The sequence below is a fragment of the Tiliqua scincoides genome, chromosome 2 (genome assembly GCF_035046505.1).
Source record: "Tiliqua scincoides isolate rTilSci1 chromosome 2, rTilSci1.hap2, whole genome shotgun sequence".
Classification (NCBI taxonomy): domain Eukaryota; kingdom Metazoa; phylum Chordata; class Lepidosauria; order Squamata; family Scincidae; genus Tiliqua; species Tiliqua scincoides.
The window spans coordinates 262,041,317-262,183,498 of NC_089822.1; the positions used below are offsets into that span (position 1 = coordinate 262,041,317).

Sequence of the window (142,182 nt, forward strand, 5' to 3'; positions counted from 1 at the left end):
CTTGGGGTTCTGTACTTTCTGGGGTGGGGGTCCCAGTTAAACCCCAAATGCCTGATCTTTTTAACCTGTGATGGTTGTGGCACACAGGAATCACCAACTTCCCTTCACATTCAGCTGCTGATGCAGGAAAAAGGGAAAGCAGAGAACAGGAAGAGGTGCCTGTGCTCTAACCACTATCTCCTACTTCCTTCAGACAGACCAACTTCTCCCTGCACCTTCTCTGACAAGCCCTATGTCAAGAGAAACCAACTACTGGATGAAGGAAGCCTGATCAAGGGAAGCTGCGCCTAGCAGTTAGTGTGCATGTGAAACATCCTGCTTTTCATTTACAGCAGTGGAATGGGAGAGATCTGCGGCTACCATAGCAGAATGCAGAGACCAGGCAGAGGTGGTCAATCTGGATTGTGCCCTAGAACACCAGAAAAAAGTGGGAGAACAAGGCATTTGTCACATGGCCAAGTTGCCCCTGCTCTTGTCTCTTACCTGGCCTGGATGTGCAGCAGCCATGGTGGCTCCTCCCCAAGGATGTGATGGGAGGTCTGGCATGGTCTTGTTTCTCTGCTTTCTGTGAGGGAGAGGAAGGAGAACAGTAAGAAGTTTTTATTTTATTTTCATTCTTCCTGCTGGACGCCTTCTCTGAATTCCTTTGTCCACATTGTGGTGATGGCTCCAAGGGAGACTGCACAGACTCATGGAGGAATCTGGCCATGGCTGGGTGAATCTGGCCATGGTCTCCAGGTGTAGAGTCCATCCTGGCTGGACAAGAGGAGGAGAGGACCTTTGCTGCTCTCCCCAACACTGGTGGGTTCCATCTATCCCCCCTGACCCCTGGTTAAGAAGGTCAGAGGGCTGAGGTAGGAAAGGGAGGGGGGCAGGCAATCACAGTGGGCGGGGGGGGATGAGAGCAGGGTTGGGGGGCTTAATAAGCCCATATGTAGGCACCTTAAGCAGGACTGGGGTTGCCAGTCCAACAGGTGCAGCTGTGGGTGCTTCCTTGCCAGACTTTCCCAGGGCAGTCTGTGCAGCCCCAGGCCAGAGCCCCTTCCCTTCCCCCTCTGCCACTGTGAACCCTCCACTCCCTGCCTTGCTGGGTCGTCAGCTGCCCTCAATCACCTCCTCCCAGGCTCTTTCTCTTTGGGTCTCAGTCCTTCCAATCCTCCCTTTGTCCAAGCTTTGTCCAGCAAGGCCTCCCTTTCCTTTCCAGGTCAGAGCACCTGGTCACAGCACAGCCTGCTGGGAAATGTAGTCCCAGGACCCTGCAGCCCCCTTGCCCATCACTCACCAACACATTCTGCCCATGACCTTCTCCTCCTCCTTGTCTCTTGTGCACAAGCTGCTCCTCTCCTCTGTTCACAGCACCAGTTTCCAAACATTGATTTAACCCTGGCAAGGGGCTCTCTGATTGCAGTGCCAGGTGCAGGATTCTTCTCTAGTTACCCTCTTGCAGGTTTTCAGGAGTAGCTGGTTTGCCACTCTTACAAAGATGCACCCGCCACCCCTCCACAATAATCCAGCCCCCCACCCTTGCAAACACTTCCTCCTCCTCCTCACCTATCTGGCTGGTCAGGAAAGTGAGAAGGGTGTGAAATTGGAAACTCTCAAGCTGTCCCCAGGGAGAACGTGGCTCCAGCTTCCTTCAGCCGTCTTCTCTCCTGCTCAGACAGCTTCACGCAGCCACCCAACTACATGGATCTCACAGCAGTTACACCATCAAAGAGGTACATTGACTTGGGACAAGGAAGTGCCGCCCTAGGACTTGGTAGCCTTGCTGGAGCAATCCAGGATTGAACTCTGGTGCTTATGGGGAGGTCATGGCCTGATTAAGCTTTTTGTACTTGCACGGATCAGGCTATTTGGGGCTCCTGGTGAGACTGCTGAGAGAGAAATCTCTGTTCTGTGCTCAGATGTGCAAGAAGTTCCTGCTCTGCACCTGGCACTCCTGGGTCTGTCAAGCAGGGTCTTCCCTGACCACTTTGTTCCCCTTCTGGATGTTTTTGGCACAGGCACTCTTAGCTGCCAGGGATCTCTAACGGAAGACAGGCAGAGCTCCAGCAGTCCCCTTCTGATCTTTTCCTCTTGGGACTGCAGAGGGAAGCTGAGGCGCTGTAGGTGTTGACCGAGTCACAAGACTAGAGGGGAAAGACACCTGAGCTGGTGGGGTATTCAAGCCCCAAAGCTTGACATGGGACATGTCATAGGACATGGGGGGTGTCAGAGAGAGGGAGAGCTCATGGGAAAAGAGGAGTGGTTCTTGCATGTGTGTGAAAAGTAATTTAATGGGCGAGAAGCAGATGAGAAAGTGGCAGAGAAAAAAAGAGTGCAGGCCTCATCTGTCCCTACATAAGAACAGCCCCACTGGATCAGGCCATAGGCCCATCTAGTCCAGCTTCCTGTATCTCACAGCGGCCCACCAGGGAGCACACCAGATAACAAGAGACCTCATCCTGGTGCCCTCCCTTGCATCTGGCATTCTGACATAACCCATTTCTAAAATCAGGAGGTTGCGCATACACATCATGGCTTGTACCCCATAATGGATTTTTCCTCCAGAAACTTGTCCAATCCCCTTTTAAAGGCGTCCAGGCTAGACACCATTACTGCATCCTCAACACGTCCCTCAACATTCCTGTTAGAAATAGCCCAGTACATATATCTTTCCATATGTCTGAAAGGAGAAACAAATGGGGAGTTGGTGGTACATGACCACCCAGGCAGGCTTTAATCCCACCATCCATTTTGGAAATGAAATAGTATATAGTCATTGCAACCTCACAGCTGACAGGCAGACTGAGATACACTGTAAGTAAGTGCGAAGTCATGCACATTGGGGCAGAAAATCCAAACTTCACATATAGGCTGATGGGTTCTGAGCTGTCTGTGACATATCAGGAGAGAGATCCTGGGGTGGTGGTGGACAGCTCAAAGACAGTATCAACCCAATGTGAGGCAGCAGTGAAGAGGGCTAATTCCATGCTTGGGATTATTAGAAGAAGAATTGAGAATAAGACAGATAATATTATGATGTTGCTGTACAAATGGATGGTAAGGCCACACCTGGAATGTTGTGTCCAGTTCTGGTTGCCACATCTCAAAAAGGATATAGTGGATATGGAAAAGGTACAGAAGAGAACAACAAAAATGATTACTGGGCTGGGGTAGCTCCCTAATGAGGAAATGCTATAGCGTTTGGGGCTCTTCAGTCTAGAAAAGAGGCGCCTGAGGGAGGGATATGACTGAGACATACAAAATTATGCAGGGGATGGATAGAATGACTAGAGAGAGACGCTCTTTCCCCTCTCACATAGCACCAGAACCAGGAGACATCCACTAAAATTGAGTGTTGGGAGAGTTAGTACAAAAGAAAATATTTATTAAAAGAAAATATGTAGTTAGTCTGTGGAACTCCTTGCCACAGGAAGTGGTGATGGCATCTGGCCTAGATGCCTTTAAGAGGGGATTGGACAAATTTCTGGAGGAAAAGTCCATCACAGGTCACAAGTCATTATAGGTATGTGCAAGCACCTGGTTTTAAAAGTAGTGCCAGATGCAGGGGAGTGGCACTAGGAAGCAGGTTGTGTCTTGTTGTCTTGTGGGCTCCGTTAAGCATTTGGTGGGCCACTGTGAAATTCAGGAACCTGGACTAGATGGGCCTTGGGCCTGATCCAGCGGGCTCTTTTGATGCTCTTATGAATCTGAGAATATATAAGAATAGGTAACCACTGATTTCCTGAACAATTTCTCTCTCTGTGGCACGCTTGGGTGGAATAAAGCCGGTAGGGCAGTTGCCTGGGCCGCGTTACCTAAAAAAATGAGGACGTGATGCTTCCAGTGCGGTTATTTTAAAAACAGCACAAAGGGGACTCCTCATTAAAATCTGTTGTACGGCAGTCACTATGTTGTAACAATACCCTGCATACACTAAGGAGGCCGCCATGTTCCCGACAGGTTCCTCCATGTGTTTCTAACAGAATAGCGGTGGAAGTGATGCCAGCATGGAGGAGGCCATCTTTTCTAGGTCCGAGCTCGCTCTGAGAACACCCACAAAAAAGGATGCATCTCCAGAGCTCTGGAAGCTAAAAAAGAAACCAGCTCTCTAGCACTTCTAATGCTAGGAGGTAAAAAAAAAGAATCAGCCCTGGAGCCTGGCACCTGAATTGTAGACCCAGGAGGGAGATTTAGGGGTCAGAGAGAGGGGAAGATGCAAAGATCCCAGGAATCTATGCAGTTCCAGAGCCGGGCGTGTAAGAGCTCTATCCGTCCTGCAACTTCTTTCTTTGCTCCCCATCAAGAATGGCTCCTTGCTTGGAGACCCTTTGATGGTGTCATAGGACTGAACGCTTTCCACATGCGCTGCCTCCGATGCATCCTCGGCATCACCTGGCAGGACAAAGTTCCAAACAACACAGTCCTGGAACGAGCTGGAATCCCTAGCATGTATGCACTGCTGAAACAGAGACGCCTGCGTTGGCTCGGTCATGTCGTGAGAATGGATGATGGCCGGATCCCAAAGGATCTCCTCTATGGAAAACTCGTCCAAGGAAAGCGCCCTACAGGTAGACCACAGCTGCGATACAAGGACACCTGCAAGAGGGATCTGAAGGCCTTAGGAGTGGACCTCAACAGGTGGGAAACCCTGGCCTCTGAGCAGTCCACTTGGAGGCAGGCTGTGCAGCATGGCCTCTTCCAGTTTGAAGAGACACTTGGCCAACAGGCTGAGGCTAAGAAGGAAGGCCCACAGCCAGGGAGACAGACCAGGGACAGTCTGCACTTGCCCCCAGTGTGGAAGGGATTGTCACTCCCGAATCGGCCTTTTCAGCCACACTAGACGCTGTTCCAGAACCACCATTCAGAGTGTGATACCATAGTCTTTCAAGACTGAAGGTTGCCAACAACACAGAACGTATGACACAACAGGTTGGCATTGTAACTTTAACCATGTGTAACTTTAACTGCTTCTGTGACCCTTTGGGATTTTCTGATGTTTTATTATTGTTTTCCTGTTGAAAGCTGCCTTGATTGCCCTCCCTGGGAGAAAGGCAAAGGTAGCCCAATCTCACTGGCTGCTAAACAGTGAGAGCCACTGTTAAATGACCACGGGCAGAGGAAAGACATAGATAATTATGTCATTTAACAGTTATATATAATACATGGTTATTTAAGAGTTATTATAACACAGACACTAGAATGTAATTGAATGAGGACAAGGCTGTTCATTTTGAAAGGCAGTAACAATAAATCTTGGTTTGTTATGTAAACGAAGATCCCCCTAAGCCAGGAGTACTCAAACTTCTCCAGAGTAAGTCTCCCAAGGTAAATCTTTGCAGGGCTGGGAAAAGGCAGGATCACACAGCTGTGGGGGCAGCTTTTTCTACCTCCTGCCAGGGTCCAGGGGTGTGGGGAGCGAAACCAGAAGTGGGTTGGGATCACTTTTTTCAAGCTGCGGGGAGCCCTGCAGAGCACCCCGCGGGGCCCTGTGCACCCCCCAGATCCCAGCAGGTGGTAAGATGTGTTAGAAAAAAAGCCCCCCTGCCCCACAGCTGTGTGATCCTGGGGGTCACATCGCTGCTTTCCCCCTTCCCCAGCCCCTACATGGGACAGAGGCCAGGGCTCTCGGGTTGGGCCATCAGGATGCCCCAGTTTGAGAACCACTACCCTAAGCTCTGCCTTTTTCCCTCCCTGAACCACAGCTGGGCAGGTTATTGGAAGAGAAGGGTAAATGGGGCATTTGCTGCTAGGAAGCTAAAGCTGGATCTCTGGGTTGGAAGTCTCTGGTGGAACCACCAATGGATGGAAGTCAGGATCTTGGCTGGAGGCCCTTTTGCTCCCAGATTAACTGAGAACCAGATTAACTGAGAAAATGAGTCTGCACCTCATTTTATACCCTGGCCCCATAGAACCTTCAGTAGAGCAGTCAATCAGATCACTTCCCTTCTGGCTCATCTGCATAATGGTCAAGCAACTGTCATTTGGGAGGGGCAGAAGAGGACAGTTTAACTCTTTATATACCCCCACCCCACACGTGCACACACAGATACAGACACACACTGGTTTTCTGCCTTCTGTTTCTCAGGACGCAATCCTAACCAACTTTCCAGCACTGACATAAGGGCAATGCAACTCTGAGGTAAGGGAATAAACATTCCCTTATCTTGAGAAGGCCTCCGTGTCTGCCCCCCAACTGCACGATGCAGCACATGCCCCATTGGCACAGCTATGCCAGTGCTGGAAAGTTGGTTAGGAATGCACCTTCAGAAGGACTAAGATACTTTTTGTAACATTGTAATTTTTAAAGAAAATGTAAAGAAATGTAACAGCAGGATATAAATTCTTTAAATCAATAAAAATGTCCCTGGTTCTCTTTCTTCCCCAACCACCAAAGGTGAAGCTTCCAGGTCATGGAGATCTCAGGGGCAAACAGCTATGACTGAAGGGCACTGCTATGGGGTCCTCTGTTCCTTAAGCTATTGAAGCCTCCAATACGTCAGATGTTTGATAAACCAATTATTAGCATTTCTGACACCTTATAAGGAGGCTCCATCAAAACACCAGATAAAGTGTATTTCTGCAGGGAACCTTACAAGGAAAATTTTGTCAAACAAGAGTGTGTTTTGGCCCCTACCCTATTTATTAATGATTTGGCTCCCTCTCTGACGGAGGTGGGTGGGCACTGTCCCAGATTAGGATCCACTCAGGTACCGATCCTCTTATAATGATGATGCCGTAATAATGCCCCAGACCCATTTGGGTTTAAAATGCCTTTTGAAAAAGTGTTTGGAAAACTTGTCAGAAAACCATTTACAGCTGACTTTTGACAAGTCTAAAATACTCATGTTCTCTAGAACTGTGGGCCACTAGGTGGGTTGCAAGCCAATGTTGGGTAGGTCCCCATTCATTTCAATATTTTATTTTTAATATATTCAACTTAATGCTACCAAGGTATGTGACTGCATCTGGAGAAATGTTATAGATCTGTACCTTTAACAGGCTACCATGAAGAGCCTTTTAACAATGATGATAAATGGGAGTTACTCCTGGGTAAGTGTGGGTAGAATTGCAGCCCAGGACTGTAAAAATTTTTCCTGCTTGATGATGTCACTTCCGGTCATGATATCACTTCTGGTGGGTCCTGACAGATTCTTATTCTAAAAAGTGGGTCCTGGTGCTAAAGGAGTGAGAACCACTGCTCCAGAATGTGGAAGCTGTGTAATTGGCAACTACATGGGCACAAATTAGAAGAAGTCAAACAGTTTAAATACCTTGGTCTAAATTTACATTATAATCTCTCCTGGGCTGTTCACTGGAAAGGGGCAATTAATACAGCTAACTTTACCTCCCAGTCCATCACTGGCTTTTTCTTTGCGAGAGGTAACCGTTACGTACCAGCAGCCTTGAAGACCTTTAATGCCAAGGTGATTCCCCAAATATTTTATGGAATTCCTCTTTGGATCTGGGCTTTAAACAATGTCCTGGATTCTGTCCAAGGTAAATTTCTGCAGAAAATCTTGGGTCTTCCGAATTGCGTAGCTTATGCAGCCTTGTGCCTAGAAACAGCCAATCATTGCTAAAAACCAGGGCCTGGTTGATGACCATCAGATATTGGTTGGGCATATATTACAATTCTGAGCCTCAAAGCTTGCTCTATATGATGTTCCTTGAATCGAATCGGCCTCTTGTTATAACCGTTTTGGAAAAGAAAATTATCCCTTTTATAATTTTATATAAAAATTATATAAAATGATCTCTTATTGGGCTGTCATTTGAATGTTTAGGCTTGCGACCATATCAAGAGGCATTTCAGTTCATCAAACACAGATTTTTTAATATCGAAAGGCAGGAACTTTACAGCATGGTAAACAGAACATGTTCCCCATTAAGTCAGGAGATTCCTATATTGCACGGTCAAGTAGCCTCATCTATACTCTCTGCACAGTTATCAACAAAGGAGTGCCTTTTGCCTTGCTAGATTAAATGTGCTCCCGTCTGCCGTTCTTTTTGGGAAATTTCATAAGATAGGTCATGCTGAAAGGCGATGCCCTTGTGGCTGAAATGCACAGAGACCTTTGTCCACTTCATTCTCTATTGTCCCTTTTACACTGAGATCCGTCAAAGATATCTGGATCCTATACTGAGCACAAGAGGAGAATTGACTGATATGGCAAGAATAAGCTACATCCGAAATGATTCTTCTGCGGAAATAACCGATACTGTGGCAACCTTCCTGTAGCAGGTCACTGAGCTATGCGATCGAGAAGTTGATCTGCTTCCTGGCTGACCAAATGTATATAGTTGCAGATTTGTTGGTTTTACATGCCAGTAAAGGATTCTATTACTAGAAGCATTTTTGTTTGAAACCTGAACTACCTCTGCTTCTGGTTGTTCACTGATAGCAGCAATCTGGCTGGGTGGAGTTTACGCTAGGATGGTGTTTCTCAAACTGTGGGTTGGGACCCAGGAGGTGAGTCATGAACCAATTTCAGGCGGGTCCACATTTATTTCAACATTTTATTTTTAACATACTAGACATGATGCTACCATGGCATAATTGGGGAAATTTTAGATATGTATTATTAACTGGAGAGACACCAAGAACTTTTCAAACATCAATTCTTGGATGTGAAGAAAGGAACTCAATTCCCCTTACTTGCTAGCACTTCGACCATTTCTCTACACTGTGTTCTCTTTTATGCACAGTACAATTCCAGTGAGCAGCAAAACTCTTTCCACAATCTTGGGACATTTAAGGTTCCTGTTCTCCATGGGTTCTCAGATGACTCTTAAGATAATTATTCCGACGGAAGCTCTTGCCACACTCTTTGCACGAATAGGGTTTTTCTCCAGTGTGTATTGTCCGATGATCAATAAGGTTGCTGTTGGATCTGAAACTCTTTCCACACGCCTGGCATGTATATGGCTTCTCCCCTGTGTGGGTTCTCCGATGGATCATAAGACTACCACTCATTCTAAAGCTCTTTCCACACTCAGGGCATGTGTAGGGTTTTTCTCCTGTGTGTATTGTCTGATGACCTATAAGGTTGCTGCTACAGCTGAAGCTCTTTCCACACTCCTGGCATGTATAAGGTTTCTCCTCTGTGTGGGTTCTCTGATGACGTCTAAGTTTGTCATTCAGATTGAAGCTCTTTCCACACTCTTGGCATATATATGGTCTCTCGCCTGTGTGAGTTCTCTGATGACATGTAAGTTTATCTTTCCGACTGAAACTCTTTCCACACTCCTGGCACGTATATGGTTTTTCTCCTGTGTGAGATCTATGATGGGTAGTAAGGTCACAGCTCCGAGTGAAGCCCTTTCCACATTCCTGGCATGTATAGGGTTTCTCCTCTTTGTGGGTTATCTGATGGACCATAAGATTGGCACTCTTCCTAAAGCTCTTACCGCACTCCCTGCATGTATAGGGTTTCTCCCCTGTGTGAGTCCTGTGATGATCTCTGAGTTTATCATTCCGATTGAAGCTCTTTCCACACTCCTGGCATTTATAGGGTTTCTCCCCTGTGTGGGTTCTCTGATGGAGCATAAGTTTACCACCTGTACTAAAGCTCTTTCCACAATAGGAGCATGTATAAGCTTTTTCCCCTGTGTGTGTTGTTTGATGAGCTTTAAGGTTGCCGCTGCAGTGGAAGCTCTTTCCACACTCCTTGCATGAATATTGTTTCTCCTCCGTATGGGTTTTGCGATGGGATCTAAGGCTCCTGCTGCATCTGTATGCCTTTCCACACTCTTGACATGTATAAGGTTTCTCTCCTGAGTGAGTTCTCTGATGGTTTCCAAGATCACCACTGTTACTGAAGCTCTCTCCACACTCCAGGCACGTATAGGGTTTTTCTCCCATGTGAATTCTCTGATGATCTCTCAGTCTATCGCTCCGAATGAAGCTTTTTCCACACTCCTGACATGTATAAGGTTTCTCCCCTGTGTGGGTTCTCTTATGCCTCCTAAGATCTCCACCCCGAAGGAAGCTCTTTCCACACTCTAGGCAACGATAAGATTTCTTACGTCTAAGGGTCCTCTGATGGATTGTACGTTCACCACTGTAACTGAAGCTCCTTCCACACTCCAGGTATGTACAGGATTTGTTCCCTGCACAAATTCTCTGATGATTTTTAAGTTTATCTTTTCGAGTGAAGCTCTTTCCACACTCCTGACATGTATAAGGTTTCTCCCCTGTGTGGGTTCTCTTATGTCTCCTAAGATCTCCACCCCGAAGGAAGCTCTTTCCGCACTCTAGGCAACGATAAGATTTCTTACGTCTAAGGGTCCTCTGATGGATTGTACGTTTACCACTGTAACTGAAGCTCCTTCCACACTTCAGGTATGTAAAGGATTTGTCCCCTCCATGAATTCTCTGATGATTTTTAAGTTTATCATTTCGAGTGAAGCTCTTTCCACACTCCTGGCAAATATAAGGTTTCTCCCCTGTGTGGATTCTCTGATGGATCACAAGTATATGTCTCCTACTGAATCTTGTTCCGCACTCCTGGCATGTATAAGGCTTCTCTCCCATGTGAGTTCTTTGATGGGCCGTAAGTCTGCTGCTGTAAAGGAAGCTCTTTCCACACACAAAGCATTTATAGGGTTTCTCTATATGGGCACTTTCCTTTGAAGAAGAAATCTGCTGCCTCTTTCTTCCAATCTGGTTCCAAATTGAAGTTTCTGAAATATGAAGAGAAATGCAATGCAAGAACACAAGAAGAAATGGCAGCTAGCTGGGGAAATCACACAGCATGTTTGTTTTCTGATAAGAGCTAGAACCCAGAAAACCCACAGCAACCGGTATCTGTAAGTGGCTTCATAAATACTGCGTTGTTTTTTTTCTTTAGAGGTCTTCAATCTCAGAGAAAGAAAATAAATGAAAAGCAAGAATCAAAAATGGGGGGGGGGAATAAAGAAATGAAGTATAATGTCCAAAGTTATGAATAGGAAATTTCAGGTTTAGGGGAGATAGGAAGCTTTGTTTTACCTGAGTCACAGGTTCTTAAGAAACCGCTGTGGCTGATCAACCAGCCAAAGCTGTATCCAGGCCACAGATGAGATCTGGACCTCCAGGTGCCAGCCAGGTTCAAAAGCAAGTGTAGACTGGTTCCTTAAGAGGGAGGGCAACCCCATCCATGAAGGGACAAAACTCTCTTCCCAAATGACCTCTTCTCCAGAACAAAAGAACCTGTGCTTTGTTTTGATTCAGTTTCAATTAGCTGCCCCAAATTTAGTCCATCACTATCTCCTCCAGGTACAAGTACAGAGTGTTACTGGGTGTGCTTTTCAGATACACATTTAGATGAGCGCATGGGGCATATCCATTTTGTGAGCTGGGGCACTATGCAGTGGCAAATGGCAAAGGTGAATGGTTCAGAAGGATGAGGATGGCGAGTGTGAAGGCGCGACACATACACTTTTATTGTGGGGATAGTGTTTCAAAGGTAGGGCAAGGGAATCAAAATCAATAAGCAATTCAGTGTTTCTTAGCCATCCTAAGGGTTTCATGCCAAACATAAGTGGTTGCTCAGTACAGAGAAGGAGAGAAAGAAAACCTCAGAAGGGAAGCACAGAGGTGCGTGGAGAAACGGTTACCCAGGAGGAACCAGGGCTAAAGAACCAGGGATTTGCTGCTGTGGGAAGGAGGAGAGGAGAAAAGATTCAAGTGAGGAAGCAAGGAAGTGTGAAGCATTTCTCTAGGCCTGCGTGAAATGAAGCTTTTTGCTAACAATACAGTTCCAAAGCCATGATTCAGAGTTCGGAACCCCATCCTTGTTCATCACACATTCGATGTGAAGGAGTAATCATCTCAGGCACAGACTTCTCAGAGCCTTCCACAAACTACAATTCCCAGGATCCTATATGGATGGCCATTGCCGTGGTTCCTAGTCTTTTGTACTTTTGTACTTCTATTCCAACCTCTTCCTCAAGGAAAGCTATATTTCATCCCTGCACCTTATATATACATGTGGAAATTCCAAATGCACCCAGAGAAAACTGTCCCCTGCTGTTCCCCCATCTGATCTCGCACTTCACAATGTATGCAGGAATTCTTATGGTGTTTCCCTATCAGGCACTTCCTGGCAAATACAAGGAGAGCCCAGATACAGCAGAAAGTGCCTTTCAAGTTATGCCCACCTCTTCCACATCTTGAAATATGGAACAGGATTTCCAAAGCCTTCCAGGCAGTTTATGGTACAATGTCCTCACTCTGAGGCTTCTTATTAAGACACCCCAGATCTGTGCTTGGGCACAAAGGTAGGATGTGGGGCCATCCACCTGGCAAAATCCAATGGAGCTTTCCCACTTGGGGCATGTATCAATTATGGGTCAAGGGATCCTCCTTACCTACAAAGGTCACATTCTCATAGTTGTCCATTAGGACTGCTTCATACAGGCGCCTTTGTTGCTGATCCAGCAGAGCCCACTCGGCACTGCTGAAATACACAGAAACGTCCGCAAACGAAATGGGGCTCTGGAAGAAAAAGGAGAGATTCCCTATTAGTGGGTCAACCCAGGTTCTGCCTGCAGTACCTAAAAGGATGTGCCCGCAAGTAAAGAAACCCAATGTTTTTCCTGATGGAGCAAAAGCTGTGTGAGAAAGGGTGGGGAATGGGCACAGCCTCTTTTTTCCTGCCATCTGGCAGTCCCTGCCTACTTTTCCGTCATATATTTCTCCGTTTTGGTAACTTCCTTTTCTGCCTCTTTCCTGCCTAGTCCATATTCACGGGTAAAGTAGAGGGTAGTCATGTCTTATGCCTCTCACATTACTGTCTTCATTTTAAATGAGAAACTTTGGGGTTCTGTACATTCTGGGGTGGGGGTCCCAGTTAAACCCCGGATGCCTGATCTTTTTAACCTGTGATGGTTGTGGCACACAGGAATCACCAACTTCCCTTCCCATTCAGCTGCTGATGCAGGAAAAAGGGAAAGCAGAAAACAGGAAGAGGTGCCTGTGCTCTAACCACTATCTCCTACTTCCTTCAGACAGACCAACTTCTCCCTGCACCTTCTCTGACAAGCCCTATGTCAAGAGAAACCAACTACTGGATGAAGGAAGCCTGATCAAGGGAAGCTGCACCTAGCAGTTAGTGTGCATGTGAAACACCCTGCTTTCCATTTACAGCAGCGGAATGGGAGAGATCTGCAGCTACCGTAGCAGAATGCAGCGAACAGGCAGAGGTGGTCAATCTGGGAAAAGTCCTCCTCAGAGAGCACTGAGTCCCAGGGGTACTTATCAAAAATCAAGCTCACAGTAGCATCTGCAGGATCAAAGATGCCACTATCCACTGTATTGTGAACGTGGACCACGCAGACCAAGGACCCAATTCACTAAAAAGTCTAAATGAAAAATATAGGAATGAAACTTGGTTAGTGCAAGTAGATGGAGGGTGACAAAAAACGCCTGAGCCTTCTGGGCTGGAAAGCACAGCAAAAGGTTTCATCAAGGGTATGCAGTAATTGGTACTGCACAGCAGATGGAGGTGGGATCTGTGCACTTGGTATGTGCAGATGAATTCCAAATTGGGGGGGAGAGTCATTCCTGCCAGATGGAAGAACCAAATCCACAAACAGCAAGTCCATGGGGGATAATGGAATTTCCACATAAAGGCCACTTGTTAAGGACTTCCCAGCAAACCTTTGGGCTGCAGAGAGGCTTCTTGACAGAAAAAGTGTCTAAAAACACAGAAATATAGCGAGAGAACAAGGCTTTCATCACACATCCAACTATCCCCTGCTCTTGTCTCTTACCTGGCCTGGATGAGCAGCAGCCATGTTGGCTCCTCCACAAGGACGTGATGGTTGGGCTGGCGTGGTCTTGTTTCTCTGCTTTCTGTAAGGGAGAGAAAGGAGGAGAACAATAAGAGGTTTTCTATTTTATATTCATTCTTCCTGCTGGACGCCCTTCTTTGAATTCCATTCTCTGTATTGTGGTGACGGCTCCAAGGGAGACTGGCCAGACTCATGGAGGAATCTGGCCATGACTATGGCTGTGTACCGCCTATCTTCAGATGCAGAGTCGGTCTTGGCTGGAGGATGGAGGGACAGGACCTTTGCCTCTCTGCTAACACTTGTGGATTCCAGCCACCCCCCTGACCCCTGGCTAGGAAGGCTATGAAGGCAAGGGAGGCTGGCAATCGCTGGGGGGACAAGAGAGCAGGATGGGGGGTCCTAAATATGGCCCTTATGCAGGCACCTCAGGCTGCCAGTCCAGCAGGTGCAGCAGTGCAGACCTGGGGGCGCTTCCCTGCCTGACATCCCCAGGACAGCCTGTGCAGCCCCAGGCCAGAGCCCCTTCCCTCCCCCCTCTGCCACTGGGAACCCCCCACTCCCTGCCTTGCTGGGTCTTCAGCTGCCCTCAAGCACCTCCTCCCTGGCTGTTCTTCTCTCTCTCTGGATCTCAGTCCTTCCAGTCCCCTCCTTTGTCCAAGCCTTGTCCAGCAACAACTCCCTTCCCTTTCCAGGTCAGAGCACCAGGTCACAGCATGGCCTGCTGGGAAATGTAGTCCCAGAACCCTGCAGCCCCCTTGCCCATCACTCACTAACACATTCTGCCCATGACCTTCTTGTCTCTTGTGCACAAACTGCTCCTTTCCTCTGCACCACTTTCCAACCATTGATTTAAGGGGCTCTCTGATTTCAGTGCCAGGTGCAGGATCCTTTTCTAGTTACCCTCTTGCAGGTTTTCAGGAGTGGCTGAAGAGGGTTTGAGACTCTTGCAGAAATGCACCCACCACCCCTCCACAATAATCCAGCCCCCCCACCCTTGCCAACTCTTCCTCCTCCTCGCCTATCTGGCTGGTCGGGAAAGCAGTCAGGGGTGTGAAACTGGAAACTCTCAAGCTCTCCCCAGGGAGAACTTGGCTCCAGTTCCCTTCAACCGTCTTCTCTCCTACTCAGGCAGCTTCATGTAGCCACCCAACTACATGGATCTCACAGCAGTTACACCATTAAAAAGGCTACATTGACTTGGGACAAGTAAGTGCCGCCCTGGGACTTGCCACCTTGCTGGAGCAATCCAGGATTGAACTCCCGGTGCTTGTGGGGAGGTCAGGGCCTGATCAAGCTCCTTATAACCGCACAGACCAGGCTCTTTGGGGCTCCGGGTGAGGCTTGAGGCCGCCTTGGGTGCTCTTGCCAACACTGTTCCTTCACATGTACACGTGTGACCTACACGTGTCATGCGCACATAACTAAAATTGGGGACATTAGCAAGCAAGAGGTCAGATCTAGCAGTGTGACATGATTTGGGATCGTTGACATGGATGAACAGTGCAACCAATCTCAAACTGCCTCCACAGTTAGGCTAACAGTGACCACAAGACAGAGCTTTTCAAAGAAGATGGAGTTTATTAAAGAATCTTTTGGGGGAAGAGAATGAGAGAAAGAGAGAGAAATCAAAAAAAGGGGGGGGGGAAATCACCTATCCTAGTCTGCTGGTTTGCTTGAGTGTGAAGTCCTTCTTGAACAGCAAGGCAGTGCTGCCAAGTTCCCAGGTTCTTCCAAAGTGAAATGCCAGGCTGTACTGGTCCACTACTTCTGGAGTTAACAAAAACTCTCTTTTCCTGTGTCTTGGGTCTTGAACATAAGAACAGCCCCACTGGATCAGGCCATAGGCCCATCTAGTCCAGCTTCCTGTATCTCACAGCGGCCCATCAAATGCCCCAGGGAGCACACCAGATAACAAGAGACCTGCAAGGCCTCCTGGGAATTGTAGTTAAGAACATAAGAACAGCCCCACTGGATCAGGCCATAGGCCCATCTAGTCCAGCTTCCTGTATCTCACAGCGGCCCATCAAATGCCCCAGGGAGCACACCAGATAACAAGAGACCTGCAAGGCCTCCTGGGAATTGTAGTTAAGAACATAAGAACAGCCCCACTGGATCAGGCCATAGGCCCATCTAGTCCAGCTTCCTGTATCTCACAGCGGCCCACCAAATACCCCAGGGAGCACACCAGATAACAAGAGACCTCATCCTGGTGCCCTCCCTTGCATTGGCATTCTGACATAGCCCATTTCTAAAATCAGGAGGTTGTGCATACACGTCATGGCTTGTACCCCGTAATGGATTTTTCCTCCAGAAACTTGTCCAATCCCCTTTTAAAGGCGTCTAGGGTAGACACCAGCACCACATCCTGTGGCAAGGAGTTCCACAGACCAACCACACGCTGAGTAAAGAAATATTTTCTTTTGTTGCTCTGCCTTGTTCTGTTGTCTTGATCTTGCTCTCTCTTCTCTTCTTGTGTCTTGTGTTGACTAGATCTGTCTGTCCTTATCCTACCTAGTTCTAATCTGCTTCCAGAGCAGGGAAGTTATATGACTTTTTACAAAGGAATATCTGCTCTTGCCAACACAATATCTGCAGGACAAAGGAGTTTGGAGAGCTTCTTGGGTGATGCATTTTGGGCTTCCTGGGCTTGATAAGAGTCAGAAAAGAGCTTGACCGCCCAACCAGGAAGTTTCTACTGAACAATGGTGTGGCAGGGTGTGTTATCTCAGGTGGAAGGACTTCCTGGCCTAGAGTCTGAAAAGGAACTACCCATTTGGGCCACTGTAATTCAATTTAACATTCAGGCAGGACTTGATCTTGCTAGCTATCCTTTGTCAGACCTCAAGCACCCAGATTTAATCAACCATAGAGGGGGCCTTTCCTCGGGAGCCAGCAAAATCTCATCCCTTTTTACTTCAGGGAGTCCTGCTTGACTCTGAAACCAAGATGGAGTCAGTTTAAACTGGACAGGTGTTTGGGGAAAGAGGGTGTTTGTGACAGTGCCCTTCAAGGAGAAAGGTGGAATATAAATCTAATAAATAAATACATTAGCAGAAGCCAAAGTCTATACAGAGCATCTCTTTCCAAGCTGTAGAATCATCCACTGTCTTACACCACAGACTTTTGCTCACCCTTACTAGACGTTTCGCTCTGCCCTATGAGCAAAGCCTACACAGCCCTCCATTGCACTAGTCCATACCGATTTCACGCTACGCCACTGGCGATCCTTCCCCTGTGCCGCTTGGGGCTAGAACGATAGGGTGCCAGCCACTTTTTGGCTGAAAACTGGAAGTGACTCTAATGCTTTTCAGAGGCCTCAGAAGACCTTTGGAAGGCCATGCACAGTCAGCCTGACCCTCCCAAGGCTCGCTCAAGCCTCTAGAGCAGGGGTGTCCAAAGTTTTTGGCAGGAGGGTCACATCATCTTTCTGACACTGTGTTGGGGGCCAGGGAAGAAAATAATTTACATTTAAAATTTGAATAAATTTACATAAATGAATATATTAGAGATGGAACTTATATGAATGAATGAAGGTCTTGCAATAACTCAAGGCCTATAAAAGGCCTTGCACAAAGCAAGGCTGGCCTTTCCTTCACTGCCACTGCTGCATCACATATGCAAAGCAGCAAGCAGTGGAGGGAGCCCTCATCCCACAGCTCACGAGAGGTCAAACAGTCGCCCTCACACTGAGAGCACTTGCGTCAGACCAGTGTGGGCCCCAGCAAGTCTCCAGAGGGCCAGAGGCTCATTGGAGACTAGAGGCTCCCTGAGGGCCGCATTGGGAATCCTCAAGGGCCACAAATGGCCCCAGGGCCGGGGTTTGGGCATCTCTGCTCTAGAGCAGTGGTTCCTAATCTAGGGTATGTGCATTCCAGGGGTACTTGCTAGCACATTCAGGGGTACTTGAAAAAGAATTGAATAATTGTGGACAAGGCAGGACTGTATCAGAAAGCCTTGCAGGACTAATAGGAGGGATATAATTTATGAAAATGGGCTGCCAAAGAGTATGCAAGTGAAAAATCTTAGGCACCACTGCTCTAGAGGGTCTTTAAACCCCACTTTTTGTTTCCTCCTTGCCTCCCCTAGGGATGCTGCTGGGCTAAACACATAGCTTTCAAGACTAACGGCCTAACCCTAACCCTCTCCAACTTTCCAGTGCTGGTGCGACTGCAATGCAGCTCTGAGGAAAGGGAACAAATGTTCCCTTACCTAGAGGAGGCCTCCAGGCCTCACTGGCACAGCTGCACCAGCGCTGGAAAATTGGATAGGATTTGGCCCTCAATCTCACTTATGCTTAGGGCTCCTTTGAGCAGTTGGTTAGGAAACATGCTACAGTTTTTTGGTTCATGGGGCAGTACAATGGGATACTTTGTTCTGTGCTTTTTGGGTGTAAGTACAGTTGAACATGGCCTGAGAACCCACAAATGAAGTTCTCTTTTAAAGTAGGAACTATCATCATGACTACTGCTGGAACCCCACTTGATAGAAATGTTCAGGGACTTTGGAGATTAACCTCAGAGGAATAAGCACAGAGCAGAGCACTTAATCTTGCTGCTGGAAACTTGGAGAAAGAGATCACAACCCATCAAAGATCTCCCTGAGAAAGCTTCACTTTGGCTTGCTGGAGATCTCCCAGGTAGGCAAACTAAGGGCAAGGCACAGTCTATGTTTCAAGGAAAACGTAACAGAACATTCTTTAACAAACCTTCTTTTAAAAGGAGAACTTACTACATATATATATTTCAACAGAAAACTGGACAAAGAGCAATAATTTTTCAGACATCAATTCCTGGATGACAAGAAAGGAACTCAACTTTGAAAACACTTCCCCCCACCTGCTAACATCTCTACCAACTCTCTACACCAGGGGTTTCCAAAGTTTTTGGCAAGAGGGCCACATCATCTCTCTGACACAGTGTCGGGGGCTGGGGGGAGAATTAATTTACATTTAAAACTTCAATAAATTTACATAAATGAATATATTAAAGATGAACTTATATGAATGAATGAAGGTCTTGCAATAGCTCGAGGCCTATTAAAGGCCTTGCACAAAGCAAGGCCAGCCGTTCCTTTGCTGCCGCTACAGACGTGAAACAACAAGCAGTGGAGGAAGCCCTCATCCCACAGCTAACGTAAGAGGTCAAACAGTCACCCTCATGCTGAGAGCAGCTGCATTGTGCCAGTGCAGGCTCCAACAAATCTCCGGAGGGCCAGAGGATCATTGGAGACTGGGGGCTCCCTGAAGGCCGCATTGAGAGCCCTCGAGGGCGGCAAATGGCCCCAGGGGTTTGGGCACCCCTGCTCTACACTGTATTCTCTTTGAAGCACAGCATGATTTCAATGAGCAGTAAAACTCTTTTCACAATTCTGGGTCATTAAGGTTCCTATGCTCCATGCGTTTTCATATGTACCCGAAGATAATTACTCCGACGGAAGCTCTTCCCACACTCCTGGCAAGTAGAGCGTTTTTCTCCTGTGTGTTTTGCCTTATGATCTAGAAGGTTGCTGCTGAATCTGAAGCTCATTCCACACTCCAGGCATGCAAAAGGTTTCTCCCCTGTGTGAATCCTCTGATGGCTTGTAAGATCACCACTCACCCTAAAGCTTTTGCCACACTCCAGGCACTTATAGGGTTTTTCTCCTGTGTGTATTGTCTGATGAACTAAAAGGCTGCTCCTACAGCGAAACCTCTTTCCACACTCCTGGCATGTATAAGGTTTCTCCCCTGTGTGGATTCTCTGATGCTTTCTAAGATCAGCACTAAGACTGAATTTCTTTCCACACTCCAGGCATGTATAGGGTTTCTCCCCTGTGTGAGTTCTCTGATGGAACATAAGACTATAACTCCTACTAAAGCTCTTTCCACACTCCAGGCATGTATAGGGTTTCTCCCCAGTGTGAGTTCTCTGATGACTTCTAAGATGATCATTGCGACTGAAGCTCTTTCCACACTCCTGGCAAGTGGAGCTTTTTTCTCCTGTGTGTTTTGTCTGATGATATTGAAGGTTGCTGCCGAATCTGAAACTCATTCCACACTCCAGGCATGTAAAAGGTTTCTCCCCTGTGTGAATTCTCTGATGGCTTGTAAGATGACCACTCATCCTAAAGCTTTTTCCACACTCCAGGCATGTAAAGGGTTTTTCTCCAGTGTGTACTGTCTGATGCGCTTTAAGTTTGCTCCTACACTTGAAGCTCTTTCCACACTCCTGGCATGTATAAGGTTTCTGCCCTGTGTGGATTCTCTGATGGATCATAAGCTTATAACTCTGAACAAAGCTCTTTCCACACTCTGGGCAAATATACAGTTTCTCCCCTGTGTGAGTTCTCTGATGATTTCTGAGTCTATCCTTCCTACTGAAGCTCCTTCCACACTCCGTGCATGTATAAGGTTTTTCCCCTGAGTGGGTTCTCTGATGCTTTCTAAGATCAGCACTTTGACTGAATTTCTTTCCACACTCCAGGCACGTAAAGGGTTTCTCCCCTGTGTGAGTTCTCTGATGGATCATAAGATTACAACTCTTACTAAAGCTCTTTCCACACTCCCGGCATGTATAAGGTTTCTCCCCTGTGTGAGTTCTCTGATGATTTCTGAGATGATCATTCCTACTGAAGCTCTTTCCACACTCCTGACATTTATATGGTTTCTCCACTGAGTGGGTTCTCTGATGCTTTTTAAGATCAGCGCTCTGACTGTATTTCTTTCCACACTCTAGGCATTTATAGGCTTTCTCCCCTGTGTGAGTTCTCTGATGCGCTGAAAGACTCCAGCTGTAAGTGAAGCCCTTTCTGCACACAGAGCATTTATAGGGTTTATCTATGTGGGTCCTTTCCTTTGAAGAAGAAATCCACTGCCTCTTTCTTCCAATCTGGTTCCAAACTGATGCTTCTGAAATACAAAGAGAAATGCAAGATCAAAGGAAGAAATTGCAGCTAGCTGGAGAAGACATAAGGCATATTTGTTTTCTGATAAGAGCTAGAACCCAGAAAACCCACACAACCTGTAACTGCAGGTAGTTTTATTCTCCAGTGTAGAAGAATCCCAGGGGAAATAAAGGCAACAACTAAAGAGCATGAATTAAAAATGGGGGGGGGGGGGCGCATTAAAATAAATAAAGTAGATATCCAATGTAAAGAAGAGGAAATTTCACATTTAGGGGGAGATAGAAAGCTTTCTTGTACTGAGTCACAGGTTCTCAAGAAACTGTTGTGGCTGATGAACCAGCCAAAGCTGTATCCAGGCCACAGATGACATCTGGGCCTCCAGGTGCCAGCCAGGTTCAAAAGCAAGTGCAGACTGGTTCCTTTAGAAGGAGGGTAGCCCTATCCATGAAGGGACAAAACTCAAATGACCTCTGGAACAAAATAACCGTTGCTCTTTCTTGATTGTTTCAGTTACTTACCAGACATCTAGTCCATTACTATCTTCTCCAGGTACCAGTACAGACTGTTACTGGGTGTGCTTTTCAGACACACATGTACGGCCCAATACCATCTAACACAAGGAGCAGCTAAACACCCACCACTTGCATCCTATGCTGCAATTGAGCAGCCTGGAGGTCTCCTTGGAGTAAGGGGGCGTTCGTGACCTTACCCCAAGTAACGCCCCAGCCTACTCAATGGGGCTTCTTGAGCCTGAGCCAGCTCTTTTGCTGGTAATAATAATAAACTTTATTTATATCCCGCCCTTCTCCCTAAAGGGACCCAGGGCCTGACCTCGAGTCAGGCTTCCAAGTCGGCCATGGGGGATATGGTTTGGTGGAAAAGGCATCTGGTGATCCCACCCCCCTCTCAAGCAGTCCCTCTCCTGTTCTGCCCTTCCCCCTTGCCCAGGTCATGCAACCAACTCCACTCAGCAATGTACAATGGAGTTTCCCATTTGGAGTATGTATCAGTTACAGCCCTAGCGACCCTCCTTACCTACAAAGGTCACATTCTCATAATTGTCCATTAGGACTGCTTCATACAGGCGCCTTTGTTGCTGATCCAGCAGAGCCCACTCGGCACTGCTGAAATACACAGAAACGTCCGCAAACGAAATGGCGCTCTGAAGGAAAAAGGAGAGATTCCCTATTAGTGGGTCAACCCAGGTTCTTCCCGCAGTACCTAAAGGGATGTGCCCGCAAGTAAAGAAACCCAATGTTCTTCCTGATGGAGCAAAAGCTGTGTGAGAAAGGGTGGGGAATGGGCACAGCCTCTTTTTTCCTGCCATCTGGCAGTCCCTGCCTACTTTTCCGTCATATATTTCTCCATTTTGGTAACTTCCTTTTCTGCCTCTTTCCTGCCTAGTCCATATTCACGGGTAAAGTAGAGGGTAGTCATGTCTTATGGCTCTCACATTACTGTCTTCATTTTAAATGAGAAACTTTGGGGTTCTGTACATTCTGGGGTGGGGGTCCCAGTTAAACCCCGGATGCCTGATCTTTTTAACCTGTGATGGTTGTGGCACACAGGAATCACCAACTTCCCTTCCCATTCAGCTGCTGATGCAGGAAAAAGGGAAAGCAGAGAACAGGAAGAGGTGCCTGTGCTCTAACCACTATCTCCTACTTCCTTCAGACAGACCGACTTCTCCCTGCACCTTCTCTGACAAGCCCTATGTCAAGAGAAACCAACTACTGGATGAAGGAAGCCTGATCAAGGGAAGCTGCGCCTAGCAGTTAGTGTGCATGTGAAACACCCTGCTTTCCATTTACAGCAGCAGAATGGGAGAGATCTGCAGCTACCATAGCAGAATGCAGCGAACAGGCAGAGGTGGTTAATGTGGGAAAAGCCCTCCTCAGAGAGCACGGAGTCCCAGGGCTTCTTATCAAAAATCAAGCTCACAGTAGCATCTGCAGGATCAGAGATGCCACTATCCACTGTATTGGCTGTGAACCTGGAGCATGCAGACCAAGGACCCAATTCACTAAAAAGTCTAAATGAAAAATACAGGAATGAAACTTGGTTAGTGCAAGTAGATGGAGGGTGACTGAGCCTTCTGTGCTGGCAAGCATAGCAAAAGGTTTCATCAAGGGTATGCAGTTACCGGTACTGCACAGCAGATGGAGGTGGGATCTGCCCACTTGCTAAGTGCAGGTGAATTCTGAGTGGGGGGGGGGGGAGAGAGCCATTCCTGTCTGATGCAGAAATCAAATCCACAAACAGCAAGTCCATGGGGGATAATGGAGTTTCCAAATAAAGGCCTGTCGGGCTTTGTGTGGGGACAGGATGGTTGTCCTCTGTGGAGCTTTGTTCGCTGCCTCCCAGGCCTTCCCAGCAAGGGAGAGGACGCCTAACAAAGGGTGGAGGAGAGTGTCGCAGCTGGGTGAGGAGAGGGAGGTGGTTACAACACCCTTCACCCCCTCCCTGTCTCTTGAGGGTGGTGTTCACCAGTGGGGCAGCAGGAACTGCTCCACACCTTGCCTTATGAAGCCCACTCTGCTCCACCCTTCCTCCCTCCCACTTCCTTTGTAAGAGCCTTAAAGGGGCCTGGAGCTGTGATCCCTGCCTCCCTTCTTTCCCTTGTGTTTGGTGGAACAGGCAGCTGAGTGGGCATGCCCAGGGTCCAGGCAGCCTCTCCTCCTCCTGCGGCTTTTGCTGCCAGTCTGGGGACCCTCCCCCAGCCTCTCCAGTTAAGTCAGGGCAGGAGGGAAGCAGCCAAACCCAACAAGGCCACTTGATAAAGATTTCACAGCAAAGATTGGGCTGCAGAGAGGCTTCTGGAGCATTGACAAAAAACAGTGGGAGAACATCACACATCAAACACCCCACTGCCCCCTGCTCTTATTTCTTACCTGGCCTGGATGTGCAGCAGCCATGGTGGCTCCTCCCCAAGGACCTGATGGCAGGTCTGGCGTGGTCTTGTTTCTCTGCTTTCTGTAAGGGAGAGGAAGGAGGAGAACAGTAAGAGGTTTTCCATTTTATATTCATTCTTCCTGCTGGACGCCCTTCTTTGAATTCCTTGCTCTGTATTGTGGCGACGGCTCCAAGGGAGACTGGCCAGACTCATGGAGGAATCTGGCCATGACTATGGCTGTGTACCGCCTATCTTCAGATGCAGAGTCGGTTTTGGCTGGAGAATGGAGGGACAGGACCTTTGCCTCTCTGCTAACACTTGTGGATTCCAGCCACCCCCCTGACCCCTGGCTAGGAAGGCTATGAAGGCAAGGGAGGCTGGCAATCGCTGGGGGGACAAGAGAGCAGGATGCGGGTTTCCAGTACAACAGGTGCAGCAGTGCAGACCTGGGGGCGCTTCCCTGCCTGACTTCCCCAGTACAGTCTGCGCAGATCCAGGCCAGAGCCCCTTCCCTCCCCCCTCTGCCACTGGGAACCCTCCACTCCCTGCCATGCTGGGTCTTCAGCTGCCCTCAATCACCTCCTCCCAGGCTGTTCTTCTCTCTGGATCTCAGTCCTTCCAGTTCCCTCCTTTGTCCAAGCCTTGTCCAGCAAGGCCTCCCTTCCCTTTCCAGGTCAGAGCACCAGGTCACAGCATGGCCTGCTGGGAAATGTAGTCCCAGGACCCTGCAGCCCCCTTGCCCATCACTCACTAACACATTCTGCCCATGACCTTCTTGTCTCTTGTGCACAAACTGCTCCTTTCCTCTGCACCACTTTCCAACCATTGATTTAACCCTGGCAAAGGGCTCTCTGATTTCAGTGCCAGGTGCAGCATTCTTTTCTAGCTACCCTCTTGCAGGTTTTCAGGAGCAGGTGAAGAGGGCTTGCCACTCTTGCAAAGATGCACCCGCCACCCCTCCACAATAATCCAGCCCCCCGAGTGTGAAGCTGGAAACTCTCAAGCTGTCCCCAGGGAGAACGCAGCTCCAGCTTCCTTCAGCCATCTTCTCTCCTGCTCAGCCTCTCACAGCCACCCAGCTATGTGGATTTCACAGCAGTCACACTATCAAATAGCTACATTGACTTAGGACAAGGAAGTGCCTCCTTGGGACTTGCCACCTTGCTGGAGCAATCCAGGACTGTACTCCCGGTGCTTGTGGGGAGGTCTGGGCCTGATCAAGCTCCCTGTGCCTGCACAGAACAGGCTCTTTGGGGCTCCTGGTGAGGCTGCTAAGAGAGAAAATTCTGTTCTGTGCTCAGAGGTGCAAGAAGGTCCTGCTCTGCACCTGGCACTCCTGTTCCCCTTCTGGATGATTTTGGTGCAGGGACTCTCACCTGCCAAGGATCTCTGGAGGGAGTAATGCAGAGGGGCTCCCTCCAGCCAGTCCTCTTCTGATCCTTTCCTCTTGGGACTGCAGAGGGAAGGTGAGGCTCTGCCTTCCTCAGTCTGCACAGGGTGGGACTTTCAGGAAGATGTTGGGCTGTTGGTCACAAGACTGGAGAGGAAAGACACCTGAGATATTGGAATATTCCAGCCTCAAAGCAGCCATAGGGAATGGGGGTGTCAGACAGAGAGAGAGAGAGAGAGAGAGAGAGAGCTCATGGAAAAAGGGGAGGAGTGGATCTTGCACTTGTGTGAAAAGTAACATAATGGGAGAGAAAAAGAATACTGGTCAGATCTGTTCCTTGACATTCCTGTTAGAAGCAGCCCAGTAAATATACCTTTCCATAGGTCAAAAAGGAGCAACAAATGGGCAGCTGGTGGCACATGACCACGCAGGCAGGCTTCAATCTCACCATCTCCCATGTTGGAAATGAAATACAGGTCCAGCCTATTTATACACAGATTTTTTATACACAGATTTGACTCAACACGAATGGCCCCTGCAAATGAGAAGGAATGTGCTGATCCCTGGAGAAGGGGAAAAATGCAGCCTTTAAAAAACTGAACAGTCGTTTAACAATAGCCTCCTTAATGAGAAACCTCCACTGCCTTGTGGCTACATCCAGTTATGGAAAAGGCTTCAGGAGTCAACCTCGAGGCAAAATCCGGAGCTGGAGTCCCTGAGGCAGTTCGTGGCTGAACACAGTCACGTTCTGGCAACTCCTGCGATGCCACTGGAACCAAACTTATTGGCTTCTGCCTTTGCATTGGACCATTTCAGCGATTGGAGAGGGCGGATTTGCTGCATGGGTAACAGCCTTTCCTCCATACCTGCTTTACCCAGGCTTCAGGCACTGGAGAGGACACTCTGTTCCAGAACCACCATTCAGAGCGTGACACCATAGTCTTCCAAGACTGAAGGATGCCTTAATGAGATAGAGAAAGGGCAGCTGGCTGAAAATCCATCAATCCTTCTCTCTCCAGGCGACCCCCTCCCTTCCCCCTGAGCATGTGAAAGAAAGGTGATCACTTTGCATTGGTGAAGGGAGGGGCTGAGTGAAGTGCTTTTCTAAGCTCTTGGAGGAGGACTAATTGATGGATTGTCTTCTTAAGGACTCTTATCTTACATCACAAAGGTCATCAAGGCTGTTTTTAAATCACCAGAGCAAAGAAACTTTGTTTTTTAAGTTGATTTGCTATAGTGCATTTTTTGCCTTCCAGGTGAGTGCTTGGACTGGAACCCAAACTGATAATGAGGCTCAACCTGTACTGTATAGTAATTTCTGTCTCAGCCAACAGGCAGACTTACTCCCTCCTGCTGGGTTTTTCACTGAGACACTCAAGTGGCCCGCAGAAGATCTTTATCTGCCCCTCAGCTCTCCCAGCACCACCATCAACAGCTCTGAGCTGCTGAGCTGTGCTAATTGGGTTTCCCATATTCTGAAAATATGATTAAGAAACAGTAGAGTGACTTAGGGCACAATCCTAACGCCTAATGTCAGTGCTTTCCAGCACTGGCATAGCGGTGCCAATGGGACATGTGCAGCATCCTGCAGTTGGGTATCACTCATGGAGGCTTCCTCAAAGTAAGGGAATGTTTGTTCCCCTACCTCAGAGCTGCCTTATGTCAGCACTGGAAAGCACTTACATAAGGGGTTAGGATTGCGCCCTTAGTGGTCAGGTCTACAGAGCTTGCGTCCTGAGTACACTTCTGTACTGCAGTGAGTCATGGACTCTTCGCTCACAACAGGAGAGGAAACTGAACGCTTTCCACATGCGCTGCCTCTGACACATTCTCGGCATCACCTGGCAGGACAAAGTTCCAAACAACACAGTCCTGGAACGTGCTGGAATCCCTAGCATGTATGCACTGCTGAAACAGAGACGCCTGCGTTGGCTCGGTCATGTCGTGAGAATGGATGATGGCCAGATCCCAAAGGATCTCCTCTATGGAGAACTCGTGCAAGGAAAGCGCCCTACAGGTAGACCATAGCTGTGATACAAGGACATCTGCAAGAGGGATCTGAAGGCCTTAGGAGTGGACCTCAACAGGTGGGAAACCCTGGCCTCTGAGCAGCCCGCTTGGAGGCAGGCTGTGCAGCATGGCCTTTCCTAGTTTGATGAGACACTTGGCCAACAGTCTGAGGCAAAGAGGCAAAGAAGGAAGGCCCATAGCCAGGGAGACAGACCAGGGACAGACTGCACTTGCTCCCGGTGTGGAAGGGATTGTCACTCCCAAATTGGCCTTTTCAGGCACACTAGACACTGTTCCAGAACCACCATTCAGAGCGCGATACCATAGTCTTTCGAGACTGAAGGTTGCCAACAACAAAACAAGGTCAGGACTGGATTTAGTTGAACCAGGCTTCTCCACTCAATTGTCACACACTACTACGAAGTTTAAAGATTTATTTAAGAATAATAGAGTAATACAAGCATGTTAAGATCTCTAGAATAGTACTGGGAATTCTAAAGAGACAGAAAGAAACAAAGGCTAAACCACTGGCGATCCTTCCCCCTGTGTCGCTCGGGGCTAGAAACACAGTGCCAGCTGTTTTTTGGCTGAAAACTGGAAGTGGGTCTTTACTGCTTTTCAGAGGCCTCAGAAGAGCTTTGGAAGGCCATGCGCAGTCATCATGGCCCACAAGCAGTGGTTCCCAGATTGGGGTACGTGCATCCCCAGAGGTACTTGTTAGCACATTTAAGGGTACTTGAAAAAGAATTGAATAATGGTGAAAAAAGGCAGGTCAGTATTAGAAAGCCTTGCGGGACTAATATGAGGGGTACAATTTATGCAAATGGGCTGCCCAGGATTATGCAAGTGAAAAATCTTGGGAACCACTGCTCCAGAGGGTCTTTAAAACCAACTTTTTATTTCCCCCCTTTGCCTCCCCTAGGAATACTACTGGGCTAAACACATAGCTTTCAAGACTAAGGGACTATCCCTAACCCTCTCCAACTTTCCAGTGCTGTGCCACCGCAACGCAGCTCTGAGGAAAGGGAACAAATGTTCCCTTACCTGGAGGAGGTCTCCAGGCCCCATTGGCGCAGCTACACCAGCGCTGGAAAATTGGATAGGATTTGGCCCTCAGTCTCACTTATGCTTAGGGCTCCTTTGAGCTGTCGGCTAGGAAACATGCTGCAGTTTTTTGGTTTATGGGGCAGTAGAATGAGATACATTGTTCTGAGATTTTTGTGTGTCAGTATAGTTTTCAATTCCCTTCAGAAACCCCCACATAGTGGGGTGAAACATCAGGAAACATTTAGACTTCTTGAACATGGCCTGAAACTCACAAATGAAGTTCTCTTTTGAAGGAACTATCATCATGACCACTGCAGGAACCCAACTTGATAGAAATGTTCAGGGGCTTTGGAGATTAACCTCAGAGGAATAAGCAGAGAACAGAGCACTTCATTGTGCTGTTGGAAACTTGGAAAAAGAGACCACAACCCATCAAAGATCTCCCTGAGCAAGCTTCACTTTGGCTTGCTGGAAATCTCCCAGGTAGGCAAACTAAGAGCAAGGCACAGTCTATGTTTCAAGGAAAACGTAACAGAATATTCTATGACAAACCTTCTTTAAAAAGGAGAACTTACGACATATATATATTTCAACAGAAAACTGGAGAAAGGGCAAGAATTTTTCAAACATCAATTCTTGGATGTCAAGAAAGGAACTCAACTTTGGAAACACTTTCCCCACCTGCTAACATCTCTACCGATTCTCTACACTGTATTCTCTTTGAAGCACAGCATGATTTCAATGAGCAGTAAAACTCTTTCCACACTTCTGGGTCATGAAGGTTCCTATGCTCCATGCGTACTCAGATGTACCCGAAGATAATTACTCCGACGGAAGCTCTTCCCACACTCCTGGCAAGTAGAGCGTTTTTCTCCTGTGTGTTTTGCCTGATGAACTTTAAGGCTGCTCCTACATCGGAAGCTCTTTCCACACTCCTGACATGTATAAGGTTTCTCCCCTGTGTGGATTCTCTGATGCTTTCTAAGATCAGCACTAAGACTGAATTTCTTTCCACACTCCAGGCACATATAGGGTTTCTCCCCTGTGTGAGTTCTGTGATGCAACATAAGACTATAACTCCTACTGAAGCTCTTTCCACACTCCAGGCATGTATAGGGTTTCTCCCCTGTGTGGATTCTCTGATGCTTTCTAAGATCAGTCCTACCACTGAATTTCTTTCCACACTCCAGGCACGTATAGGGTTTCTCCCCTGTGTGAGTTCTCTGATGGAACATAAGACTATAATTCCTACTGAAGCTCTTTCCACACTCCAGGCATGTATAGGGTTTCTCCCCAGTGTGAGTTCTCTGATGATTTCTAAGATTATCATTCTTACTGAAGCTCTTTCCACACTCCTGGCATTTATATGGTTTCTCCACTGAGTGGGTTCTCTGATGGAACATAAGATTATAATTCTTACTAAAGCTCTTTCCACACTCCTGGCAAATATACCGTTTCTCCTCTGTGTGAGTTCTCTGATGATTTCTAAGATGATCATTTCGACTGAAGCTCTTTCCACAAGCCTGGCATGTATATGGTTTCTCCACTAAGTGGGTTCCCTGATGCTTTCTAAGATCAGCGCTCTGACTGAATTTCTTTCCACACTCCAGGCACATATAGGGTTTCTCCCCTGTGTGAGTTCTCTGATGGGTCATGAGATTACAATTCTTACTAAAGCTCTTTCCACACTCCAGGCACATATAGGGCTTCTCCCCTGTGTGAGTTCTCTGATGGGTCATGAGATTACAATTCGTACTAAAGCTCTTTCCACACTCCAGGCATGTATAAGGTTTCTCCCCTGTGTGGATTCTCTGATGATTTCTAAGATGATCATTCCGACTGAAGCTCTTTCCACACTCCTGGCATTGATATGGATTCTCTACTGAGTGGGTTCTCTGATGCTTTCTAAGATCAGCACTATGACTGTATTTCTTTCCACACTCTAGGCATTTATAGGCTTTTTCCCCTGTGTGAGTTCTCTGATGCGCTGAAAGACTCCAGCTGTAAGTGAAGCCCTTTCGGCACACAGAGCATTTATAGGGTTTATCTATGTGGGTCCTTTCCTTTGAAGAAGAAATCCACTGCCTCTTTCTTCCAAACTGGTTCCAAACTGATGCTTCTGAAAAAGGAAGAGAAATGCAATGCAAGATCAAAGGATGAAATCGCAGCTTGCTGGAGAAGTCATACAGCATATTTGTTTTCTGATAAGACCTAGAACCCAGAAAACCCACACAACCTTAACTGCAGATGGTTTTTTTCTCCAGTGTAGAAGAATTCCAGGGGAAATAAAGGCAACAACTAAAGAGCATGAATTAAAAATGCGGGGGGGGGGGGCATTAAAATAAATGAAGTAGAATATCCAAAGTAAAGAAGAGGAAATTTCACATTTAGGGGGAGATAGGAAGCTTTCTTCTACTGAGTCACAGGTTCTCAAGAAACTGTTGTGGCTGATGAACCAGCCAAAGCTGCATCCAGGCCACAGATGACATCTGGGCCTCCAGGTGCCAGCCAGGTTCAAAAGCAAGTGCAGACTGGTTCCTTTAGAAGGAGGGTAGCCCTATCCATGAAGGGACAAAACCCAAATGATCTCTGGAACAAAATAACATTTGCTCTTTCTTTATTGTTTCAGTTAGTTACCCCAAATTTAGTCCATTACTATCTTCTCCAGGTACCAGTACAGACTGTTACTGGGTGTGCTTCTCAGACACACATTTACGGCACAATACCATCTAACACAAGGAACAGCTAAACACCCACCACTTGCATCCTATGCTGCAATTGAGCGGCCTGGCGGTCTCCTTGAACTAAGGGGGTATTCGTGACCTTATCCCAAGTAACGCCCCAGCCTACTCAATGGGGCTTCTTGAGCCTGAGCCAGCTCTTTTGCTGGTAATAATAATAAACTTTATTTATATCCCGCCCTTCTCCCTAAAGGGACCCAGGGCCTGACCTCGAGTCAGGCTTCCAAGTCGGCCATGGGGGATATGGTTTGTTGGAAAAGGCATCTGGTGAAACCCCCCCCCCAAGCAGTCCCTCTCCTGTTCTGCCCTTCCCCCTTGCCCAGGTCATGCAGCCAAGCCAACAACTCCACCTAGCAATGTACAATGGAGCTTCCCATTGGGAGTGTGTATCAGTTACAGCCCTAGCGACCCTCCTTACCTACAAAGGTCACATTCTCATAATTGTCCATTAGGACTGCTTCATACAGGCGCCTTTGTTGCTGATCCAGCAGAGCCCACTCGGCACTGCTGAAATACACAGAAACATCCGCAAACGAAATGGGGCTCTGAAAGAAAAAGGAGAGATTCCCTATTAGTGGGTCAACCCAGGTTCTGCCTGCAGTACCTAAAGGGATGTGCCCGCAAGTAAAGAAACCCAATGGGCTTCCTGCTGGTGCAAAAGCTGTGTGAGAAAGAGGTGGGGAATGTGGACAACCTCTTTTCTTCAACCATCTGGCAGACCTTATTTGCCATATTTGTGTATTTTATGCAGACTTGTAACCCCAAGTAGCCACACCCTGGCTTAGAAGGATAAGAAGCTGCTGGGACATGTTCCTCCAGTAGGCTTTCTCCTTACTTGGAAACACCAAGATCAGTCTCTCACATAGTCTTGTGGAATCTTTGAATACTTGCAAATTCAGTCATTCCTCATATTCCGACGTGATGATGTCTCCTAGGGAGACTGGCATGTGCCTACTGATTGGACAGACAAACTGCCCCTCCCCTTCAGAAATTTTCAACCGTTTTCATTTCAGGGAACACTGAAAGGCACTAAAATGGTCAAGGCACACCATCAGTTTGTTGCACAACTCAGAAGGCACCATGCTGCCAGTGGGGGGCTCACATCTCCCAACAGCCCTACCAATAAAAGACCCTTCCCAAAATGCCCATGGCATATGTGAGACAATTCACAGCACACCAATGTGCTGTGGATGAAAACAGCTGGTGTAGCTGAGGGGATGGAATGGAGTGGCCAGGTAGGCTCTGCTTCGCCAGTAAGGTAATTCTGTGACATCATCAAATCAACGTCAGTTAAGTTCAACCACAGGGATGCTTTAGTGTTTTTTGCAGATGTTTTGTGCTTTGTGCAGATCAAGTCAGTCTGCAAATGTCACTGCTTTGCTGTGTCAGATAAAGCAACTCCCAGATGAAGGAAGCTGCACCAAAGGAAGTAGTACCTAGTGCTTAGTATTCAATTACTGCTTTTTTGTTACTCCATTCGAGGTGGGATGGGGTAGTTGTTGTTGTTGTTGTTATTGTTGTTGTTATTGTTATTAACAACAGTATTTATATACCGCTTTTCAACTAAAAGTTTACAAAGCGGTTTACAGAGAAAAATCAAATAACTAAATGGCTCCCTGTCCCAAAAGGGCTCACAATCTAAAAAGATGCAAATGAATACCAGCAGACAGTGCTGGGGTGAGGTGGGACAGTTACTCTCCCCCTGCTAAAAAAGGAGCATCCACTTGAAAAAGTGCCTCTTACCCAATTAGCAGGGGTTAGTTCTATCTGGTACCACCATCACAAGCTGTAGAGAACAGGCAGAAGTGGTCAACCTGGGGAGAAAAAAACCAACCCCAGATGGCACTGATTCCGAGGGTTCTTTTTAAAAAAAATCAAACTAACGGGAGCTTCTTCAGAGTGAGAGATGTTACAATCAACTGTGTCCGCTGTGAACATGCACCATGCAGACCAAGGGTCTAGTTTAATAAAAACTCTAAATGAAAAAAATATGGGGAATGAAATGTGGATGGTCAAAGTAGATGGAAGATGAGAGGAAATGCCTGAGCCTTCTGGGCTGGCAAGCATAGTAAAAGGTTTCATCAAAGGTATGAAGTAGCCTGCAATGCCTAGCAGATAGAGGTGGGATCTGCCCAATTGCTAAGTGCATGCCAATTCTGGGGCGGGGGAGGGGGGCATTCCAGGCACATAGAGGACCAAATCCATAAAGAGCATGTCCAAGGGGGATAATGGAGTTTCCAAATAAAGGACAAAGGCTGCTTGCTAAGGATTTCCTAGCAAACCTTTGGACTGCAGAGAAGCTTCTGGAGAGATGTCCAAAGAAGTGTCTAAAAACACAGAAAAAAGTGGGAGAACAAGGCGTTCATCACATGCCCAGGCTGCCCCTGCTCTTGTCTCTTACCTGGCCGGCACGAGCAGCAGCCATGTTGGCTCCTCCAGAAGGTTAGACTTGCGTGATCTTGTTTCTCCACTATCTGTCAGGGAGAGAAAGGAGAACAGTAAGAGGTTTTTATTTTATATACATTCTTCCTACTGGACGCCCTTCTCTGAATTCCTTTCTCCGCATTGTGGTGATGGCTGCAAGGGAGACTGGACAGACGAGCAGAGGAATCTGGCCAGAGCCATGGCTCAGTGCTGCCCATCTTCAGAACTGCAGTCGGTCTTGGCTGGAGGATGGCAGGACAGGACTTTTGCCTCTCTGCACAGCACTGGTGGGTCCCAGCCACCCCCCTGACTAGGAAGGATAGATGAGTGAGGTAGGAAAGGATGGGGGGCTGGCAGTCACTGTGGGGGGGGCATGAGAGTAAGGTTGGGGGCTAAATATGGCCTGATGCTGGCACCTGGATTGCCAGTCCAATACATGCAGCGGTGCAGTTCTGTGGGCACGTCCCTGCCTGACTTCCCCAGTACAGCCTGTGCAGCCCCAGGCCAGAGCCCCTTCCCTCCCCCTTCTGCCACTGGGAACCCTCCACTCCCTGCCATGCTGGGTCTTCAGCTGCCCTCACACCTCCTCCCAGGCTCTTCCTCTTTGGGTCTCAGTCCTTCCAATCCTCCCTTTGTCCAGCAAGGCCTTTCCTTTCCAGGTCAGAGCACCAGGACACAGCAATGTCTGCTGGGAAATGTAGTCCCAGGACCCTGCAGCCCCCTTGCCCATCACTCACTAACACATTCTGCCCATGACCTTCTTGTCTCTTGTGCACAACCTACTCCTTTCCTCTGTTCAATGCACCACTTTCCCACCATTGATTTAAGGGGCTCTCTGATTTCAGTGCCAAGTGCAGGATTCTTTTCTAGTTACCCTCTTGCAGATTTTCCGGAGCGGCTGAAGAGGATTTGCCACTCTTGCAAGGATGCACCTGCCACCCCTGCACAATCATCTACCCCTACTCTTGCCAACACTTCCTCCTCCTCGCCTATCTGGCTGGTCAGGAAAGCAGTCGGGTGGATAAAGTGAGAAGGGTGTGAAGCTGGAAACTCTCAAGCTCTCCCCAGGGAGAACGTGGCTCCAGCTTCCTGCAGCCGTCTTCTCTCCTGCTCAGGCATCTTCATGTAGCCACCCAACTACATGGATTTCACAGCAGTTACACCATCAAATAGCTACATTGACTTGGGACAAGTAAGTGCCGCCCTGGGACTTGCCACCTTGCTGGAGCAATCCAGGATTGAACTCCTGGTGCTTGTGGGGAGGTCTGGGCCTGATCAAGCTCCCTGTACCTGCACAGAACAGGCTCTTTGGGGCTCCTGGTGAGGCTGCTAAGAGAGAAAATTCTAGTCTGTGCTCAGAGGTGCAAGAAGGTCCTGCTCTGCACCTGGCACTCCTGTTCCCCTTCTGGATGATTTTGGTGCAGGGACTCTCACCTGCCAAGGATCTCTGGAGGGAGTAATACAGAGGGGCTCCCTCTAGCCAGCCCCCTTCTGATCCTTTCCTCTTGAGACTGCAGAGGGAAGGAGAGGCTCTGCCTTCCTCAGTCTGCACAGGGTGGGACTTTCAGGAAGATGTTGGGCTGTAGGTCACCAGACCAGAGAGGAAAGACACCTGAGATATTGGAATATTCCAGCCTCAAAGCAGCCATAGGGAATGGGAATATCAGACAGAGAGAGAGAAAGAGAGCTCAGGCAGGCAGGTTTCAATCCCACCATCTCCCATGTTGGAAATGAAATACAAGTCCAGCCTATTTATACACAGATTTTATATACATGGATTTGACTCAACATGAATGGCCCCTGCAAATGAGAAGGAATGTGCTGATCCCTGGAGAAGGGGAAAAATGCAGCCCTTTAAAATCAGTTTAAAAACTGAACAGTTGTTTAACAATAGCCTCCTTAATGAGAGAGAGAGAGAGAGAGAGAGAGGGCAGCTGGCTGACAATCCATCAATCCTCCTCTCTCCAGGCGACCCCTCCCTTCCCCCTGAGCATGTGAAAGAAAGGTGATCACTTTGCATTGGTGAAGGGAGGGGTGCGTTTCTAAGCTCTTGGAGGAAGAGCCATTGATGGATTGTCTTCTTAATGACTCTTATCTCACAACACAAAGGTGAACAAGGCTGTTTTTAAATCACCAGAGCAAAGAAACTTTGTTTTTTAAGTTGATTTGCTATAGTGCGTTTTTTGCCTTCCATGTGAGTGCTTGGACCGGAACCCAAGCGAATAATGAGGCTCAACCTGTACTATATAGTAATTTCTGTCTCACAGCCAATAGGAAGCTCTGAGGAAAGGGAACAAAAATTCCCTTACTTTGAGGAGGCCTCTGTAAGTGACACCCAACTGCAGGATGCAGCACATGTCCCATTGGCACCACTATGCCAGTGCTGGAAAGTACTGACATAAGGGGTTAGGATTGCGTCCTAAGGGCCTAACCCTATCCAACTTTGCAGTGCTGGTGCCACCGTAATGCAGCCCTAAGGAAAGGGAACAAATGTTCCCTTACCTGGAGGAAGTCTCCAGGCCCCATTGGCACAGCTGCACCAGCGCTGGAAAAATGGATAGGATTTGGCCCTCAGTCTCACCTATGCTTAGGGCTCCTTTGAGCTGTTGGCTAGGAAACATGCTATAGTTTTTTGATTCATGGAGCAGTTGAATGGGATACTTTGTTCTGAATTTTTGGGTGTCAGTATAGTTCTTTCATTCCCTTCAGAAACCCCCACATAATGGGGTGAAACATCAGGAAACATTTAGACTTCCTGAACATGGCCTGAGAACCCACAGATGAAGTTCTCTTTTGAAGTAAGAACTAGCATCATGACCACTCCTGGAACCCAACTTGACAGAGATGTTCAGGGGCTTTGGAGATTAACCCCAGAGGAATAAGCAGAGAACAGAGCACTTCATCTTGATGCTGGAAACTTGGAAAAAGAGAACACAACCCATCAAAGATCTCCCTGAGCAAGCTTCACTTTGGCTTGCTGGAGATCTCCCAGGTAAGCAAACTAAGAGCAAGGCACAGTCTATGTTTCAAGGAAAACGTAACAGAACATTCTTTGACAAACCTTCTTTAAAAAGGAGAATTTACAACATATATATATTTCAACAGAAAACTGGACAAAGGGCAAGAATTTTTCAAACATCAATTTTTGGATGTCAAAGGAACTCAACTTTGGAAACACTTTCCCCACCTGCTAATATCTCTACTGATTCTCTACACTGTATTCTCTTTGATGCACAGCACGATTTCAATGAGCAGTAAAACTCTTTCCACAATTCTGGGTCATTAAGGTTCCTATGCCCCATGCATTCCTACTGAAGCTCTTTCCACACTCCAGGCATGTATAGGGTTTCTCCCCAGTGTGGGTTCTCTGATGATTTCTAAGATTATCATTCTTACATAAGCTCTTTCCACACTCCTGGCATTTATATGGTTTCTCCACAGAGTGGGTTCTCTGATGCTTTCTAAGATCAGCACTAAGACTGAATTTCTTTCCACACTCCAGGCATGTATAGGGTTTCTACCCTGTGTGAGTTCTCTGATGGATCATAAGACTACAACTCTTACTAAACCTCTTTCCACACTCCCGGCATGTATAAGGTTTCTCCCCTGTGTGAGTTCTCTGATGATTTCTAAGATGATCATTCCGAATGAAGCTCTTTCCGCACTCCTGGCATGTATATGGTCTCTCCACTATGTGGGTTCTCTGATGCTTTCTAAGATCAGCGTGTTGACTGAGTTTCTTTCCACACTCCAGGCACGTATAGGGTTTCTCCCCTGTGTGAGTTCTCTGATGGGTCATGATATTACAATTCTTATTAAAGCTCTTTCCACTCTCCAGGCATGTATAGGGTTTCTCCCCTGTGTGAGTTCTCTGGTGGATCATAAGATTACAATTCTTACTAAAGCTCTTTCCACACTCCCGGCATGTATAAGGTTTCTCCCCTGTGTGAGTTCTCTGATGGACCATAAGACTATAACTCCTTCTAAAGCTCTTTCCACACTCCTGGCATTGATATGGTTTCTCCACTGAGTGGGTTCTCTGATGCTTTCTAAGATTATCATTCCTACTGAAGCTCTTTCCACATTCTGGCATTTACCACATTTTTCGCTCCATAAGACGCACCTGACCATAAGACGCACCTATTTTTTAGAGGAGGAAAACAGGAAAAAAAATATTCTAAACCAAATAGTGTAATAAAATATTTAATAAACTATAACAGAATAACATTTGAACCATGTAAAGTGAATAGCAGTCAACAGTGGCATTAAGAACCATTATCACTGTCATTAACAAATGGAGAGACTTAAAGGTTTGAGTACTATAGTTGTCTGGAAACCCCAAGAACTCATCATCGCTAGAGTCAGAATTTATGAAGCTCATTTGCTCACAATCACTGACATCACTTTCTTCGCGGTCTTCATATAAGATACCGTCTTCACTTCCATCTAAGGCATTGCTAATGCCACATTTTTTGAATGACTGTACAACGATCTCCTCCTTTACTGAGTCCCATGATGTTTTCACCCATTCACAAACTTGAGTGATGGTGGGCCTCTTCATTTGTCCAGTAGATGTCAGATCATGATTACCAGCAGCCATCCATTTGTTCCACTCTTCTCTCATTAAGACCTTAAATGGCTTGTTGATGGAAACATCAAGAGGTTGCAACTGGCTGGTAAGACTTCCGGGAATTACAGCTAGATGAGTCTTCACTTCTTTGAAGCACTTTTTTGTTGGTTCGCTAATATGTGCTCTAAACTGGTCAAGCACTAATAAGGCAGGTTTTTTCAGAAGTCCTCCAGGACGTTTGGACCACACCTTTTCAACCCATATTCTCATTCTATTTTCATCCATCCATCCTTTCTCCTGTACATGTACAACTCCTCCTCGCGGAATCACTTCTTTTGGAAATGTTTTCCTTTTGAAAATCAACATGGGTGGCAATTTGGTGCCATCGGCACAGCAGGACAACACAGCTGTGTAATGGGTCTTCTCATGCCCTGAAGTTTTCACAGTGATGGTTTTGGCACCCTTCAGAATCTACAGTCCTATTAGATGGCGCATCAAAGGTTAGCGGGACTTCATCCATATTCCCAATCTGGCCAATTTCAAAGCCATTTTTCTTCCTAGCATCAATAACAAATTTTTGACAGGACAGAATCTTAGATTCATATTCTTTTGGCATTTTTTGCGCAATTCTAGTTTTGGTCCGCACAGCAAGACCACATCGCCTCATAAATCTGTAGCACCATGATGGTGATCCTGTAAAATCCTGAATGCCTTTCTCTATAGAAATGCGTTTCGCTTCAAATATGATCATTTTTGTCGAGACAGAGAAGCCATTATTCCGGTGATGTATGATCCATTCTTTCATGTCCACCTCCAACTGTGGCCACTTTGCAGCATGCCCACGGAAAGTGTGCTTACTTTTATCTGCTTTTTGCAGCTGACCCTCCTGTTTCCTCCACTCTCTAATCATTCTTTCAGTTGGAGGAGGCCCAAAATGTCTCTCCGCTGCTCTGTTTCCATGCTCCTTAGCATATTTTACTACCTCTAGTTTAAAAGGAATTGTATATGCTAGCCTTTTCTGCTTTATCATCCTTGCACTGGTAGAATGAGGTACTGTAGTATTTTTCTGCAAGAAATGAAGGAACTGTCAGTATCATTTCTTCATTGTTTACCACTGAGCACTAACCATTTGCCTTGTCACTAAGCACTGAACATTTGCATTACCCTTGAGCGCTGACCATTTGTGTTACCACTGAGCGCTGACCATTTGCCTTGTCACTTAACGCTGGCCTGCGCATTATCACTGACCAATAACCTGCACTAACCTGCACTGAGCATTGTCTTAAATCAATGAGAACAACAATCAGCCATATTAAAATTTATAACATATTTAAGACCTAAAAACAAACACAAAAATGGACTTTGTGCATCATGTGTACAGTATAAATTAATAATTGATTCCAGTGACCTGACTTTGTACATCATAATTACAGTAATACTGACCACTAAAGTTTAATATGGCAGGTGTTTTATCATATATTTAATGCTCAAAGTGGAACATCATATGTATGGGGTAAATCAAGATTTAATGAGTGATAAAGTTGTTGTTTTTTTTTAATGAATTGTGCCCCCTGTAGCCAGCATTCATAGTACCTCAGACAAGCCCAGCCGTTGAATGGAGAGTAATGCGCATGTGCACTGCTGTCCCCACTGCCTACTAGGAAACACCGCCTACTACAAACTCTTCTCCAATCAGCGCGGCGATAACACAGCCAGCAACAGCACTCACACCTCGCTGGCAGCCTTCCCTCCTCCTCTGTACGATCTCCTCCTTCTTGGCTGGGACCCGCTTCTCCACGCTGCCACGATGGAATTGTAAGTTTCCTGCCTCGACCCACTCTCCTTCCATGCAGTCCCTGCTTTCTGATCTGGCTGCAGGCTTCCCCACAGCATCATTAAGGTCCCCAACGTGCACTCTTTTTGGCAGTATTTGCTCCGAAAGACGCACACAATTTTCCCCCAACTTTTTTGGGGGGGAAAAGTGCGTCTTATGGAGCAAAAAATATGGTAAATGGTATCTCCACTGAGTGGGCTCTCTGATGGATCATAAGCTTATCACTCTTACTAAAGCTCTTTCCACACTCCTGGCAAATATACATTTCTCCTCTGTGTGAGTTACCTGATGATTTCTAAGATGATCATTCCGAATGAAGCTCTTTCCACACTCCTGGCATGTATATGGTTTCTCCACTAAGTGGGTTCCCTGATGCTTTCCAAGATCAGCGCGCTGACTGAATTTCTTTCCATACTCCAGGCACATATAGGGTTTCTCCCCTGTGTGAGTTCTCTGATGATTTCTAAGATGATAATTCCTACTGAAGCTCTTTCCACACTCCTGGCATTGATATGGTTTCTCCACTGAGTGGGTTCTCTGATGCTTTCTAAGACCATCACTATGACTGTATTTCTTTCCACACTCCAGACATGTATAGGCTTTCTCCCCTGTGTGAGTTCTCTGATGGGCTGAAAGGCTCCAGTTGTAAATGAAGCCCTTTCTGCACAAAGAACATTCATAGGGTTTATCTATGTGCGTTCTTTCCTTTGAAGAAGAAACCCGCTGCCTCTTTCTTCCAATTTGGTTCCAAACTGATGCTTCTGAAATACAAAGAGAAATGCAATGCAAGATCAAAAAATGAAATCGCAGCTTGCTGGAGAAGTCATACAGCATATTTGTTTTCTGATAAGAGCTAGAAGCCAGAAAACCCACACATCCTGTAACTGCAGGTGGTTTTATTCTGCAGAGTAGAAGAATTCCAGGGGAAATAAAGGCAACAACTAAAGAGCATGAATTAAAAATGGGGGACGGGGGCGTTAAAATAAATGAAATAGAATATCCAAAGTAAAGAAGAGGACATTTCACATTTAGGGGGAGATAGGAAGCTTTCTTCTACTGAGTCACAGGTTCTCAAGAAACTGTTGTGGCTGATGAACCAGCCAAAGCTGTATCCAGGCCACAGATGACATCTGGGCCTCCAGGTGCCAGCCAGGTTCAAAAGCAAGTGCAGGCTGGTTCCTTTAGAAGGAGGGTAGCCCTATCCATGAAGGGACAAAACCCAAATGATCTCTGGAACAAAATAACATTTGCTCTTTCTTTATTGTTTCAGTTAGTTACCCCAAATTTAGTCCATTACTATCTTCTCCAGGTACCAGTACAGACTGTTACTGGGTGTGCTTCTCAGACACACATTTACGGCACAATACCATCTAACACAAGGAACAGCTAAACACCCACCACTTGCATCCTATGCTGCAATTGAGCGGCCTGGCGGTCTCCTTGAACTAAGGAGGTATTCGTGACCTTATCCCAAGTAACGCCCCAGCCTACTCAATGGGGCTTCTTGAGCCTGAGCCAGCTCTTTTGCTGGTACAGACTTGAGAAGCCTCGAGTCAGGCTTCCAAGTTGGCCATGGGGGATACGGTTTGGTGGAAAAGGCATCTGGTGATCCCACCCCCCCTCAAGCAGTCCCTCTCCTGTTCTGCCCTTCCCCCTTGCCCAGGTCATGCAGCCACGCCAACAACTCCACCTAGCAATCTACAATGGAGTTTCCCATTTGGAGTATGTATCAGTTAAAGCCCTAGTGACCCTCCTTACCTACAAAGGTCACATTCTCATAATTGTCCATTAGGACTGCTTCATACAGGCGCCTTTGTTGCTGATCCAGCAGAGCCCACTCGGCACTGCTGAAATACACAGAGACGTCCGCAAACGAAATGGGGCTCTGAAAGAAAAAGGAGACATTCCCTATTAGTGGGTCAACCCAGGTTCAGCCTGCAGTACCTAAAGGGATGTGCCCATAAGAAAATAAACTCAATGGGCTTCCTGCTGGTGCAAAAGCTGTGTGAGAAAGAGGTGGGGAATGTGGACAACCTCTTTTCTTCAGCCATGTGGCAGACCATATTTGCCATATTTGTGTATTTTATGCAGACTTGTAACCCCAAGTAGCTACACACTGGCTTCGAAGGATAAGAAGCTGCTGGGACATGTTCCTCCTGTAGGGTTTCTCCTTACTTGGAAAGACCAAAGTCAATTCCCACATAGTCTTGTGGATTCTTTGAATACTTGCAAATTCAGTCATTCCTCATATTCCGACGTGATGATGTCTCCTAGGGAGACTGGCATGTGCCTACTGATTGGACAGACAAACTGCCCCTCCCCTTCAGAAATTTTCAACCGTTTTCATTTCAGGGAACACTGAAAGGCACTAAAATGGTCAAGGCACACCATCAGTTTGTTGCACAACTCAGAAGGCACCATGCTGCCAGTGGGGGGCTCACATCTCCCAACAGCCCTACCAATAAAAGACCCTTCCCAAAATGCCCATGGCATATGTGAGACAATTCACAGCACACCAATGTGCTGTGGATGAAAACAGCTGGTGTAGCTGAGGGGATGGGATGGAGTGGCCAGGTAGGCTCTGCTTCGCCAGTCAGGTAATTCTGTGACATCATCAAATCAACGTCAGTTAAGTTCAACCACAGGGATGCTTTAGTGTTTTTTCAGCTGTTTTGTGTTTTGTGCAGATCAAGTCAGTCTGCAAATGTCACTGCTTTGCTGTGTCGGATGAAGGAAGCCGGACCAAAGGAAGTAGAACCTAGTGGTTAGTATGCAATTACTGCTTTTTTGTTACTCCACACGAGGTGGAATGGGGTAGTTCTATCTGGTGCCCCCATTACAAGCTGTAGAGAACAGGCAGAAGTGGTCAACCTGGGGAGAAAAAAACCAACCCCAGATGGCACTGAATCCGAGGGTTCTTTTTAAAAAAATCAAACTAACGGGAGCTTCTTCAGAGTGAGAGATGTTACAATCAACTGTGTTCACTGTGAACATGCACCAAGCAGACCAAGGTTCTAGTTTAATAAAAACTCTAAATGAAAAAAATATGAAAAATGAAATGAATATGAAAAATGAAAAATGTGGATGGTCCAAAGTATACGGAAGATGAGAGGAGATGCTTGAGCCTTCTGGGCTGGCAAGCATAGTAAAAGGTTTCATCAAAGGTATGAAGTAGCCTGCAATGCCTAGCAGATAGAGGTGGGATCTGCCCGATTGCTAAGTGCATGCCAATTCTGGGGCGGGGGAGGGGGGCATTCCAGGCACATAGAGGGCCAAATCCATAAAGAGCATGTCCAAGGGGGATAATGGAGTTTCCAAATAAAGGACAAAGGCTGCTTGCTAAGGATTTCCTAGCAAACCTTTGGACTGCAGAGAGGCTTCTGGAGAGATGTCCAAAAAAGTGTCTAAAAACACAGATGAAGTGAGAGAACAAGGTGTTCATCACATGCCCAGGCTGCCCCTGCTCTTGTCTCTTACCTGGCCTGCAGGAGCAGCAGCCATGTTGGCTCCTCCAGAAGGTTAGACTTGCGTGATCTTGTTTCTCCACTATCTGTCAGGGAGAGAAAGGAGAATTGTAAGAGGTTTTTATTTTATATACATTCTTCCTACTGGAAGCCCTTCTCTGAATTCCTTTCTCCGCATTGTGGTGATGGCTGCAAGGGAGACTGGACAGACAAGCAGAGGAATCTGGCCAGAGCCATGGCTCAGTGCTGCCCATCTTCAGAACTGCAGTCGGTCTTGGCTGGAGGATGGCAGGACAGGACCTTTGCCTCTCTGCACAGCACTGGTGGGTCCCAGCCACTCCCCTGACTAGGAAGGATAGATGAGTGAGGTAGGAAAGGATGGGGGGCTGGCAGTCACTGTGGGGGGGGGCATGAGAGTAGGGTTGGGGGGCTATATATGGCCTGATGCAGGCACCTGGATTGCCAGTCCAATACATGCAGCGGTGCAGTTCTGTGGGCACCTCCCTGCCTGACTTCCCCAGTACAGCCTGTGCAGCCCCAGGCCAGAGCCCCTTCTCTTCCCTTCCCCTTCTGCCACTGGGAACCCTCCACTCCCTGCCTTGCTGGGTCTTCAGCTGCCCTCAATCACCTCCTCCCTGGCTCTTCCTCTTTGGATCTCAGTCCTTCCAATTCCACCTTTGTCCAAGCTTTTTCTAGCAAGTCCTCACTTCCCTTTCCAGGTCAGAGCACCTGGTCACAGCAAGGTCTGCTGGGAAATGTAGTCCCAAGACCCATCACTCACTAACACATTTCTGCCCATGACCTTCTCCTCCTCCTTGTCTCTTGTGCAAAAGCTGCTCCTCTCCCCTGTTCACTGCACCAGTTTCCAACCATTGATTTAACCCTGGCAAGGGGCTCTCTGACTTCAGTGCCAGGTGCAAGATTCTTCTCTAGTTACCCTCTTGCAGGTTTTCCAGAGAGGCTGAAGAGGGTTTGCCACTCTTGCAAGGATGCACCTGCCACCCCTCCACAATCATCTAGCCCCCCACTCTTGCCAACACTTCCTCCTCCTCCTCCTCCTTGCCTACCTGGCTGGTCAGGAAAGTCAGAAAGGTGTGAAGCTGAAAAATCTCAAGCTCTCCCCAGGCAGAACGTTGCTTCCTTCAGTCGACTTCTCTCCTGCTCAGGCATCTTCATGCAGCCACCCAACTACATGGATTTCACAGCAGTTACACCATCAAATAGCTACATTGACTTGGGACAAGTAAGTGCTGCCCTGGGACTTGCCACCTTGCTGGAGCAATCCAGGATTGAACTCCTGGTGCTTGTGGGGAGGTCTGGGCCTGATCAAGCTCCCTGTACCTGCACAGAACAGGCTCTTTGGGGGCTCCTGGTGAGGCTGCTAAGAGAGAAAATTCTGTTCTGTGCTCAGAGGTGCAAGAAGGTCCTGCTCTGCACCTGGCACTCCTGCCGCCTTGTTCCCCTTCTGGATGATTTTGGTGCAGGGACTCTCACCTGCCAAGGATCTCTGGAGGGAGTAATGCAGAGGGGCTCCCTCCAGCCAGTCCTCTTCTGATCCTTTCCTCTTGGGACTGCAGAGGGAAGGTGAGGCTCTGCCTTCCTCAGTCTGCACAGGGTGGGACTTTCAGGAAGATGTTGGGCTGTAGGTCACGAGAGTGAAGAGGAAAGACACCTGAGATATTGGAATATTCAAGCCTCAAAGCAGCCATAGGGAATGGGGATATCAGACAGAGAGAGAGAAAGGGAGCTCAGGCAGGCAGGCTTCAATCTCACCATCTCCCATTTTGAAAATATGATTTCCCATATTTTGAAAATATGATTAAACTTTGCATATTTTATCTTCTATCGTATACAGCTATTGAGCTCCTAAGTGAGAAAAAATGCTTATTTCTGATCATGACCTGCTTAACGACATCACATCCTAAATGATGAGATCACTTTTGGCCCACAGCAGGCAACATGAATGCTATTCAGGCTGCTGTATGAAATGAGTTTGACACTCCTGCTCTAATTAGGTTACACTGACTTCCTTTCGTTCTTCTCTCTACCCCATGGTTGGATGGGAAGAGGCAGTTTTGGGGGTCACCTGGAGTCTGGCACTTGAGTTGCAGACTTCTGGATGCCGCGGCCAGCAGGTGGGAGAGGCAAACAAGGAGGGGCTTCGCTGAGGATTTAGCAGTCAGCAGAGGGGAAGATAAAAAGTGCCTGTGAACTAAAACATTTGACAAGGGACATCTTAATCAGCAAGTTGGTAAAATACAGGATAAATGATTCCATCATTAGGTGGATTCACAACTGCTTGGATAACCATACAGAAAGGGTGCTTTGCATCAAAATGGAGGACAGTTTCAAGTGGAGGGCCCCAGGGCTCTGCCTTGGGCCCAGTCCTCTTTAACCCTGTATAGTGCTGTGCCTCTCTCTAGGAAGAGGGCAATTCCATTAACAGAAGCCAAAGACTGTAGAGAGCATCTCCTTCCAAGCTGTAGAATCATCCACTGTCTTACGCCACAGATTTTGGGCACCCTTAGTAGAAAAGTTTCACTCTTCCCAATGAGACAAAGCCTGCACAGCCCTCCCACTGTACTAGTCCATACTGATCACCAGACATCCCAGGTACACAGAATCTTCAGGACCAAGAATTTCCTCACCACCTGGACATTGCCAAGAGAAACAGTAGAGTGACTTAGGGTGCAATTCTAACCCCTTATGTCAGTGCTTTCCAGCACTGGCATAGCGGTGCCAATAGGACGTGTGCTGCATCCTGCAGTTGGGTATCACTCACGGAGGCCACCTCAAAGTAAGGGAATGTTTGTTCCCCTACCTCAGAGCTGCAATGACCTTATGTCAGCGCTGGAAAGCACTGACATAAGAGGTTGAACCAGGCTGCTCCACTCAATTAACACACACTGCTATGAAGTTTAAAGATTTATTTAAGAATAATAGAGTAATACAAGCATGTTAAGATCTCTAGAATAGTACTGGGAATTCTAAAGAGACAGACAGAAAGAAACAAAGGATAAGCCACTGGCGATCCTTCCCCCTGTGTCGCTCAGGGCTAGAAACCCTGGGAGAAACGTTCAGGTAGATTAACCCTCCAACATTTGGAGATTAACCCCAGAGGAATAAGCAGAGAACAGAGCACTTCATCGTGATGCTGGAAACTTGGAAAAAGAGGCCACAACCCATCAAAGTTCTCCCTGAGCAAGCTTCCCTTTGGCTTGCCGGAGATCTCCCAGGTAGGCAAACTAAGAGCAAGGCACAGTCTATGTTTCAAGGAAAACGTAACAGAACATTCTATGACAAACCTTCTTTAAAAAGGAGAATTTACAACATATTTACAACATATATATATTTCAACAGAAAACTGGACAAAGGGCAAGAATTTTTCAAACATCAGTTCTTGGATGTCAAAGGAACTCAACTTTGGAAACACTTTCCCCACCTGCTAACATCTCTACCGATTCTCTACATTGTATTCTCTTTGAAGCACAGTACGATTTCAATGAGCAGTAAAACTTCTTCCACAATTCTGGGTCATTAAGGTTCCTATGCTCCATGCGTTCTCAGATGTACCCGAAGATAATTACTCCGACGGAAGCTCTTCCCACACTCCTGGCAAGTAGAGCGTTTTTCTCCTGTGTGTTTTGCCTGATGAACTCTAAGGCGGCTCCTACATTGGAAGCTCTTTCCACACTCCAGGCATGTATAAGGTTTCTCCCCTGTGTGGATTTTCTGATGCTTTCTAAGATAAGCACTAAGACTGAATTTCTTTCCACACTCCGAGCACATATAGGGTTTCTCCCCTGTGTGAGTTCTCTGATGGAACATAAGACTATAACTCCTACTGAAGCTCTTTCCACACTCCAGGCATATATAGGGTTTCTCCCCTGTGTGGATTCTCTGATGCTTTTTAAGATCAGCACTACCACTGAATTTCTTTCCACACTCCAGACACATATAGGGTTTCTCCCCTGTGTGAGTTCTCTGATGGAACATAAGACTATAACTCCTACTGAAGCTCTTTCCACAATTCAGGCATGTATAGGGTTTCTCCCCTGTGTGAGTTCTCTGATGATTTCTAAGATTATAATTCCTACTGAAGCTCTTTCCACACTCCTGGCATTTATATGGTTTCTCCACTGAGTGGGTTCTCTGACGGATCATAAGCTTATAACTCTGAACAAAGCTCTTTCCACATTCCTGGCAAGTAGAGCGTTTTTCTCCTGTGTGTTTTGCCTGATGATCTAAAAGATTGCTGCAGAATCTGAAGCTCATTCCACACTCCAGGCATGCAAAAGGTTTCTCCCCTGTGTCAATTCTCTGATGGCTTGTAAGATCACCACTCACCCTAAAGCTTTTGCCACACTCCAGGCACTTATAGGGTTTTTCTCCTGAGTGAGTTCTCTGATGGAACATAAGACTACAATTCCTACTAAAGCTCTTTCCACACTCCAGGCATGTATAGGGTTTCTCCCCTGTGTGAGTTCTCTGATGATTTCTAAGAAGATCATTGCGACTGAAGCTCTTTCCACACTCCTGGCAAGCATAGCGTTTTTCTCCTGTGTGTTTTGTCTGATGATATTGAAGGTTGCTGCTGAATCTGAAGCTCATTCCACACTCCTGGCATGAAAAAGGTTTCTCCCCTGTGTGAATTCTCTGATGGCTTATAAGATGACCACTTATCCTAAAGCTTTTTCCACACTCCTGGCATGTATGTGGTTTCTCTACTAAGTGGATTCTCTGATGCCTTCTAAGATCAGTACTATGACTGAATTTCTTTCCACACTCCAGGCACGTATAGGGTTTCTCCCCTGTGTGAGTTCTCTGATGGGTCATGAGATTACAATTCTTACTAAAGCTCTTTCCACACTCCAGGCACGTAAAGGGTTTCTCCCCTGTGTGAGTTCTCTGATGGATCATAAGATTACAACTCTTACTAAAGCTCTTTCCACACTCCAGGCACGTAAAGGGTTTCTCCCCTGTGTGAGTTCTCTGATGATTTCTGAGTCTATCATTCCTAATGAAGCTCTTTCCACACTCCGTGCATATATAAGGTTTCTCCCCTGTGTGAGTTCTCTGATGATTTCTAAGTCTATCTTTCCGACTGAAGCTCTTTCCACACTCTGTGCATATATAAGGTTTCTCCCCCGAGTGGGTTCTCTGATGCTTTCTAAGATCAGCACTGAATTTCTTTCCACATTCCAGGCATGTATAGGGTTTCTCCCCTGTGTGAGTTCTCTGATGGATCATAAGCTTATCACTCTTACTAAAGCTCTTTCCACACTCCTGGCACGTATACGGTTTTTCCCCTGTGTGAGTTCTCTGATGGATCATAAGATTACAACTCTTACTAAAGCTCCTTCCACACTCCCAGCATGTATAAGGTTTCTCCCCTGTGTGAGTTCTCTGATGATTTCTAAGATGATCATTCCGACTGAAGCCCTTTCCGCACAAAGAACATTCATAGGGTTTATCTATGCAGATCCTTTCCTTTGAAGAAGAAACCCTCTGCCTCTTCCTTCCAATGTGGTTCCAAACTGATGCTTCTGAAATACAAAGAGAAATGCAATGCAAGAGCAAAGGATGAAATCGCAGCTTGCTGGAGAAGTCATACAGCATATTTGTTTTCTGATAGGAGCTAGAACCCAGAAAACCCACATAACCTGTAACTGCAGGTGGTTTTATTCTCCAGTGTAGAAGAATTCCAGGGGAAAAAAAGGCAACAACTAAAGAGCATGAATTAAAAATGGGGGGGGGGGGGGGTTTAAAATAAATGAAGTAGAATATCCAAAGTAAAGAAGAGGAAATTTCACATTTAGGGGGAGATAGAAAGCTTTCTTGTACTGAGTCACAGGTTCTCAAGAAACTGTTGTGGCTGATGAACCAGCCAAAGCTGTATCCAGGCCACAGATGACATCTGGGCCTCCAGGTGCCAGCCAGATTCAAAAGCAAGTGCAGACTGGTTCCTTTAGAAGGAGGGTAGCCCTATCCATGAAGGGACAAAACCCAAATGATCTCTGGAACAAAATAACATTTGCTCTTTCCTGATTGTTTCAGTTAGTTACCGGACATCTAGTCCATTACTATCTTCTCCAGGTACCAGTACAGACTGTTACTGGGTGTGCTTCTCAGACACACATTTACGGCACAATACCGTCTAACACAAGGAGCAGCTAAACATTCACCACTTACATCATATGCTGCGGCCTGAAGGTCTCCTTGAAGTAAGGGGGCATTCGTGACCTTATCCCAAGTAATGCCCCAGCCTATTCAATGGGGCTTCTTGAGTCTGAGCCAACTCTTTGGCTGGTACAAAGCCTCCGGTCAGGCTTCCAAGTCGGCCATGGGGGATATGGTTTGGTGGAAAAGGCATCTGGTGATCCCACCCCCCCCTCAAGCAGTCCCTCTCCTGTTCTGCCCTTCCCCCTTGCCCAGGTCATGCAACCAACTCCACTCAGCAATGTACAATGGAGCTTCCCATTTGGAGTATGTATCAGTTACAGCCCTAGCGACCCTCCTTACCTACAAAGGTCACATTCTCATAATTGTCCATTAGGACTGCTTCATACAGGCGCCTTTGTTGCTGATCCAGCAGAGCCCACTCTGCACTGCTGAAATACACAGAAACGTCCGCAAACGAAATGGGGCTCTGAAGGAAAAAGGAGACATTCCCTATTAGTGGGTCAACCCAGGTTCTGCCTGCAATCCCAAAAAGGTTGTGACCATAAGTAAAGAAACTCAATGGGCTTCCTGCTGGTGCAAAGGCTGTGTGAGAAAGAGGTGGGGAATGTGGACAACCTCTTTTCTTCAGCCATCTGGCAGACCTTATTTGCCATATTTGTGTATTTTATGCAGACTTGTAACCCCAAGTAGCCAAACCCTGGCTTAGAAGGATAAGAAGCTTCTGGGACATGTTCCTCCTGTAGGCTTTCTCCTTACTTGGAAAGACCAAAGTCAATCTCCCACATAGTCTTGTGGATTCTTTGAATACTTGCAAATTCAGTCATTCCTCATATTCTGAAGTGATGATGTCTCCTAGGGAGACTGGCATGTGCCTACTGATTGGACAGACAAACTGCCCCTCCCCTTCAGAAATTTTTAACTGTTTTCATTTCAGGGAACTCTGAAAGGCACTAAAATGGTCAAGGCACACCATCAGTTTGTTGTGCAACTCAGAAGGCACCGTGCTGCCCGTGGGGGGCTCACATCCCCCAATGGTCCTACCAATAAATGACCCTTCCCAAAATGCCCATGGCATACGTGCAGACGGTTCACAGCACACCAATGTGCTGTGGATGAAAACAGCTGGTGTAGCTGAGGGGATGGGATGGAGTGGCCAGGTAGGCTCTGCTTCGCCAGTCAGGTAATTCTGTGACATCATCAAATCAATGTCAGTTAAGTTCAACCACAGGGATGCTTTAGTGTTTTTTGCAGATGTTTTGTGCAGATCAAGTCAGCCTGCAAATGTCACTGCTTTGCTGTGTCAGATAAAGCAACTCCCAGATGAAGGACGCCAGACCAAAGGAAGTAGTACCTAGTGGTTAGTATGCAATTACTGCTTTTTTGTTACTCCACCCGAGGTAGAATGGGGTAGTTATTATTATTATTATTATTAATAACAGTATTTATATACGGCTTTTCAACTAAAAGTTCACAAAGCGGTTTACAGAGAAAAATCAAATAACTAAATGGCTCCCTGTCCCAAAAGGGATCACAATCTAAAAAGATGCAAATGAATACCAGCAGACAGTGCTGGGGTGAGGTGGGCCAGTTACTCTCCCCTTGCTAAAAAAGGAGCACTCACTTGAAAAAGTGGCTCTTACCCAATTAGCAGGGGTTAGTTCTATCTGGTTAGTTTTATCTGGTACCACCATCACAAGCTGTAGAGAACAGGCAGAAGTGGTCAACTTGGGAAGAAAAAAACCAACCCCAGATGGCACTGAATCTGAGGTTCTTTTTAAAAAAATCAAACTAACGGGAGCTTCTTCAGAGTGAGAGATGTTACAATCAACTGTGTTCACTGTGAACATGCACCAAGCAGACCAAGGGTCTAGTTTAATAAAAACTCTAAATGAAAAAAATATGAAAAATGAAATGAATATGAAAAATGAAAAATGTGGATGATCCAAAGTAGATGGAAGATGAGAGGAAATGCTTGAGCCTTCTGGGCTGGCAAGCATAGTAAAAGGTTTCATCAAAGGTATGAAGTAGCCTGCAATGCCTAGCAGATAGAGGTGGGATCTGCCCGATTGCTAAGTGCATGCCAATTCTGGGGCGGGGGAGGGGGGCATTCCAGGCACATAGAGGGCCAAATCCATAAAGAGCATGTCCAAGGGGGATAATGGAGTTTCCAAATAAAGGACAAAGGCTGCTTGCTAAGGATTTCTTAGCAAACCTTTGGACCGCAGAGAAGCTTCTGGAGAGATGTCCAAAGAAGTGTCTAAAAACACAGAAAAAAGTGGGAGAACAAGGCGTTCATCACATGCCCAGGCTGCCCCTGCTCTTGTCTCTTACCTGGCCGGCACGAGCAGCAGCCATGTTGGCTCCTCCAGAAGGTTAGACTTGCGTGATCTTGTTTCTCCACTATCTGTCAGGGAGAGAAAGGAGAATTGTAAGAGGTTTTTATTTTATATACATTCTTCCTACTGGACGCCCTTCTCTGAAGTGCTTTCTCCTTTCTCCGCTGGAGGATGGCAGGACAGGACCTTTGCCTCTCTGCCCACACTGGTGGGTCCCAGCCATCCCCCTGACTCCTGGCTAGGAAGAATGGATGACCGCGGTAGGAATGGGAGGGGGGCTGGCAGTCACTGTGGGGGGGGCATGAGAGCAGGGTTGGGGGGCTAAATATGGCCTGATGCAGGCACCTGGGTTGCCAGTCCAATACATGCAGCGGTGCAGTTCTGTGGGCACCTCCCTGCCTGACTTCCCCAGTACAGCCTGTGCAGCCCCAGGCCAGAGCCCCTTCTCTTCCCTTCCCCTTCTGCCACTGGGAACCCTCCACTCCCTGCCTTGCTGGGTCTTCAGCTGCCCTCAATCACCTCCTCCCAGGCTCTTTCTCTTGGGGTCTCAGTCCTTCCAATCCTCCCTTTGTCCAAGCTTTTTCCAGCAAGGCCTCACTTCCCTTTCCAGGTCAGAGCACCAGGACACCGCATGGTCTGCTGGGAAATGTAGTCACAGGACCCTGCAGCCCCCTTGCCCATCACTCACTAACACATTCTGCCCATGACCTTCTTGTCTCTTGTGCACAAACTGCTCCTTTCCTCTGCACCACTTTCCAACCATTGATTTAACCCTGGCAAGGGGCTCTCTGATTTCAGTGCCAGGTGCAGCATTCTTCTGTAGTTACCCACTTGCAGGTTTTCTGGAGCAGCTGAAGAGGGTTTGCCACTCTTGCAACAATGCACCTGCCACCCCTGCACAATCATCTACCCCCCACTCTTGCCAACACTTCCTGCTCCTCGCCTATCTGGCTGGTCAGGAAAGCAGTCGGGTGGATAAAGTGAGAAGGGTGTGAAACTGGAAACTCTCAAGCTCTCCCCAGGGAGAACGTGGCTCCAGCTTCCTGCAGCCGTCTTTTCTCCTGCTCAGGCAGCTTCACGCAGCCACCCAACGATGTGGATCTCACAGCAGTTACACCATCAAAGAGCTACATTGACTTGGCACAAGGAAGTTCCTTGCTGGAACAATCCAGGATTGAACTTCTGGTGCTTGTGGGGAGGTGGGGGCCTGATCAAGCCCCCTGTACCTGCACAGAACAGGCTTTTGGGGGCTCCTGGTGAGGCTGCTAGGAGAGAAAATTCTGTTCTGTGCTCAGAGGTGCAAGAAGGTCCTGCTCTGCACCTGGCACTCCTGTTCCCCTTCTGGATGATTTTGGTGCAGGGACTCTCACCTGCCAAGGATCTCTGGAGGGAGTAATGCAGAGGGGCTCCCTCCAGCCAGTCCTCTTCTGATCCTTTCCTCTTGGGACTGCAGAGGGAAGGTGAGGCTCTGCCTTCCTCAGTCTGCACAGGGTGGGACTTTCAGGAAGATGTTGGGCTGTTGGTCACAAGACTGGAGAGGAAAGACACCTGAGATATTGGAATATTCCAGCCTCAAAGCAGCCATAGGGAATGGGGGTGTCAGACAGAGAGAGAGAGAGAGAGAGAGAGAGAGAGCTCAGGCAGGCAGGTTTCAATCCCACCATCTCCCATGTTGGAAATGAAATACAAGTCCAGCCTATTTATACACAGATTTTATATACAGGGATTTGACTGAACATGAATGGCCCCTGCAAATGAGAAGGAATGTGCTGATCCCTGGAGAAGGGGAAAAATGCAGCCCTTTAAAATCAGTTTAAAAACTGAACAGTCGTTTTTAAGGACTCTCTCCAGAAGGATCTCTCCAGACTGGCAGAATGGGCAGCAAAATGGCAGATGCGCTTCAATGTCAGTAAGTGTAAAGCCATGCACATTGGGACAAAAAATCAAAACTTTAGATATAGGCTGATAGGTTCTGAGCTGTCTGTGACAGATCAGGAGAGAGATCTTGGGGTGGTGGTGGACAGGTCGATGAAAGTGTCGACCCAATGTGCGGCGGCAGTAAAGAAGGCCAATTCTATGCTTGGGATCATTAGGAAGGGTATTGAGAACAAAATGGCTAGTATTATAATGCCGTTGTACAAATCGATGGTAAGGCCACACCTGGAGTATTGTGTCCAGTTCTGGTTGCCGCATCTCAAAAAAGACATAGTGGAAATGGAAAAGGTGCAAAAGAGAGCGACTAAGATGATTACGGGGCTGGGGCACCTTCCTTATGAGGAAAGGCTACGGCGTTTGGGCCTCTTCAGCCTAGAAAAGAGACGCCTGAGGGGGGACATGATTGAGACATACAAAATTATGCAGGGGATGGACAGAGTGGATAGAGAGATGCTCTTTACACTCTCACATAACACCACAACCAGGGGACATCAACTAAAATTGAGTGTTGAGCAGGTTAGGACAGACAAAAGAAAATATTTCTTTACTCAGCATGTGGTCAGTCTGTGGAACTCCTTGCCGCAGGATGTGGTGCTGGCGTCTACCCTAGACGCCTTTAAAAGGGGATTGGACAAGTTTCTGGAGGAAAAAATCCATTACGGGGTACAAGCCATGATGTGTATGCGCAACCTCCTGATTTTAGAAATGGGTTATGTCAGAATGCCAGATGCAAGGGAGGGCACCAGGATGAGGTCTCTTGTTATCTGGTGTGCTCCCTGAGGCATTTGGTGGGCCGCTGTGAGATACAGGAAGCTGGACTAGATGGGCCTATGGCCTGATCCAGTGGGGCTGTTATGTTCTTATGTTTAACAATAGCCTCCTGAATGAGAGAGAGACAGAGAGAGAGAGGGCAGCTGGCTGACAATCCATCAATCCTCCTCTCTCCAGGCAACCCCTCCCTTCCCCCTGAGCATGTGAAAGAAAGATGATCACTTTGCATTGGTGAAGGGAGGGGTGCATTTCTAAGCTCTTGGAGGAGGACCCATTGATGGATTGTCTTCTTAATAACTCTTATCTTACAGCACAAAGGTCAACAAGGTTGTTTTTAATTACTGGAGCAAAGAAACTTTGTTTTTTAAGTTGATTTGCTATAGTGTGCTTTTTGCCTTCCACGTGAGTGCTTGGACCGGAACCCACACCGATAATGAGGCTCAACCTGTACTATATAGTAATTTCTGTCTCCAGCCAACAGGATGACTTACTCCCTCCTTCTAAGTTTTTCACTGAGACACTCAAGTGGCCCACAGAAGATCTTTATCTGCCCCTCAGCTCTCCCAGCACCACCATCAACTGCTCTTAGCTGCTGAGCTGAGCTGATAATTGGGTTTCCCATATTTTGAAAATATGAACATCTTCTGTCATATACAGCTAATGAACACCTAAGTGAGAAAAAGTGTTTATTTCTGATCATGACCTGCTTAACGACATCACATCCTAAATGATGAGATCACTTTTGGCCCACAGCAGGCAACATGAATGCTATTCAGGCTGCTCTATGAAATGAGTTTGACACTCCTGCTCTAATTAGGTTACACTGACTTCCTTTCTTTCTTCTCTCTAGGCCAAGGATGGATGGGAAGAGGCAGTTTGGAGGGGTCACCTCGAGTCTGGCGCTTGAGTTGCAGACTTCTGGGTGCCGCAGCCAGCAGGTGGGAGAGGCAAACAAGGAGGGGCTTTGCTGAGGATTTAGCAGAAGACAGGAAGCTCCTGTGAACTAAATCATTTGACAAGGGACATCTTAATCAGCAAGTTGGTAAAATACAGGATAAATGATTCCATCATTAGGTGGATTCACAACTGGTTGGACAACTGTACACAAAGGGTGTTCTCAATGGCTTTGCATCAACCTGGAGGACAGTTTCAAGTGGAGGGCCCCAGGGCTCTGCCTTGGGCCCAGTCCTCTTTAACCCTGTATAGTGCTGTGCCTCTCTCTAGGAAGAGGACAATTCCATTAACAGAAGCCAAAGACTGTACAGAGCATCTCCTTCCAAGCTGTAGAATCATCCACTGTCTTACGCCACAGATTTTGGGTACCCTTAGTAGACAAGTTTCACTCTTCCCAATGAGACAAAGCCTGCACAGCCCTCCCACTGTACTAGTCCATACTGACCACCAGGCATCCCAGGTACACAGAATCTTCAGGACCAAGAATTTCCTCACCACCTGGACACTGCCAAGAGAAACAGTAGAGTGACTTAGGGTGCAATTCTAACCCCTTATGTCAGTGCTTTCCAGCACTGGCATAGCGGTGCCAATGGGACGTGTGCTGCATCCTGCAGTTGGGTATCACTCACGGAGGCCACCTCAAAGTAAGGGAATGTTTGTTCCCCTACCTCAGAGCTGCAATGACCTTATGTCAGCGCTGGAAAGCACTGACATAAGAGGTTAGGATTGCGCCCTCAGTGGTCAGGACTGGATTTAGTTGAACCAGGCTGCTCCACTCAATTAACACACACTGCTATGAAGTTTAAAGATTTATTTAAGAATAATAGAGCAATACAAGCATGTTAAAAATCTCTAGAATAGTAGTGGGAATTCTAAAGAGACAGACAGAAAACAAAGCTAAGCCACTGGCGATCCTTCCCCCTGTGTCGCTTGGGGCTAGAAACATAGTGCCTGCTGCTTTTTGGCTGAAAACTGGAAGTGAGTTTTTAATGCTTTTCAGAGGCCTCAGAAGAGCTTGGGAAGGCTATGCGAAGTCATCCTGGACCTCCCAAGGCTCTCTGAAACCTTTACAGCAGTGGTTGCCAATCTGGGGTAATTCTATCAAGACTAAGGGCCTAACCCTATCCAACTTTCCAGTTGGTGCCATTGCAATGCAGCCCTCAGGAAAGGGAACAAAAGTTCCCTTACCTGATGGAGGCCTCCATGACTGCAGGATGGAGCTCGTGCCTCTGGCACAGCTGCACCAGCGTGGAAAATTGGATAGGATTTGGCCCTCAGTCTCACTTATGCTTAGGGCTCCTTTGAGCTGTCGGCTAGGAAACATGCTGCGGTTTTTTGGTTTATGGGGCAGTAGAATGAGATACATTGTTCTGAGATTTTTGTGTGTCAGTATAGTTCTTTCAATTCCCTTCAGAAACCCCCACATAGTGGGGTGAAACATCAGGAAACTTTTGACTTCTTGAACATGGCCTGAGACTCACAAATGAAGTTCTCTTTTGAAGGAACTATCATCATGACCACTGCAGGAACCCAACTTGATAGAAATGTTCAGGGGCTTTGGAGATTAACCTCAGAGGAATAAGCAGAGAACAGAGCACTTCATCATGCTGCGGGAAACTTCGAAAAAGAGACCACATACCATAAAAGATCTCCTTGAGCAAGCTTCATTTTCGCTTGCTGGAGATCTCCCAGTTAGGCAAACTAACAGCAAGGCACAGTCTATGTTTCAAGGTAAATGTAACAGAACATTATTTGACAAACCTTCTTTTAAAAGGAGAACTTACTACATATATATATTTCAACAGAAAACTGGAGAAAGGGCAAGAATTTTTCAAACACCAATTCTTGATGTCAAGAAAGGAACTCAACTTTGAAAACACTTCCCCCCACCTGCTAGCTTGTCTATTGTTTCTCTCTATACTGTATTCTCTTTGAAGCACAGCACGATTTCAATGAGCAGTAAAACTCTTTCCACAATTCTGGGTCATTAAGGTTCCTATGCTCCATGAATTCTAAGATGTACCCGAAGATAATTACTCCGACGGAAGCTCTTCCCACACTTCTGGCAAGCATAGCGTTTTTCTCCCGTGTGTTTTGTCTGATGATCTAAAAGGTTGCTGCTGAATCTGAAGCTCATTCCACACTCCTGGCATGAAAAAGGTTTCTCACCTGTGTGAATTCTCTGATGGCTTGTAAGATGACTTTTCATCCTAAAACTTTTGCCACACTCCAGGCATGTAAAGGGTTTTTCTCCTGTGTGTATTGTCTGATGAACTCTAAGGTTGCTCCTACAATGGAAGCTCTTTCCACACTCCTGGCATGTATAAGGTTTCTGTCCTGTGTGGATTCTCTGATGGATCATAAGCTTATCACTCTGACTAAAGCTCTTTCCACACTCCTGGCAAGCATATGGTTTCTCCCCTGTGTGAGTTCTCTGATGAATTGTAAGTCTATCATTCCGACTGAAGCTCTTTCCACACTCCTCGCATGTATAAGGTTTTTCCCCTGAGTGGGTTCTCTGATGCTTTCTAAGAGCAGCACTAAGACTGAATTTCTTTCCACATTCCATGCATGTATAGGGTTTCTCCCCTGTGTGAGTTCTCTGATGGATCATAAGCTTATCACTCTTACTAAAGCTCTTTCCACACTCCTGGCATGTATACGGTTTCTCTCCTGTGTGAGTTCTCTGATGATTTCTAAGATGATCATTCCGACTGAAGCTCTTTCCACAGTACTGGCATTTATAGGGTTTCTCCACTGAGTGCGTTCTCTGATGCTTTCTAAGAACAGCACTATGACTGAATTTCTTTCCACACTCCAGGCATGTATAGGGTTTCTCCCCTGTGTGAGTTCTCTGATGATCTCTAAGTCTAGCATTCCGAGTGAAGCTCTTTCCACACTCCTGGCATGTATAGGGTTTGTGCTCTGTGTGAGTACTCTGATGATCTCTAAGTCTATCGTTTCGACTAAAGCTCTTTCCACACTCCTGGCATGGATAGAGTTTCTCCTCTGTATGGGTTTTCTGATGCTTTCTAAGATCAGCACTATGACTGAATTTCTTTCCACACTCATGGCAGATATAAGGTTTTTCCTCTTTGTGGTTCCTGCAATGGGATCTAAAGCTCTTGCAGCATCTGTAGCTCTTTCCACACTCTAGGCATGTATAGGGTTTCTCCTTTGAGTGAGTTCTCTTATGATCTCTAAGTCTATCATTTCTAGTGAAGGCCTTTCCACACTCATGGCACAGATAAGGTTTCTCCTCTTTGTGGGCTCTGTGATGGATTCTAAGGCTACTGTAGAATCTGTAGCTCTTTCCACAATCCTTGCATGTATAAGGTTTCGCCCCTGTGTGAATTCTCTGATGATTTCTAAGTTTATCATTCTGACTGAAGTTTTTACCACACTTCTGACATGTATAGGGTTTCACACCCGTGTGAGTTGTGTGATGGTTCATAAGGCCACAGCTACCACTGAACTTCATTCCATACTCCTGGCACACACAAGGTTTCTCTTCTTTGTCAGTTCTGTAATGAGATCTAAGGCTGCTGCAGCATCTGTAGCTCTTTCCACACTCCAGGCATATATTTGGTTTCTTCCCTGAGTGAGTTCTCTGATGATTTTTAAGTTTATCATTTCGACTGAAGCTCTTTCCACACTCCTGGCATGTATAAGGTTTCTCCCTTGTGTGGATTCTCTGATGTATCACAAGTACATGTCTCCGACTGAAGCGTCTTCCGCATTCCTGGCATGTATAAGGTTTTTCCCCTGTGTGAGTTCTCTGGTGGATTATAAGGAAGCTGCTGTAAATAAAGCTCTTTCCACACTTCTGGCATTTATAGGGTTTCTCCACTGAGTGGGTTCTCTGATGCTTTCTAAGACCAGCACTATGACTGAATTTCTTTCCACACTCCAGGCATGTATAGGCTTTCTCCCCTGTGTGAGTTCTCTGATGGGCTGAAAGGCTCCAGTTGTAAATGAAGCCCTTTCTGCACAAAGAACATTCATAGGGTTTATCTATGTGGGTTCTTTCCTTTGAAGAAGAAACCCGCTGCCTCTTTCTTCCAATCTGGTTCCAAACTGATGCTTCTGAAATACAAAGAGAAATGCAATGCGAGATCAAAAAATGAAATTGCAGCTTGCTGGAGAAGTCATACAGCATATTTGTTTTCTGATAAGAGCTAGAAGCCAGAAAACCCACACATCCTGTAACTGCAGGTGGTTTTATTCTGCAGAGTAGAAGAATTCCAGGGGAAATAAAGGCAACAACTAAAGAGCAAGAATTAAAAATGGCGGGGGGGGGGGGCGCATTAAAATAAATGAAGTAGAATATCCAAATTAAAGAAGAGGACATTTCACATTTAGGGGGAGATAGGAAGCTTTCTTCTACTGAGTCACAGGTTCTCAAGAAACTGTTGTGGCTGATGAACCAGCCAAAGCTGTATCCAGGTCACAGATGACATCTGGGCCTCCAGGTGCCAGCCAGGTTCAAAAGCAAGTGCAGACTGGTTCCTTTAGAAGGAGGGCAGCCCCGTCCATGAAAGGACAAAACCCAAATGACCTCTGCAACAAAATAACCTGTGCTCTTTCTTGATTGTTTCAGCTAGTTACCCCACATTTAGTCCATTACTATCTTCTCCAGGTACCAGTACAGACTGTTATTGGGTGTGCTTTTCAGACACACATGTACGGCCCAATACCATCTAACACAAGGAGCAGCTAAACACCCACCACTTGCATCCTATGCTGCAACTGAGCAGCCTGGAGGTCTCCTTGGAGTAAGGGGGCGTTCGTGACCTTGCCCCAAGTAACGCCCCAGCCTACTCAATGGGGCTTCTTGAGCCTGAGCCAGCTCTTTTGCTGGTAATAATAATAAACTTTATTTATATCCCACCCTTCTCCCTAAAGGGACCCAGGGCCTGACCTCGAGTCAGGCTTCCAAGTCGACCATGGGGGATATGGTTTGGTGGAAAAGGCATCTGGTGATCCCACTCCCCCTCAAAGCAGTCCCTCTCCTGTTCTGCCCTTCCCCCTTGCCCAGGTCATGCAGCCAAGCCAACAACTCCACCTAGCAATGTACAATGGAGCTTCCCATTGGGAGTGTGTATCAGTTACAGCCCTAGCGACCCTCCTTACCTACAAAGGTCACATTCTCATAATTGTCCATTAGGACTGCTTCATACAGGCGCCTTTGTTGCTGATCCAGCAGAGCCCACTCGGCACTGCTGAAATACACAGAAACGTCTGCAAACGAAATGGGGCTCTGAAAGAAAAAGGAGAGATTCCCTATTAGTGGGTCAACCCAGGTTCTGCCTGCAGTACCTAAAGGGATGTGCCCGCAAGTAAAGAAACCCAATGGGCTTCCTGCTGGTGCAAAGGCTGTGTGAGAAAGAGGTGGGGAATGTGGACAACCTCTTTTCTTCAGCCATCTGGCAGACCTTATCTGCCATATTTGTGTATTTTATGCAGACTTGTAACCCCAAGTAGCCACACCCTGGCTTAGAAGGATAAGAAGCTTCTGGGACATGTTCCTCCTGTAGGCTTTCTCCTTACTTGGAAACACCAAGATCAGTCTCCCACATAGTCTTGTGGAATCTTTGAATACTTGCAAATTCAGTCATTCCTCATATTCTGAAGTGATGATGTCTCCTAGGGAGACTGGCATGTGCCTACTGATTGGACAGACAAACTGCCCCTCCCCTTCAGAAATTTTTAACTGTTTTCATTTCAGGGAACTCTGAAAGGCACTAAAATGGTCAAGGCACACCATCAGTTTGTTGTGCAACTCAGAAGGCACCGTGCTGCCAGTCGGGGGCTCACATCCCCCAATGGTCCTACTAATAAATGACCCTTCCCAAAATGCCCATGGCATACGTGCAGACAATTCACAGCACACCAATGTGCTGTGGATGTAAACAGCTGGTGTAGCTGAAGGGATGGGATGGAGTGGCCAGGTAGGCTCTGCTTCGCCAGTCAGGTAATTCTGTGACATCATCAAATCAACGTCAGTTAAGTTCAACCACAGGGATGCTTTAGTGTTTTTTGCAGCTGTTTTGTGTTTTGTGCAGATCAAGTCAGCCTGCAAATGTCACTGCTTTGCTGGGGGTTTGTGTACTGTGCTCTTGTGGCACTGTTGTGAATCTCTTGGCTACAGTAATAGTCTGGTCAAGCCCTCAGTCTGCTAACTTCCTTTTCTTCTAGATTTTTAGTAAGTTATTAAAACATAACTATTATCTTTTTACTCTTGCCTGCCTAGACCACATTCATGGGTAATGCAGAGCGTAGTCATGTCTGATTGCTCTCAGACACTACTGTGGTCTCCATTTTAAATGAGAAACCTTGGAGTACATTCTTGGGGGTTCCCAGATGGATGCCTGGTCTCTTTAGCCTGCGATGGTGGTGGCAAACAGGAAAGACCAATTTCTTTTCCCATTCAGCTGCTGATGCACGAAAAAAAGAAAGCAGAGAACAGCAAGAAGTGCTAACCACTATGTCCTACACCCTTCAGTCAACCTGACTTCTCCCAGTACCTTCTCTGATAAGCCCTGTGTCAGATAAAGCAACTCCAAGATGAAGGAAGCCAGACCAAAGGAAATAGTACCTGGTGGTTAGTATGCAATTACTGCTTTTTTGTTACTCCACCCGAGGTGGAATGTGGTAGTTCTATCTGGTGCCACCATCACAAGCTGTAGAGAACAGGCAGAAGTGGTCAGCCTGGGGAGAAAAAAAACCAACCCCAGATGGCACTGAATCCAAGGGTTCTTTTTAAAAAAATCTAACAGGAGCTTCTTCAGAGTGAGAGATGTTACAATCAACTGTGTCCGCTGTGAACATGCACCATGCAGACCAAGGGTCTAGTTTAATAAAAACTCTAAATGAAAAAAATGTGGGGAATGAAATGTGGATGGTCAAAGTAGATGGAAGATGAGAGAAAATGCCTGAGCCTTCTGGGCTGGCAAGCATAGTAAAAGGTTTCATCAAGGGTATGCAGTAATCGGTACTGCACAGCAGATGGAGGTGGGATCTGCCCACTTGCTAAGTACAGGTGAATTCTGAGTGGGGGTGGGGGAGAGAGCCATTCCTGCAGGATGGAGAAGCCAAGTCCACAAAAAGCAGGTCCATGGGGGATAATGGAGTTTCCACATAAAGACCACTTGATAAGGATTTCCTAGCAAACCTTTGGGATGCAGAGAAGCTTCTGGAGAGATGTCCAAAAAAGTGTCTAAAAACACAGAAATACAGTGGGAGAACAAGGCTTTCATCACACACCCAACTGCCCCCTGCTCTTGTCTCTTACCTGGCCTGGATATGCAGCAGCCATGGTGGCTCCTCCCCAAGGATGTGATGGGAGGTCTGGCGTGGTCTTGTTTCTCTGCTTTCTGCGAGGGAGAAAAAGGAGAACAGTAAGAAGTTTTTATTTTATTTTCATTCTTCCTGCCGGATGCCCTTCTCTGAATTCCTTCCTCTGCATTGTTGTGATGGCTGCAAGGGAGCCTGGCAGACTCATGCAGGAATCCGGCCATGACTATGGCTGCGTACCACCTATCATCACATGCAGAGTCGGTCTGGGCTGGAGGATGGAGGGACAGGACCTCTGCATCTCAGCTAACACTTGTGGGTTCCAGCCATCCCCGACCCCTGGTTATGAAGGGCAGATGTCTGAGGAAGGCAAGGGGGGGGGCTGGCAATCACTGGGGGACAAGAGTGCAGGATGCAGGCACCTCAGGTTGCCAGTCCAACAGGTGCAGCAGTGCAGACATGGGGGCGCTTCCCTTTCTGACATCCCCAATACAGCCTGTGCAGCCCCAGGCCAGAGCTCCTTCCCTTCCCTTCCCCCTCTGCAACTGGGAACCCTCCACTCCTTGTCATGCTGGGTCTTCAGCTGCCCTCACACCTCCTCCCAGGCTCTTCGTCTTTGGGTCTCAGTCCTTCCAGTCCCCTCCTTTGTCCAAGCCTTGTCCAGCATGGCCTTTGTCCAGCAAGCCCTCCCTTCCCTTTCCAGGTCAGAGCACCAGGTCACAGCAAGGTCTGCTGGGAAATGTAGTCCCAGGACCCTGCAGCCCCCTTGCCCATCACTCACTAACACATTTCTGCCCATGACCTTCTCCTCCTCCTTGTCTCTTGTGCACAAACTGCTCTTCTCCTCTGCTCACAGCACCAGTTTCCAACCATTGATTTAAGGGGCTCTCTGATTTCAGTGCCAGGTGCAGGATCCTTTTCTACTTACCCTCTTGCAGGTTTTTAGGAGCGGCTGAAGAGGGTTTGCCACTCTTGCAAGGATGCACCCAGCACCCCTCCACAATCATCTAGCCCCCCACTCTTGCCAACACTTCCTCCTCCTCACCTGTCTGACTGGTCAGGAAAGTGAGAAGGGTGTGAAGCTGGAAACTCTCAGGCTCTCCGCAGGGAGAACGTAGCTCCAGCTTCCTTCAGCCGTCTTCTCTCCTGCTCAGGCATCTTCACGCAGCCACCCAACGACATGGATCTCACAGCAGTTACACCATCAAAAAGCTACATTGACTTGGGACAAGGAAGTGCCCCCTGGAACTTGGCTGTGCTGTTGGAGTGATCCAGGATTGAACTCCCGGTGTTGCAAGGTTGAAGAAGCAACTCAAGAACAACTTGGTACTCAGGAGTGAAGGCTTGAAGGCTTTTTATTGAATGGCATGCAATTGACCCATGGGACTTTTGTCTCAAAGCATGGAGCAATTCCCAATATGGATTCCAACCTTTTATACAATTTTGGCCCTTTGTCCCAAAATCTAGACTTCACACTGGCTGAAGTTTAACATCATAGATGGGGCTAACTCCTAATAGGATACAGATAAGGCATACCATACCTGATAGGTACTTCTCAGGTTTGGTATCAAGGGTCACTTGGTCTCATATGTGTGCTTTTGCTCTAAAAGCATAAAGTATGAAAGCTACAGAGTTTTCCCAATCGATTTAGGTGTGTTTTGCCTTTATCCCTTGCCAAGGAGTGAGCTCATTCCTCTTCAGTAGCCGCCTAGCACCTGCTATCTCTTGAGCTACAAAGCGTAAACACCCTGAGCTGAGGCTTCAGCCAGCTTCTTTCGGTCACTCGTAAAAATGATTCTTTCTTAACACCAAGCAGCTTTTTCACCATCTGATGTGTTACTATGCTTTATACTGGGCTATCCAGTGACATGTGGGTTACAGTCTGGGGTCAAGGTCACCTTGCCTCACCTTGCCTCCGTGCTTGTACGGCGGTCGGGGCCTGATTGAGCTCCTTTTACCAGCGTGGAGGGTTGGAACAGGCTTTTGAGGGGCTCATGGTGAGGCTGCTAATTGAGAAATCTGTGCTTGAAAGATAAGGTTCCTCCTCTGGATGTGGCAGGCCAGTGTCTGTCAGTCTCCCAGACACACACCCCCCATCTTTCCCCTTCCAGGGTCCACTGAATGATTTTGGCAAAGACCCTCTCAACTGCTGAGGATATCTAAAGGGAGTCAGGCAGAGCGGATTGTCCAGCCGGTGCGTAGGTTGAACTGTATCAGACAGCCAGTGGAGGCTCTGTGACAGACACCATCTCCAGTACACGTTCCTGCATACAGAGAGTAGTGCTCTTACCCAGTTTTCTCCTTGCCATGCTGATCAGGTATCTACAGACTACTCCAACCCAGGAACCGTTTCCTATAGTCCCAGTGGTGCTGCCCCAAAATGGCCAATCCCCGTTATTGAGACCTAAGGCACTGCCTGCACTGAAAAGAAGCTGAGGCCTCATCCTGGTACACCAGCAGAAGAGTAATCTTACAGTTTCTTCTCTGCTAGAAGGTCAGGGCCATCAGTACAAGGGGTGTGGCAAATGCAGGGTGCCTTTAGCATCACCTACGTGTGCATCCCACATGCGCTGCCTCCGACGCATCCTCGGCATCACCTGGCAGGACAAAGTTCCAAACAACACAGTCCTGGAACGAGCTGGAATTCCTAGCATGTATGCACTGCTGAAACAGAGATGCCTGCGTTGGCTCGGTCATGTCGTGAGAATGGATGATGGCCGGATCCCAAAGGATCTCCTCTATGGAGAACTCGTGCAAGGAAAGCGCCCTACAGGTAGACCACAGCTGCAATACAAGGACATCTGCAAGAGGGATTGAAGGCCTTAGGAGTGGACCTCAACAGGTGGGAAACCCTGGCCTCTGAGCGGCCCGCTTGGAGGCAGGCTGTGCAGCATGGCCTTTCCCAGTTTGAAGAGACACTTGGCCAACACTCTGAGGCAAAGAAGGAAGGCCCATAGCCAGGGAGACAGACCAGGGACAGACTGCACTTGCTCCCAGTGTGGAAGGGATTGTCACTCCCGGATTGGCCTTTTCAGCCACACTAGACGCTGTGCCAGAACCACCATTCAGAGCACGATACCATAGTCTTTCGAGACTGAAGGTTGCCAACTATGTCTGCATCTAGGTCCAGGACACCTGTGTCAAATTGTGAAACCCAATTTGCTTGGTTGTAAGTTTAGACTTCAAGTTACTTTTCTGGGAAAGAAATCACAAGAAGTACTACTGATCCCATAGGATACTTTACATCATGGCTTGAAATGTCAACTTTGAAGGAAGCTACTGCCCACCATCCTTGGTAGATAGTCGCACACTCTAGGAGAGCTGGAAGCTTGGTGGTTTTATTGTCTTTTCAGAGTATATCATTGTTCAAGGACTCTCTATCTGTAACAAGATGTCACTGGACCTTTCTGGGACCTGGCTGGGTGACATTGGGTAGGCATGAAGACCACAGCCAGGGTTTAAAACTTACCCTGCATGGTAGGGTTGCTGCACAACTACACCAAGGAGGAAGAAATCTTCAAGGCAAAAAATTTCCTCCCCACCTGGGCACTGCCTGGAGAAATAGTGGGGTGACTTCATGGTCAGGACTGGATTTAGTTGAACCAGGCTTCTCCACTCAATTATCACACACTGCTATAAAGTTTTAAGATTTATTTAACAATAGAGTAATACAAGCACATTAAGATCTCTAGAATAGTACTGGGAATTCTATACAGACAGAAAACAACAAAGGCTAAATTCTACCTTAGAAGACTCAACCTCACCTACAACCACCAGCTGACCATATGCAGAGTGCCATGTCCCCGCCTGCCAGACCATCACAACAAAAGGCAATTTAGACCCTCCCAAGAAGGACCTTTATACCTGAGAAAACACCTTCTCAAAGATTCCCGCATAAGAAGGATGACACAATCTGCCCAAGTAGCAATTCCTGCTCCTGTGAGTAACTTAAAGCTGAAGCCAGTTTTTACCCAGCAGGCCTATCCATTCAGGCTGGAAAAATGTAATAAAGATGGTTGAAGGTGATTTAACCTCTTAACCATCTTTCTGGGAGCATGTAATGAACTGGCCTTTGAATGGTTTAGTTTGTTTCTGCCCTGGTTAGGCTGGCAGTACCCTTGTATTAGCTGGGGCAAATTGATTATCAAACAGGGAAAGATTGGTCAGCTGTTTTAGCTGAAGGTGAAGGCTATAAAGGAGTTTTGGACTAGCAAGGGAAAGACCTTCATTGTCATCTAAAGGAGTAAGTAAGCTCAAAGAGCCTTTTTGTGCGTTCCTTCTCTTCTTTCAGTTCTAATATTGTAAGTGAATTTTGTTTGTCAATGATTTCAGCTGCTTTTCTATAGACATTAATTTGATTTTTAAACTGCTCTAATAAATTGGGTTACTTTATAACCATGAGTGGGTTTTTTTTTTTTCTGTGTTGCGAAGGAACTGGGCATACCCTACTCTAGCCATTCTTTTATTTCTTTTGGCTTGAATTATCCCGAAAGGGGAGAGCCTATGGTCAGTAAACCATGGGGTGGGTAAAAGACTGTAATATGGAGGGCCTTGTCACTAGCATACCTGAAGGGGGCAAGTGCCCCAGGTGATATGTCTAGGGGACGGCAACCTGCCCTACCCCTACGTCACAGGTGAGCCTACCATAGAAGCAGAAAGGAGACAGCACCAAGTATCCGCTGGTGCCTCCTATTCAGAAGATCTACCCGCTTATTTTTGCTTTGGATACTTGGTGCTCTCTAGCTGATGAGGGACTCAGGAGGATGAGTTCGGGAAGCTCTGTGGAGAACGACAGAAGTGGTGGAGGAACTCTCAGGCAGTAGAGCCAAAGAGGCAACACAACAGCAGAGGACAGCCCTGGGAGGCAGCTGTGGCATGGCTGAAGGCGCATAGGGGGAATAGGAAGGCAGTGGCCAGGCTATATGGCAGAAGCCTGGTGGAGGCAGATCCAGGCAGGTTCTCCTGCCCCTCCCTCCACAGCCACTCAGTGATTGCATGCTGCGTGGAGCACCTGCCTGCTTTTCACTTTAAAAAAAAAGTGGGCAGTTGCTCTGAGTGGTGTGTGATTGCTTCGGGCCTCCTGAAAGTAATTACGCTGATATCATTATGTCACCGCAATTATTTCTGGATCAGGCGGGGGTCATTGGAGGTATGCCCCCCCCCCCAAGGTGGCAGAACAACCCAGTATGCCAGTGGGCTTGGTCAGCCTACATAACACAAGTGTTTCAGCTGACAAATTTACAATTTGAAAAGAAAATAGCAAATCTTTACTAATTTTGATGTGTGAACAAGGAAATGACAATGAAATCTGTCAATTGGCTCTAGTTTAGGAGAAACAAAACACGTTGCATGCATAGATGGTGGGAAAGACAAGGACATTTACCAATACATGCCTATGGAACTGCCAATTGTGGATTTCTCACAAACCATGGCCAATTTTGCATTTTCACTGTCACATGAACACCTAATGGCTAATCTTGGAGACCTGACCTTTATAGAAATTGGTTGCCCAGTGCTATTCGCTATTCACATGGCATGGGGAGATACAGGATATTTCCCCCAAGATGAATCTCTGAGTGCACCAAGTTGGGGTTTCATACTTCCAAAAGGAGTTTGCAATGTCTTCATACTATCTTCCTCTGGTTTTTACGCTTCGGTTCTTTTCAGTGTATTTTATGCTGCTTTCTTGATAAGTATAGTTTGACACTGGTTTACCCATTTCCACCCAAGGTTGCATATTTGCAACAGGGACCAAATGTGTACACCTGTGGGCAGGGCAGAAATTTAAGTTTTGTGTTAGCTACATTGAACAACTAACAAACAGAGAGGAAAGGCAGGATATACATTTTTCGATAACTAAGTATCCGCTGACTGCACGTGTTCCAAACCACCGTCTGCCATTTTGTTGCCTTTACTGAAGAGGCCACTATCCAACTGGGCTGGTGCCAAAGCGGGGTGGATTTGGGGCAGCTGCCCCCATTGCTTCATCAGTGCTTTGTGGTTGGTACCTTCTCCCTCTTCAGTTGCACTTCCTGGAGGATGCTGGCAAGACTGGAATAATCTAGAATGGGTGGGTGAGGGTCCTCACAACATTTTGGGAAAGGGTCAAATGACTCGATTTGCTTAAGAATTGAAGAGAATGGCTGCTCAGTGATAGCCTGGTTGTGAAGATGAACCAAACTTGTACCATTAGGAAATGGATGGAAAACGAAGTAGTTCAACTATCATGACTGGTTCTGGGAACCAATTTCATAGAAGTGTTCAGGGGCTTTGAAGATTAACCTCAGAGGAATAAGCAGAGAGTAGAAGACTTCCTCCTACAGCTGGAGATTTGGACAAAGAGCCCACAACACATCAAAGATCTCCCAGAGCAAGCAAGTGTCCCTTTGGCTTGTTGGATACCTCCCAGTTAGGCAAACCAAGGCACAGTCCATGCTCTCAAGGAAATCAGGAGTTTCTCTGACAAACCTTGTTCTTTAAGAAGGAGAATTTCCTACTTCCTATACATTTCAATAGAAAATTGGACAAACAGTAGGAATTCTTTAAACATCAATGCTTTGATGTGAAGAAAGGAACTCAACTTTGAAAATGTTTTTACTCCTTGCTAGCATTTCTATGGTTTCTCCACACTGTATTCTCTTTCATGCACAGTAAGATTTGAGTGAGCAGAGAAACTTCTTTCCACAATCCCGGGATGTCTAGGCCTCTTGTGCTCCATGGGTTTTCAGATGTTTCTTAAGATAATTACTTCGACGGAAACTCTTTCCACACTCATGGCACGTATAGGGCTTTTCTCCGGTGTGTATTGACCGATGACCTGTAAGGTTGCTGCTGAATCTGAAGCTCATTCCACACTCCTGGCATGTATAAGGTTTCTCCCCTGTGTGGGTTCTCCGATGGATCATAAGACTACTACTCATCCTAAAGTTCTTTCCACAGTCAGGGCATGTGTAGGGTTTTTCTCCAGTGTGTATCGTCTGATGAGAAATAAGGTTGCTGCTGCAGCTGAAGCTCCTTCCACACTCCTGGCATGTATAAGGTTTCTCCTCTGTATGTGTTTTCTGATGGTTTCCAACATCGCCACTCTGACCGAAGCTCTCCTGTGTGTGCGTTCTCTGATGACGTTTAAGTTTATCATTGCGAGTAAAGCTCTTTCCACACTCTTGGCACGTATAGGGTTTCTCCCCTGTGTGAGTTCTCTGATGACGTGTAAGTTTGTCATTCCGACTGAAGCTCTTTCCGCACTCCTGGCACGTATAGGGTTTTTCTCCTGTGTGAGTTCTAAGATGAGTTGTAAGGTCACAACTTCTAACGAAGCTTTTCCCACACTCCTGGCACGTATAGGGCTTCCCCTCAGTGTGTGTTCTCTGATGGACCATAAGATTATCACTCTTACTAAAGCTCTTGCCACATTCCAGGCATCTATAGGGTTTCTCCCCTGTGTGAATTCTCTGATGGGATGTAAGACTGCTGTTGGAACTGAAGCTCTTTCCACACTCCTGGCATTTATAGGGTTTCTCCCCTTTGTGGATTCTCTGGTGGGTTGTAAGCCTGCTTAAACAACTGAAGCTCCTTGCACACTGCTGGCATGTGTAGGGTTTCTCCCCTATGTGAGTTTTCTGGTGGCTTTTGAGTTTATCATTCCGACTGAAGCTCTTTCCACACACTTGGCACATATAGGGTTTTTCTCCTGTGTGAGTTCTAATATGAGTTGTCAGGTCACCACTTCTAGCGAAGCTTTTTCCACACTCCTGGCACGTATAGGGTTTCCCCTTAGTGTGCGTTCTCTGATGGACAATAAGATTATCACTCTTAGTAAAGCTCTTGCCACACTCCTGGCATGTATGGGGTTTCTCCCCTGCGTGCGTTTTGTGATGGGATGTAAAGCTGCTGCTGGAACAGAAGCTCTTTCCACACTCCTGGCATGTATAGGGTTTCTCCCCTTTGTGGATTCTCTGGTGGGTTGTGAGGCTGCTGAAACTACTGAAGCCCCTTCTACAATGCTGGCATGTATACGGTTTCTTAATTGTGTGAATTCTCTGATGTTTCCAAAGATCACCATTCTGACTGAAGCTCTTTCTAGACTCCAGGGATGTATAGAGTTTCTCCACTGTGTGAGTTCTCTGATGACTTCTAAGTAAATCAATTCGACTGAAGCTCTTCTCACACTCCAGGCACGCATAGGGCTTCTCCCCTGAATGGGATCGGTGATGGGTTATAAGGCTTTTGCAGCAACTGAAGCCCTTTCCACACTCAGAGCATTTATAGTGTTTCTCTTCTGGGACGGTGCTTTCCTTTGAAATCTGCTTCCTCTTTCTTCTAGTCCTGTTCGAAACTGATGCTTCTGAAATATCGAAGAGAAATGAAACGCAAGATCAGAGGAAGAATATTGCAGCTAGCTGGAGTAGTCATAAAGCATATTTGTTTTCTGATGGAGTTCAGAAAACCCATACAACCTGTAACTGCATATGGCTTCATTAATGTTGTGAGTTGTTCATTCAGAGGAGAGCAGTTTAGTTTAGCTCCCTTAGTTTGATCTTTTTAAAAAGAACCTCAGAATCAGTGCCATCTGGGGTTGGTTTTTTTCTTCCCAGGTTGACCACTTCTGCCTGTTCTCTACAGCTTTTGATGGTGGTACCAGATAGAACTAACCCCTGCTAATTGGGTAAGAGGCACTTTTTCAAGTGGGTGCTCCTTTTTTAGCAGGGGGAGAGTAACTGGCCCACCTCACCCCAGCACTGTCTGTTCTAGTGGCTGTCTACTGGTATTCATTTGCATCTTTTTAGATTGTGAGCCCTTTTGGGACAGGAAGCCATTTAGTTATTTGATTTTTCTCTGTAAACTGCTTTGTGAACTTTTAGTTGAAAAGCGGTATATAAATACTGTTAACAATAATAATAATAATTACTGGGTCAGGCCAAAGGGGGAAGGGAGGTTGAGGCTTCTTGTAGTGAGTGACCCAGTAGCCAATGGCAGAGGTAAATGATTAGGAAGGGGTAGTTGAAGGTAAAGGTACAACAAACAAACAAAGGCGGGAAGGGAAATAAAAATTAAAAAGCAATTCACATTTCTTAGCCATTCTTATGGCTACGCTTGAAACATCAGCCGCCTTGAGTGTCCTTCATTGGATAGAAAGGCGGGATATAAATCTCTAAAGTAAATAAATAAGGGGGAAGTGCTGTCCAAAATATGTCCACCTCCTCCAACAGGCAGCAAAGTGTCAAGATGCCCAAAAAAGCCTTCCAGCCAGTTTATCGCACCAGGTCTGCTGTTTATGGCTGCTCTCCTTCTCAAGAAACCAAAGATCTGTGCTGGGCCAGAAGGGGAGAACATGGGGCCATCAGGTGTAGCAGCAGTCATGCCCAGGTCAAGCACCCAGCCACCTGCTCCCTGTGGCAGCATCCAGTGCAGAACAGATTCCCATATGGGACATCCAGCAATTATGAGTGAAAGGATATCCTTACCTATGGAGGTCATGTTCTCAGAATTGTCCGTTACGACTGCTTCTGAATGCTCCTTGACTTTCATCTAGCAGAGCCCACTCTGCATTGCTGAAGTACAAATACCACTGCAAGCGAAACGGGCCTCTGAAACAAAAAGGAGAGATTCTCAATGAGCAGGTCAACCGAGGCAAAGTTGCAATCCAAAAGCAGGTGGGCCAGCAAGTAAGGAGAATCTGTGGGCTTCTGGCAGGTGCAAAGAGCCATGTGAGAAACGTGGGGAATCTTGATAGTCTCTTTGGCTACCAGTCAGCCCTTCCAAGAGGAAGGATGCCTGTAATAAATGCCCTGTTTCTCCCCCCCATTATTTTTATTATTTGTGTGCACCTGTTACCCTAAGAAGCTCCATGCTGGCCTAGAAGGATAAAGAGCTGCTGGAACATATAGCTGTAGAAGTAACTGTCCTACTCTGGTATAAATGTAGCTGGTTTATAATGGTGTTTTAACCATCATAAACCAGCTACGTAGTCTTGAGGATTCTTTGAATTCTTGAGAATTCAAGCCATTCGTCATATCAGGGGTAGTGATGTCTCCTTGGCAATTGGCATGTGCCTATCGATTGGGTAGCCAATCTGTCTGTCTAGTTAAAAGGGTTGGATGGAGTGGCCTGGTGGGCTCCAGTCTGCCAATCGCGTTATTTGCTTTTGAGTTGGGATGCTTTTGAGTTTTTCATCCAGGTCAGCCATGACATCTAGCGTAAGTTTGCAGAAGGCACACCCAGGTTACTCTCAAGTAAGTGCAAGGATCAGGATTCCTGGGAGAACGTATGTAAGCACTATTCCTTTTAAGGATGGTAGCGACCTGAGCGGTGTCCCCTAGCTGCTGTTAGTACGGCACTTCTGGGTTTTGCTGTAGTAGCTGCTGCCGCCAAACGTAAGTAAGTAAAAAAACACTTTTTACTTACACATATTCAGCAGGGGCGGCTGCGGAACCCGGAAATGCTGTACTATTGGTAGTTAGGGATCCCTGATCAGGTTGCTGCCCTCATTAAGGAGGTAGCATCCCAAAAGAAAATGCAGTTGCCTGCCCTGGGGAGCTGCAACCTCCAGGTTAGGTAACTCTGTCTTATATACTGTTCCTAATTTGGGTACAGCGATTTTCCATCAACCTGCTTGTAAGGAGTTCCCCCCTCCCCCCCCAATTTTGATAACTTCCTTTTCTTCTGGATTTTTAATAATTTCTTTTAATAATGATTATCTTTTGACTCTTACCTTCCCAGTCCATATTCACAGGTAATGCTGTGAATTGTTGATTACTTTTGGTCATACTGCAGCCTACATTTTAAATGAGAAGCCTTGGGGTTCTATAGTCTCTGAGCTGTAGTCCCAGACAGCCCCAGGTGCCTGGTCTCTAGCCTGCGATGCTGGCGGCATAAAGGAATTTCCAATTTCCTTTCCCATTCAGCTGCTGATGCAGAAAAAAAGGAGAATAAAGAACAGGAAGTGGTGCACGAGCAGTAACCAATATATCCTACACCAGGGGTCTCTAAACCCTGGCCCGGGGGCCAGGTGCGGCCCGCGGAGGGCCTCTATCCAGCCCGCGGCCAGCCTCTGATCCCCTGAGAGCCTCTGGCCCTGTTGACCAAACACAACCAGAGTTGTGCTTGTGGGGGTGGGGGAATGGGGGTCCATTTAAGTGTATGTTTTATTTCTTGGGCTGTGTTGGTGCTTGGAGAAACCCTGGACATTTGAGCCCATTCATTCATTCATTCTAGTCAGTCATCTAAGTTCCATCTCTAATGCATTTATTTAAATTTTATATTTAATTTTTTTCCCTGGCCCTCGACACCATGCCAGATATTTACATAAGAACAGCCCCACTGGATCAGGCCATAGGCCCATCTAGTCCAGCTTCCTGTATCTCACAGCGGCCCCACCAAATACCCCAGGGAGCACACCTGATAACAAGAGACCTGGATCCTGGTGCCCTCCCTTGCATCTGACATAGCCCATTTCTAAAATCAGGAGATGGCACATACACATCATGGCTGGTAACCCATAATGGATTTTTCCTCCAGAAACTTGTCCAATCCTCTTTTAAAGGCATCTAGGCCAGATGCCTTCACCACATCCTGTGGCAAGGAGTTCCACAGACCAACCACACGCTGAGTAAAGAAATATTTTCTTTTGTCTGTTCTAACTCTCCCAACACTCAATTTTAGTGGATGTCCCCTGGTTTGATGCGGCCCTTTGGCCAAAAAGTTTAGAAATCCCTGTCCTACACCCCTAAGTCAGCCTGACTTCTCTCAGTATTATTAGCAACAGTATTTATATACTGCTGTTCAACCAAAACGTTCACAAAGCTGTTTAAAGGTAAGGTAAAATAATTAAATAACTCATGTCCCATAAGGCTGCGGTTTTCAAACTCTCTGGGAGTTTGAAAGCTGCAGTAAGTGCTTGCAGGGGAGGGAAAGGGAGGGCAGGCAGGCATTTCCCTCATGTTGCTGCCTTCCCCCCTGCCCCTTAAAGGGACAGAGGCCAGGGCCCTTGGGCTGGGGTGTCAAGACACCCCAGTTTGAATACCACTGCCATAAGGGCTCACCATCTAAAAATTGCAGAATACCACCAACAGCCTCTTGAAAAGACACTGTGCTGGGATGAATAGGGAAGGTTACTCTCCCTCTGCTAAATATAAGATGATACCACTAGTAAAAGTGCCTCTTGCCCAGCTGACAGGGGAATTGCTAGTAGCTGTACCTTCCCTGACAAGCTTTGTGTCAGAAAAAAGCAGCTCTCAAATACATGAAACCTGACCAAGGGAAGTAGTGCCTAGTGGTTAGTGCACATACCTCACTTTTACTGCACCCGCAGCTGAATGGAGCAGTTCTGCCTGAAGCCACCACCCTAGCCTGCAGAGAACAGGCAGAGGATGGCCATCTGGGCATGAAGCCCCTCCTTAGAGAGCCCTGAAACAGGTGTTCTTATTAAAAATAGATGTGTCAATTACTGTGTCAATTACTCCTGTGAACATGGATCAGGCAGTCCAAGGCTCAACATGTAACTAGTTTGTTTAAGCTGTACCTGAAAAGGAATGAAACAAGACGGGGAGAGAAACAGGAGCAGTCGAAGGAGGTTAAATGTTTGCCTGGCTCACAGGTGTACACATTTGGTCCCTGTTGCGCATATGCAAGGTGGGGCAGAAATGGCTTCATCGCAAATGCCTGAGCTTTCTGGACTAGAAAGCAGACAAAAAGAGTTACAAATGCAGAAACCAGTAATGCCCAGAAGATGGAGCTGGGATGTGCCCAATTGCTAAGCGCATGCCAATTCTGGAAGGAAGCGCAGCCAAATCCACAAAAACATCAGTGACGAAATAGTTGTACAGTTCTGTTACTGTGAAGGATTTTCCCTCCATTTCCCTGCCAATTTAGAGGGGCCTCATTTTCCGTGCCAATTCTGAAATGCTTTGGGTTCCAGGGGAAGCCAGCCAACTAGAGAGCCGGTGAAGCAGGGACAGTCACCAGGCCTGAGGAGATTGATCTCTCTGTCTCTTTTGTGCGTGTCTGACAGAGAAAGACAGGGAAAGTCCACTCTCTGGGGTCAGAGTGGAAGGCTGCTGGGGAGAGCCGCAGGGACATTGGGGAATTTGACCAATCCTCTCTTAACGGTATCTAGGCAAGATGCCACCACTACTTCCTGTGGCAAGGAGTTCCACAGACTAATTACTAACTTTATTAGTTTGCAAATAAAGGACAAAGGCTGCTTGTAAAGGATGTCCCTGCACCTTATAGGCTGCTGAACCTTTTAAAGCTACAGAAAAGCTTCTGGAGAGATGTCCCAAAAAGTGTTCAAAAACGCAGAAAGGGAGGAAACAAGGTATTCACCCTGTGAGAGAGGAGAGCAGTGATATACAGTGAGGTCCCATACTGTGAGGTCCATACTGAGGTTGTGGACCTCAGGGACCCACTGCCAAATGTCCCCATTTGTTGGTTTAACCACTAGAAGTGGTAAGAAGCACATGTGAATGGACAGCAGTTCGGATGCAGTGCAAATTGTGGTTTGGTCTTGTCTAAGGATGGTCACTGTTCAGAAAGTGATCATTAAAAGTAGGCCTAATGAGTTCTCTTAAAAAGCCATTTCTGCCCAATGTTGCATACACGCAACAGGGACTAAACATGTACACTTGTGGCTGGACAAAGATGGGTTTTTAGCATTTACAAAGTCCCTTTCCCCCTTCACCCATCGTTAACCACTCCACTCCAACACATCTGAAACTGGGAACAGGGTTGTCAGCTGAAGGGGAACAGTGTCCTGGAATGAATGAGGGCCCAATCCTATCCAATTTTCCAGTGCCAGCGTAGCAGTGCCAATGGGGCATGCACTGCATCCTGTGGTAGGGATGCAGTCCAGGAGGCCTCCTCAAGGTAAGGGAATGTTTGTTCTGTTATCTTAGGGTTGCGTTGTGGTTGTGCTGGAAAGTTGGGTAGGACTGGGCCCTGAGACCCCTAAATCTCTCTAAGCCAGTGATTCTCACACATTTAGCAGCGGGATCCACTTTTTAGAATGAGAATCTGTCAGGACCCACTGGAAGTGGTGTCATGACCAGAAGTGACATCCTCAAGCAGGGAAAAGTTTTAACAAACCTAGGCTGCAATCCTACCCACACTTACCCAAGAGTCAGTCCCACTGACTATCATTGTTAAAAGCATATACGTAGTAGCCTGTTAAAAGTACAGAGCTGTAACATTTCCCCAAATGCAGTCACATGCCATGGTAGCATCAAATCTAGTATATTTAAAGTAAACTATTGAAATGAATGGGGATGCACCTGAAATTGGCTCGTGACCCACCTAGTGAGTCCTGACCCACAGCTCGAGAAACACTGCTCTAAGCATCTCTTTCTCTCTCTCTCTGAGGAGCTGCCACCAGTCCAGTATGGTTTTGAAATTGCTTGGAAAAATTAAGACTTGGGATTTTTCTTTTCAACCTGCTGTGTGATGTGGGGGGGACTGAATTTAACAGACTGGGTGCTTGTCCCGCGTTCGGGGAAGTTGGTGAAACACGGAACGTTCACGGGGGGGGGGGGGGAGTGGAATATTCGCCATGGAGTTGAACTGGTGAAACACGGGGTCGGCCTGCCGCTTCAAGCGGTCCACCAAGGCCCTTCGGGAAGCACCGACACTGAGCCCGATCCTGTGCCACTTCCCAGGGGCCCGATCCTGTGCCACTTCCCAAGACCGGCGCAACTGCAACGCAGACTCAAGGAAAGGGAACCGGCGTCCCTTCCCTTGCCTGGAGGAGGCCTCTGGGACTGCTGCCCCACCGCAGGGCGAGCACACGGCCCGATCCTAGGCATGTCTACTCAGAAGTAAGTCCCATTAGTGTCATTGGGGCTTACTCCCAGGAAGGTGGGGAAAGGACTGGGCTGCCGCGTGCCTGCGCCGGATCGGGCCCATCGTCACTGCCAGGATGGGGCCGGATGCGATGCCACCGACGCGGCGAGAGGGCTGAGCCTGCACGGGACTCCCGGGGCGCTGCGCCCGCTCCCCCCAGCACCGCCGCGCGGCAGCAGTCCGGCCCGAGGCGCGGCTCTCTGCACAGGCGCCAGCTGGGGCGGACCCTGCGGTGCCAGCGCGGCCCGGCTCCCCCTTACCTGCTGCTGCAGCAGCCGCGCTCGGCTCGGCCCGGCCGTCCCAGGGAGCCTGGAAGGGCGCGCGCGCGCTCGCTCGGCTGCTGCGTCTTTCCCCGCCCAGGAAGCCCCCGCGCCTCCGCAGACGCGTTTCCTGGCCCGGGTCGGAGGAGGGAACAGCTCCGGAGGCGCAGGAAGGGACGGAGGACACGGCTGCACAAGGGAGGCGGGACCCGGAACCCTCCAGTGGAAGACGACAGCGCCTCTGAGCGCGTGCAGAGTGCAGATGCAGGCTGTGGGGCAAGGAAGATCTCGGGCAGCAGCAGCAGGAAGGGAAGGAGGGCCACAGAAGAGGGGAGGCTGGAAAGAGGAGGGCGACGCCAGGGATTTGCCTGATGGAACCTTGCAATTAAAGGCGACAGTGCCTCCGAGCGCGTGCAGACTGCAGAAGCAGGATGTGGGGCAAGAAAGGTCTCAGGCAGCAGAAGTAGGAAAAGAGGAAGAGCCATGGGAGAGGGGAGGCTGGAAAGAGGAGGGTATCGCTGCACAAGGGAGGTGGGATCTGGAATCCTCAAGTGGAAAGCGACAGTGCCTCTGAGTGCGTGCAGAGTGCAGAAGCAGGCTGTGGGACAAGGAAGATCTCAGGCGGCAGCAGCAGGAAGGGAAGGAGGGGCGCAGGAGGGGGAGGCTGGAAAGAGGAGGGCATCGCTGCACGAGGGAGGTGGGATCTGGAACCCTCCAGTGGAAAGCGACAGTGCCTCTGAGTGCATGCAGAGTGCAGAAGCAGGATGAGGGACAAGGAAGATCTCAGGCGGCAGCAAGGGGAAGGGCCAGGGGAAAGGGGGAGGCTGGCAAGAGGAGGGCAATTATGCATGGGAAGGGTAGAGTGGATAGAGAGATGCTCTTGGGCTCTTCAGTTTAGAAAATGGCACCTTAGAGGGGACACGATTCAGTCAAAATTATGCAGGAGACGGATAGAGTGGATCGAGAGGTGCTGCTTTCCCCCACATAACACCAGAACCAGGGGACAGCCACTAAAATTGAGTGTTGGGAGGGTTAGGACAGACAAAAGAAAATATTTTTTGCTGCCTTGGGTGCCCTTCGGGGAGAAAGGCGGAATACAAATCCAATAAATAAATAAATATCTTTACTCGGCGAGTGGTTGGTCTGTGGAACCATCCTTGTCACAGGATGTGGTGATGGCATCTGACCTGGATGCCTTAAAAGGGGAATTGGACAGATTTCTGGAGAAAAAGTCCGTCATGGGTTACAAGCCATGATGTGTATGTGCAACCTCCTGATTTTAGAAATGGGCTACATCAGAATGCCAAATGCAAGGGTGGGCACCAGGATGCATTGTTGTCTTGTGTGCTCTTGTTGTCTTGTGTGCTCCCCGGGGCATTTGGTGGGCCGCTGTGAGATTCAGGAAGCTGGACTAGATGGGCCTATGGCCTGATCCAGCGCGGCTCTTCTTATGTTCTTAACACCAGGGATTTGCCTTATGGAATCTTGCAATTAACGGCAACAGTGCCTCTGAGTGCGTGCAGAGTGCAAAAGCCGGATGTAGGACAAGAAAGGTCTCAGGCAGCAGCAGCAGCAAGGGGCCAGAGGAGAGGGGGAGGCTGGAAAGAGGAGGGCATCACTGCATGAGGGAGGTGGGATCTGGAACCCTCCAACGGAAAAAGACAGTGCCTCTGAGCACATGCAGAGTGCAAAAGCAGGATGTGGGGCAAAAAAGAGCGCAGGTAGCAGCAGCAGGAAGGGCGGTCAGAGGAAAGGGGGAGGCTGGAAAGAGGAGCGCATCGCTGCACAAGATACGTGCCATATGGAACCCTCCAATGGAAAACGACAGTGCCTCTGAGCATGTGCAGAGTGCAGAAGCAGGCTGTAGGCAGCCGGAATGAGAATGATGTGCTGTGGGTCGAGTGGGGATGGGGAAGGCAGAGCAGGGCCAGGACCTCCCAGGCAGGCTCGTTCCCTCCACCTCCCGGTCCGAAGATGAAGCACAGTCGCCATCTGGCTGCAGGCAGGGCTGCTCCGCTCTCTGTTTCTCCCCGGAGGCACTCGAGGGGTTAAGCCGACAGAGCTGCAATTGCTAGAGGGGCCGCAGGACTGCTGGGCTCCACTCCCTTCTGTGGATGCTCTAGGGTGGGAAGAGGCACCTGGACAGCTGACTTCCGGTGCTGAAGGGGGGGGGAGGTTTGTTGGGTGTTTGGGGGCCACATGAAGTGAAGACAGGAAGCTCCAGGGACTGAGGCTGCAGTCATCCTAGGCACACTTTCCTGGGAGTAAGACCCACTGAGTCCAGTGGTGCCTACTTCTGAGTAGCCATGCAAGGCTTGCAGTTCCTCCCCCCCCCCCGGCTCACAGCTGCCCTCCCAGGTCCTGCCTGTCTGTCCTGGGTCAGCCCTGGACCTTCTGTGCCTGGCCCCTGCTCTGCCCAGGGACTGGGACTGGGAGCCGAGCCTGGACTCGGGAGGCTGGGGGCGAAGGAGAGCCACGGCCACCCACCTGCGCAGCCCTCGGTCAGGCAGGAAGCCCCACTGGTCCTGCTCTGCTCTGTAGTTTGGAACTGACTGTGGAAGCACTGGTGGCACCCAACCCTCCTTCGCCCTGGAGAGCTCCTCCCAGCCCCCCTTTAAATCTATTTCTTAAAAGCCTATTTCAATGTCTGTTTCCCTCTGATACTCATTCCTTGAGTGTTGCACACAAGCCTTTCCTGTGATCTGCTCACGTATGCACCTGAATTCTTTCCTGCACCCCTCCATCTCCATCCTTTCACCAGGGCCATCCCCTTTCCTTTCTCAGTGCTGGTTTCTCGCACTGCTTTGAACCGCCACCACCACTGCAGTGCAGTCCATTTAAGAAGCAAAACAACAAGCTCTGCATGTTGCCGAGGAGCACATCAGGGAGCTGGCTATGCTGAGCTGTTCCTTTTGATGTGTTAGGGCCCAATCCTATGCAGTTTTCCAGTGCTGGTGCTGCTGTGCCTATGGGATATGCACTACTTCCTGTGTTGGGGAGGCAGACTTAGAAGCCTCCTCAAGGTATGAGAACATTGCAGCTGCCCTGGTGCTGGAAGTTGGATAGGATTGAGCCCTTAGTTGGAGCCTGGAGTGTTTTACATGGAGCTGCATTAACAATTATGAGACTATATCCTGCTCTGCATGAAGTGGTGCAGTCCAGAATTCTGGGACTTCAGTCTGTCTCATTCTGCATAATGCACAAATAGTGTCTCGGGCTTCCCACTTCCATCAGTCTCCTTTTGCGTATAAAGCACAGTCATGACCAGCATCCCCAGAGAACCTTAAGCTTGCACTTGTGGATTCCAGCCTCCACCTACCTTCTTATGTTCCATCTGCCCACTTCCACTCCTAGTTCATAATCATGCAGGGGAAACAGTGCATTGTCTTCATCGGAGGACAATGTGCCATGCTGCACTTTTGAAGGAGCTGGGAGCTAGCCTGGAACAAGTGCAGCAATGTGAAATGCTGGGAAGTGTTGTGGCTTGCCATTATCAGTCCACATCAGTTCACGGGGACTTATGAATTTGGACACTCTGCATAACTCAGAAGTGTGTGTCTTGCCGCTTCCCCTAGTCCATTTATAGCTGCAATTAAGTCTGAGGATTTGGGGGGAGAGTTTGGCGACTTGCTGGGTCTCTCCCAGCAAGGTTAGTGAATGGAACCTTTGGATTATGGATCCATGGCCTGATTCCAAAGTGGACTGTTTGGTTTCCATTTTCTGAAAAAACAAACATTTATATTCTGAATCCGCCTTGAGTGCCCTTCATTGGATAGAAAGGCGGGATATAAATTCTATAAACAAACAAATCCCTTTCTATAAAGAGGGATTTGGGGGTTCATTCTATTGCTTCTCCTTGCTTGCCTATTCTCTGGAACTTAACCCCATAGGCACTGAAAAGAAAAACTAGGGCACGATTGGCATTGTCTGACCCACTTGTTGAAGTCCCTCTTTCCCACCTGTCTCAAGCTCTTTTCCTCACAGACCCTGTAAAAGGCTGCCCTTGCTTGGGGAGCAGGTAAACGCAAAGCTTGATGCCTGCACCCTTCCCTCATCCTCCACTGGTGAGACATTCCAGGGGTGACACTAACCAGAGCCCGGAGCACTGATGGCAGCTGAGTGTCATGTGCTTCAGCCAACCCGCCACTCTTGCTCTCTCTTCCAAAAGTTCCAAACCCCTTTGTCGCTTTTCTATCCAATCTAGAAAAACAGAGTTAGGGCCCAATCCTAGCCAACTTTCCAGTGCCAATGCAGCTGCAATGCAGCCCTATGGAAAGGGAATAAATGTTCCCCTATCTAGAGGAGGCCTCCGTGAATGCCCCCCTACTGCAGGATGTAGCATATGCCCCATTGGCACAGCTGTACCAGCACTGGAAAGTTGGATAGGATTTGGCCCTTAATACGCTTTTTTTTTTTTTAAAGAAAACCACTCCTTTCTCCATATTCTGATGTTAGTTTGAAGACAGATCTGTTAGATAGAAAATAGTGTCCTACTTTCCCCCCCCCCTTTTAAAAAATTATACTATGGTATGTTTTAATTTCCTGCTCCAATGCCAAAACCAACCATACTCAAAAATATCTGTGACAAATAACTATAAGGCTGGAAAGGAAATCAACTGAGAGATCCAAACAGGATTCAAAGCCTAGTTTTGGATTGCCAGACTCTCTGCTAGAGATGCAACCGGTGGTTGCTTGTAAGGAGCACTGCAACCCAACTCAATCCCTGAGTAGATATTCAGCTTGAGTATTAGTAAACAAAGCAGGTATGTGAAAGACACCATAAATCTCCAATACTCTGTCTTCCAGTGGAAACCCAAAACCTGAGGCTGAAACATCTTGCACTGCTAGGGGGATGTGGGCCAGTGAGCAGGCATCAATACCCTCTTCCTTACTGCCCATGGGGTGAGGACCAGAAAGAGAGGAAGTTCTTGAGCCTTGATTGCTGAGCTTCACAGTGACAGCAACTTATAGGAATTCATGTCCAGGCAGGGAGGGGAGGAATAAGCAACTTCCCTACTTATCTGGGATGGAATATATCAAACAGCTGGTTGATGATCCTAGTTGACTCCAAGAAAGCAGCTCTCCAACCACCGTAGCTGTGAAGACTGATGAGAAATACCATTAGAATGATATCTTCAAATATCAGAAATAAAGATACAATAAGTAGGATTGATAGCAGATTGGGGGCACGTAAACCCTGTATAGTGCTGCCGTGCCTCTCTTTAGGAACAGTGAAATTGCATTAAAAGAAGCCAATGTCTGTAAAGAGCATTTCCTTCCAAGCTGCAGCATCATCCACTGTCTCTTGCCTTGTCTCTTGGTCAACCATAGCAGACAAGTTTCACTCTTCCCTATGAGACAAACCCCATGGAGCTCTTCCACTGTACTAGTCCATACTGATCACATGGATGGCTCTCTACCTCAGAGTCACACCAGAAAGGACTTTGGCCTGGCTCTCCCTACACTCTTTCTGGGCTGAAGTGTCAGCTGGCCACTGGAGGCTCTGTAACAGAAAGCTTCTTCAATACTGTACATATTTCCTGGCATTTACATAGTAGGCTTTTCTCAACACTCTTCTTGCCAAGCTAATTTTATATCTACAGGCTATTCCAACCCATGATTTCTTTTTTTCCCTACAGCCCCAGTGTTACTTCCCAGAGATGATTCATCCCCCTCACTAAGCTCCTTTCCGCAATCAGAGATGCTGAATCTTTGGGGTCTGGCTGGGTCACAGTGGGTTGTCTTGCGTAAGGACCACAGCCAGGGCTAAAACCAGCCCTGCATGATAGATTTCCTTGCCTCCAGTCCTCAGGCCAGAGTAACCAGAGTCATCCCAGCTGCACAGAGGAGGAAGAAAACTTCAAGCCCAAGAACCTCCCACCACCTGGCCATTGCCAAGAGTAACAGTAAGGTGACTTCATGGTTAGGACTAGATTTAGTTGAATCAGGCTTCCCCACTCAATAATCACATACTGCTATACAAAGTTTAAAGATTTATTTAAGAATAATACACAATCACATTAAGATCTCTAGCATACTGTTGGGAATTCTGTATGGAGAGAAAACAACAAAGGCTAAACAACTAGCTTAGAAGACTCAATTTCACCTGGAACCAAAGTATATGACCATAAGCAGAGTGCCATGCCCACTCCTGCCATGCAAGGCCATCACATGAAATGCAATTTAGACCATCCCACAAAGGACCTCCATACCTGAGAAAACACCTTCTCGAAGATTCTGCACAATCAAAGCTCCCCGAAAGCACAAGAAGGATGACGCAATCTGTCCAAGAGTAGCATTTAGTGCTCCCACGGGTAACCCAAAGCTGAAGTCAGTTTTTAATTAGCAGACCTACCCACTGAACATGAAATTGACAGTGAAATCTGTAGACTGGCTCTAGTTTACCAGAAACTGAACACATTTCAGGCATAGGAAGTGGGAAAGACATGGACATTGACCAGTATATGCCAACGGCGTCTACTGTGGATCTCACAAACCAAGGCCAATTTTGCATTTTCACTGTCGTATGAACACCTCAGCATCTCAAAATCTATAACAAATGGATAGTGTAATCTTGATGGTACAAATTTGTGGTTCAGTGTTATTAACTATTCACATGATATACATGTGAATATATACAAGGTATTTCCCCAGAATGAATCTCTGAGTGCACCAAGTTGGAGTTTCATACTTCACAAGGAGACTGCAGCATCTTCACACTATCTTCCTCAAGTTTTTGCACTTGGGGGCTCTTTTCAATGCATTTTATGCTGCTCTTTTGGTTATTATAGTTTTACACTGGTTCACCTTTGAGTTGTTAGCTACCTTGAGCAACTTCCAAGTAAAGGGGAAAGGTAGGATACACACTTTTCAATAACTAAGTATCTGTTGACTGCACTTGTTTCAAACCATCATTGGCCATTCTGGTGCCTTTACTGAAGAGGCCACTATCCAACTCGGCTGGTGCCAAAGCGGGGTGAATTTAGGGCAGCCACATCCATTGCTTTGTCAGTGCTGTGTGGTTGGTGTCTTCACCCTCTTCAGTTGCACTTCCTGGAGGATGCTGGCAATGATCTGGCCTGGGTGGGGGGGTGTCCTCACATTTTGGGAAAGGGTCAAATGATTTGACTTGCTTAAGAGTTTAAAAGAATGGCTGTTCCGTTATAGTTGTGAAGACGAAACAAAAGTCATAGCATTAGGAACTGAATGGGGGGAAAAAGTAGATACTATCATCATGACTGGTGGTGGAAACCAACTCGACAGGAACGTTCAGGGGCTTTGGAGAGAAATAAGCAGAGTGCGGAGCACCTGGTCCTGCAGCCGGAAAATTGGACAAAGAGGCCACAATTCATCAAAGAGCTCCCTGAGCGAGCAAGCAACCCTTTGGCTTCCTGGAGATCCCCAGTTAGGCAAACTAAGAGCAAGGCACAGTCCATGGTCTCGAGGAAATCAGAAGAGGGGATTATTGGAAAAACTTTATTTCTTATACGTACTTCATATACATGTCAACAGAAAACTGGACAAGCAGTAGGAAATTTTTACACATCAGTTCTTTGATGTAAAGAAAGGACCTCAACTATGAAAACACTTCCCCCACCTGTTAGCATAAGAACATAAGATCATAAGAACAGCCCCACTGGATCAGGCCATAGGCCCATCTAGTCCAGCTTCCTGTATCTCACAGCGGCCCACCAAATGCCCCAGGGAGAAACCATTTCTATGGTTTCTCTACACTGTATTCTCTTTCATGCACAGTAAGATTTGAGAGAGCAGGAAAACTCTTTCCACAATCCTGGGATGTATAAGGTTCCTGCACTCCGTGGGTTTTCAGATGTTTTCTAAGATAATTACTCCGTCGGAAGCTCTTTCCACACTCCTGGCACGTATAGGGTTTTTCTCCAGTGTGTATTGTCCGATGACCTATAAGGTTGCTGTTGAATCTGAAGCTCATTCCGCACTCTTGGCATGTGTAAGGTTTCTCCCCTGTGTGGGTTCTCTGATGGATCCTAAGACTTCTACTCATCCTAAAGCTCTTTCCACACTCATGGCATTTATATGGTTTTTCTTCACTGTGTATTGTCCGATGACCTATAAGGTTCCTGCTAAATCTGAAGCTCTTTCCACAGTCCTGGCATGTGTAAGGTTTCTCCTCTGTGTGGGTTCTCTGATTGGTTATAAGATCACCAATCTGACTGAAGCTCTCCTGTGTGTGAGTTCGCTGATGACGTCTAAGTTTATCATTCCGAGTGAAGCTCTTTCCACACTCTTGGCATGTATAAGGTTTCTCCCCTGTGTGAGTTCTCTGATGATTTGTAAGTTTATCTTTCCTACTAAAGCTCTTTCCACACTCCTGGCACTTATAGGGTCTTTCTCCTGTGTGAGTTCTACGATGGATCGTAAGATCCCCACTCCGAGTGAAGCTTTTCCCACACTCCTCGCACGTATATGGTTTCTCCTCTGTGTGAGTTCTCTGATGGATCATAAGATTATTACTCTTAGTAAAGCTCTTTCCACATTCCAAGCATCTATAGGGCTTCTCCTCTGCATGAATTATCTGATGGGATGTAAGGCCGCTCTTGGAACTGAAACTTTTTCCACACTCCTGACACGTGTAGGGTTTCTCCCCAGAATGGGCTCTCTGATGGATTATAAGGGTGCTGCTGCAACTGAAACTCTTTCCGCATTCCTGACATGTATAAGGTTTCTCCCCTGTGTGGGTTCTCTGGTGGGTTGTAAGTCTGCTTAAGCAATTGAAGCTCCTTCCACACTGTTTGCACGTGTAGGGTACCTTACCTGCGTGAATTCTCTGATGTTTCCAAAGATCAGTGTCCTGACTGAAGCTCTTTCCGCACTCCAAGCATGCATAGTGTTTCTTTCCTTTGTGAGATCTCTGATGACTTCTAAGTATATCGATCCGACTAAAGTTCTTACCACACTTCGTGCATGCGTAGGATTTCTCCCCTGAATGGGTTCTCCGATGGGCTATAAGGTGGCTGTTGCAACTGAAGCTCTTTCCACACTCCTGACATGTATAGTTTTTCTTACTGGCGTGAATTCTCTGATGTTTCCAAAGATCACCATTCTGACTGAAGCTCTTTCCACACTCCAGGCTTGCATAGGGTTTCTTTGCTTTGTGAGATCTCTGATGACTTCTAAGTATATCGATCCGACTAAAACTCTTTCCACACTCCATGCATGCATAGGGTTTCTCCCCTGAGTGAGTTCTCTGATGGGTTATAAGGTCTTTGCAGCAACTGAAGTTCTCTTCACACTCAGAGCATTTATAGAGCTTCTCTTCTATGGTGGTGCTTTCCTTTGAAACCTGCTTCCTCTTTCTTCTAGCCCGGTTCCAAACAGATGCTTCTGAAACATTGAAGAGAAATGAAATGCAAGATCAAAGGAAGAAATTGCTTCCTTTTAGCAAGGAAAGGTAGCTGGAGAAGTCCTAAAGCATATTTGTTTTCTGATAAGAGTTGGAGTTCAAAAAACCCATACAACCTGTAACTGAATATTGCTTCATTAATATTGTGAGTTGTTCTTGCAGAGGGAGAGCAGCCCCATCCATGACAGAACAGCCTTGCCAGATCAGGCCAATGGCCCATCTAGTCCAGCTTCCTGTATCCTGAAATCGATGAGATTTCGATTAGACATCAGGAAAAAATTCCTGACAGTCAGGGCAGTTTGGCAATGGAACAGATTGCCAAGAGAGGTGGTGGACTCTCCCTCACTATATTCAAGCAGAGGCTCAACAAGCACCTGTTGGAGATGCTCTAAGAGGATTTCCTGCCTAAGCCAGGGGGTTGGACTAGATGACCTATTAGGTCTCTTCCAATTCTATGATTCTATGATCCCATAGTGGCCCACCAGATGTCTCAGGGAGCATACAAGACAACAAGATATCTGCATCCTCTTGCCACTCTCTTGTATCTGGCGTTCTCAGGTAGCTTACTTCTAAAAACCAGAAAGTTACACATACCCATCATGGCTTATAACCTGTGATGGACCCTTACTCCAGAAACCTGTTAATCCCCTTTTCAGGGCATCTAGGCCACATGTCATCATCACATCTTGTAGCAAGTAATTCCACAGATTAGTTACACTCTGCTCTAACACGCCTGACACTCAATTTTAGTGGAAGTGCCCAAGATCTGGAGTCGTTTGAGAAGGAAAAGAACATTCCTCTATCTCAGCCATTTTCAACCACTGTGTCGTGGCACACTGGTGTGCCGCGAGTGGTCCACAGGTGTGCCACTGGAATTTGGAAGATGGTCATTTATTAGTAGGGCTATTAGGGCATGTGAGCCCCCCCACTGGCAGCATGGTGTGCCTTGTCAATTGTAAAAAACCTGATGATGTGCCTTGACAATTTTTGTCTCTTATCAGTGTGCTATGAGCTGAAAAAGGCTGAAAATCACTGCTCTGTCCACTCTACCCACCCCTTGCATAATTTTGTAGGTCTCAATCATGTCTCCCCTGACCCTTTTTTTTTCTAGACTGTAGCCTTTCCTCGTAAGGGAGGTACCCCAGCCCAGTAATCATTCTGGTTGCTCTGTTCTGCACTTTTTCCATTTTCACTATATTCTTTTTAAGATGCAGCGACCAGAACTGCAATACTCCAGGTGTGGCCTTACCATCGATTTGTACAATGGCATTATAATATTGGCTGTTTGATTCTCAATCTTTTTTTAAATTATTCTGAGCATGAGAGTGTAAAAATTGTGATCGCGACCTACTTCTGGTTTTGCAATTGCAAACTGGAAGTGGGCTGCTATTTTTCAATTTACAATTGCTTGGGGAGTCCTTCGAAAGGCTCCGCGGGCCTCCCCACACACCCCAGAGGCCAGCATGGCGATAGGATCACATGGCTGCCTTCCCCCCTCCCCCGAGGAATATCCTTGTCTCTCTTCTCCAGAATGACGTCCTCCAGCCCAGAGACTTCCTACCCTGGCAGCTGAGCAGCTGCCCAACTGAGGGTGGGATGACACCTGCGCATCCCCAGAAGTTGCACTGAGGTCCCTCTCTCCCTGCCTCTGTTTTTCCAGGTCTCCAGGTTTCAAGGGAGCAAATTCATTCCCTGAGTGCCTGAAGCTCCTTGCACCAAGGACACACTCATGAGACACATACCATACATAGGACACTCAGGGCAAAGCATTGGGTAGTCCCCACCTTGCTGCTGGCTGTCTGACTGCATAACTTCATGTGTTTTGGTAGTATGAAGCCCCTCTTCTCAAGGGAAGTGAAGGGCAATGTTTGGGGCCCTGGCTGTCTTGCCCTGCTTTTAAACTCGCACAGATGCTTAAACTGCTGTGTCTTACTCTGGCACTTTGTCCCAGGAGGCCACTCACAGTTCATGAAGGGCAATACTCCCAAATGGCCTCTCCTTCAGAACGAAAAAACTCCTGTCTTGGTTCAGTTTCAATTAGTTACCACACACTTAGTCCATCACTAACAACTCCATGTATCAATACAGACCGTTACCGGGTGTGCTTTTCAGATACACATTTGGATGTGCCCATGAGATGAGCCCACCTACTTCATGAGCTGGGACCCTGTGCAGTAGCCAATGGCGGAGGAGAAAGGTTCAGAAGGAACAGAAAGGCGAGGTTAAAAGTGCAACAAACAAACTTTTGTTGTGGGGATAATATATAAAGACAAGGAAGGGGATCAAAATTAAAAAAACAATTCCACATTTCTTAGCCATTCTTATGGCTATGCTTGAAATATAAGAGGCAGTGCTCTCCAAAACATGTCCACCTTCTCCAAGAGGCAGCAAAGGGCCAAGAAGCTCAGAAAAGCCTTCCAGCCAATTTATCACACAATGTTGGCAGTTTAGGGTGACCCTCCTTCTCAAGAAACCCAAGATCTGTGCTGGGCCACAAGAAAAGGATGTGGGACCATCAGGTATAGCAGCAGTCATGCCCAGGTCAAGCACCTAGCCACCTGTCCTCCACAGCAACATCCAATGGAGGAAGAATTCCCACACGGGACATCTACCAATTACGAGAGAAAGGACTGTCCTTACCTACAGAGGTCATGTTCTCAGAATTGTCCATTATGACTGCTTCAGAATGCTCTGTGGTGTTCATCGAGCAGAGCCCACTCTGCACTACTGGAATACAAATATCACTGCAAATTGGCCTCTGAAAGAAAAAATGAGAGATTCCCTGTGAGCAGATCAACCCAGGCCACACCTGCAATCCAAAAAGAGATGGGCCAGCAAGGGAGGAGAATCTGTGGGGTTCTGGCAGGTGCAAAGAGCCATGTGAGAAAGAAGTGGGGAATTCTGACAGTCTCTTCTTTTGCTACCAGTCAGTCCTTCCAAGAGGAAACAGGACTGTGATGAATGTCCTTCCCCCTCCCCCTTGTAATTTATCTATTTTTTCTTATTTGTGTACACTTGTAACCCCAAGAAGCTCCACGCTGGCCCAGAAGGATAAAGAGGTGCTGGAACCTGTTTCTATAGCAGCAACTGTCCTTTCTCAGAAACACCATCATCAACCAGCCATGTGGTCTCGTGCAGTGTTTCTCAAACCGTGGGTCGGGACCACTAGATGGGTAGCGAGTCAATTTCAGGTGGGACCCCATTCACTTCAATATTTTATTTTTGATCTGTTATTTTTGATGCTACTATGGTATGTGACTGCATTTGGGGAAATGTTTCAGAGCTATACTTTTAACAGGCTATTGTTTATATGCTTTTAACAATGATAGTCAATGGGACTTACTCCTGGATAAGTGTGAGTAGGATTGCAGCCTAGGATTGTTAAAATAATTCCAGCTTGATGATGTCACTTCCAGTCAGGACATAACTTCTGGTGCGTCCCAACAGATTCTCATTCAAAAAGTGAGTCCTGGTGCTAAACATTTGAAAATCACTGGTCTAATGCATTCTTTGAAAATTCAAGTCATTCCTTTTATCAGGAGTAATGATGTCTCCTTGGTAATTGCCATGGGCCTACTCATTGGGTAGCCAACTCTGTCTGCCTACCAGCTACTCTGCCAATCAGGTAATTTTATGACATCATCAAACCCAGGTTACATGAGTTTAACCACAAGGATGCTTGTGGGTTTTTCATCCAGGTCAGCCATGACATCTAGTGTAGGTTTGCAAAACGCAGACTCAGTTACTCTCCAGTAAGTGCATAGATTAGGATTCCTAAGAAAAGGTATGTAGCCAGCAAAAAGATATGTATTTCTAGATAGAAACTTTCCTCTGTTTGCTTTCCTCTTTTTTTTACTCCAAGCCAGTCTGCAAATGTCACTGCTTTCCTTGGGGGGTTTGTGTGATGTGCTCTTGAGTAGCATCCCAGCTCCATCTTTTGGCCATGGTCCCCTAACCTGGTCAAGGCTTCCTGTGTGTCCATCCAGGAATGATCTAATAGAGCAGGAATGCAATCTAATAGAATTAATATCATAGAATCACCTGATTTGCAGAGTGGAGCCCTCCATCCCACCCCTTTAGCTGGTAGACAGACAGATTTGGCTACCCAATGAGTAGGCCCATTTTCCATCATCTTGCTGGTACTGTGAATTTTACTTATTTTTATTTATCATTTTATTTATTTATCATATTTATACCCCGCCTCTCTTTCCCTAAGAGGGCCCAAGGCTGTCTCTGATATTTTGATAACTTCCTTTTATTCTGGATTCTTAGTTATGTGTTAACAACCATTATCTTTTTACTCTTGCCTGCCTAGTTCATATTCATGGATAATTCAGAGGGTTGTCACATCTCAGACACTACTGTGGTCTACATCTTAAATGAGAATGTGGTTCAATACATTCCAAGTTGGGGGGGGGGTTGCTAGACAGCCCCTGGATGCCAGGTCTCCTTAGCATGAGATGGTGATGGAGCATAGGAATTACCAATTCCTTTCCCGTTCAGCTGTAATGCAGGAAAAAGAGGAGGCAGAAAACAGGAGCCTGAGAGCTAACCACTATGTCCTATTCCCCTCAGTCAGCCTGACAAGGGAAGTAGCACCTAGTGGTTAGTGTGCATGTGCCACTTCCTACATTCCATTTACAGCCCTGGCAACTGAATGGGGTAGTTGTATCTGTGGCCATCATCCCAGGCTGCAGGGAACAAGCAGAGGAGAGTGCATGGGCAAGAATCCCCTCTCTGAGACAACTGAATCCCAGGTGTTTTTATAAAAAAAAAAAAATCAGTCCCACCATAGGAGAGTGAAGGGATTCAATTACTGAATCACCTGTGAATATGGATCAGGAAGTCCAAGAATCATAATGTAATGACAGTGAGCCCTTGGCATCTGTGGGGGATACACTCCAGGAACCCCTCCCTCCACAGATACCAAAATCCAATGATACTGGAATCTGGGGGGTTGGGGGGTTGGAAGGCAATTACTCACCTGGAGGCCACACCTGGCCCTCCCTGCACCTCAGAACATCTCCGGATGTGACCAGAAATCACTGCTACGAACCACAAGTTGTTTCTGATTGCATCCAGGAGGCCTTCTGATGTATCAAAAGTACAAACAGTGCATATTTGGGAATAAAATTTCTTTCCAAAGGCTGCTTGCAAAGGATGTCCCAGTACCTTTTAGGCTGCTGAACCTTTTAGGCTGCAGAGACGCTACTGGAGAGCTGTCCAAAAAAGTGTCCAACGCCCCAGAAAAAAAAAGTGACAAAGAGGGAGAAACAAGGCATTCAAGACACCCTGTGAGAGAGCAGTGACATACATTGAGATCCCATGCTGATGAGACACAATGCTGCGATGCTCAGTGACCTGGAAGTGAGGACATCACAGCCAAACTTCTGGGCCACAAACTTCTGCATTTGTTCGTTTAACCGCTAGCAAGCAGGTGCGCAGTGGAAGTGGTTTGGAGCAAAGTTTGGACTGAGGGCAAATCCTGCCAGATGGGACTTCACTAGGGCTAAGGATTGCCAATGTGCAGCAGTTAAACATTAAAAGCAGGCCTGAAGAAGGTGCCTCTTAAGCATGTGCAAGGTCCTTTTTTCCCCCTTTACCCCTAGTTAAGCACTCAGCTCTAACACATCTGAAATTAGGAACAGGCCTGATATTAAACAAAGCCTCCCCTCGCCTCCGGAGGCTGTTCTGAGCCCTGCAGAGGCAGTGTGCATCCGCGCACTGCTTCTGAGAGACTCAGAATGGCCGAAACAGCCAAAAAGATGCAACTTCTGGTTTCCGTTGGGAAGTGACTTTTTTTGCCTTATAAGACATGTGGAGGCCTGGGGAAGCCCTCCAGGATTTATAAAGCAAAAAAAAAGTCACTTCCAGTTTCCCAAGGAAACTGGAAGTTGCATCTTTTCAGCTGTTTCAGATGCGAGCTGAATGTGGATGCGCGTTGCTTTTGCAGGGCTCAGAAAAGCCTCCAGAGGCAAGGGGTGCGCAGTTTCCCTCAGCTTTGGGGGCTTGGGGGGAGAGGGACTGGGACCAGCGGTGGCCGTCGCATGTGCACACCATCGTTGGTCGTAATGTCGCTCAGCGACGCTAAGCGATGTTCATCTGTACGTGATACTGTGTGATAAGGGGGGCATTGTTATATCAAAACACTGCATTTGACGAGTTGATTGTTCATTGCTTGAACATTTCTTGACTGATTAAAACAAATTCAAGGAAAAATAGGTGACATTCTGAATACTTGATCAATCCAATTCAAGCCACTCAAAGCCACAAATGTGTGTGGATTTCTCCATGGGAGGGGAGGCCCGAGACACAAAAACAGGTTACTGTATACGTCATTTGTACCTAAATTCTGCAGTGGAACGAGAATTCCTTTCTTGTCCTTCCCTTGCCTGGTTCGCTACACTAGCCCAGAATGGTTGGGAAGTGACACCGTCCCAGCCCCCTTGAGCACCTACTAGTCGCATCCCGGTCCTAGGTGGCTGGGGGCAGAGGCAAAGGAGGACGAGGAGAGAATTGTAAAAGAGAGAATTGGGAGGCTTCCACGTTTTTTGACTTCCTTCCTATATGCCAAGCTGCCCAAATTCACACTGCTTGAAAAAAAGGGCCAAAACCTTCAATCACACCCTTTGCCACTGCCCCCCTCCCCAAGTGAGGTAGGACAGAAAGTGCAAAACAAACACATAGATTTGTTTGGACTGAGGGCAAATCCTGCCAGATGGGACTTCACTAGGGCTAAGGATTGCCAATGTGCAACAGTTAAACATTAAAAGCAGGCCTGAAGAAGGTGTCTCTTAAGCATGCGCAAGGTCGTTTTTTTCCCCTTTACCACAAGTTAAACACTCAGCTCTAACACATCTGAAATTAGGAACAGGCCTGATATTAAACAAAGCCTCCCCTCGCCTCCCCCTTGAGCACTTACCCCTTAAGTGTTTAAAACACAAACACTTTTAAACGCTCCCCTCCCCATTTGCACACAGATCTTAACTTCTGTCAAGAGTGTATTTTGGTGCAGAGTGGACATTGTCCACTATGGTGCCAGGGGAAAATGGGAACAGAACTGATGTTGCACATCCCGGAAGCAAGAAGGGGATGAGAGGGAGACATTCTAGGAAAGGAGACTTTGGTATGGTGGAATGGCCATTGGGGAAAAGCAGTTGAAATGGCAGTTGCATTGTTCGGAAAGAGCAGTTAAAGCAGTTGGAAAAGAATGGAGGGGGGAGATAGTGACTCTGAGGAAAAGCCGCCAAGTAGATGGTTGGGAAGGATTGAGGTATATGAGAAGCAGGGATGTGTGATGGGTGGGGGGCAGGTGAAGCAAAGCCTCCCCACTGGAGTCCTTTGAAAAGCACCGCCATTGCGTGAGGTGCCCAAGCACCCACAACCCATGCACTCACGCACCAGTGCCTCCCTACCTACCACACGTCCTGGATGAGAAGCATCCCCTGAACATCGTCTGGAAAGTGGAAAGTCCCACTGAGGAGTAAACCTCCTGTAGACAAAGTGTTAACACTTATCTCACTGTTCTCAAGTTTATAGTAATTTTTTTTTTTAAAGAAATCCTACTGTGTCAGTGTGGTTTGATGGGAACCAAGCACTAACCTGACAAACCCATTGTTTACAGAAAGTGGCCATGGTACCAAGTGACAAAAATGGGGTTTGGGGATCCTTCACATGACACCTTCCTTCTTGAAATTCTCCATCACCACCACCCTCATCCCACATCACTACAGGCCAGTCTCTCTTAGGGCACAATCCTAACCCCTTATATCAGTACTTTCCAGCACTGGCATAGCGGTGCCAATGGGACATGTGCTGCATCCTGCAGTTGGGTGTCACTCACGGAGGCCTCCTCAGAGTCAGGGAATGTTGGTTCCCTTACCTCAGAGCTGCATTGCCCTTATGTCAGTGCTGGAAAGCACTGGCGTAAGGGGTTAGGACTGTGCCCTTACTGTTGTTGCCAACGAGAGGTCAGTGTGCTTCGGATATCAATCTTTTAAATAAATAAATAAATAAATAAAAACTATCCCAAAGGATGCTCTCTCAGAAATCATTTCAAAACACCATTTTGCCTCTTTCAGCCAATCAGAGCTCTCGTAAGAAATTCTGTAATTGGTTTTCAGGAGTGGCCCAAGAAGATGTGCCGCTCCTGCAAATATGCACCCCACCATCCCTTCCAATAAAATATGAGCCCCACCACCACTCCTGCCTCCTTTCCTCCTCATTTATGTCGCTGGTTAGGAAAGCAGTTGGGTGGGCATGGAGAGGAGGACTTGGAAGCTGGAAACTCTTCAGCTCTCCTCAGGCAGGTCACAGGTCCAGCTGCCCTTCAGCCAGCTTCTCTCTTGCTCAGGCATCTTGACACAACCGCGCGACTACATTCATATCACAGCAATTCAACCAAAAAGCGACACTGACTTGAGACAAGGAAGTGCCACCCTGGGACTTGGCAGTGTGGCAGGGGTGATGTAAGATCAAGCTCCTTGCACCTGTGTGCAGGCTGGGAACAGGCTCTTTGGGTGCCTGATGAAGAGGCTTGTTTTGTGCTGCTGCTGCAGGAGGCTCTGCAAAGAGTTCTCTGCTCAGTGCGCAAAGGGACAAGTCCTCTGTTCAGTGCGCAGGGCCTGTGAGAGGGGGTAATTTGTACCTGGGTCCAGGGTCAAAAAGGGGGGCCAGGAGCCAAAGCAGAAGCCCCAGAAATTTCCTGGGATCTTATATTTTGCAATTTCACCTGGACTCGCTACCCTCGTGAGATGCTGGGTGCATGGATGGCACAGCCATACATGCTGTGCCAAGGAATGCATACATGACAGTCTTTAACACAGTGTCAAATCTGGGCAGCTACAGGGGCTCTTTGGTGCATGGATCCACTCACCATGCAGCAAAAAGCTCCTGTAGCAAGCCAGATTTGACATGAAGGCGCATAATGTGCACAGCTGTGGGATTACCGCTGCTGCAGAAATAAGTTTTGGTACATACTGCACACTGTTCATTCTAGTGTGAGCCCAAATAGGATGATGCTCATTTTCTGCAGTGATTTTCTATATTTAAAAGACTTTAAAGAGACATAGGAGTGCATTTGGTTTTTCATATTACTGTATCTAGCTGCCAGTGCTGCATGGGTAGGTAGACCTGGGCTCTAAATTGGCAAGCCCAGTAGATCTGGGCTCCAAAGACTTTTGTGGCTGTCACCACCCTCCCAAAAAGGGGGGCTGTTTTTGCCCGCACCCCACCCCTGTTCTGCCCATCCTCCTATCACCTCCACCCTGCACTGATTCACCCCCTCCCCTGCCCCTTTGGGAAGGGGCCTAGAAGAAACTCTGTAGTCCCTGATGAAAGTCCTCTTGGAGGCCCTGACAAGAAGTGCCCCCTTGGGACCTGGCAGCCCTGAGTCTGGCAAGCAGCGCCTGTTGGGATGGAGGGCTGACCAAGTCTTGAGCCTGGAAGGGAAAGAGATCTCAGAGGGTGGTGGGTGCCCAAGCCTCACAGCTGGGGCAGGACATGCTGGGGTTGGGGGGGCAAGCCTGAGAAAGGGGAGAAGCAGAGCGTGTGGGGGGCGCAGAGGGGATGGGGGGAGCCAGGGGGGCGCAGTGCTGCCAGATCTGTCCTGCCCCTTACCTGATAGCGGCAGGCGGGCGCTGCTCTGTCATGCCAACGGGAGCAGTACCTGGGCAGTGGGTGGCTGCACCCCCTCCCCAGCCCTCCTCCCCCGGAAGCCCCTCCAGCTCTCGCAGGCACCCAGCCCCCCTTCCGGAGACGCGTTTCCTGGCTGGCAGGCAGGGAGGGAAGGAAGGAAGAGCTCAGGCACCAGCAGCAGCAAGGCAGGGCCAGAGGAAAAGGGGAGGCTGGAAAGAGGAGGGCAACACCAGGGACTTGCCTTAGGGAACCTTGCAGTTAAAGGCGACAGTGACTCTGAGCGCGTGCAGAGTGCAGAAGCAGGATGTAGGACCAGGAAGATCTCAGGCGACAGCAGCAGGAGGGGAAGGTGGGGCACAGGAGAGGGAGGCTGGAAAGAGGAGGGCATCGCTGCACGAGGGAGGTGGGATCTGGAACCCTCCAGTGGAAGACGACAGTGCCTCTGAGGGCGTGCAGAGTGCAGAAGCAGGATGAGGGACAAGGAAGATCTCAGGCGGCAGCAGGGGGAAGGGCCAGAGGAAAGGGGGAGGCTGGAAAGAGGAGGGCAACACCAGGGATTTGCCTGATGGAACCTTGCAGTTAAAGGCGACAGTGCCTCTGAGCGCGTGCAGAGTGCAGAAGCAGGCTGTGGGACAAGAAAGAGCTCAGGGAGCAGCAGCAGGAAGGACCAGAGGAGAGGGGAGGGTGGAAAGAGGAGGGCAATACGAGGGACTTGCCTTATGGAAACATGCAATTAAAAGCGACAGTGCCTCTGAGCGCGTGCAGAGTGCAAAAGCCGGGTGTAGGTGTAGGGACGCTGTCACGAAGGCGCTGGCAAACCACGCCACCCGTGATTCAGCCTCCTTGCCTCAAACCCAATCAACAAAAGGCAGACGTGGTATGAGAGGATTAGCTTGTTTGATTAGGCAAAGAGAGTGTCTGGAATGAGGGGGAAGAGGGGATAAAAATAAAGAGCTCTGGAAAAAGAGGAAGAGATCTTGCACCAAGCCCAGCCCTCGTCTCTCTTATTCATCTCTATTTGAGATCCCATATTCTGTATTCATCTCTATTGAGATCCCACATGTAGGACAAGAAAGATTTCAGGCAGCAAGAGCAGCAGGAAGGGAGAAAGGGCCACAGGAGAGGGGAGGCTGGAAAGAGGAGGGCATCTCTGCACGAGCGAGGTGGGATCTGGATCCCACCAATGGAAAACGACAGTGCCTCTGAGCGTGTGCAGAGTGCCAAAGCAGGATGTAGGAAGCCAGGCTGGGCAGAACGAGCTTTTGGTCAATACAACCTATGGGGAATGGGGGAGCAGAGCAGAGCCCAGGGACCCCCAGGCAGGCCTTAGTCCCGGCACCTCCCGGGGTGGCGATGAAAGAAAAGACAGTCCTTCATTCTGAGGCTCACCCGGCAGGCAGAGCTGCTCCTCCTTGCAGTGCTTTTTCCTCCTAGGCAGTCAAAGGGTTAAGTCGACAGAGCGGAGACCGCTAGAGTGGCCCGGAGGACTGTCGGGCTCCTTCCACGGACTTCCTGCCCTTTCGCTCTCTTTGGCGCTCTGTGGGTGGCCTGGGGCTGGGCGGGGCCTGAGGCAGGGGAGGCCCTGCAGCTCCAGGCTCTGGGGCTCTGTCCTCAGTGGCAGGCAGGGCTACTGGGGCTCCCTGTCCCTTCAGTGGCAGAAGCCCCCAGACTGTGGAGCTCCATGGCAGGCAGCCAGCCAGCCATGACCTGCAGGGCTCTCTCCCTTCAGTGGCAGCAGCCTCTGGTGCTCCAGCTGTGTGTGCCTAGAAGGGAGCAGGTGGTGGAGTCCCCCACAGGGCAGGGGGTCTTCTGCTGGCGCCCCAGAGCCTCCTTCCCAACACAGGGAGCCATTCAAGCTACAACGTGGAATTCCAGGACCCAATTCTTAGAATGACAATCTGTCGGGACCCACTGGAAGTGATGTCATTTCCCTGGAAGTGACGTAATGACCAGAAGTGACATCATCAAGCAGGAACATTTTTAACAATCCTAGGCGGCAATCCTACCCACACTCATGAGTGAGCCCCATTGACTATCATTGTTAAAAGCATATACATAGCAGCCTGTTAAAAGTACAGGTCTGTCACATTTCCCCAAATGCAGCCACATACCATGGGAGCATCACATCTAATATGTCATACTTAAAATATGCATTGAAATGAAGGGGGAACCACCTGAAATTGGCTCGCAACCCACTTAGTGGGTCCCGACTCACGCTTTAAAAAGCAGGCAGGTGCTCAGAGCAGTGCGCAATTGCACTGAGCCTAACAGAAGTAATTGCAGTGATGTCATCACAATAACTTCTGGATCAAGCAGGGAGTCATTGGAGGCACAGCATCTGGATGGCAGAAGAACCTAGTACGCCAGTGGGCCTGGTCAGCCTACATAACACACGTGTCTCACCTGACAAATTCACAATTTGCCTCTGAAATGAAAATAGTGAATCTTTACTTTTGATAGGCTGAACATGAAAATGACAATAAAATATGACTTGTAACCCGTAATGGACTTTTCCTCCAGAAATATCATCCTCTGGCTTTTAACCTTTGAAAAGCTGCCCTTTTGGAAATTATAGTTTTACAATCGTTCATCTTTGTTTTTAGCTACACTGAAAAACTCCTGAGTAGAGGAGAAAGGCAAGTTATACAATTTTTGATTAAGTATCAACTTAATCAAAGCACTTGTTGCAAACTCTTGTCCCCAATTTTTGTGCCTTTAAGTGAAGAGACCACTATCCACTGCTGGTGCCAAAGTGGGGTGGATTTGGGGCAGCCACATCCATTGCTTCCTTGGTGCTTTGTGGTCGGCGACTTCTCAGTTGTACTTCCTGGAGGACGCTGGCAAGATTGGCACAAACTGGTCTGGGTGGGGGAGGATTCTCACAAATTTTGAGAAAGCGTCAAATAACTCTAGGTGCTTAAGAGTTTAAAGGAATGGTGGTTCAGTGATATTCTACTTGTGAAGACAAACCAAAGTTGTGGCATTAGGAAATAGATGGGATAAGTAGGTAATATCATTTGCTAGAAAACAAAATGATACAAATATTCAGGGGTTTAGAGATTCATCTCAGAGGAATAAGCAGAGTATGGAAGACTGCAGCTGGAAACTTGGACAAAGAGGCTGCAATCCATCAAAGATCTCCCTGAGCAAGTAAGCATCCCTTTGGCTTCCTGGAGTTCCTCCGGTTAGAAAAACTAAGAGCAAGGCATAGTCCATGGTCTTGAGGAAATCACAACAGGGGATTCTTTGACAAACTTTATTCCTGAAGGAGAAATACATTTCAACAGAAAATTGGACAAACAGTAGAAATTCTTTAAACATCAACGCTTTGATGAGAAGGAAGTAACTCAACTTTGAAAACATTTCCCCCTTCTGCTAGCATTTCTATGGTTTCTCTACACTGTATTCTCTTTCGTACACAGTAAGGTTTGAGTGAGCAGAAAAACTCTTTCCACAATCCTGGGACATTTCAGGTTCCTTTGCTCCATGGGCTCTCAAATGATACTTAAGATAATTACTCCGACGGAAGCTCTTTCCACACTCCTGGCACGTATAGGGTTTTTCACCTGTATGTATTGTCCGATGTCCTATAAGGTTGCTCCTGAATCTGAAGCGCTTTCCACATTCCTGGCATGTAAAAGGTTTCTCCCCTGTGTGGGTTCTCTGATGGATCATAAGGCTGTTACTCATCCTAAAGCTCTTTCCACACTCACCGCATTTATAGGGTTTTTCTCCAGTGTGTATTGTCTGATGAGCCATAAGGTTGCTGCTGAAGCTGAAGCTCTTTCCACAGTCCTGGCATGTATAGGGCTTCTCCCCCATGTGGACTCTATGATTGTTTCTAAGATCACCACTCTGACTGAAGCTCTCCTGTGTGTGTGTTCTCTGATGACATCTAAGTTTATCATTCCGAGTGAAGCTCTTTCCACACTCCAGGCACGTATAGGGTTTCTCCCCTGTGTGATTTCTCTGATGACATCTAAGTTTATCATTCCGAGTGAAGCTTTTTCCACACTCCTGGCATGTGTAGGGTTTTTCTCCTGTGTGAGTTCTACAATGGATCGTAAGGTCACCAATCCGAGTGAAGCTTTTTCCACAGTCCTGGCATGCATATGGTTTCTCCTGTGAGTGGGTTCTCTGATGGATCATTAAATTATCACTTGTAATAAAGCTCTTTCCGCACTCCTGGCATTTATAGGGTTTCTCCCCAGTGTGGGTTCTCTGATGATTTCTAAGTTTATCTTTCCGACTGAAGCACTTTCCACATTCCTGGCAAGTATAGGGTTTCTCCTCTGTGTGTGTTCTCTGATGGATCATAAGAGAACCCTTCTGACTGAACCTCTTTCCACACTCATGGCATGTAAAAGGTTTCTCCCCTGTATGGGTTCTCTGATGCTTTGTAAGTTCACTGCTGCTACTGATCCACTTTCCACAATCTTGGCACACATAAGATTTATTCTCATCATGGATTCTGCGATGGGATCTAAGGCTCCTGCTGCATCTATAGCTCTTTCCACAATCCTGGCATGTATAAGGTTTCTCCCCTGTGTGGATTCTCTGATGGTTTCCAAAATCAACACTCTGACTGAAGCTCTTTCCACACTCCAGACATGTATAGGGTTTCTCCCCTGTGTGAGTTCTCTGATGATCTCTAAGTCTATCGTTCCGAAGGAAGCTCTTTCCACACTCCAGGCATGTATAGGGTTTCTCCCCTGTGTGGGTTCTCTGATGGATTCTAAGTATACTATTCCGACTAAAGCTCTTTCCACACTCCAGGCATGTATAGGGTTTCTCCCCTGTGTGGGTTCTCTGATGGATTCTAAGATCACCATTCTGATTGAAGCTCATTCCACACTCCAGGCATGTATAAGGTTTCTCCCCTGTGTGAGTTCTCTGATGGATTGTAACATTCCTGCTGCAACTGAAGCTCTTACCACACTCTAGGCATGTATAAGGCTTCTCCCCTGTGTGGGTTCTCTGGTGGACCATAAGTTTACAACTTGTACTAAAACTCTTTCCACACTCCTGGCATGTACAAGGTTTCTCCCCTATGTGAGTTTTCTGATGGATCGTAAGTTTACCACTCATACTAAAGCTCTTTCCACACTCTAGGCACGTATACGGTTTCTCCCTTGCGTGAGTGCTCTGATGGGTTCTAAGTTTATCATTCCTACTGAAGCTCTTACCACACTCCTGGCATTTATAGGGTTTCTCCCCTGTGTGGATTCGCTGATGAATCATAAATGTACTTCTCATACTATAGCCCTTTCCACACTCAAGGCACGTATATGGTTTCTTCCCTGTGTGCGTTCTCTGATGATCTCTAAATCTATCACTCCGACGGAAGCCCTTTCCACAATCTTGGCATGTATAGGGTTTCTCCCCTGTGTGAATTGTCTGATGACTTCTAAGTTTACCATTTGAAGTGAACCTAGTTCCAAAGTCTGGGCTAGTGAAGGGTTTCTCCCCTGCATGGTTTCTCTGGGGGGTCATAAGTCCACTGCTGCAACTGAACCACATTTCACTCTCTTGGCATGTATCGGGTTTCTGTCCTGAGTGGTTTATCTGATAGGTTGTAAGGCAGCAGCAACTGAAGCTCTTTCCATACTCCGAGCATTTAGAGGCTCTCTCTACTCGGGTGCTTTCCATCGAGGAAGAAATCTGCTGCCTCTTTCTTCCAATCTGGTTCCAAACTGAAGTTTCTGTTTGGAAGAGAAATGCAATGCAAGATTAAAGGAAGTAATTGCAGCTAGCTGGGGAAATCACACAGCTTGTTTGTTTTCCGATAAGAGTTGGAGCCCAGAAAACGCACAGCAACCAGTATCTCCAAGTAACTTCATTATTATTGTGATTTTTTTTCCCTTCAGAGGTAGTGAAAGAATCTTAGAGAAAGAAACAGTAACAAATGAAGAGCAAGAATCAAAAATTGGGGGGGGGGAATAAAGAAATGAAGTATAATGTCCAAAGTTATGAATAGGAAATTTCAGGTTTAGGGGAGATAGGAAGCTTTCTTCTACCTGAGTCACAGGTACTTAAGAAACTGCTGTGGCTGATGAACCAGCCAAAGCTGTATCCAGGCCACAGATGACATCTGGGCCTCCAGGTGCCAGCCAGGTTCAAAAGCAAGTGCAGACTAGTTCCTTTAGAGTGAGCGAAGCCCCATCTAGGAAAGGATGAAACTTTTTTTCCCAAATGACCTCCCCTATGGAACAAAAGAACCCCTGCTCTGTTTTGAATCAATTTCAGTTAATTACCCCACATTTAGTCCATCACTATCTCCTCCAGGTGCCAGTACAGAGTTTTACTGGGTGTGCTTTTCAGAGACACCTTTAGATGAGCACATAGGGCATATCAATTCTGTGAGCTGGGACACTGCAGCACCAAGTGGTAGAGGTGAATGATTCAGAAGGGAGGTGAGGGTGAAGGTGCGACAAACTTTTATTGTGGGGATAATGTTATAAAGGCAGGAAGGCGAATCAAAATCAATAAGCAATTCAATGTTTCTTAGCCCTTCTTAGGCTTTCATCCCAAACATAAGTGTTGCTCTGAAGAGAAATAAATCCTTAAAAGGGAAGCATTGTGATGCAAGCACAGAAGTGCAGAGAGAAAGATAGAGAAAGAATATGCAAGAGGGACCAAGCTAAAGAACCAGGGATTTTCTGTTGTGGGCAGGAGGAGAGAAGATTCAGGTGAGGAAGCAAGGATGTGTGAAGCATTTCTCTAGGCCTGCGTGAAATGAAGATTTTGTCAACAATCCAGCTTCAAAGCCCTTTCAAAACAATCCAGATTCAAAGTCCTGAACCCCATCCTGGTTCATCAGACATTAGCCGTGAAGAAGGAGCAGGCACAGACTTCTCAGAGCCTTCCACAAACTGCAATTCCCAGGATCCTATACGGACAGCCATTACCATGGTACAGTGATATAAATCTGCCATAAAGCTATTCCTGTTTTTTCCTACTTCTGTGTGCTCTACTCCAACCTCTCCCACAAGTAAATCCATATTTTATCCCTGTACATTATATACAGCGAAGCTCCAAACATAGCCAGGTATCTGTCCCTTGCTGTTCCCCCATCTGAGCTTACAATGTCACTTCACAATGTATGCAGGAATCTTTACAGCATTTCTCTAGCACACAGCAGGAGACCACAATGTCCTCACTTTGGGGCTTCCTTCTTCATCAAGACACCCAGATCTGTGCTTGGATAGAAAGGGAGGATGTGGGGCCATCAGGAGTAGCGGCCACCTTGCCCAGGTCAGGTAGTCAAGCCAGCAAGTTCACCAGTCAACATCCAGTGGAGCAGAGATTTCCACTTGGGTCCCTTGGCCCGTAATTGATATATGCCCCTCCTTACCTACAAAGCTCACATTCTCATAATTGTCCATTATGACTGCTTCATACAGGCACCGTTGTTGTTGATCCAGCAGAACCCACTCAGCACAGCTGAAATACACAGAAACGTCCGCAAACGAAATGGCGCTCTGAAAGAAAAACATTCCCTATTAGTGGGTCAACCCAGGCTCTGCCTGCAATCCCAAAAGGGGTGTGCCCACAAGGAAAGAAACTCTCTGGGCTTCCTACTGGTGCAGAAGCCATGGGAGAAAGAGGTGAGGCACATGAATAGCCTTGTTTCCCTATTTTTCCACCAAATTTTTCTCCATTTTGGTACCTTTTCCTTTTTCTAGATTTTTATTGCGCTAAGTTTTAATAACCATTTTCTTTTGACTTTTGCCTGCCCAGTCCATATTCATGGGTAATGCAGTGGGTTAGTCATGTTTTATGGCTCTCAGACACTACTGTGGTCTTCATTTTAAAAGAGAAACCTTGGTGTTTTGTACTTTCTAGGGTAGGGGTCCCAGTTAAAACCCAGATACCTGCTCTCTTTAGCCTGTGATGATGTTGGAGAATAGGAATTACCAACATCCTTTCCATTCAGATACTGTTGCAGGAAAAAGTGAAAGCAGAGGTGCCCGAGCTCTAACCACTATGTCCTACTCCCTTTAAATGACCTGTCATTTCCTAGTACGTTCTCTGAGAAGCCCTGTGTCAGAGAAAGCAACTCCTGGATGAAGGAAACCTGACCAAAGGAAGTAGCATCTAGTGGTTAGTGCACATGTGCCACGTCCTACTTTTCTTTTACTGCACCAGAGATGGAATGGTGTGGCTCTATCTGCGGCTACCATCCAAGCCTGCACAGAAGAGGCAGAGGTGTTCCATCTGGGGGGGCGGGGAACCTCCTCAAGGGAGCACAGAATCCCAAGAGTTCTTATTAAAAATCAAACCAACAGTAACTTCTGCAGGGTGAAGGATGATACAATCCACTGTATTTGCTGTGAATGCGGACCATGCAGAACAAGGGTCTAGTTTAGTAAAAACTCCAAATGGAAAAATATGGGGAATGAAATGTGGGTAGTCAAAGTAGATGGAGGTTGACAGAAAACGCCTGAGCCTTCTGGGCTGGCAAGCATAGCAAAAGGTTTCATCAAAGGTATGCAGTAATCGGTACTGCACAGCAGATGGAGGTGGGATCTGCCCACTTGCTAAGTGCAGGTGAATTCTGAGTGGGGGGGGCGGGAGAGAGCCATTCCTGCAGGATGGAGAAGCCAAATCCACAAAGCACGTCCATGGGGGATAATGGAGTTTCCACATAAAGGCCACTTGATAAGGACTTCCTAGCAAAACTTTGGGCTGCAGAGAGGCTTCTTGACACACACAAAAAAGTGTCTAAAAACACAGAAATACAGCGGGAGAACAAGGCATTCATCACACGCCCAGGCTGCCCCCTGCTCTTGTCTCTTACCTGGCCTGGATGAGCAGCAGCCATGTTGGCTCCTCCACAAGGAAGTGATGGTTGGGCTGGCGTGGTCTTGTTTCTCTGCTTTCTGTAAGGGAGAGAAAGGAGGAGAACAGTAAGAGGTTTTTTATTTTATTTTCATTCTTCCTGCTTGACGCCCTTCTCTGAATTCCTTTCTCCGCATTGTGGTGAAGGCTCCAAGGGAGACTGGCCAGACTCATGGAGGAATCTGGCCATGGCTGGGTGCAGATAGTCTCCAGGTGTAGAGTCCGTCCTGGCTGGACATGAAGAGGGAGAGGACCTTTGCCTCTCTGCCCAACACTGCTGCGTTCCAGCAAACCCCCACCATGGAGGAATCTTGCAATAGCTATGGATGCTGCCCATCTTCAGCTGTACAGTTGGTCTTGGCTGGAGGATGGAGGGACAGGACCTTTGCCTCTCTGCCTAACACTTGTGGGTTCCAGCCATCCCCCTGACCCCTGGCTATGAAGGACAGATGTCTGAGGAAGGCAAGGGGTGTTGGTAATCAATGGGGTGCACAAGAGAGCAGGATGGGGCGGTCTAAATATGGCCTTATGCAGGCACTTGGGTTTACCAGTCCAATACATGCAGCAGTGCAGCCCTGTGGGTGCTTCCTTGCCAGGCTTCCCCAGTACAGCCTGTGCAGCCCCAGGCCAGAGCCCCTTCCCTTCCCCCTCTGCCACTGGGAACCCCCCACTCCTCTGCCTTGCTGGGTCTTCAGCTGCCCTCACACACCTCCTCCCAGGCCATTCCCCTCTTTGGGTCTGAGTCCTTCCAATCCTCCCCTTTTCAAAGCATGGCCTCCTTTTCCTTTCCAGGTCAGAGCAAGGCCTGCTGGGAAATGTAGTCCCAGGGCCCAGCAGCCCTGTTGCACTCACACATTCCTGCCCATGAACTTTTCTTTGTCTCTTGTGCACCAACTGCTGTTCTCCTTTGTTTGCAGCACCAGTTTCCAACCATTGTTTCTCAACCCTGGCAAGGGGTTCTCCAGTTTCAGTGCCAGGTTCAGGATTCTTTTCTAGCTCCATCTCGGAGTGCAATGGATTTTTCCCAAGGGGCACAGATTCCTTATTCCTAAAGTCATTGATCCGTCCAGGTCCCATCCAGCCCCGTCTTTCCCTCTTAGTAGTAACCAAAGAGGATTTGCTACTCTTGCAAAGATGCACCCCATCATCACTCCCCCCAAAATCCTCTCCCTTCACTGCTCTTGCCATCACTTCTACTTCCTCCTCCTTGCCTATCTGGCAGGTCAAGAATGCGCTGGGGGGGGGGGCAGGCAAGGATATAAGAGATATGAAGGTTGGAAACTCTCAAGGTCTTCCCAGCTTCCTTCAGCCATCTTCTCTCCTGCTCAGGCACCTTCACGCAGCCACCCAAAAACATGGATCTCACAGCAATTAAACCATCGAATAGCTACATTGACTTGGGACAAGGAAGTGCCGCCCTGGGACTTGGCAGCATTGGAGTGAACCGGATGGAGCTCCCGGCACCTGATGAGGCACTGAATAGGCTCTTTGGGGGCTTCCTGGTGAGGCTGCTAAGAGTTCCCTGTTCTGTGCTCAAAGAGAGAAACACTCCCTCCTCTGCACCTGGCAGTCCTGTGACTGTCAAGCAGGGCCTGTTCCCCTTCTGGGGTCCACTGAATGATTTTGGCACAGGCACTCTCAGCTGCAGAGGAACTCTGAAGGGTGTCAGGCAGAGGGACTGCCTCCAGCCAGCCCCCTTCTGATCTTCTCCTGGGGCTGCAGCAGGAAGGAGAGGCTTTGCCCTCCTCAGTTAGCACAGCTGCCCACTGCCACCCCTCTCTGCTTGTTCGTAATCATGCAAGGAAGAGTGCATTGTCTTAAGCAGATGATCATGACCCAGGCTGCTTTTCTGAAGGAGCTAGGTTTTTTTATGTAGCTTGAAATACGGGTATAACCTAATCGTTCAGGGATTTTCCCCCTGCGGTTTTATCTCAACTCGATAACAGTTCTTTCAATTAAAGGAAAAGGCTATGGACACAGACACACATCACACCTCTTTTTCCACAATGTTGGACCATGGGCGCAATGCTGCTTATGCCGTTGCAACACCGCCTTCAGGACTATGGGGACACGGGGAGGGAAGTGTGCTGTTTGGATGCCTGAGACCCCATAGAGGCACTCTCCATAGCGCCTATAGCAGGTGTGTCCATTTTGCAACTTCTCTCTTTTCTCCTGCATGTTTCTGTTTCTCTCCCCCATCACTGCAGGAGAAGCTATCATGTTACTGAGATCTGTCTTCAAGGGCATTTAGTGAATGGAACATACGATGATGACTCCTCAACCTGTTTTCAAAATTGGTCATATTTCTGAAAAACCATTACAACCTGCACCAGGTTCTAGAAGATGGGTTTTGAGGGCCTTAAAATATTTTAAGGCTCTCCGGAGGCCTCAGAAGACAGGGGGCGGCACTTCTAGGCTTTGTACGGGTGGCACAGTGGCCACCAACTGGATGGAAACTAAGTAGGTACTATCATCATAACCACTACTGGAAACCAACTTTCTAGAAACATCTGAGGGACTTTGGACATTAACTTCAAAAGAATAAGCAGAGAGCAGAAGACTTCCTATTACACCTAGAAACTTGGACAAATAGGACTCAGCTCATGAAAGATCTCCCTGACCTCCTAGTAAGACACACTAAGAGCAAGGCACAGTCCATGGTCTCGAGGATAAAATAATAGGACATTCTTTGACAAACATTATTAGACAAACATATTCTTTAAAAAGGAAAAGCTAATATTTCAAATACATTTCAACAGACAACTGGAAGAACAGTATGAATTCTTTAATCATCAATTCTTTGATGTGAAGAAAGGAACACAACTTGGAAAAAACTTCCCCCCTCCCCATCTGCTAGCATTTCTGTTGATACTTTACATAGTATTCCCTTGTTTGCACAGTGAGATTTGAAGGAGCAGAAAAATTCTTTCCATAATACTGGGACATTTACAGTTCCTGCATTCAATGGGTTCTCAGATGGATCTTCAGATAATTACTCCTACGGAAGCTCTTTCCGCACTCTGGACATGTATAGGGCTTTTCTCCTGTGTGTATTGTTTGATGATCTGCAAAGTTGCAACTGAATCTGAAGCTCTTTCCACATTCCTGACATGTGTAAGGTTTCTCCCCTGTATGGATGCCATGATGGATCATAAGCTGACCACTCATCCTAAAGCTCTTTCCACACTCACGGCATGTATAGGGTTTTTCTCCTGTGTGAGTTCTAAGATGAGTTGTAAGGTCACAACTTCTAATGAAGTTTTCCCCACACACGGCATATATAAGGTTTCACCCCTGTGTGGGTTCTCTGATGGATCTTAAGTATAGCACTCGTACAAAAGCTCTTTCCACACTCCTGGCATTCATAGGGTTTCTCCCCTGTGTGAGTTATCTGATGGGTTGTATATTCATAACTTCGAATGAAGCTCTTTCCACATTCCTGGCATTTATAGGGTTTCTCCCCTGTGTGTGTTCTCTGATGGATCTTATGTACATCACTCGTACTGAAGCTCTTTCCACACTCAAGGCATGTGTAGGGCTTCTCTCCTGTGTGAGTTCTCTGATGATTTCTAAGTTTATTATTCTGACTGAAGCTTTTTCCACACTCCTGGCATGTATATGGTTTCTCTCCTGTGTGGGTTCTGCGATGGCTGATAAGACCACTACTGTAACTGAACCTCTTTCCACACTCGTGGCAAGTATATGGTTTCTCTCCTGAGTGGGTTCTCTGATGGTTTCTAAGGTCACCACTCTGACCAAAACGCTTTCCACACTCTTTGCATGTATAGGGTTTCTCTCCTGTGTGGGTTCTGTGATGGGATGTAAGGCTGCTGCGGGACTGGAAGCTCTTTCCACACTTCTGGCATTTATAGGGTTTCTCTATTGTGTGGGTCCTTTCCTTTGAAGAATAAATCTGCTGCCTCTTTCTTCCAATCTGGTTCCAAACTAATACTTCTGAAATATGAAAAGAATTGCAATGCAAGATCAAAGGAAGAAACTGGGGAAGCTAGCTGGGGAAGTCACAAAGCAAATTTGTTACGCTTTGTATCAGTGATTTTCAACCTTTTTCATCTCACAGCAAACTGACAAGGTACTAAAATTGTCAAGGCACACCATCTGTTTTTGACCATCAACCAGGCACACCACACACAGGATATGTCCTTTTTTTTAGCCTCGTGTCCTGGAAAAGATTTTAAATGTCTTTTTCCCTGTCAGCAGGGCTCTGCAGGCAGCGCATAGACTTCTTGTAATTAATAAATTACATGTAATAAATTATATGTAATATAGTTTTAAATTTAATAACAATTAATAGTTTTAATTAACCATATGAAATCAATTTATGAATGTTTGTAGCTTTTATTTTGTCGTGTCCTACATTTTTCTTGGATGTCCTACATTTTGGGGTGCCTTGTCCTCTTTAGCCGTTATGACAACTGGTCACCCTGTTCCAAAAGCCCCTGTCTTGTTTTTCCTCAATGTTTTTGCCTATTCTTCCTTATTTTTGTACACTTATAACCATGAGAAGCTCTGTGGTGGCCCAGAAGGATATAAAGCTGTTGGGACATGTTCATCCAATAGGCTTTCTCCTTCCTTTGAAACACCATGACCAATCCGCCATGTGGTCTAGTGCATTCTTTGAATTACTGCAAATTCAGTCATTCCTCATATCTGACGTCATGACGTCTCCCAGGAAATTGGCATGTTTCCACTGACTGGGCAGCCAAACCAGTCGGTCTAGCAACTAAAGCGATGCAGTGGCCAGGTGGACTCCAGGGTGCAAATCAGGTAATTCTGTGACATCATCCAACCCAGGTTACAGGAATGCTTGTGTGTTTTTCATGCAGGTCTACCATGATATCTAGTGTAGACTCACACACCAAACTACTCTCCAGTAAGTGCATGGACCAGGATTCCTGGAATAATGTTAGTAAGTAGCAGTAGGGACTGTAGTATTCCTAGCTAAAAACATTCAACCATTCTGTTTGCTTTGCCCTTTTTTCAACTCCAAGCCAGTTTGCCAATGTCACTGCTTTGTTTGGGGCTTTGTGTGCTGTGGTCTTGAGTAGCATCCCTGCTCCATCTCTTGGCTACGGTACCTAATCTGGTCAAGGCTAACGTTACATAAAAACATAAGAGGAGCCCCACTGGTCCAGGTCATAGGCCCATCTAGTCCAGCTTCCTGTATCTCACAGTGGCCCACTAGATGCCTCAGGGAGCACACAGGTGCCCTTGCATCCAGGTGCCCTCCCTTGCATCTGGCACTCTGATGTAGCCTACTGCTAATATCAGGAGGCTGCACATACCCATCGTGGCTTGTAACCTGTGATGGTTCTTTCTTCTAGAAATCAATCCCCTTTAAAAGCATCCAGGCCAGATGCCATCACCACATCCTGTGGCAAGGAGTTCCATGGAAGAATTAGGCACTGGGTAAAGAAATATTTTCTTTTGTCTGTCCTAACTCTCCATTTTAGAAGATTTCCCCTAGTTCTGGTGCTGTGTGAGAGGGAAAAGAGTGTCTCTCTATCCATCCCCTGCATAATTTTGTATGTCTCAATCATGTCCTCCTCTTATGTGCTTTTTAGACTGAAGAGCTCCGAATGCTGTAATGTAAATGCTGAAAGGAAAGAGCCTTCCCTTGTAAGGGAGATGCTCCAGCCCAGTAACCATTTTGGTCACTCTCTTCTGCAGCTTTTCCAATTCCATTATATCCTCATTGACATGTGGCAAACAGAACCGGATGCAATACTCCAAGTGTGGCCTTACCATCAATGTGTCCATCCATGTCAATGTTGTATGGATCCAGGAAAGCTCAGTCATTTTCCATCAAGCTGCTTGTACTATTTTCTGCCCCATTACATACCTAATGCACGGGGTAATCATATCCAATTGCTCCCAAACACTACCTTGGTCTTCCTTTTACAAAAGAAACCTTGGGGTTCTGTTCTTTTTGGGAGCAAGGAGTCCCAGATGGGTTTCTTCCAATCTTCCCAGATAGGAAGGAGTGCATGAGTTGTAACCACAATGTCCTACTCCTCTCAGTCTGTCTGATTTCTCATGGTTCCTTCCCTGATAAATTGTGTAGCAGAGAAAACAACTCCCTGATGAAGGAAGCCAGACCAAGGGAAGTAACACCTAGTGGTTAGCATGCACACACCATGTCCTGATTTCCTTTTACAGCAACAGCACCGGAAAGGGGTTGTTCTATCTGAAGAGAACAGGCAGAGGAGGTGCATCTAGGGAAAAATCCCTCCCCAAAGAGCACTGAATCCCAGGGGTTCTGATTAAAAATCCATCACACAGTAGCATTTGCAAGGTGAAAGACATAACAATCCACTGCATTTCCTGCAAACTTGGATCATGCAAACCAAGGATAAAAATGTAACTAGTTTAGCAATAATTGTAATTGGGGAAAAAATGGGGTATGAAATGTGGGTAGTCAAAGTAGATGGAGTCTGATAGGAAATGCCAGAGCGATGCAGGCTGGGAAGTATACTAAAAGATCTGTAGTAACCTGTAATGCTTGGCAGATGGAGGTGGGATCCTGCTCTTTTGCTAAATGCATGCCATTGTGTGTGTGTGGGGGGGGGGCCCCCACACACACACACAGACACAATGGCATGCATTTAGCAAAATTCCTGCCATTCCAGGCAGATAGAGAAGTGAAATTCACAAGCAACACATCTCTGGGGAATAATGGAGTTTCCAATAAAAGCTCCTAGCAAAGGACATCCCAGCAACACTTTAGGCTTCGAAACCTTTAAGGAAACCAACAAGCTTCTGGAGAGTTGTCCAAAAATACAGAAAAAGAGTGGAAGAACAGCACGTTCATCACACACCAAGCTGCCCCCTGTCTCTTACCTGGCCTGGAAGAACAGCAGCCATGTTGGCCCCTCCACAAGGACGTGGTAGTTGGGCTTGTGTGGACTTGATTCTCTGCTATCTGTTAGGGAGAGAAAGGAGGAGAACAGTAAGAGGGCTTTTTCCCATCTTCTATACACGCTCATGGAGGAGACTGACTTGCAGAGGAATCTGGCAATGGCCGTGGCTGGGTGAGAAGTGGGACAGGACATTTGCCTCTCTGCCCAACCCTGGTGGGTTCAAGCAACCCCCCTGACTCCTGGCTGAGAAGAACAGATGACTGAAAGGGTGGGCAAGGCAGGGGGCTGGCAAAACAAGGCCCTCATCAAAGCACCCAGGGCTGCCAGTCCAACTGGTGCAGCACCTTCTTTGCCTAGTACAGCCTGGGCAGCCCCAGACCTCTGCAACTGGGAACCCTCCACTCTCCTGCCTTGCTGGGTCTTCAGCTGCCCTCACACACCTCCTCCCAGGCTCTTCCTCTTAGGCTTTCAGTCCTTCCAACCCCCCCTCCCTTTCCAAAGCATGGTCTCCTTTCACTTCCAGGTCACAGCAGCAGGTCACAGCAAGGTCTGCTGGGAAATGTAGTCCCAGGACCCTGCAGCCCCCTTGCCCATCATTCACTAACACATTTCTGCCCATGAACTTCTCCTTCTCTTTGTCTCTCCTGCACAAACTGCTGATCTCCTTTGTTCACAGCACCAGTTTCTAACCAGTGTTTTATACCCTGCCATTATTTTTCTATGATGGTGGTGTCAGGAACAAGATTCTTTTTCTAATTACTTCTACCTGTACAAAGGAATTTTCACAAGGATTCCATATAATTGTTATTCCTGAAGGCACTGATCCATCCTGGTCCCATCCAGCCCTGTGGTTCTTTTAATAAGTCCTCTTGGAGGCTTTCAGGAGTGGCCAAAGAGGATTTGCTACTGTTGCAAGGATGCACCCCAGGACCCTTCCCAAAAAATTACATGCTCCCACCCACCACCATTGCCATCACTTCTACTTCCACCTCCTTGCCTATCAGGCTTTAAGAGGGGTTTGGACAAAGGGGATGTGGACGCCTTTAAAAGGGGATTGGACAAATTTCTGAAGGAAAAATCCATCATGGGTTACAAGCCATGATGTGTATGCGCAACCTCCTGATTTTAGAAATGGGCTACATCAGAATGCCAGATGCAAGGGAGGGCACCAGGATGCAGGTCTCTTGTTGTCTTGTGTGCTCCCTGGGGCGTTTGGTGGGCCGCTGTGAGATACAGGAAGCTGGACTAGATGGGCCTCTGGCCTGATCCAGTGGGGCAGTTCTTAAGTAGGCTAGTCAGGAAAGTTGTTGCAAGTGGGGGAGAAACGGTGAAGCTGGAGCTTCTCAAGCTCTTCCCAGGGAGAACACACCTCCACTATCTTTCAGCCCTCTTGTCTCTTGTTCAGGCATCTTCACACAGCCACCCAACTACCTGGATCTCACAGCAATCAAACCACCAAAAGCTCAATTGACCTGGGACAAGGATGTGCTGCCCTGGGACTTGGCAGCATTGCTGGAGCGATCCAGGATTGAGCTCCCAGCGCTGTGCAGGAACAGGGGTCTGATTGAGCTTCCTGTTCCTGCACAGAGGGATTGGAACAGGCTTTTGGGGGCTCCTGGTGACACTGCTAAGAGATAAAACTCTGTTCTGTGCTCAAAGGGAGAAAAGGTTCCTCCTCTGCTCCTGACAGCCCTGTGACTATCAAGCAGGGCCCCTTCTTGACTCCCCCAATCCCCTTAATGGGTCCACTGGATTATTTTGGCACAGACACTCTCAGCTGCCAAGAATTTCTGAAGGGAGTCATGCAGAGGAACTCCCTCCAGCCAGCCCCCTTCTGATCTTCTGCTTTGGGAGAGCTCTGCCCTCCTCAGTCTGCACAGGTGGGACTTCCAGGAAAGATATAGGGCTGGACAGGTTGACCAAGACATGATGGGAAAGACACCTGAGATGGTGGGGTGTCTAAGTCTCAAGGCTGCAACTGGGTGTGTGTGGGGGGGGGGGGCTGAGCAGGTGTGAAAAGAGACAGAAGAAGAAAGAAGCAGGTGTGAAGGAAAGACAGGTGTGTTGGTCAGATCTGTTCCTCCACTTACCTGTTAGAAGTGTTGTAGCTACTCTATGCGTCCAAAAGAAGCAACAAATGAGTATGCTAGAAGGCTATACAGTGGTGCCTCGCATAACGAAATTAATTCGTTCCGCGAGTCCTTTCGTTATGCGAGTTTTTCGTTTTGCGAAGCGCGTTTTCCGATAGGAATGCATTGAAATTTAATTAATGCATTCCTATGGGCAAGAAAAGTCAGAACAAAGTCAAATTTGGTTTACAAAGTGTTTATTAAGTGCTCTTTAAAGGCATACATACTGTACTGAGGATTTCAAAAACGGGAGGGGGATGCTGAGTGGGGAGCTTGAAGGCTGTAATCCTGTGCACACTTTCCTGGGAGCATGCACAATGGGACTTACTTACATAAACTGACATGAAGATCCTCCCCTTACTAGGGTGGACGGGATCATAAACTGACGTGAAGATCCTCCTCTTAAAACAAACCAAAACAAAACAAAACAAAAATTCATCTTGCGAAGCACGGGTCATAAAAATTTGTTGTGTGAGTTACCAAACTTCGCAAAACGCTTTCGTTCTGCGAGTTTTTCGGTGCGCGAGGCATTCGTTATGCGAGGTACCACTGTACATTAAAAAAAGGATGGAAAACAGTGTTGATTGCACTTCAGGGTGTTTTCTTGACATTTCATTATTGCTTTAGAGCAACTTTTTGGCCGAAGAGCCACATCAAATAGCAGGTACAGTGTCAAGGGCTGGAAAAAAAATTAAATAATAAAATTTAAATAAATACATTAGAGATGGAACTTAGATGAATTAATAAATGAATGGGCTCAAATGCCCAGGATTTCTCCAAGCACCAACATAGCCCAAGACATAAAGCACACACTTAAATGGCCCCCATTCCCCCACCCTAGAAGCACAACTCCAGTTGTGTTTGGTCAACTGGGTCAGAGGCTCTCAGGGGGATCAGAGACTGGCCATGGGCCAGATAGAGGCTGGCTGCAGGTCACATCTGGCCCCTGGGCCAGGGTTTGGAGACCCCTGCTTTAGAGTTTTTAAAATTACCTTCAATATATTATGTTCTATGTAATGATTCTGAAATCTCAAGAATGGATGGCTCCTTGTGTGCAAGTTCAAAAATCCCTCTTCCCCCACCTTCCCTCTTTGCCGTACAAGATGGCTGCGCTCCGTTGTCTCCTCGGAGCAGAGCGAAAGGATTACATTATTCATGGAAGCAGCAATTTTTTCTAGCCCCGAACTCACAGGAAAGATTGGCTCTGTTAGTTTTTCAGCTTCCAGCACTAGCGCTAGAGAGCTGGTTCTTTTTTTCCTCCTAGCATGCTTGAGCCGAGTTTGTTTTTCAGGTTCTAGCATGCTCGCCCTGCTAGTGATCCAGCTGCCACCACAACCGCAGTGCAGTCCTTTTTAAAAGCAAAACACCAAGCCTGGCATGTTGCAAACAAGCACATCAGGGAGATGGCTAAGCCAAGCCTTTCCTTTCGATGTACTAGTTTATTACATGCAGGGAGCATTTTACATGGACCTGCATTAACAAATATGAGACCATATCCTGCCCTGGCATTGTCCAGAATTCTTGTCTTTTGTCTCATTCTGCATAATGCACAGATGTCTCAAGCTTCCCACTTCCATCAGTCTCCTTTTGAGTATAGTTGTGAAGAGCATCTGCGGAGGGCCTTAAGCTTCCACTTGTGGTTGTCCTTCCAGCCAGTCTACCAGTCTCCACTTACCTTTTCTGTCATGTACCATAAGAACATAAGAACATGCTTCACTGGATCAGGCCATAGGCCCATCTAGTCCAGCTTCCTGTATCTCACAGCGGCCCACCAAATGCCCCAGGGAGCACACCAGATAACAAGAAACCTGCATCCTGGTGCCCTCCCTTGCATCTGACATAGCCCATTTCTAAAATCAGGAGGTGGCACATACACATCATGGCTGGTAACCCATAATGGATTTTCCCTCCAGAAACTTGTCCAATCCCCTTTTAAAGGCAACTAGGCCCAGATGCCGTCACCACACCCTGTGGCAAGGAGTTCCACAGACCAACCACATGCTGAGACCAACCATGCGCTACCATCTGCCTACCCCTTATTCTCTCCTCATTCATAATCACACAATGGAAACAGTGAATAGGTCTTAATCTGATGACAATGCACCATGCTGCTGTTTTGAAAGAGCTAGTTTTTTTACATAGCTTGAAATATCAAGCCTGGAAGTTGGCAAAACACACGGTTCCTTCCAAGAATGCTTCCAGGGCACAGATGGGGGGAGAGAATCCAAAGCATCAAAGTGTATTTTGTATTTACCAAGAAGGCAAACCTATGGAAACAGGCACACATCACATTTCTTTTACCACTAGGTAGGAATATGGGAGGAATGCTGCCTGCAGGACTCTGAAAGTGGGGTGGGGACTGTGCTGTCATAAGAACAGCCCCACTGGATCAGGCCATAGGCCCATCTAGTCCAGCTTCCTGTATCTCACAGCGGCCCACCAAATGCCCCAGGGAGCACACCAGATAAAGACCTGCAAGGCCTCCTGGGAATTGTAGTTTAAGAACATAAGAACAGCCCCACTGGATCAGGCCATAGGCCCATCTAGTCCAGCTTCCTGTATCTCACAGCGGCCCACCAAATGCCCTAGGGAGCACACCTGATAACAAGAGACCTCATTCGGGTGCCCTCCCTTGCATCTGGCATTCTGACATAGCCCATTTCTAAAATCCAGATGCCTGAGACCCCTTGCCTGCTCTCTGTAGTGTGTCCGTTTTGCAACTTCCTTCCTTTCTCCCACATCTTCCTGTTTCTTTCTCTCTCCAACCACTGAAGGAGACGCATCCAGGCTACTGCAATCTTTCCTCAACTGCAGGCAGCCATTATTGAAGAGCACAGCGATAAGGTTTTCTGTCTTTTAAGCTATAGAAGCCTCAGATACATGTTTGTGTCTGTTTGATGAACAAACTGTAAGCAAGTATTTGTTAGAAAACTTAATTGCTTCTCCTCCTGCGTGTTCATTGATAGTAAGAAACAAGCTGGATGGTGGAATTGGTCATAGGAAGAGGGGTCTTAAGCTAGAACCTTAAAACTCTGGGTTTTTTTCCCCCAATACAGAAAACAGTTCATATTCCCGAATGGCCATTGGAACATGGAATTCCAGGGATTTTTGTGACTTCATGTATCACTCTCTGTTAGTGCAGCTGGACATGTGTTTGGGGTTTCTCTGTTTTGACAGTGGCTATTCTTTAAAAAGGGGGGGAAAGGAAATCCCGGGAAATTAGAGAGCCATCAGTCTGACTTAAATATTGGGAAAGATGTTAGAACAAATTATAAAGAAATAGAGCAGTTTTTCTGCAGCCTATCTTGGTAGACAGTCCCAGGCTCCATGAGAGCTGGAAGCTTGGTATTTTACTTCCACTTTCAAAGTACATCATTGTTCAAGGGCAGCCTGTTCACAAGAGCTCACTGCCAGCTATCCCCCTGTCCAACCCTGGACATTTATGGGGCCTGGCTGGGTCACTGTGGGTTGGCATGAAGAAGGACCACAGGCAGGGCTAAAACTAACCCTGCACAGTAGATTTCCTTGCCCCCTCTTTTCAGGCCAGAATAACCAGAGGCCTCCCAGCTGACCAGAGGATGAAGGAATCTTCAAGATCAAGAATTTCCTTGCCACCTGGGCACTGCCAAGAGAATCAGTAGGATGACCGTAGTCAGAACTGGATTTAGTTGAGCCAGGCTTCCCCACTTAATAAACACATATTGCTACAAAGTTTAAATATTTATTTAAGAATAATGTAATGAAACAAGCATATTAAGATATCTAAAATACTGCTGGGAATTCTACAGAAACAGATAGAAAACAGCCCAGGTTAAAGTCCTAGCTTAGAAGACTCAATCTCACCTACTGCCAAAGTTTCTGATCATATAGGGAGTGCAATGCCCCTACCTGCGATGCCAAGCCATCATACTGAAGGGCAATTTAGACCCTCCCAAGAAAGACCTTTATACCCCAGAAAACACTGTCTCAAAGACTCTGACCAATCAGAGTTCCCCCAAAGCACCAGAAGGATGATGCAAACTGTCCAAGAGTAGCTGTCCCTGCTCCCATGAGCTGAAGCCAGTTTTTAATTAGTATTTAATCAACTACCCATTTGGCCTGTAGGGCCAGACACAAGCTGTTTCACCAGGGATGAATCTCTAAGTGCGCCTCTAAGTCTCTTGGTGTCTTCTTTATAACATTTTAGGAAAGGGTCAAATAACTTGATTCGCTTAGGGCGCAATCCTAACCACTTTCCAGCACTGATATAAGGGCAATGCAGCTCCGAGATAAGGGAACAAAATCCCCTTATTTTGAGGAGGCCTCCGTGAGTGCCACCAAACTGCAGGATGCAGCACATGTCCCATTGGCACCGCTATGCCAGTGCCGGAAAGCTGGTTAGGATTTGGGCCTTAAGAGTTTAAAAGAATGGCTCTTCAGTGTGAATCTAGTTTTGAAGATGAAACAAAGTTGCGGCATTAGGAAATGGATGGAAAATGAAGTAAATACTATCACTATGACCAGTGCTGGAAACCAACATGATAGAAAGGTTCAGGGACTTTGGAGATCAACCTCAGAGGAAAAAGCAGAGAGCAAAAGACTTCCTCCTACAGCTTGAGACTTGGACAAAGAGGCCCACCCTTCAAAGATCTCCCAGAGCAAGCAAGCGTCCCTTTGGCTTGTTGGAGACCTCCAAGTTAGGCAAACTAAGAGTAAGGCATAGTCCATGGTCTTGAGGAAATCATACTACATCTTGAGTCTTGTTATCCAGGGTTCCATTCCCAGGACCCAGGTGGAAGCCAAAAATCAATGGAATCCCAGGACCCAGGTGGAAGCCAAAAATCAGGTGGAAGCCAAAAATCAAAAATCAAATCCAAAAATCAAAAACAATGTCCCTTTGCTCAGTGATTTAAAAACAGCCCTGCTGACCTTTGTAATGCAGGACAGAGGCATCGGGTAGACGCTCAGGCAGAATCAATCACTCTCTCTCCAGATGCTTAGAAAGGCTTCACTCCAAGGCAGCGACCCCTCCGTTCACTGACAGCTGAACCACCTGCATTCATTCACATGCTCAGGGGGAAGGGAGGGGTCATTTGCCTTGGAGTGAAGCTGTTCTTAAGAGCCTGGAGAGAGGATGATTGATGGATTGTCTGTCGGCTGCCTCCTCCCACATTAATGGGACTATTACTGTTAAAAAAAATTTTTTCCCTTTAATTTAAAGGGCCCTTCTCATCGCATTGAGATAAAACCGTGGGTGAAAAATCCATGGATAATTAGGTTACACCTATAGTACATTCTTGACACATTATTCTTTAAAAAGGAAAACTAACTGCTTCATATACATATCAACAGACAACTGGACAAACAGCTGAAATTCTTTAAACATCAATTCTTGGATGTGAAGAAAGGAACGCAACTTTGAAAACACCTCCCCCTCCCCTCCTGCTTTCTATGGTTTCTCTACACTGTCTTCTCCTTCATGCACAGGAAGATCTGAGTGAGCAAAAAGACTCTCTTCAGAATCCTGTGACATGCAAGGCTCCTGCACTCCATGGATTCTCAGATGGATCCTAAGATAATTTCTCCGGCGGAAGCTCTTTCCACACTTCGCGCATGTATAAGGTTTTTCTCCTGTGTGTATTGCCCGATGACCTATAAGGTTGCTCCTGAATCTGAAGCTCTTTCCACATTCCTGGCACGTAAAAGGTTTCTCCCCTGTGTGGGTTCTCTGATGGATCATAAGACCGCCACTCATTCTAAAGCTCTTTCCACACTCAGGGCATGTATAGGGTTTTGCTCCTGTGTGTGTGGTCTGATGTGCTGTAAGGTTGCTGCTGCAGCTGAACTTCTTTCCACACTCCTGGCAAGTATATGGTTTCTCCCCTGTGTGGGTTCTTTGATGGATCGTAAGTTTCTCATTTGTAATAAAACTCTTTCCACATTCCTGGCATGTATATGGCCTCTCCCCTGTGTGAATTCTCTGGTGATTTCTAAGTTTATGATTACGACTGAAGCTCTTTCCGCACTCCTGGCATTTATAGGGTTTCTCCCCTGTATGGGTTCTCTGATGGGCTGTATGTTCATAACTCCGGCTAAAGCTCTTTCCACACTCTTGGCATTTATAGGGTTTCTCCCCTGTGTGTGTTCTCTGATGGATCTTAAGTTTACCACTCGTAATAAAGCTCTCTCCACACTCCAGGCACTTGTAGGGTTTCTCCCCTGTGTGAGTTCTCTGATGATTTTTCAGTTTATGATTACGACTGAAGCTCTTTCCACACTCCTGGCATGTATAAGGTTTCAGCCCTGTATGGGTTGCCTGATGGGTCGTAAGCTTGCTCTTGCTAATGAACCTCTTTCCACACTTATGGCACACATAAGCTTTCTCTTCTTTGTGGGTTCTGTGATGGGATCTAAGGCTGCTGTAGAATCTGTAACTCTTTCCACACTCCTTGCATGTATAGGGTTTCTCCCCTGTGTGGGTTCTCTGATGGATTATAAGTATACCACTGCGACCGAAGCTCTTTCCACACTCCTTGCATGTATAGGGTTTCTCCCCTGTGTGAGTTCCCTGATGTTTCCTAAATTCACCACTCTGACTGAAGCTTTTTCCACACTCTAGGCACGTATAGGGTTTCTCCCCTGTGTGAGTTCTCTGATGATCTCTAAATCTATCACTCCGACTGAAGCTCTTTCCGCACTCTTGGCATGCATAAGGTTTCTCACCAGTGTGGATTCTACAATGCTTGCTCAGACTACCACTCCGACTGAAGCTCTTTCCACACTCCAGGCATGTATAGGATTTCTTCCCTGTGGGGGTTCTCTGATGGATCGTACCTTCACTACCCTGACTGAAGCACTTTTCACCCTCCAGGCCCATATGGGATTTCTCTCCTAAGTGAGTTTTCTGATGATTTCTAAGTTTATCATTCCGAGTGAAGCTCTTTCCACACTCCTGGCATGTATAGGGTTTCTCCCCTGTGTGGGTTCTCTGATGATTTCTAAGTTTATCATTCCGACTGAAACTCTTTCCGCACTCCTGGCATGTATAGGGTTTCTCCCCTGTGTGAGTTCTCTCATGGATCATAAGTATACTGCTCCGACTGAAACATTTTCCGCATTCCAGGCAAGTATAGGGTTTCTCCCCTGTGTGAGTTCTCTGATGGATTATAAGTTCACCATTCCGACTGAAGCTCTTTCCACATTCCTGGCATGTATAAGGTTTCCCGGCTGTGTGGGTTCTCTGATGGGATGTAAAGCTGTTGCAGGATGGGAAGCTCCTTCCACACTCAGAGCATATGTAGAGTTCCTCTTCTGTGTGGGCACTTTCCTTTGAAGACAAAATCTGCTTTCCAATCTGGTTCCAAATTGATGCTTCTGAAATATGAAGAGAAATGCAATGCAAGATTAAAGGAAGAAATTGCAGCTAGCTGGGAAAGTCTTAAAGAATATGCTTTATATGTTATATATAACATATATATTACGTTATATTATGGGCAGGAGGTCTGGTCTAGAGGGTAGAGCCTTCATTTGCCTGAAGATAACATCCACAAGGTCGCCAGTTCGAGGCCGCCGGCACTGTGCGACCTTGAAGCAGCTGACAAGCTGAGCCCAGCTATTCCATCTGCTCTGAGCGTGGGAGGATGGAGGCCAGAATGTGAAACCAGATCAGAAGGAAACATCTGAATGTTGTGGTTCTTGTAAGATAGAACCTTCTTTCAATTGTAAAAATCGCTATGGGGATTTAAATAGCCTGCCTATGTAAACCGCCTTGAATAAAGTCTTGAATAAAGACCAAGAAAGGTGGTATATAAATACCTGTATTATTATTATTATTATTATTATATGCTTCGTATGACCTGTAGCACAGAAAACACACAGGAACCTGTAACTGCAAGTGGCTTCATTAATACTTTTTTTCTTCAAAGGAGGTTAAAGAATCTCATAGAAATAAAGGCAACCACTGAATAGGAGGAGTAAGAAATTGGGAGGGGGATGAAGAACAATGTCCAAAGTTAAGAACAATAAATTTCAGATTTAGGGGGATAGGAAGCTTTCTTCCACCAAGTCACAGGTTCTTGAGAAATTGTTGTTGCTGATGAATCAGCCATACCTCTATTTATTTATTTTACACAGTCCTGGAACGTGCTGGAATCCCTAGCATGTATTCACTGCTGAAACAGACACGCCTGCGTTGGCTTGGTCATGTTGTGAGAATGGATGATGGCCGGATCCCAAAGGATCTCCTCTATGGAGAACTCGTGCAAGGAAAGCGCCCTACAGGTAGACCACAGCTGCGATACAAGGACATCTGCAAGAGGGATCTGAAGGCCTTAGGGATGGACCTCAACAAGTGGGAAACCCTGGCCTCTGAGCAGCCCGCTTGGAGGCAGGCTGTGCAGCATGGCCTTTCCCAGTTTGAAGAGACACTTTGCCAACAGTCTGAGGCTAAGAGGCAAAGAAGGAAGGCCCATAGCCAGGGAGACAGACCAGGGACAGACTGCACTTGCTCCCGGTGTGGAAGGGATTGTCACTCCCGGATTGGCCTTTTCAGCCACACTAGACGCTGTGCCAGAACCACCTTTCAGAGCGCGATACCATAGTCTTTCGAGACTGAAGGTTGCCAATACAATACATTTATTTACTTCATTTTTACCCCGCCTTTCTCCCCAAAGGGACTCCAGGCGGCTTACAACAATAATTAAAAAAGAACACAATTAAAAACATGATTTAAAAACAAGATAAAAACACATTCATAGCATGAATTCTGTTCAGGCTATGGATGACACTTGGGCCTCTTGGAGCAAACCAGGTTCAAAAGCATGCCCAGATCAGTTTATTCAGAGGGAGGGAAGCCCCATCGAGGAAGGAATAAAATTCTCCTCCCAAATGACCCCTCCTCCAGAACAAAAGAACCCCTGCTCTGTCTTGATTCAGTTTCCGTTAGTTACGCCACATTTAGTCCACAGATTGTTCTCTTCCATGTACCAGTACAGAGAGTTATTGTGTGTGCTTTCCACAGCACATTAACATGAGTACTCGGGGAAATCTATTTCATGAGCTGGAACCCTGCGCAGTGGCCAATGGCACAGATCAACTGTTCAGAAGGAAGTGGGAGTTCAGGGTGAAGGTGCAACAAATACAGTTTTATCATGGGGATAATGTTTCAAAGGTAAGAAGGGGAATCAAAATCAATAAGCAATCAAAACCCTTAGCAATTGTTAGGGTTTCATCCCAACCACGTGGTCGCTCCGTACAGAGAAGAAGACAAAGAAATCCTTAGAATGGAAGCATCGTGATGCAAGCTCAGAGGTGCACAGAGAGAAGGAAAGAAGTTATTATTACACAGGGGGAACCAGGACTAAAGAACCAGGGATTTGCAGTAGCATGAAGGAAGAGGGAGAGGGGGGGACATAGGGGTGGGAAAGGAAAGAAGTGCAAAGTACTCCTCTAGGCATGCGTAGTATAAAGCTTTCTACCATGACTAGTTTCAAAGTCATAGTTCAAAGTCATGAAACCTGTCCTGGTTCAGCAGACATGAGATGTAAGGAATCTGCAATCATCTCAGGCAGAGACTTCTCAGAGCATACTATACACTACAATGCTCAGAATCTTATAAAGACTGCCGTTACAGCAGTGAAGCTATCTCTAGTCTTTCCCTCCTTCTGTACAAGGAAAGCCATATTTCATCCCTGCACCCTGTACATTACACAAGGGGAAGTTCCAAATGCACCCAGAGACATCTGCCCCCCTGCTGTTCCCTGAGAATGCATTATCACTTCACAATCCGCATACGTAAGCATCCTTATAGCATTAATCCTTATATGTAAGAATCCTTATGGTGTTTCTCTCTAGGGCACTGGTTCTCAAACTGTGGGTTTTCAAACTGTGGGACCCACCAGTAGATCGTAACCCAATTATTAGTAGTTTGTGAAACTGACAGGGCAGATTAGGCTATGTGCATCAGTGGATAAACAAGTTGCTACTTGGGGGGGAAGCATTACTGCTCAATCACCTCTATAACCACATACATTGGCATTGATAAATTAGGCAGCAGCCCTAGGGTGTCTAAATCAAGCAAGTTAGACCAAACTCTAGGGCAGTGTTCTTCAGACGATCGGTTGTGACACTAATGGTGTTATGTAGCCTCATTTGGGGGGGGGGCATGGCAACCTTTCAAAGCCTTTGCAAGAGGGCTTGGATCCAATAACAGTAATGCCTTATCAAAACTGGATTTATTCAGTTCCAGGAGGGCGGTGGGGCCAGAGGTGGTCCCCCATCTTATACTTCATTTGTTGTGGAACATAAAAGGTTGAAGACCACTGCTCTAGGGCATCACCCAGAGCAAAGAAAGAGTTCAAACACAGGATGAAGTGCTCTCCGAGACGTGCCCACCTCCCCCACAGGGCAGCCATGGATCAAAATGCCCAAAGACGTCTACCCAGTTTATGGCACAATGTCCCCAATTTAGGGCTTCCCTCTTCATTAAGACACCCCCGATCCATGCGTGGCCAGAAGGGGAGAAGGTGGTGCCATGAAGAGCAGCAGCTGCCACGCTCAGGTCGCAGCCAAGCCACCAACTTCCCTGCCAATATCCAGTGGAGCAGTGTCGGGGCCCCTCCCGGATGCCCTGACCCTGGAGCAGGCACCCCATGCCCAGGGTGGGGAGGCTTCCCTGCCCTCGAAGGGGGCAAAGCAGGTTGGCTCACCCCAACCAGCCAGAGGGGGCTGGCAGGGCCAACAAGGAACACTGCAGGAAACAAGTCAGGAACAGGAAAGGCCTTTTCTGCCCCACCTGGAGGAAGGGGAGGGGCCAAAGGGGGCGGGCTTGCTCCATAAAAAAGGGAGGCCAGGGATGAGAGGCGGTCAGTGTGAAGCAGGGAGCTGTGAGGTCAACAGCCCCTGCTCCTAGGCCAGGTTTGGCAGCTCTGCTAGGGAGGAGGACAAGGGTGCTGGAACCCTCTTCCCCTCCAGCCAATCTGAGGCCTCCCTGGGGGTGGAACAAGCCTGCCCCAGGCCCCTCCAGGGCAGGGACCCTACAAGCAGAAATTCTCACTCAGGGCATCTATCAATTATGGGCCAAAGGACACTCCTTACCTACAAAGCTCACATTCTCATCATTGTCCATTATGGCCACTTCACATAGGTGTTTTCAGCCTTGATCTAGCAGAGCCCACTCTGCACCGCTGAGATGACACAGCAACCTCCACAAACAAAATCCGTCTCTGAAAGTAAAAGGAGAGATTTCCTATTAGTAGATCAACCCAAGTCCAGCCTGCAGTCCCAAAAGGGACGTTCCCACAAGTAAAGAAACTCTCTGGGCTTCCTGCTGGTGCAAAGCATCATGTGAGAAAGAGGTAGGGAATGTGAACAGCTTCTTCTCTTCTGCCATCCAGCAGTGGAAACACTCGCGCAACGAATGTCTTGTTTTTCCTCAATGTTTTGCCTATTTTTCCTTATTTGTGTGTAATTGTAACCCTGAGAAGCTGAGAAGGGTGTTCCAGAAGCATAAAACATTGCTGGGTCAGGTTCTTTGAAATGCCATTATCGATCTACCATTGATGGTATTATTGATAATGACCAACTTCCCTTCCCATTAAGCTGCTGATGCAGGAAAAAGGGAAAGCAGAGAAAAGGAAGAGGTGCATGAACACTAACCACTATGAACTAGTCCCTCAGTCAGTCTGTCTTCTCCTAGTATAGTGGTTCCCAATTAGTTATCTGATCTTTCCAACACTCTTTGGGGACCCACCAAAAATCAGGTTGCAACCCACCAGTAGGTTCCAACCCACAGTTTGGGAAGCACTGTCCTAGTACCTTCCCTGACAAGCCCTATGTCTAAGAAAGCAATTCCTGGATGAAGGAAGCCTGACCAAGGGATGTAGCACCTAGTGGTTAGCATGCATGAGCCATGTCCTGCCTTCCTTTTACAGCACCAGCAGCAGAGTGGGGTAGTTCTACCTGAAGCCACCATCCCAGGCTGCAGAGAACATCCATCTGGGAAAAACCCTCCTCCCAGAAAGTACTGAATCCCAGGGTTTCTTAATTAAAAATCAAACTCACAGTAACCTCTGCAGGGTGAAAGACGTTAAAACCCACTGTATTTGCTGTTTATGCAGACCATGCAGACCAAGGGTCTAGTTTAGTAAAAACTCTAAATGAAAAAAATACGGAATGAAAAGTAGATGGAGGGTCCTCTTAGGTCATCAGAGAAGGCCTTCTTACAAGTGCCGCCGCCTAGGGAGGTATGTGGGGCGGCGGCAAGAAATAGGGCCTTCTCAGTAGTGGCACCAACGCTATGGAACTCCCTTCCCCTTGACTTAAGAATGGCTCCCTCTCTTGAGACCTTTCGGCGAGGCCTGAAGACCCTTCTGTTTAAACAAGCCTTCTGAGTTCTCGGCCTTTTTAACATCTTTTTAACATCTTTTAATATTTTTTACAGGCCTGATTCTTTTATGACTTGCTGCTGCTCTATGCTCTTTTTACCTATTTTTTATTCTGACTGCTGTTTTTTATGATATGTGTTAATATGTTTTTTATTCGTTTTAAATTATGTTTTTAATCTGTTGTAAGCCGCCTTTCAGGGAGAAAGGCGGGGTAAAAATAAAGCTATTATTATTATTATTATGGAGGGTGAGAGAAAATGCCCTGAGCCTTCTGGGCTGGAAGGCATACAAAAAGAGTTACATATGCAGTAACAGGTAATGCAAGCAGCACACCTCTGGGAAATACTGAAGTTTCCAAGCAAAGGCTGCTTGCAAAAGATGTCCCAGCAACACTTTGGTCTTCGGAACCTTTTAGGCAATGGAGAAGCTTCTGGAGCGATCTTCAGGTCAGACCTTCGCCTCTGCCCAACACCAGTGGATTCCAGCAATGCCCCTGATTCCTGGCTAAGAGCAGATTACTGAAAAAGGTCAGCAAAGGAAGGGGCCTGGCAATCACTGTGGACTCCCAGGCTGCCCCCCCCTCAGTCTTTCCAATTCCCCCTCCCCTTTTTCAAAGCTCTCAAAGCTTTCCAGGTCTGAGCACCAGATCACACCAAGGCTTGCTCCTGCTGCTGAACCTTTTTCCACACTTATGGCACACATAAGGTTTCTCTTCTTTGTATTTAAGGTTAATGATGGAAATTAAGAATAACTTAAAAAGATGGAATAGATTGAACTTATCCCTGTTGTGGAGAATAGCAACAATAAAAACAAACGTGTTGACGAAATTACTATTTTTATTTCAGACAATTCCAGTGATATTAAAGAAATCATTTTTTCAAGAATTGAACAAAGTTATGGCCAATTTTATTTGGCAAGGAAAAAAAGCAAGAGTGAAGATGAAACTATTGCAAGATGCTAAAAAGCTAGCTGGCCTTGGAATGCCTAATTGGGAAATTTATTATTATGCAGCAGCAATGAACTGGATAAAAGATTGGGCAAAACTGGAAAAATCTAGAGAGCTGAAACTAGAATTACATGATCTGCAGATTGGTCCCCTTGCCTTTATGATTTATGATAAAGCTAAATACCACAGTTACTTTTAACAACATTTGATAAGAAGAGCACTGCTATTTGCTTGGGAACAAATAAGGTATAAAGTTTATGGGAAAATCCCAAGATGGGTCAAACCATTAGAAATAAATACAAAACCAATGTGGATACGGGAATCACAAAATAAGAGATATGACGATTTATTAGACGAGAAAGCAGATCTCTATTCTAAAGAAGAGTTATTGAAGAAAGGGATTAAATTGGATTGGCTGACAGAATTACAAGTTAAAACAAGATGGATGGAAGATAAAAAAGAAGGAATTTATCCAGTGGAGACAGAATTTGACAAAATATTCTTATCAAATGAGGAACACTATATTAAGAAGATGTACCAATATTTGTTAAACATGGAAATGGAAGATGAGTCAGTAAAAGAGGTGATGATCCTGTGGGCAAAGAATATTGGACATAATATAACTATGAACAATTGGGAACAGATCTGGAAAAGAAATATGAAGATAATTAAAGCAACAACGATGAAAGAGAATACCTATAAAATCTTTTATAGATGGTACCTATCTCCAGACAGGCTGGCAAGAATGTATCCTGTTGCATGCCATAAATGCTGGAAATGTAAGGAGGTGAAAGGATCTTTTTGCCACATGTGGTGGCTCTGCTCTAAGGCAAAAGAATTCTGGAGAAAAATACATATGAATATTCAAATTATTTTTAAATGTGTTATACCCTTTGAACCAGAGATATTCCTATTGAATATTTTTCCTGAAAGCTGTAATAATGACACAAGGCACATTCTGTTATATACAATTATTGCAGCAAGATTAATCTATGCTCAGATGTGGAAGAGCTCAGAAATTCCTATTACAGATATGTGGATTAAGAAATTATATGAAATTATTGAAATGGATGTCTTAACTGAAAGATTGAAGGATGGTAAAATAGAAATAATACAGCAATTATGGAATCTGTTTTATAGATGGATAGACAAATGATAATGAGTCATTTAAGTAAAATCAAAATAGACGAAAGTAAATATATTAATGTACATGACAATTACAGACTAGATTAGACTGAAATTTCTGTTAAATTGGTATTGATATTACAGAAAAGAGGAAAGTAGTAATTAATGGGGTTTTTTTGATGATTTAAAATGCTAATAACTACAGTTCAGTGAATTCCTAGTGTTTTTTCCCTTTGTATTATCTTTAACCCATGTACATTTCGTTCCTGTACCCATATCTTTACTCAATAAAAAATTAAAAAAAAAAAAAAAGGTTTCTCTTCTTTGTGGGTTCTGTGATGGGATCTAAGGCTGCTGTAGAATCTGTAACTCTTTCCATACTCCTTGCATGTATAGGGTTTCTCCCCTGTGTGGGTTCTCTGATGGATTATAAGTTTATCAGTCTGACTGAAGCTCTTTCCACATTCCTGGCATGCAGCGGGTTTCTCTTCTGTGTGAATTCTCTGATGAATCCTAAGTCCAGCACTCTGAATCCTGGCATGTATATGGCTTTTCCCCTGTGTGAGTTCTGTGATGGGTTGTAAGAGGTTGCCACTGGGAGCAAAGCTCATTCCACACTCAGAGCATTGATAGCCTCTCAGTACTGTGTGGGCTCTTTGCTTTGAAGAATGAACCCACTGCCTCTTTCTTCCAATCTGATTCAAAACTGATGCTTCTGAAATAATGAGAGAAACTCAATAAGAGACCAATGGAAGAAACTCCAGCTAGTTGGAGAAGTTGTTAATCATTTTTATTTTTCACACACCAGTGGACCTGCAGTGTGCATCAACAGAGACTGCTTTGCAACTGCGGTCAAGCAGCCTTCACCTGCCCAATGGTAGTTATGCCAGTGTGGGAGGGGGATAGTACTATCCAGACTATTGATTACAACTGGGGTTTCAGGAATACAATGCAGTCCAAAAGCATGTCTTCAGTGTGTACCATTTCCATCACAAAGCGGGTAACCCCATGTAGAAAATGGTGAACCCAAATGGCCTCTCCTGCGGGGGGGGGGGGGATCTCTGTTCTGTCTCAATTCAGTTCCAGCTGGTTGTGCACATGAGCATTCAGAGGAAATATGTTGCCATCATGCGCAGTGTCCAGTGGTTTGGAAGGAAGAGGAAAGGAAAAGCGAAGTGAGAGGGGCCAAACCATCTCTTGTTGTGGGGATGATGTTCCAGAGGCAGGGTAGGGGAATCAAAATCAATAAGCAATTCCACATTTCTTATGGCTACACTTGAAACATAAGCAGTTGCTCTGTACAGAGAAGAAGAGAAAAGAATCCTTAAAAGAGAAAAGGGAAGTACCCTGGGGAGAGAAGAAAAACAAGGAGACTTACCCAAGGAGAAGTGGGGCTAAAGAACCAGGGGTTTGCCGCTGCAAGAAGTAAGAGGGAGAGGAGAAGATGTGGGTTTGAGGAAGGAAAGAAGCGTTCTTCTAGACCTGTGTAATCTGAGGCTTTGTGCCATCAGTCCAGTTTCAAAGACATGATTCAAAGTCCTGAACTCTGTCCTGGTTCAGTCAACAGTGACCACCTCTGGCAGAGCCTTCCACACACTACAAATCCCAGGATCCTATAAGAAGAGTCATCAAAGCGGTGCACCTATGTAAGTCTGCAATGAAGCTATCTCTAGACCTTCTCGTGTTCTGTGCTCTGTATTCCAATCTCATGGAAAGACAGTTTAAATCCCTGCAAATTTGACATTACACAAATAAATGCACAGAACCCTGTCTCCCATCCAAGCCCACAGTGTCACTTCATGATGTATGAGGAAATCCTTATGGCTTTTGTAAACGGTGTTCTTTATTTTACTCAGAAGTAAACCCATTGCGTTTAGCAAAACTTAGGCTGTAAACCTAGATTGCTCACTGGAAACAAACACCTCTACTTACAGCTTTTCTCTCTTGGGCATCTCCCGACACACAAAAGGCAAGCCCAGAAACAAGTGTCCTCTGAGACAAGCCCACTTCCTTAAAAGGACAGCCAAGGGACAATATGTCCAAAGCCTTCCAGCCACTTTATGGCACAGTGTCCCCAGTTTGGGGTGACTGTTCTCATCGAGAGACACAAATCATTGCTAGACCAGAAAGAGAGGATGTGGGGCCATCAGGCATAGCAGCCAGTTATGCCCAGGTCATGCACCCCCAACAGTAAATGGAGGAGGGATTCCCACCTAGGGCATCTACCAATTATAGGCCAAAGGACCCTCCTTACCTACAAAGATTGCATTCTCAGAATTGTCCATTATGACTGCTTCATGAAGAGCCTTGGCACTGATCTAGCAGAGTCCACTCTGCACTGCTGAAACACACGGCCACCTGTGCAAAAAAATGGGGCTCTGGAAGAGAAAACAGAGACTCCGATTAGCAGATCAACCCAGGAGGCTTACAACAAAGGTTAAAACAAATTAAAAACATAATTTAAAAACAGATAAAAGCATATTAATGACACATCATAAAAACAGTAGTTAGATAAAAAAAGTAGTCAGGTAAAAGAGCATAGCGCAGCAAATTATAAAAGGATCAGGCCTGTAACCAGGTGTTAAAAAAGGTATTAAAAGATGTTAAAAAGATGTTTAAAAAGGCCAGGAACTCAGAAGGCTTGTCTAAACAGAAGAGTCTTCAGGCCTCGCCGAAAAGTTTCAAGAGAGGGAGCAGTTCTTAAGTCAAGGGGAAGGGAATTCCATAGTGTTGGTGCCACTACTGAGAAGGCCCTATTTCTTGCCGCCGCCCCATGTACCTCCCTAGGCGGCGGCACTTGTAAAAAGGCCTTCTCTGATGACCTAAGAGGATGAGCCGGATTGTACGGGAGTAGGTGATCTCTAAGATACCCTGGCCCAGAGCAGTATAGGGCTTTAAAGCTCAAAACCAGCACCTTGAATTGGGCCTGGAAACGAATGGGCAGCCAGTGCAGCCTCTGGAGAAGTGGACTGACAGAGTCCAACTGCCTACCTCCAGTAACTACACGGGCCACTGCATTCTGCTCTACTTGCAGTTTCCGAACCATCTTCAAGGGCAGCCCCACATAGAGCACATTACAATAATCTAACCCTGATGTCACCGTGGCCAGGCCTGCACAATCCAAGTACAGCCGCAGCTGGCGCACCAGCCGAAGATGAGCAAAGGCCCCCCTAGCCACAGCCGCCACCTGGGAATCCAGGAACAGTTGTGAGTCCAGGTGGACCCCCAAGCTGCGGACCTGCTCCTTCAGGGGGAGTGCAACCCCATTCAGTGCAAGCCGATACTCCAGCACCTGCATCGAGGATTTCTAAACCAGGAGAGCCTCTGTCTTATCCGGATTGAATTTCAGCATGTTAGCCCCCATCCAGATCTTCACTGCCTCCAGAAAGCGCTCCAGGACCTCAACCACCACCCTGGAGTCTGGAGGAAAGGAGAGATAGAGCTGGGTGTCATCAGCATATTGATGGCACCCCACTCCAAATCCCCGGATGACCTCTCCCAGTGGTTTCATGTAGATGTTAAATAGCATGTCAAATGCTCAAGCCTTCATTTGTGTCCATCCTGACAAGTTCCAGACTAGACATTTTCCATCAGCCTGCTTGTACTTTGGTTCTTCCCCTTCCCTTTCCCGACTTTGTCTCCTTTTCTTCTGGAATTTTAATAAACTAATTCTCTTTTGGCTTTCCCTGGCTACTTCACGTTGCTGGGTAATGCAGTGGGTTGTTATATCTGACTGCTCTTAGACACAACCTTCAATAAATAGTGTCTTAACTATTTAGACTAGCAGTTCCCAAACTCCTACAAGGGAGTTGGGACCGCTGTGAGTCTTGGTAGGGGCGGGATGGGGTAGGGGAGGCCCCAACGGCGCCGCAGATATTGTTTTCCAGAACTGCACTCCGATTGCTAAATAGAGCAATTTCTAGCGTCAGGGGCCTGCTTGAGGCCAGCACGACTCCCCAGGTAAGGGGAAAAGTCCCTTGGTACCCATGGTGCCGCAATTGCTGCAGTGCCATTGAGACACTAAGCCACTCCCCTTAAGGGGGAATGGCCCAGTTTTTGTTTCCTATGGTGGGTCACAACCCATACTTTGGGAACCACTGACTTAAAACACTTCTTTCAATAACAACCTTTGGAGCTTGTGCTTTTGTGGAGGTCCCAGAGAGTCCCCATGTGACTTGTCTCTTTAGCTTGCGGTGGTGATAGTGGTAAATGACCCCCTTTCTCCTCCATTCAGCTGCCAATCCAGGAAAAAAAAAGGAGAGGAGAGTACAGGAAGAGGTGCATGAGCACTAACCACTATGTTCTTCTCCCCACAGTCAGTTTCCCCCCCCCAGTACCTTCCTAGTGTCAGAGAAAGGAACTCTTGGGTGAAAGCAGCCTAAGGAAGGGGAGTAGCACCCAGTGGCTAGCACATGCCCACCCCTTCTTGCTTCCTGCTCTCCATTACTGGACCAGCAGCTGAATGGGAAAGGACACTGGTAGATATCTGCCACCACTATCCTGGGTTACCAAGACTTGACAGAGGAGGTTCATCTGGGGGGAAAAAACCTCTCACTCAGAAGAGCACTGCACCTCAGAAGTTCTTATTAAAAATGAAACCCTTAGTAGTGTCTCTTCTAGTGGCGGTTGCATCTTTTTAGATTGTGAGCCCTTTTGGGACAGGGAACCATTAGTCGTTTGATTTTTCTCTGTAAACCGCTTTGTGAACTTTTAGTTGAAAAGCGGTCTATAAATACTGTTAATAATAATTAATAATAGTGTCTACAGTGCAAAAAAAAAAGTACAATCCACTGATTTACTTGTGAGCATGGAGAAGACAAAGGGTCAAAATGGAACTAATTTATTTAAATGCTAAGAAAAGGAATGAAGCAAGATGGGGAAAGAAAGGTAGGTAGTAAGCCTTGTTTGTAAGCCGCCTTGAGTCCCTTCGGGGAGAAAGGCGGGGTAAAAATAAAAATGAAAATAAAAATAATAATAAAGGTAGGTAGTAAAATTATAAGAAGGCTGATGGAAGAGTCCTGAGCCTGGCTGGGAACCATACAGAAAAGGTTTTTACAAAAGGTTGCCGTAAAGGACAGCGAATACAGCTGGGATTCTAACCAAATGCTAAGCGCATGGCAATCTTGGGGTGAGGGATATTCATTTCAGGCAGAAGCCAAATCCACAAAGAGCATATCTTTGGGAATCATAGAGTTTCCAAGCAAAGGCTGCTTGCAAAGGATGCCCTAGTCCAGTGGTTCTCACACTTTAAGCCCCGGGACCCACTTTTTTGAATGAGAATCTGTCAGGACCCACCAGAAGTGAAGTCATGACCAGAAGTAACATCATCAAGCAGGAAAATTTTTTAACCATCCTAGACTGTTATCCTACCCACACTTACCCAGGAGTAAGTCCCATTTACCATCATTGTGAAAAGGATGTACAGAGAGGTTGTTGAAAGTACAGGTCTGTAACGTTTCCCCAAATGCAGTCGCATCCCCTGGTACCATCAAGTCTAATATATTAAAAATAAAATATTGAAAAGAATGGGGACCCACCTGAAATTGGTTCATGACCCACCTAGTGGGTCCCGACCCACAGTTTGAGAAACACTGCCCTAATCCATATTCAGGAAGGTATATAACCAAATGTTCGGGGATGCCAGTTCAACAGGTGCAGCAGCGCATTCCCACAGGCCCCTCCTTTCCGGGCTTCCCTAGCACCTGTGCAGCCCCATGCCACAGCTCCCTCCCTCCCTGATGGGCAATCGAGAACCTTCCCCTTCCTCGCTGTGCCTTCAGCCACCCTCACTGACCCAGTCCCAGTATCTCTCTCTGGGACTCAGCACAACCAACCCCCTCCTTTTCCCTAGCCCTCCAGCAAGGCTTCCCTCCCCTTTCCCTAGTCACAGCAGAGCCTGCTGGGAAATGTAGTCCCTGGGCCCAGCAGTGCCCACAGACTTCAGTCACTATTTTATTTTAAAAATGTATATCCTGCCTTTCCCAAGCTAAAGCCAATGCCCAAGCAGCTCACAAAGTTCCATCATAAATGTAAAATGTATCACAACAAGTAAAAAGAAAAAAGGAGAAGAAAAACATCAAAACATTAATTTTAACATTACACACTAAAATATTCAAACATTAATAGGGGTCTCCAAACTTTTCAGTTCAAGGGCCACATCCTATATTTTACATTTGTTTGGGGGCTTAAAAATCAGTTTTAAATAAAATTTAAATAAAAAAATTTAAATGAATGCATTTTACTTGGATCTCTTGGTAATCAGCATAGTATGATTTTACAAATTTGGGAATCCCTGTAAGCACAGAGCCTTCTGGGGTGATCTTCTGCAGAAGTATCTCCCCGGCACAAGGCTGTATGGTTACCCAGTGCATCAGCAGGTTGCTGCGTGCTGGAAGGTTAAGGCTTCCCCACCACTGTGCTGCGGGCCAAATAAAATCTTGTGGTGGGCCAGATTTTGCCCTGGGCCGTAGTTTGGAGACCTCTGCATTAAATAAAACAAAAACCCAACACGTATCATTGCGTCATTGGGGGGACGACGACGACAAATTAGTCCAGGGAAGCAGTCAAGCCACAGCAATCTTGCAGACGGCAAATATCCCATCAGCCAAATGCCAGATGAAGGTATATTTTGAGCCCTCACCAAGAAGCCATGCAGGAGGGAGTAGTTCTTAACTCCCCCAGAAGGGAATTCCATAATTGTGGCACCACTACAGAGAAGGCTCGCTCCCACACTGCCATCTGTCTAACTTAGGACAGAGGTGGCACTTGTAGAAGAGCCATCTCAGAAGATCTCAGAAGGGGGCTGGAATGTATGGAAGGAGGCAGTCTCTCCGATCGCCTGGACCCAAACTGTGAAGAGCCTTAAAGGTTAATCCCAGCACCCTGAATTGGGACCGGAAGTGAATTGACAGCCAGTTTAGCTGCTGAAGCAGTGGTCAGAAGAACATAAGAAAAGCCCTGCTAGATCAGGCCAAAGGCCCATCTAGTCCAGCTTCCTGTATCTCACAGTGGCCCACAAATGCCCCAGGGAGCACACAAGACAACAGACACAACCTGCATCCTGGTGCTCTCCCCTGCTTCGGGCAATCAGAGGCAGCCTACCTCTAAAACCAAGAGCTTGCACATACCTACTATGACTTATAACCCGTAATGAACAGTCATATCATCTAGCCACCTCCGGGCCACTGCATTACACATCTTTATCCTTCAGTTTCTCTTTGTACATCCCTCCTGGGCAAGCTGCTGTTCTTTGTTCAGGGACTATAAGTTTGTGATCACTGTTTTAGTAGCCTGGCAAGGGATTCTCCAATTCTGGTACCAGGCACAAGATTCTAATTCAGTGTTTCTCAAACTGTGGGTCAGCACCCAACAGGTGGGTCGTGTCATGAGCCAATTTCAGGTGGGCCCCCATTCATTTCAAAGTGTGTTTTATTTTAATAGACTTGTTGCTATTATAGTATGTGGCTGCATTTGGGGAAACGTGACAGATCTGTACTTTTAACAGGCTACTATGTCTAAGCTTTTAACAATGACAGTCAATGGGGCTTACTCATTGTGAATTGGATTGTGTGAATTGTGTGAATTGGTAAGTGTGAATTGGATTGGGATGTTCGGGCAATCTTTTTTAAACAGATCAGCAGCTGCTTAGAAGGGTTAGGGGGTTCTTCTTTATTTTAAATAAATTTTAAACCTATACTTATTGTAAAATTTTTAACGTACTTAAAAATAGTTGGTTATCATATGGGGATGTTAAAAATCTTCCTGCTTGATGATGTCACTTCTGGCCATGACGTCACTTGCAGGTTAATGACATCATTTCTGGTGGGTCCTGAGAAACTGTAATTCTAAAAAGCCAGTCCTGATGTTAAAATGTTTGAGAACCACTATTCTAATTACTTCTATAGGTACAACAGATTCTTCACAAGAGTTCTTAATCAAGAAAGTCACTGATCAGTCCTGATCCCATTCAGAACATTAAGAAGCACCCTGCTGGATCAGGCCAAAGGCCCATCTAGTCCAGCTTCCTGTACCTCACAGTGGCCCACCAGGTGCCTCACAGCCCAATCCTATGCATGTCTGCGATGAAGTAAGCCCCATTTGAGCCAATGGGGCTCACTCCCAGGAAAGTGTGGATAGGATTGAGCTGTCAGTGAGCACACAAGACAACAAGACAGCTGCATGCTGGTAGCCTAGTTCTGTAACCAGGTTGCTCAGATGTAACCTGTGATGGATTTTCCCTCCAGAAATTTGTCCAGTCCCTGTTCTCAAGACATCTAGGCCAGATGCCATCACCACGTCCTGTGGCAAGGGGTTCCACAAGCTAATCACATGCTGGGTAAAGAAACAGTTTGTATTTCTCTTAGTCTCTTCTCTCTTAATATTTTTTTTTTCTTAAGAAATCCTGTTTTCTTTCCCAAGCAGCCCGAAATGATTCTTTGCTCCTGCAAATGTGCCCCCCCCACAGGTCCACAAAACATGTACCCATCAACACTGCTTCCTCCTCCTCCTCATTTAGGTGGCTGGTCAGGAAAGCAGCGGGGTGGGCCAAGAGATACGAGGCCCGAGGCTGGCACTGCCAGGCAGATCCCACCTGCAGCCCCCCCTCCAGCTCAGCACCGCTCACAGCCGCCCGCCCCCCCCCGCCCCGGCCGGTGCGCGCATCTCACCTTCGCTCAGCGACACTCCGGACAAAGGCTCCGTACTCAGGAGCCCAGCTGGAGAGAAGGGGCTCGCTGCGCCTGCGCGGAACCAGGCTGCAGAGGCTCTGGGTGCCTGAGCAGGGGGGGGTGGGCTGGTGCTGCAGCTGGAGGCAGGAGGTGCCCCCTCTGCCCCTGGCAGCCCTGCGCTTCGCAAGCAGCGCCCCCTCCCCCTTCCAGGGTGCAGAGAATGCTTTCTGCACAAGCACTCCAGCTGCAGGATTCTGCAAGGCAAGGCAGGAAGGGGGGCTCCCTCCAGCAGCCCCCCCCCCCCGCCTTCTGACCTTCTCCTCTGGGCTACAGCCTTTCCTGGGCCAGGAGGAGAAGCAGCAGAGAAGGAAGATCTCGGGCAGCAGCCGCCGGAAAAGAGGAAGGGCCAGAGGAGAGGGGAGGCTGGAAAGAGGAGGGCTTCGCTGCACAAGGGAGGTGGGATCTGGAACCTTCTAGTGGAAAGCGACAGTGCCTCTGAGTGCGTGCAGAGTGCAGAAGCAGGATGTTGGACAAGAAAGATCTCGGGTAGCAGCAGCAGGAAGGGAGGTCAGAGGAAAGGGGGAGGCTGGAAAGAGGAGCGCATCGCTGCATGAGATACGTGCCATATGGATGTATTTAAAATTTTAAAAAATTTTACAAGCAGAAAAACGACTGGGTAGAGAATACAAGATCCTGAAACATGGTTACATACATTGAGAGAGTATTGTCAGTCACAAGCACAAAGTATTTGAGTCCGGTATGTAAGTCCATTCCAGGAGGTTACAGGGGGGTAGGTTGGAAGTCTATAGGTCACTAGGTCCAAGGCTAGAGAGCAAGAGGTGCTCACTCTTGCCTTGCACGTGGCCAGCTGTGCCAGATCGATGTGTGCCAGCTGTGTACAAATCGATGATAAGGCCACACCTGGAGTATTGTGTCCAGTTCTGGTCACCACATCTCAAAAAGGACATAGTGGAAATGGAAAAGGTGCAAAAGAGAGCGACTAAGATGATTACTGTGATGTCTGTGTGTGTGAAAGAGTGATGTGTGAGTGAAACGGAGGATCCGGGGTGGGAGGGGGGAAGGCAGCTCATCTGAGAGAAGGAAAGCTCTGATCCCAAACCTCCACTGCCTTGTGGCTATGTCCAGTTGTGGAAAAGGCTTCAGGAGTCAACCTCGAGGCAAAATCAGGAGCCGGAATCCCTGAGGCAGTTCATGGCTGAACATAGTCACGTTCTGGCAACTCCTGCGATGCCGCTGGAACCAACCGTATTGGCTTCTGCCTTTCCATTGGACCATTCCAGCGACGTGGAGAGGGGGGATTTGCTGCATGGGTAACAGCCTATCCTCCATGCCTTCTTTACCCAGGCTTCGCGCACTGGAGAGGACACTCCAACTTCGCCATACGGCGTCGGCACAACACGGGAAGCAGCAGTTTACCGGTTATAAGTCTTCACTCGATTGGCGTAGAGCATGACGCCAGGGGCTGCTTCCGACGGTGGGAGAGATCATTGCATCTCATTGGGCAGCTACCGCCCGCCTTAAGCTGGGCAGTCCCCAGCCAGTAAGGTGTTGCCTCGCCACGGTCCGTTAACCTCACGGGGTGCGTGGGGTTTAGGGTGAAAACCGACAAGCGGATCGACAACTCTGCACCATGCAACAGAAAACAGAAAACTCCTGCCCTAAAGCTGGGCACCTGGAACGTTAGGAACAAATGCATCGGTAAAGCAGCTACCACGTTTTCCAGACTCACAAAGAGAGTCTGGTCCAACAAGAAGCTGACAGAACATACCAAGATCCAGGTCTAAAGAGCTTGCATCCTGAGTACACTTCTGTACTGCAGCGAGTCATGGACTCTTCGCTCACAACAGGAGAGGAAACTGAACACCTTCCACATGCACTGCCTCCGACGCATTCTCGGCATCACCTGGCAGGACAAAGTTCCAAACAACACAGTCCTGGAACGTGCTGGAATCCCTAGCATGTATGCACTGCTGAAACAGAGACGCCTGCATTGGCTCAGTCATGTCGTGAGAATGGATGATGGCCGGATCCCAAAGGATCTCCTCTATGGAGAACTCGTGCAAGGAAAGTGCCCTACAGGTAGACCACAGCTGCGATACAAGGACATCTGCAAGAGGGATCTGAAGGCCTTAGGAGTGGACCTCTACAGGTGGGAAGCCCTGGCCTCTGAGCGGCCCGCTTGGAGGCAGGCTGTGCAGCATGGCCTTTCCCAGTTTGAAGACACACTTGGCCAGCAGTCTGAGGCAAAGAGGCAAAGAAGGAAGGCCCATAGCCAGGGAGACAGACCAGGGACAGACTGCACTTGCTCCCAGTGTGGAAGGGATTGTCACTCCCGGATTGGCCTTTTCAGCCACACTAGACGCTGTGCCAGAACCACCTTTCAGAGCGCGATACCATGGTCTTCCGAGACTGAAGGTTGCCAATACAATATACAAAGATGATTACTGGGCTGGGCACCTTCCTTATGAGGAAAGGCTACGGCGTTTGGGCCTCTTCAGCCTAGAAAAGAGACGCCTGAGGGGGGACATGATTGAGACATACAAAATTATGTATGGGAAGGATAAAGTGGATAGAGAGATGTTCTTTATACTCTCACAACACCAGAACCAGGGGACATCCACTAAAACCATTTCTTTACTCAGCGTATGGTCAGTCTGTGGAACTCCTTGCTGCAGGATGCGGTGATGGCACATTTGTACTTTTAACAGGCTACTATGTATATGCTTTTAACAATGATAGTCACTCCTGGGTAAGTGTGGGTAGGATTGCAGCCTAGGACTGTTAAATATTTTCCTGCTTGATGATGTCACTTCTGATCATGACATCACTTCCAGTGGGTCCTGACAGATTCTCATTCTAAAAAGTGGGTCCCGGCGCTAAAAGCTTGAGAACCACTGCTGTACCTGATATACATAAGAAACATAAGTCAGGTACAGAAAAGAGGAGTGTTAAGCAAATTAGGGGTGGGTCAGCTTTGTTAGGCAACCACTATGAGGTAGAATTTTCTGATCTGTCATATCACCTGAGTTATTTCTGTGAGCTGTTTTGAGACCCAGTTTTTGAATGTAAAGTGAAATATAAATGCATAAATATCTGCTTGTTGCCTGTGTATGGCTGATTGCTAGATGATGGACATCTCCTGGGTGGGGAAGCAAGAGGTTCAGGGCTTGATATAAACCTCAGTGTCAACCGTTTTTCTAAAAATATGTTGAGGTGAGGAGGGGAAATTATAAAAAACACCAAAGTTCTTAGGACAGTGAGATGAGCACAGTGTGAAAAGTAATAATGAGCTTTGGAAATGGCTGCAGTTGTAGCTCAGGGAAGCAGAAAACCCAGAACAAGACATTTGGGCCATGTCAGCTACCAAACATTGGTTGGCAACCTTCAGTCTCGAAAGACGATGGTAGAAGCCTACAGCACCCGGTATTCCCAGGCAGTCTCCCATCCAAGTACTAACCAGGCCTGACCCTGCTTAGCTTCAGAGATCAGACGAGATCAGGCATGCGCAGGGTAACAGTTATGATGCTAGCTACCTAGAATCAGTCAGAATCTAGCCTAGATTCAGAATCTACCTAGATTCAAACAGAATCAATAGATTAACTGGAAACTGATATTAAGGCTGCAATCCTATGCACACAACTGGACTTACTTCTGAGTAGACAAGCATAGGATTGTGCTCCAACCCAACTGGTATTAGGGGAAAGTGATACCAATGAAGGATCCAGCACTTGTGAACTGTTTGGTGCAGGGGGAAAAATTTTCAGCTGATCCCAACAACTGTGGAGAAACGGTTTGATTCTGGTTTGCTCTGCTGGAAGATTGGGGCTGAACCTGCTGCCTCATAAGCAAGTATTGGGGCAAGGGGAGGCTGGTGAAGAGAAATATGTAGGAAGTGCAGGGAGAAATAGACATGCCCATACTTAGGCTTAGCTTGTGTATCCTACTGGTCCTTGCCAGGCCAGTAGAGGGAGGCTTGTTTCATTTCTCCTAAATCCAGAGTAGCAGTAACATGTGAAGCATCCAGGGTAGTCATGCTGCCATTCCAGAAGAAGCTGGCAGGAGCCTCAAGAAGAGTTCTCTTTTCAAGCAAGCCTGGAAGAAGAGAGGACTGAATCTTAGTGTTGCAGATAGTCCTAGAAGCATCCAGTGAGCCAACACTGGCCCTTGAAAATCTAGAGGAGGGGGTGTCAAGCTCATACCAGGCTAGAACCATGCCCACAAGAGGCTTCTCCACTTCTGACTCTGATGCCGCTCTCCAAACGGTAAGAGGTTCCAAGGTTTTTGTGCATTTCATTTCTGTGTGTGTATGTATATTAAGCGTGAAGGAGCAAACGAGCACCGCAACAATGTTATTCTGTACAAAGTTTCCTCCTAAAGCAGGCAGCACCCACTTGCCTCCGTCCTGTTAACTTGTGCTAGGGTGGCTATTTCTACTTCCCTCTTGGTGCAACTGGGTAATTCAGTCACTGACTTCAGAGATGTAGCAACATTATTAATTTTCATAGGAAGCTACACACTGCATATCTAGAAGAGTCTGCTCTGGCCCTCACCTTCTTCCAGTCCGTCTCCACTGATTTTGCCTCATCTCTGCATTAAGGGTGCCTGGCTCATTT

General features: G+C 47.1%; 5 protein-coding genes and 3 pseudogenes across 5 annotated transcripts in view; all 8 read right to left on the reverse strand.

Annotated features, from left to right (window-relative positions):
• The window catches only part of LOC136639131 (zinc finger protein 709-like), a 5,016-nt gene extending 4,509 nt beyond the window's left edge, over positions 1–507 (reverse strand). Inside the window, exon 1 of the mRNA XM_066613148.1 lies at positions 484–507. Coding sequence (XP_066469245.1) covers positions 484–507 — 24 coding nt within the window. The remainder of the gene's footprint in view (positions 1–483) is intronic.
• Positions 508–9,038: 8,531 nt separating this feature from the next.
• LOC136639132 (zinc finger protein Xfin-like) lies at positions 9,039–51,554 on the reverse strand (annotated as a pseudogene).
• Positions 51,555–57,191: 5,637 nt separating this feature from the next.
• LOC136639133 (zinc finger protein 420-like) lies at positions 57,192–65,076 on the reverse strand. The gene is made up of 5 exons (XM_066613150.1): positions 65,044–65,076; positions 63,537–63,544; positions 62,490–62,571; positions 60,329–60,455; positions 57,192–59,281 (listed from the first exon to the last, which is right to left on the reverse strand). The coding sequence occupies exons 1-5, from the start codon at positions 65,074–65,076 to the stop codon at positions 57,192–57,194; spliced, it is 2,340 nt and encodes a 779-aa protein (XP_066469247.1).
• Positions 65,077–66,127: 1,051 nt separating this feature from the next.
• LOC136640420 (zinc finger protein 184-like) lies at positions 66,128–77,659 on the reverse strand. Its single transcript, XM_066615544.1, has 3 exons — positions 77,584–77,659; positions 71,956–72,078; positions 66,128–70,835 (listed from the first exon to the last, which is right to left on the reverse strand). Exons 2-3 carry the CDS (start codon positions 72,017–72,019, stop codon positions 69,190–69,192), a joined length of 1,710 nt encoding a protein of 569 aa, XP_066471641.1. The 5' UTR covers positions 72,020–72,078; positions 77,584–77,659; the 3' UTR covers positions 66,128–69,189.
• Positions 77,660–83,681: 6,022 nt separating this feature from the next.
• LOC136640402 (zinc finger protein 420-like) lies at positions 83,682–96,661 on the reverse strand. The gene is made up of 4 exons (XM_066615515.1): positions 96,584–96,661; positions 94,385–94,457; positions 89,606–89,723; positions 83,682–86,946 (listed from the first exon to the last, which is right to left on the reverse strand). The coding sequence occupies exons 1-4, from the start codon at positions 96,613–96,615 to the stop codon at positions 85,301–85,303; spliced, it is 1,869 nt and encodes a 622-aa protein (XP_066471612.1). The 5' UTR covers positions 96,616–96,661; the 3' UTR covers positions 83,682–85,300.
• A 3,302-nt stretch (positions 96,662–99,963) lies between these two features.
• LOC136640353 (zinc finger protein 420-like) lies at positions 99,964–105,476 on the reverse strand. The gene is made up of 3 exons (XM_066615415.1): positions 105,402–105,476; positions 103,956–104,082; positions 99,964–102,303 (listed from the first exon to the last, which is right to left on the reverse strand). Exons 1-3 carry the CDS (start codon positions 105,423–105,425, stop codon positions 99,986–99,988), a joined length of 2,469 nt encoding a protein of 822 aa, XP_066471512.1. The 5' UTR covers positions 105,426–105,476; the 3' UTR covers positions 99,964–99,985.
• A 2,811-nt stretch (positions 105,477–108,287) lies between these two features.
• Positions 108,288–134,608, reverse strand: LOC136639134 (zinc finger protein 420-like; annotated as a pseudogene).
• A 6,369-nt stretch (positions 134,609–140,977) lies between these two features.
• On the reverse strand, positions 140,978–141,099 carry LOC136642841 (5S ribosomal RNA; annotated as a pseudogene).
• Positions 141,100–142,182: the final 1,083 nt, after the last annotated feature.

What these genes read in the sequence shown, in the direction of transcription:
- LOC136639133 (XM_066613150.1), bottom strand. Translation starts at nt 65,076, where the DNA reads ATGCGTCGGAGGCAGCGCATGTGGGATGCACAC. An exon ending in CTGCTGCATATCCAGGCCAG is followed by an intron (nt 60,456 to 62,489) that starts GTAAGAGACAAG and finishes TTTTTCTTTCAG; the next exon opens with AGCCCCATTTCGTTTGCAGA. An exon ending in TGAGAATGTGACCTTTGTAG is followed by an intron (nt 59,282 to 60,328) that starts GTAAGGAGGGTC and finishes TTTGTATTTCAG; the next exon opens with AAGCATCAGTTTGGAACCAG.
- LOC136640420 (XM_066615544.1), bottom strand. Translation starts at nt 72,019, where the DNA reads ATGAAAGTCAAGGAGCATTCAGAAGCAGTCGTAACGGACAATTCTGAG. An exon ending in TGAGAACATGACCTCCATAG is followed by an intron (nt 70,836 to 71,955) that starts GTAAGGATATCC and finishes TCGATATTTCAG; the next exon opens with AAGCATCAGTTTCGAACAGG.
- LOC136640402 (XM_066615515.1), bottom strand. Translation starts at nt 96,615, where the DNA reads ATGACAGAGCAGCGCCCGCCTGCCGCTATCAG. An exon ending in CTTCTCATCCAGGACGTGTG is followed by an intron (nt 89,724 to 94,384) that starts GTAGGTAGGGAG and finishes TTTTTCTTTCAG; the next exon opens with AGGCCAATTTGCAGTGATAT. An exon ending in TGAGAACATGACCTCTGTAG is followed by an intron (nt 86,947 to 89,605) that starts GTAAGGACAGTC and finishes TCAATGTTTCAG; the next exon opens with AAGCATCTGTTTGGAACCGG.
- LOC136640353 (XM_066615415.1), bottom strand. Translation starts at nt 105,425, where the DNA reads ATGGCTGCTGCTCATCCAGGCCAG. An exon ending in CTGCTGCTCATCCAGGCCAG is followed by an intron (nt 104,083 to 105,401) that starts GTAAGAGACAAG and finishes TTTTTCTTTCAG; the next exon opens with AGCGCCATTTCGTTTGCGGA. An exon ending in TGAGAATGTGAGCTTTGTAG is followed by an intron (nt 102,304 to 103,955) that starts GTAAGGAGGGGC and finishes TCTTCCAAACAG; the next exon opens with AAACTTCAGTTTGGAACCAG.